The following is a 110,065-nucleotide window of genomic DNA, read 5'->3' as shown; positions in this document are numbered from 1 at the left end:
CCCTACAAAATGCTTCTCAGTTTCAAGAGGTCCCATTTACTAATTGTTGCTCTCAGTGTCTGTACTACTGGTGTTATATTTAGGAAGTGATCTCTGGTGCCAATGTGTTCAAGACTTTCTCTTCTTCTCTGCTGTGGGATGTTCTGTATGTTAAATGTGTTGCTCTGATTGGTTAATAAATAAAACACTGATTGGCCAGTAGCCAGGCAGGAAGTATAGGTGGGACAAGGAGAGAAGAGAATGCTGGGAACAGGAAGGCTGAGTAGAGAGATACTGCCAGCCACCGCCATGGAAAGTGTCATGTAAAGATACCAATAAGCTGCCAGCCACATGGCAACTTATAGACTAATAGATATGAGTTAATTTAAGATATAAGAACTAGATAACAAGAAGCCTGTCTCGGCCATACAGTTTGTAAGCAATATAAGTCTCTGTGTGTTTACTCAGTTGGGTCTGAACGGCTGCGGGGCTGGCAGATGAGAGAGATTTGTCCTGACCATGGGCCAGACAGGACTGGAAAAAAGTCCAGCTACAATTCTCTTACTTCCTACTTTCTCTTCTATCAGGTTTAGAGTAACTGGATTTATGTTGAGGTCTTTGATCCACTTGGACTTAAGTTTTGTGCACAGTGACAGATATGGATCTATTTGTAGTCTTCTACATGTTGACATCCAGTTATGCCAGCACCATTTCTTGAAGATCTTTTCTTTTTTCCATTGTACAGTTTGGGCTTCTTTGTTGAAAATCATCTATTTGTAGGTGTCCGGATTAATGTCAGGGTCTTCAGTTCGGTTCCATTGGTCCATGTGTTGGTTTTTATGCTAGTACCAAGCTGTTTTTCTTACTGTAGGTCTATAGTAGAGCTTGAAGTCAGGGATCATGATGCCTCCAGAGGTTGTTTTATTGTGTAGGATTCTTTTGGCTATCCTGTGTTTTTAGTTTTTCCATATGAAGTTGAGTACTGTTCTATACAGGTCTGTGAAGAATTGTGTTGGGATTTTGATGAGGATTGCATTGAATCTGTAGATTGCTTTTGGTAAGTTTGCCACTTTTATTATGTTAATCCTACCTGTCCATGAGCATGGGAGTCTTTCCATTTTCTGACATCTTCTTCAACTTCTTTCTTCAGGGACTTAAAGTTTTGTCATACAGGTCCTTTGCTTGCTTAGGTAGAGTTACCCCAAGGTATTTTATATTATTTGTGGCTTTTGTAAAGGGTGATGTTTCTGATTTCTTTCTTAGCCCATTTGTCATTTGTATATAGGAAGGCTACTAAATTTTTTGAGTTAATCTTGTATCCTGCCACATTACTGAAGGTGTTTATCAGCTGTAAGAGTTCCTTGGTCAAATTTTTGGGGTCACTTATGTATACTATCATGTCATCTGCAAATAGTGAAAGTTTGACTTCTTCCTTTCCAATTTGTATCCCCTTGATCTCCTTTTGTTGTTTTATTGCTCTAGCTAGAACTTCAAGTACTATATTGAATAAATATGGGGAGAGTGGACTATCTTGTTTTGTTCCTAATTTTGGTGGAATTGCTTTGCGTTTCTCTCCATTTACTTTGATGTTGGCTGTTGGCTTGCTATAAATTGCCTTTATTATGTTTAGATATGTTCCCTGCATTCCTGATCTCTCCAAGACCTTTATCATGAAGGGGTGTTGGATTTTGTCAAAGGCCTTTTCAGCATCTAATGAAATGATCATGTGTTTTTTTTCTTTCAGTTTGTTTATATGGTTTTAATATATTGACAGACTTTTGTGTGTTGAACCATCCTTGCATCTCTGGGATGAAGCCTACTTGATCAATGTAGACAATTGTTTTGATGTGTTCTTGGAGTTTGTTTGCCAGTATTTTATTTAGTTTTTTGTTTCAATGTTCATGATGGAGATTGGTCTATAATTCCCTTTCTTTATTGCATCTTTGTTTGGCTTGGGGAGCAGAGTAACTGTAGCCTCATAGAAGGAGTTTGGTAACATTCCTTCGGTTTCTATTGTGTGGAACAATTTAAAGAGTGTTGGTATTAACTCTTCTTTGAAGATCTGGTTTAATTCTGCATTGAAACCATCTGTTCCTGGGCTTTTTTTGGTTGGGAGACTATTAATGACGGTTTCTATTTTGTTAGGTGTTACTGGTTTATTTAATTGGTCCATCTGGTCTTGATTTAACTTAGATAGGTGGTAGCTGTCCAGAAAATTGTACATTTCTTTTAGATTTTCCAATTTTTTGTAGTACAGGTTTTTGAAGTATGACCTGATGATTCTCTGGATTTCCTCATTGTCAGTTGTTATGTCTCCCTTTTCCCTTGTAATTTTCTGATTGTATGCTCTCTCTCTCTCTGCCTTTTGGTAGTCTGGATAAGGGCTTGTCTATCTTGTTGATTATTTAAAGAACCAACTCTTTATTTCATTGATTCTTTGTATTGTTCTCTTTGTTTCTATTTTATTGATTTCAGCTCTCAATTTGATAATTTCCTGGCATCTATTCCTCCTGGGTGACTTTGCGTCTTCTTGTTCTAGAGCTTTCAGGTGTGCTGTTAAGACACTAGTATGAGATATCTTCAACATCTTTATGTGGGCATTACTGCTGTGAATTTTCTTCTCAGCACTGCTTTCATAGTGTCCCATAAATTTGGGTATGCAGTATATTCATTTTCATTGATCTCTGGGAAGTCTTTAATTTCTTTCTTTATTTCTTCCTTGACCCATTGGTGATTCAGGTGAGCATTATTCAGTTTCCATGAGATTGTAAGTTTTCTGTAATTTTTGTTGTTGTTGAAATCTAACTTTAATCCATGGTGGTCTGATAGAATACAGTAGGTTTTTCCAATTATTTTGTATCTGTTGAGGTTTGGTTTGTGACCGAGTATGTGGTCAGTTTTAGAGAAGGTTCCATGGGGTGCTGAGAAGAAAGTATATTCTTTTTTGTAAGGGTGGAATGTACTGTAGATATTGATTAAATCCATTTGATTCGTAACATCAGTTAAGCCCCTTATTTCTCTGTTAATTTTCGATTTGGCAGATCTGTCCAGTAGTGAGAGTGGGGTGTTGAAGTCTCCCACTATTAATGTCTGGGGTTTTATGTGTGATTTAAGCTTTAGTAATGTTTCTTTTACATATGTGGGTGCCCTTGTATTTGGGACATAAATGTTCAGAATTGAAACTTCCTCATGGTGTATCTTTCCTGTGATGTGTATATAATGTCCTTCTTGATCTTTTTTGATTGATTTTAATTTCAAGTCTGTTGTGTGGGATATTAGGATAGCTATCACACCAACTTGCTTCTTAAGACCATTTGATTGGTAAGACTTTTCCCAGCCTTTTATTCTGAGGTAGTGTCTATCTTTGAAATTGAGATGTGTTTCTTGTATGTAGCAGAGAGATGGGTCCTGTTTTTGTATTCATTCTGTTGGTCTGTGTCTTTTTATAGGTGAATTAAGTCCATTGATACAAAGGGATATTAATGATCTGTGATTGTTAGTTCCTGTTACCTTTTGGTGGTAGTGAGTGTGTATTTCTCTTCTTTGGGCTTTGCTGCTGGGGGTTATCTATTGCCTGTATTTTCGTGGGTGTATCTGACTTCCTTAGGTTGGAATTTCCTTCTAGTGCTTTTGTAGGGCTGGATTTGTGGATAGGTATTGTTTTAATCTGGTTTTGTTTCAGAATGTCTTGTTCACTCTGTCTATGGTGACTGAAAGTTTTGCTAGGTGTATTATTCTAGGATGGCATCCATTTTCCCTTAGTGTCTTCATTATGTCTGTCCAGGTCCTTCTGGCTTTCAAAGTCTCCATTGAGAAATTGGGTGTTATTCTGATGGGTTTGCCTTTATAAGTCACTTAGCCTTTTTCTTTTACTGCTCTTAATATTCTTTCTTTATTCTGTAGATTTAGTTGTTTAATTATTATGTGGCAAGGGGACATTTGGGGGGGGTCTAGTCTGTTTGGTCTTCTATAGGCTTCTTCTATCTTCATAGGTATTTCCTTCTTTAAGTTGGGAAAGTTTTCTTCTATTATCTTGTTGAATATATTTTCTGTGCCTTTGAGTTGGTATTCTTTTCCTTCTTCTATCCCTATTATTCTTAGATTTGGCCTTTTCATGGTATCCCAGATCTTGGACATATGACTTTTTTGGCCTTGGTATTTTCTTTGACTGATGAAACTCTTTCCTCTATTGTATCCTCTACACCAGAGATTCTCTCTTCCAATGCTTGTATTCTGTTGGTTATGCTTGCATCTGTGATTCCTGTTTGTTTACTCCATTTTTCTATTTCCCGCATTCCCTCTTTTTGTGTCTTCTTCGTTGTTTCTATTTCCCTTTTCAGGTCTTGAAGTGTTTCCCTCACATGTTTAATTGCTTTTTCTGGTTTTCTTTAAGGGATTTATTGCTTTCTTCCACTTTTTTTATTTGTCTTTTCCTCTAGCTCTTTATTGATTTCTTCCAAAATTTTTTTGTCTTTTCCTCAGTTTCATTTTTCATTTTTTCTTGAAAGGCCTCTAGCATCTTCATGATGCTGTTCTCAAGGTTGCTTTCTTCTGCTTCTTCTACATTGCGATGTTCAGGTCTTGCTCTTGGAGGAGGGCTAGGTTCTGGTGATACCATATTGCTCTTTATGTTGTTCTATATATTTTTCCCTTGACATCTGCCCATATCCTCCTCTAATAGGCATAAGAGGTTGCTGTGTCTGAGTGAGTTGCTATTGTTCTACTCTGTGCTTGTTGTGTCTGTGTCTCGGGGGGCCCCTCTAGGTGCAATCTTAGTTCTTGGTCTAATTGGAGCAGGCAGATTCTGTTTCTAAAGGAGCTGCTCTTGGGTCAACCCAAGCTTGTTGATTCTGTGACTCACAGAGCCACTCTTGGTCTTATCAGGGCTCTTGGTCTAGTCAGAGCTGACAGATTCTGTGTTCAGGAGCCTCTCTTGGTCCAATGAGAGTTGGCAGATTCTATGTCTCAGAAAGCCACTCTTGGTCTAATGAGGGCTGGCAGATTCCCTGTCTCAGGAGGTTACTCTTGTTCCAATGAGAGTTCTTTGTCCAATGAGGGCTGCCGGCTTGGTTTCCATGCCTCAGGAAGTGGCTGGGGTCTCAGGAGGATTGGTATGGGGGCAGGGTGTATAGATTGCAGGGTCCGGTAGGGGGTCTTGGTGAGGGTGGTGCCTTCCTGCAGCAGCCCTGCCTGCTGGCCAGCAACTGGAACAGGGTTGGGTGGGGTTCACAGGGACCAGCTGTGTCCCATGGATGGGGCCAAGGGGCAGCACTCTCTGGGTATGGAGCCTCAATATGCTTTCAGTTAACTCCTGGCCACAGGAATCAGAGAGCTGAATATTTACATCTACAACAATTAGGACAATGAGAAGAAGATGTGATCATTAAAAACAACTGTAATGTTAATGTAAAAATTGCTATGTGACTTTCTCCCATCTTCAGATCCTTCCAAGGACTGCCAGAGTAGATAAGATTTAGGCTGCAGCCTAAAGCACACTCTCCCCACCCACCACAGGCAATGACTTGAAGGAAGACACATGGCCAGCCTAGAAACACAGTACTTACGGGAGTACTAGGAGAGAATACCCTGCTTATTGCCTCACCTCTCCTAATCTACCTTCTCAAAGGAGGTGCACTCCCCAGAGGAACAAACAGATGTCACACACAATCAGAGAGTTCTTGTCCACTTGCTCAGTGAGGATGAATTTATCGTGATGGTTCTTCTCTTTTCTGTCCATGACAGGTGAACATCGACTTTCATTATGGAGTATTATTGGCATTATTGCCCAGTGTGTGATGGGGCTGATTGCAGTAATATTTGTACTGGTTTTCCTGTGGCACAGCCGTCGTGGCAGGTGAAGTGTCTTACACCCTTCCACCTACTCTTCCATTCCCTCCATGCTTGGGAAAGGGAAGAGGCTTCCTTCACTTTGTGTCTGGACTCCATCTTATTCTCTCTGCTATGTGTGTGCTGTGTTCCTCATATCACTGCCTTCCAATGTCCTGTACCCCACTGTCTGTTGGTCATGGTCACTCCTTTCCCTGTGAAGTTTGGAGATAAATTGACTTCATCTTTCACCAGGGAGCCACAAATTGAGAACGACATTAAACAAGTGGACAATGAGCCAACCAACCTCAATGAGCCAACCAACCTCAATGAAACCTCAAAAGCAGCCTCAAATGTGAGACCTCAAAAGGAAAAGAAGAAAAAAGTAAATTCTCAACCAAAGTATTACCCCCAGAACCAATTAGAAAACAGCAAATATGATGGGGTGAAAGGATCAAAGGGTTGGAGGGGGCCGGTTAGATTGGAAAAGGAGGCAGCACCAAGAAAGGCAGTGGCAGCCATGGTGTGAATGCACAGCAAGGACACCAAGCAGCTCCCAGGAAACATCAGCTCCCAGGGGCCTTCCCAACTGAGGAACCAAACAACAGTGACAGTGTCTCCCACTTCTTTAGGGCAAGAAGTAAGAGCATGCTCAGTGAGGACAACTGGACCTGTCCACCCACAGTAAGTAAAGGCACTGACCTTCAGAAATCAAAGGTCCCACCACCTGCCAGTCCTTCCACAACATCCTGGACAACAGCCACTGTCTCCTGTATGACTTACAGAGCAGATCTTCTTTCCCCAGCCTCTGGCTGGCATTTTCTTGAGGCTACCAAGTAGCTCCCAAATAAAGACACGGAGACTTATTATTAATTATGAATGCTCAGCCGTAGCTTAGCTTTGTCCAACTAGCTCCTTTACCTTAATTTAAACTGTTTCTATTCATCTATGTTTTGCCTCAGGCCTTTTTACCTTTCTTTCATTCTGTATGTCCTACTTTCCTGCTTCCTCCCCATCTGTCTCTCTGACCCCAGATGTCTCCCTGGCTTCTTTATTTCTTTCTTTTTTGAGCTGCACCTCTCCACCCTTTAGGCTGCTCATCTGCATTCTGCCCACTACAAAAGAGGTTGCAGGTGTGGGTGAGCTGGCCCCTGTGTAGTTCCCAGCACAGACAGAAAAGGAGGAAGGGCCACACCCCTCTCCCTTGTTTCTGCTCATCTGAACCTGCTCTGGCCTTCAAAGGAAAGACTCCATTCCAACCAGTCAGAAGTGCAGGATCTAGGATCTCACTCTGACCCCTTCTCTGCCCAGCATCCTAGTCCCTTGTAGTCTGGCAGATGGATTCAGACAAGAGACATCCTATTGTGTAGAAAACTAGCAGGTTTCTTAGAGAATGATGGGAGGCATGCTCAAAAGTGAGGGTGGACATTGGCCAAAGGGCCACTGCAGATGAAAGGCCCTTCAAGGAGCGACAGTGGACAATGACCAGGGACCACAGACTGCATGTTAAAGTAGGCCGGGTGCTGTCTTCTAAAGTCTCTGGCACAGGGGGCCCTCATGAGATGTTGTTCTGTGCAGGACAAAGAGATCATGTGGGTTGACTCTAAAGGAGGGGACTATTGTGTGTCTCTGCTCTTTGCCGGAAGGCTCCAGTCACATAGAAACTTATATTCTTCTTAGCAATTGAGATGGTCACTTAGAGAAGTTAAAGGCTAGAAATGTAGTCCTATTGCTAGAGTGCTTGCCTGGCTGTCCCTGGCTTAGGTTTGATCCACAGAATCACAGTGGAGCACACCTGCAGTCACAGCACTTGGTCCCTGGAGAACATAGGGACTCCCTGGGCTACATGAGAGCGGGTTCACACCAACACACACACACACACACACACACACACACACACACACACACACACACACACACACAACACACACACAAACTAGTTTTAGGGCAGATGCAATGGTTTAGTGTGTAAAGTGCAGTTTACAAATCTGACACCCGAGTTCAGTCCCCAAAACCTGAGGTGAAAGAGGAGACCCCTCCTGCAAGTTGTCCTCTGAGATGCACCCATGTTCTGTCTGTCTGTCTGTCTGTCTGTCTCTGTGTCTTGAGACTGACTGTACGATCATACTTTTCAGGTGGATGGCCTTCACATTATTTCCTGGAAATCAACGTCCAGCAACCCCGATCCCTAACTTCAGTCTTCCCATCTCCACCAACAACGGCAACTGTCTTCTGAAATAAAAACACAGCGATGGGACCTGTCCCATTAGCTGCTGCTCATGTATTTCCAGTCTGTTGCCCCTCACTATGGGGGAAAGGGGAGGAGAGTCCCCAAAGGACACAATCCTGCAGCCCTAGCCTTCAGAGTCAGCAGAGAGAAAGGCAGAGAATGGATTGGGTAGCCGGTGGCTAGCAGGAAAGGGATTGCTGGTGAGGGATTGCACCCTTTAGACTACAGAGCAAGAGCGCTTATGAAGTCCACTGTAGCCAGGGAGCCAGCTGAGTAGTGATCACAGCTCTGGCTGTGGCAGAGAAAAATGGGCTGTGGTAGGGGGAGATTCCCACTGGGGAAAGCCCTCTGACAGTTAGGTGACTATGTGTGCAGGTCCTGGCATGCGATCTCTGCCCTCAGAAGGATGACAATGTAGATTGGCTTCTGTACAGTTCTAGGAGTCCAGTGCCATCCACTCTGTACCTATTTCCCGACATGGGATTTTTGCTATACACATAGCCGGCCATGAAATCCAAGGTCCTGCAAACAGGAACTGTCTTGGTTGGTCACAGCTACAGTTCCATGGTGGAGAGATACAATCTCCCATGCATGTCTGTTTGGGATTCCATTTCACCTCTCAGCTGTGACTTGTTCTCTAGTCCCACAAAGATAAGTGGCCAAGCCTTCAGCAAGCGCATGAAGCACTCCTGGACATTTCTCCACTCTGTTCTCAGGGCTTCCTCGCACACACTACTGTCTCCTTAGCTCCCCGACACTAGCTCCTTCTCCTACTGGGGAATGTCCAGTGTCCTATCACATACTCCAGATTCCTCTCTTGCTCACACTTCCTGCTCTTGCCAACACTTAGCTCTGTGGGGCCCTCTGTTCTAATTGCATCTGTCTCCCTGTACACCTCTGCCCCACTACTGTGACAGGAGGGTAGTGACAGAAAAGGATGCATCAGGAGACAACCTAGTTGACCAGGAAGACTAGAAGCCTGTCCCCACCTGACTTCATACAGTCGAGCATACGCAAGAGATGCCAGGGATAGGAGCTGGAGAGGTGGTTCGGTGGATCTAAGCACTTGGCTTCTCTTCCAGAGGACTCAGATCCCCATCAACCACACAGCTAAAAACCTTTTGTAAGTGTAGTCTCAGGGCATCTGATCCCATCTTCTCTCCCCAGGGGGTACCAGACATATACACAATGTACAGACATACTTGCCAGCAAACCACCAACCACCACCAGCACCACCAGCACTACCATCACCACCACCACCATCACCACCCACACACACAGGCATAGAGGGACAGGCAGGGAGTGTACACAAACACAGAGCAGTGACCGCTAAGTAAAGTCAGTTGAGGTTTGTGACATACAGTAGGTGCCATGGATGCACAAAAGCCAGAGGGGCCAATCATAGGGTGCACTTGGCATGTCAGATTGGAAGAGTGAGGTTGTGTTAAGCCCCCTTGGCCACTGTGACCAAGGTCCATGGTCATGCCCAGTTTGATGTGGCATGGGGAGACATGCTCCACTTTTGGCAGGTGGAGGTATATGGACAAGGACAAGCAATTCAGGAGAAAGTAAACAAAAGTGTGTCAAATACCCATCCAAAGACCACTATTTACTCTTACATTTTATTTCCTGACTTTTTAAAAATTTTTGGTGAGTGTGTCTCACCTAGCCCAGGCTAGCTTCAAACTCAGTACATAACCAAGGATGACTTTGGGCTTCTCATCCGCCTGTGTGTATCTTTTCGAACAAAGTCCTGCGGATCAAATCCAGAGCTTTGTACACATTAAATAAGCTCTGCCTACAGAGTTACACCCTAGCCTTCAAATTTTTACAGTTAAATATTTGTTGAATGGTTCTTAATGTCTCATACCTGAGACTGTACATGTGTCCAGGTGCACACACACATGCACATGCACGCATGCACACCTTTGCTTCTCCTAGGAGGATATACACACTTTGACCAACTCCAGGAGCAAACACTTGTTAACAGGATGGTGCTGTGATGGCCAGTCAGAGTTCTGTGAGGGCCGAGAGGGGCCTGGGATTAGCAGAGGAGATGGACCTGCAGTGAGAAAGCAGGAGTGGAGTCCTGACTCCCTGGAGAAGGTAACTATTCTCAACACATTGCCACAACATGGACACAACTGAGGGTCCCTGGATAAAGTCAGGCTGGTGGTGGCCCAACTGTCTGCCTCAGGATGGTGTAGAATATGAGGTTTGTGTCACAGGTGGGTTAGAAAGAGATTGACAGTGACATGGAAAGAGAACCTGCAAATGAAAACCTTCCAAAACAAAATTTAAAAACTCTCCGAAGCTAAGAGCACTTGCTGCTCTTCTGGAAGACCTAAATTCAGTTCCCAGCACACACATCAGGAGGTTCACAGGTGCCTGCAGCTTCATATCCAGGGGCAATGATGCCCTCCTCTGGCTTCATTATGAACCCCACACACATGTGGCATCCTCACATACAGAGAGAGAGAGACAGAGAAAGAATCAGAGACAATGACACAGGCTGAGAGGCAGGGAAAGTAAAAGCAAATCTAAAATAAGAGAAAACAACCTCACATTTCTCATTATAATTCAGGTTCTCACAACACAAGCCACCACCTTCTCACTGAGCAAGTTCAGGCATTTCCTGGGCTGACCTGCAGCCACAGCATGTCTGACATTGGGTCCTGTCCCAGTGCTGCTACCTCTTAGGACTGTCTTAGGATTTCTATTGCTGCGAAGAGACACCATGACCACAGAAACTCTTACAAAGGGAAACATTTAATGAGAGGGCTTATGGCTTAGAGATTCAGTCCATTATCATCACGGTGGACATGGTAGCATGCAGCCAGACATGGTGCTGGAGAAGGAGCTGAGATTTCTACAATTTTGATCCAGAGGCAAAGGAAGTAAACTGAGACACTGGGTATGGCTTGAGCATAGGAGACCTCAAAGACTGCTCCTACAGTGACACACTTTCTCCAACAAGGCCATAACTACGCAAACAAAACCACACCCCTAATAGTGCCACTCCCTGTTTTCTTGTGGGGGCCAATTACATTCAAACCACCACATCCCACTTCCTGGCCTCCATAAGCTTGTAACAATATCATAATGGAAAATAAATTTAGTCCAAATTCAAAAATCTCCATAGTCTATCACAGATCAACAATGTTTAAAAGTGCAAAGTTCAAAGTTTCTTCTGAGATTCATGCACTCTCTTAACTATAATCTCCTATAAAATAAAAATTAAAAAATTCATGCTTCCAACATATAATGGCACAATATATACATTACTCTTCCAAAGTGTAGGGAAGGGAGCATAATGAGGAGATACTGGACCAAAGTGAGACTGAAAGTAATCTGGGCAAACTCCAAACTCTGCATCTCCAGGTCTTACTTCAAACTGCTCTTCAGATCTACACTTTCTTTCAGCTATGTTGACCACAACACATTACTCTCTTGAGCTGGTTCCACTTCCTGTTACAGCTCTTCTCAGCAGGTATCCCAAGGCTCTGGCACCTCCAACATCTTGGTGTCTCCAAGGAAATCCAAGCTTCTCCTTCACAGCTTCACACAATGGCCTCTCTGGTCCTCCATTTAGAGACACTCCTGACACATGCCTAGCCTCAGTGGTTTTCCTTAGTCAAGGAGGCGAATTCCACAGTCCATTTCTTCCATCCTTAATCCAGAACCTGGTGGCCAAAGCTGCCATGTTCTGCTCTTTGCTGGTGCTGTAATGTTACCCCCTTGTTTAATTACATCTCCACCAATTTTCTGTTATGTTGGTTTCCTTCACTGCCTAAGCATGGCTATACTGAAATTTGCTCTGTAGACCAGGCTAGCTTCAAACTCAGATATCCCCCTGCCTACGCCTTCTCAGCATTGGGATTAAAGACATGTACCACCACACCCTAATTTAAACTTTTCTTTAATTTCTTTTCACCTTTTGGAAACTTAGCTTGGTAGGATCTTGCCCTGAGGCCACCACTCCCTGTATTCCATTTCTTAATATGTTTATCTCTTTGAATACTAGAATTAGTTCCATTCCACTTCCTAGTGCTCTTTCTCCTCAAATTGTACATTTTGTATTTTTTCCTTGCTCAGTTTCCTCTTTTTCATTATAAATCTGTATAAGTGTGGCCAGTCATAAAAACACAACAGAGTCTATCCTAGGCTGTTTTGAGATTTCCTCTGCCAATGGAATTAATCCAAAACACTTCACTTTAGCCTCAGGCAGACTTTTGGGACAAGGACAAAAAGCAGCCATATTCTTCACCAAAATATCACAAGAACAATCTCTAGGCCACATATTAATATTCTTCTCCTCTGAAATCTCTTGACCAGGCCCCCACATGTCAAATAACTCAACAGCAATGTCTTCCATGTTCCTACTAGTCAGGCCCATTAAGCAGTACCTAAAGCATCCCACTGCTTTCCTAATCCAAACTTCCATACTCCACATTACTCCAAATAAAAAACACATTCCAGCCTATCACAATACTCCAGTCCCTGGTACCATCTTCTGTCTTAGTTAGGGTTTCTGTTGCTGTGAAGAGACACCATGACCACTGCAACTCTTTTTTTTGTTGTAGCAGAAATATTTGTTTAGAGAAAAGAATATCAATTTTGAAACAATAATCAATAATATGACCTTACTAAACAGATGCCAATTCAGTCAACTTTACTTTGTTATTTGTTTGGATGGAAATTTCAATAGAATTTAACATGTGATTGAAGCCTGCTAATTTAGTGGCTCAGTCCACCGTCTTTGTTTCTCTGGTAGCCTGCTCTGATAGACTGTCTGTAGGTGCATACATAGATCTTGGAAAGCATCCATTATTTTTCCTTCATTTTTTTGGTCTTCTCAAAAGCCAATTGTCATTTGAGAGGTCCAAGCTCACCTTCTAGAGAATGACACCTTGTAGAGCAATAATAATCTCTTCTAGGCAGCCCTCACTCAGTAGAAGGTAAATTGTTCTTCACATTTAGATTAACCACAGAGTTTGTGAGCCAACACAGAATGGAAAGGTAGAAAGGAATTTAGATGAGTGGAGTCAGGGAAAGCAGATGAATAGAATACACGAAGGTATATCAATTAATAAAAAATTTAGCAAGCTAGTCACAAATGTAGTGAATTTTATATGATATCCATAATAACTAACCTTCTAAAGAGTAATCATCAAATGCACGATAGGACCCAGAGTTTATTCTGCAAATTTAAAATGCAGGATTTTATCCATTATATTTTACTTCTAGATTTGAAGTTTAAGAGTGTGTCTGTCTGCCGGGCAGTGGTGGCGCACGCCTTTAATCCCAGCACACGGGAGGCAGAGGCAGGCGGATCTCTGTGAGTTCAAGACCAGCCTGGTCTACAGAGCGAGATCCAGGTAAAGGCGCAAAGCTACACAGAGAAACCCTGTCTCGAAAAAAAAAAAGAGTGTGTCTGTCTAATCCAACCAGTTCTCACTGTTTTATTATTTCTGGAAAAATCCATTTCCCTGTTTCAGAAGCAAAATTCTATACAAGTAACAGCGACAGTTAATTTTGTCAACTTACCGTAACCTAGAATTGTCGTGGACGAGAGAGAGTTTCAATGAAGAAGAGTATGCATTGGTGATTCTATGGGTGCATTAGCTGCTGTACGGTGACTTCCCCTGAATTAAAACATTCTCTTTTGGGGCGCGGGGGAGGAGATTCAGGAAGCAAATGAAATTCACAAGTTTCAGGAAGTTTCTGAAGCTTAAAAAATTCATAAGCCCATTCCCAAGGTTACACACAGGCTAACAATTGCTGGGGACAAGGAATCTGAAATCAGCTGAGATGCCTATGAGTCACATGAGGAGTGTAAATAGATGCAGTTTTTATGAGTCATCATCCATGTTGGGGTGGTCTTTTTGATATTGTCTTCTGAAGTTCAGTACCAATATCACTTTCATATTATAACCCTAAAGGAAAAGTTAGCTGTTTGTTACCCAATGTTAAAAAGATTAGCTGCACTAGCCAATAGTCCTAATAGTGCTTCTCCTTGTTTTTTAGTACCATCAAACAGGTAAGGAAATAGATTATAATAATATCAAAATGTTAACTGTAAACCTTATTAAAAGCAGTTTTAGTGTGAGACTTTTTCTGCATGCTTATTTCCTGGGGCCTAACAAACAACACACACTTGATTGATCTTCAGAGTTACAAATATTTGCTAATCCTCACTAGGAAATAATCTGTACTTTACAAAAAGTAAATAAGAAATTTTTACAAAGTAAAACAGTAATGAGAGTATTATGTGTTTTTACTACTTTATTTTATTTTTTATGTTTTTATTATTTTATTTTTAAGATTTCATGTGTGAAAACAAGTGTAATTTTAATAGGCCATCCAATGTGTTTGCATGACAGATTCTTATAATTTGTTGGATAGCAAGTAAGTGTGCTATTATGTATTTCTACCAGAAAAATTAACAATTGTAAGCCAAGATTGACAAGTACATTAAAATACATATGTCACTATGTTGAATGTGATTTTTTTGACTCCATGGAAAATAAATACACAACTTTTAAGAATGACATAAGTAACAGAAAATTATTTACACTGAAATTCTTTTTTTTTTTGGCCATTAAGTAGTACTTAAAGCATTGCACTGCTTTCCTAATCCAAACTCCCATACTCTGTACTACTCCAAATAAAAACATGGCCGAGCCTATCACAATATTCCAGTCCCTGGTACCATCTTCTGTCTAAGTTAGGGTCTCTGTTGCTGTTAAGAGACACCATGACCACAGCAACTCTTATAAAGGAAAACATTTCATTGAGGTGGTGGCTTACAGTTTCAGACCTTTAGTCTATTATCATCATGGTAGGGAGCATGGTGTTGTGCAGACAGACATGGTACTAGAGAAGGTGCTGTTACATCTTGATCCATAGGCAACAGGAAGTGGTCTGAGACACTGGGCATGGCTTGAGCATAGGATATCTCAAAGTACACCCCCACAGTGACATACATCCTTCAACAAGGCCACACGTACTACAACAATGCCCCACGTCCTAATAGTGCCACTCCCAATAAGCTTATAGGAACCAATTACATTCAAACTACCACAAGGACTCAGAACCTAACAGCTTGTCTCACATTGGCCTCCAGCCAGGCAGTCACCTTGCTAGGGACAGGGACAAGAAGAAAGCCGTTATGAAGACCTGAATGTTCTAGAAAAGGTAGTTGGCAACAAGAGCACACAGTGTGATGGGGACAAGTGACTTATAAAGAGGTCTCAGTTGTTGGGGGACATTGTGCCTGGAAGCTCAGAATAAAGCCAGGGAGCCCTAGCCAGAAGCATTTAGCAAGAAGGGCTCCATAAAGTTGCAGCACAAGGCTGTATTCTCAGAGGAGCCACTCTGCCAATAGACTCGCTCTACAGTACCCAGCAACTTGAGCATCACCTCCTGGTGACCATCAGCCAGCTGCTCCACCACCAGGACCTGCAGCTGCTCCTCAGCTCCACCTGCCAACACTCACCTGCATTCTCTACTGTCTGACTCTGCGAAGATCCCACTCCTCGGCCCTCAAGGGGGTGGTGGGAGACCCAGCTTCTCATAGACAACTGAGAATAGGGTGTGCTGAGGGGAAGTGTGCAGAACTACACCCCATTTCTAGGGTGACCCTGAAACCCAGAAGCCATCTGCTCCCTCAGGACCAGATAACATCTGTCCCATTGTGGCTGTCACACCCTCCTGATCTCCAGGTGAGAGTGCTACTTCAAGTCCTTGGGAAGACCTTGCTCCCACTGTTTAAGATACTGTCTAGAATGTTCCACAGCATCCCCTTCAAGGCCCATGTACATAGATCAGAAGTGACTGAGCCCTTGGGGGCACAGCTTCACAACTGCAGACAGAAGAACTGGGTTCTGAGTGTCTAACCATTGTGCCTAGACCATTGCCCTTCAAGTGAGTCTGGGTCCTGCCTTGGTTCCCCATCACCAGGTCATGCCATCACACCTTCCACTTGAGGCCCTGTACCAGGAATTTCAATTCCAGGCCTGTCTGTGAACTAAGATTGGGGCTGTAAAAGCAGCCACACTTGTCTTAGGGGTGACAGGGTCACATGATCTCAAAAAGGAGCATGTCTGCCCTCTAGAGCAGTGGTTCTCAACCTTCCTAATGCTGCAACCCTTTAATAGAGTTCCTCATACTGCAGTGACCCCCCAACCATAGAATTATTTTAATAACTGTAATTTTGCTACTGTTGTGAATCATAATGTAAGTATCTGATATGCAGGACATCTGATATGCAACCCCTGTCAATGGGAAGTTCATAACCCCTCTCAAAGGGGTTGAGACCCACAGGTTAAGAATTGCTGCTCCAGTGGATGCTTTCTGCCAGAAGGAGCAAAGCAGTCAGGTAATGGGAAGAACTGGGGAGAAGCAGCTTGATGTGAAGGGAGGACCCACAGGAGACTGGAAGGGTCACTGTGGGGTTCAAATGTTGTTGGTGGTCATGAGGAGCTGCAGTCAGCATTGGAGTTTATGGAGTTTGATTCACCAAATAGCAAAGCTAAAGGCTGGAGAGGCACCTGGGGAGTGGAATAGTCTCCAGAATGCCCCTTGCTGCTTCTGTGCTTCCTCCTGCTTGCTGCTGCTGTGTTCCTGCTTTATGTGACATGGTCTGAATACTCTGTGAACGGGTCCCACTGTATCTAGTATAGTGAGTTGTTGGATTTTCTTTTACTGTAGCCCACATAGGAACATCATAATTTTGTTGTTTTCGCTCTTCTGGGGACCAGCTGCCACCCAGCTCCCAAATAAATCACACAGAGAGGCTTATTCTTTTTTTTTTTATTAATTTATTTTGCAATACAATTCAGTTCTACATATCAGCCACGGATTCCCTTGTTCTCCCCCCTCCCGTCCCCCTCACCTTCCCCCCAAACCCCCCCCCCATTCCCATCTCCTCCAGGGCAAAGCCTTCCCCACAGACTGAGGTCAACCTGGTAGACTCAGTCCAGGTAGGTCTAGTCCCCTCCTCCCAGGCCGAGCCAAACAATCCTGCATAGGCCCCAGGTTTCAAACAGCCAACTCATGCAATGAGCACAAGATCTGGTCCCACTGCCTGGATGCCTCCCAAACAGATCAAGCCAATCAACTGTCTCATCCATTCAGAGGGCCTGATCCAGTGGGGACCCCTCAGCCATTGGTTCATAGTTCATGTGTTTCCATTCATTTGGCTATTTGTCCCTGTGCTTTATCCAACCTTGGTCTCAACAATTCTCGCTCATATAAACCCTCCTCATTCTCGCTAATTGGACTCCCAGAGATCCACCCGGGGCCTAGTCATGGATCTCTGCATCCAGATCCCTCAGTAGTTGGATGAGGTTTCTAGCACAACAATTAGGGTGTTTGGCCATCCCATCACCAGAGTAGGTCAGTTCGGGCTGTCTCTCGACCACTGCCAGCAGTCTGTTGTGTGGGTATCTTTGTGGATTTCTGTGGGCCTCTCTAGCACTTTGCTTCTTCCTATTCTCATGTGGTCTTCATTTACCATGGTCTCCTATTCCTTGTTCTCCCTCTCTGTTGTTGATCCAGCTGGGATCTCCCGCTCCCCCAAGCTCTCTTTCCCTCGACCCTCGCCTTTCATTACCCCCACTCATGTCCAGGCTGTTCATGTAGATCTCATTCCATTTCTCTGTCATTGGGTGATCCCTGTGTCTTTCTTGGGGTCCTGTTTTCCAGGTAGCCTCCCTGGTGATGTGAGTAGCAGTCCACTTATCCTTGTTCTACATCTAGTATCCTGCTATGAGTGAGTACATACCATGTTTGTCTTTCTGAGTCTGGGTTACCTCACTCAGGATGATTTTTTTCTAGATCCATCCATTTGTCTGCAAACCTCATGATGCCATTGTTTTTCTCTGCTGAGTAGTATTCCATTGTGTATATGTACCACATTTTGTTTATCCATTCTTCAGTTGAAGGGCATCTGGGTTGTTTCCATGTTCTGGCTATTACAAACAATGCTGATATGAACATAACTGAGCAAGTGCTCTTATGGTGTGGTTGAGCATTTCTTGGGTATATGCCCAAGAGTGGTATAGCTGGATCTTGGGGGAGATTGATTCCCAATTTTCTAAGAAAGCGCCATATTGATTTCCAAAGTGGTTGTACAAGCTTGCATTCCCACCAGCAGTGGAGGAGAGTTCCCCTAGCTCCACATCCTCTCCAGCATAAGGTGTCTTCAGTGTTTTTGATCTTAGCCATTCTGACAGGCGTAAGGTGGTATCTCAGAGTTGTTTTGATTTGCATTTCCCTGATGATTAGGGATGTTGAGCAGTTCCTTAAATGTCTTTCGGCCATTTGAGTTTCCTCTGTTGAGAATTCTCTGTTTAGTTCTATAGCCCATTTCTTAATTGGACTGTTGGGCATTTTGATGTCTAATTTCTTGAATTCCTTATATATTCTGGATATCAGTGCTCTGTCAGATGTGGGGTTGGTGAAGATCTTTTCCCATTCTGTAGGCTGTCGCTTTGCCTTGTTGACCGTATCCTTTGCTCTACAAAAGCTTCTCAGTTTCAAGAGGTCCCATTGGTTGATTGTTTGTCTCAGAGTCTGTGCTACTGGTGTTCTATTTAGGAAGTAGTCTCCTATGCCAATGCGTTCAAGACTAGTTCCTACTTTCTCTTCTAGCAGGTTCAGAGTAGCTGGATTTATGTTGAGGTCCTTGATCCACTTGGACTTAAGTTTTGTGCACGGTGATAGATATGGATCTATTTGCAGCCTTCTACATGTTGATATCCAGTTTTGCCAGCACCATTTGTTGAAGATGCTTTCTTTTTTCCATTGTGCACTTTTGGGTTCTTTGTCAAAAATTATATGTTCATAGGTGTGCGGATTAATGTCAGGGTCTTCAATTCGATTCCATTGGTCCACATGTCGGTTTTTATGGAGAGGCTTATTCTTAATTATAAATGCCCAGCTTTGGCTTGGCTTGAGGCTAGCAAACTTTTCTTAACTTTAAATTATCCTATCTGCCTTGTAAAAGCCTCTGGGCTTTTTCCTTTTCTTACTTCTGTAATCCTTCTATCACTCTCACCCATGGTTGGCTCTCTAGAGGGGTGGCTGTCCCCTAGCATCCTCTGACCCCCTTTCTCCTCTCCTGCTCTTTTTTCTCCTATTAATCTTCTCTCCTGCCTGCCCCACCTATCCTTTCTCCTGCCTTGCTATTGATTGTTCAGCTCTTTATTATATCATCAGGTGTTTTAGACAAGTCAATGCAACACCGTTTCACAGAGTTAAACAAATGCGACATAAACAAAAGTAACACACCTTAAAATCATTCTCCAACAATAGTGTGATTGTTTCTTGGGAAAATCCCACTCCTCACTGGGCATTTTCCTTTCAGATCATAATGAAGATGATTTTTATAAGAGCAATGATGCTTAGTTAGTTCAATGGTTTGACTGAACTTTCTGAGCCAGCCTAAAAGATACATATGACTAAGACAGGTAGTGAAGATGATTAGGGAAATAGTTTGGGTTATTCTGCCAATTGATCCAGTAAGAGACACCAAAAAGACAAAAATAGGCTAGAAGTCACCTTCCCCTTGTTTTTGGTGGGATTTGCAGAGGATGGAACCTGAAAACAAGGAAGTCTCATGCATTATAGACCCATGGATCCTGCCTGTTGGAAAACAGGCTGATGATTAAACAAGGCAATTATGTCCCTACACCCAAGGTTAGGCCTGAGTTCCTCAGTCATATAGCTTACAGAATTAATCACAGGCCCTGGGATGTGGCTTGAAAAAGCAAAGTTGTGAAAATGAATTAAATGCCCCTATTGTATGTAAACAAAGATAGACACTTAGCTGAACACAGGAATGAAGTTTGTAGGTATCTGCTACACTGAAATCGCAAGCAGCTTCCTGCCAGTACAAAAGGAACAGGCTGAAATATACATGGCTTCCTTAAAAATTGTTAACCAATTATAAAATAGTCATTGCTTTGGGGTAAAGATGTTATGGAGGGAAAAGTAACATAACAAAAGTGCTTAACTGCTTGTGGCCTTTAAGGAAAACATGCAACTTGTTATCATACTGTGATTTCTCTATGTGTAAAGATTTTAATTTGTCTTTGGAAACATATAACTTGTGATTATGAGGTAATCTTTTCTTGTGTAGAAAATTTTGTCTTAGGAGGTATAAAAGGGATAAGAGAAAAATAAGGAACATAGAAGGGAAACAGCAGGGAAGAAGAAGGAAACAGCAGGGAAGAAGGAGGAAACAGCAGGGAAGAAGAAGGAAACAGCAGGGAAGAAGAAGGAAACAGCAGGGAAGAAGAAGGAAACAGCAGGGAAGAAGAAGGAAACAGCAGGGAAGAAGAAGGAAACATCAGGGAAGAAGGAGGAAACAGCAGTGAGTTAAGGAAACAGCAGGGAAGAAGAAGGAAACAGCAGGGAAGAAGAAGGAAACAGCAGGGAAGAAGAAGGAAACAGCAGGGAAGAAGAAGGAAACAGCAGGGAAGAAGAAGGAAACAGCAGGGAAGAAGGAGGAAACAGCAGGGAAGAAGAAGGAAACAGCAGGGAAGAAGGAGGAAACAGCAGGGAAGAAGAAGGAAACAGCAGGGAAGAAGGAGGAAACAGCAGGGAAGAAGAAGGAAACAGCAGAGAAGAAGGAGGAAACAGCAGGGAAGAAGGAGGAAACAGCAGAGAAGAAGGAGGAAACAGCAGGGAAGAAGGAGGAAACAGCAGGGAAGAAGGAGGAAACAGCAGGGAAGAAGAAGGAAACAGCAGGGAAGAAGAAGGAAACAGCGGGAAGAAGAAGGAAACAGCAGGGAAGAAGAAGGAAACAGCAGGGAAGAAGAAGGAAACAGCAGGGAAGAAGGAGAAAACAGCAGGGAAGAAGAAGGAAACAGCAGAGAAGAAGGAGGAAACAGCAGGGAAGAAGGAGGAAACAGCAGAGAAGAAGGAGGAAACAGCAGGGAAGAAGAAGGAAACAGCAGGGAAGAAGGAGGAAACAGCAGGGAAGAAGAAGGAAACAGCAGGGAAGAAGAAGGAAACAGCAGGGAAGAAGAAGGAAACAGCAGGGAAGAAGGAGGAAACAGCAGGGAAGAAGAAGGAAACAGCAGAGAAGAAGGAGGAAACAGCAGGGAAGAAGGAGGAAACAGCAGAGAAGAAGGAGGAAACAGCAGGGAAGAAGAAGGAAACAGCAGGGAAGAAGGAGGAAACAGCAGGGAAGAAGAAGGAAACAGCAGGGAAGAAGGAGGAAACAGCAGAGAAGGAGGAGGAAACAGCAGGGAAGAAGGAGGAAACAGCAGGGAAGAAGGAGGAAACAGCAGGGAAGAAGAAGGAAACAGCAGGGAAGAAGAAGGAAACAGCGGGAAGAAGAAGGAAACAGCAGGGAAGAAGAAGGAAACAGCAGGGAAGAAGAAGGAAACAGCAGGGAAGAAGAAGGAAACAGCAGGGAAGAAGAAGGAAACAGTGGTAAGAAGAAGGAAACAGCAGAGAAGAAGAAGGAAACAGCAGGGAAGAAGAAGGAAACAGCGGGAAGAAGAAGGAAACAGCAGGGAAGAAGAAGGAAACAGCAGGGAAGAAGGAGGAAACAGCAGAGAAGAAGAAGGAAACAGCAGGGAAGAAGAAGGAAACAGCAGGGAAGAAGAAGGAAACAGCGGGAAGAAGAAGGAAACAGCAGGGAAGAAGAAGGGAACAGCAGGGAAGAAGAAGGAAACAGCAGGGAAGAAGAAGGGAACAGCAGGGAAGAAGAAGGAAACAGCAGGGAAGAAGAAGGAAACAGCAGGGAAGAAGGAGGAAACAGCAGAGAAAAAGAAGGAAACAGCAGGGAAGAAGGAGGAAACAGCAGGGAAGAAGAAGGAAACAGCAGGGAAGAAGAAGGAAACAGCAGGGAAGAAGGAGGAAACAGCAGAGAAGAAGGAGGAAACAGCAGGGAAGAAGAAGGAAACAGCAGAGAAGAAGGAGGAAACAGCAGGGAAGAAGAAGGGAACAGCAGGGAAGAAGAAGGAAACAGCAGGGAAGAAGAAGGAAACAGCAGGGAAGAAGAAGGAAACAGCAGGGAAGAAGAAGGAAACAGCAGGGAAGAAGAAGGAAACAGCAGGGAAGAAGAAGGAAACAGCGGGGAAGAAGAAGGAAACAGCAGGGAAGAAGAAGGGAACAGCGGGAAGAAGAAGGAAACAGCAGGGAAGAAGAAGGAAACAGCAGGGAAGAAGAAGGAAACAGCAGGGAAGAAGAATATAACACAGGAAGAAAAGAAGCAGCAGAAAAAAAATGAAATGAAGAATTAAGCTTTGACCCCTCAGATAATATCTCCTTGGTGTTAATGCACTATAGCCGAAGCCACACCTGCTCACTCTTTTTTCTGACTTGCTGAAAGCTGGTTCTCTCAGCAAAACTGTCCCTGTGGATACTTTGGCATGGTCACTCTTGTGGGACTGTCTGCACCTTAGAGTTGTTTGGCATTATGTCTCTGTGAGAACTGCCACATGGAGGGAGTGACACTGTTAGTGCCCAGAGCTCTGGGGAGGAGAAAACTGTCCAGCATCCAGCTGCAGTGGCTGATGCTCTGCTCCACACGCATGACTCCTGGCTTTTGTTACAGCTTTTCTGTAAGCTATACCACTGCCATGGGCAAGACAGAGACAGACTGACTCATTTCCTCCCCAGTTTTGTCCACATCTGTCTGGGGTAGGTGAGACCTGCCTATGGCCATCCTTGTCTACCTCAGCCTTCTGCAGGGACAGTGCCAACCCAGGGCCAAATTCTCAGCTGGAGAGCTGAGAGAGCATGTGGAACACCAGGACTGCCAGCTCCATCCAGTCCACAGCAGAAGACACCCACACAGGGTATCCTTCCTGAAGGATGTCTCCTGAGCCAGGGCTCCAGGCCCAGCATGTCCCAGTGTACTCAACCTGCCCAGTCCTGCTGCCCAACAGAGGTTGTAAATCTGCCAGAGCATCTCTTCACATAGTCCAAGGCCTGTAGAGATGCAGCTGCAGGGAGAAACATGTGGCAGGGATGCAGAAAGACCAATATGTGAAACTGCCAAAGCACATGCTGCCCTTAGCCTGGAACCCACATCTCCGTCCCAGGGAACAGGTGCTCAAGGACCTGGATTCCTTAATGGAAGGCAGTCTAGACACCCCAGGACTCCTGCCCAAAAGACCAAACATTGAATAGCCTCTAAAATGCTCCTGGCCTTGAAGTGATGCCCTCCATTAAGAACTATGGAAGTTCAGTTTTAAAAAGACAAAATATAGTATTCAAAATAATCTTGAAAGACAAAAACATAATTGGACACACTTTAAAAAAATCAGGGCAACAATCCCACATGTAATAGCTAAATAAAAAATAATATTTAAAAATAATTAAAAACTAATAAATAAAAATAAGAGTAGCCTGAGCAACAATGTCGGAGACTCTAAATCAAAACATAAAAGCACAGCTGGAGAGGTGGCATGGAGAGTCAAAGCCCTGCCACCCAAGCCTGGCAACCTGGGCTGACAGAGGAGAGCTGGCTTCCAAAATTATCCTCTGACCTCCACATGTGCACCATGGTGTGCAGAAACACATGTGTGGACTTATGCACACAAGCACACATCATACCCATATATATATATATATATATATGGTGTATATATATATATATATATATATATATATATATATATATATATACTAAAAATAAATTTCAAAACTTTATAACACTGAAGAAAGGACCTAAATAAAAAAGAAGTTCCAGGTACTCAGGTTGGCAGAGTTAATACTGTGAAATATCTATATTACCAAAGGTGCCAAATGGGGATCAAAATTCCAAAAATGTTTCTGTGAAGAGAAATAGAAAACACTACATTCTCACAGAAGCAAACTAGACCCCAATGGCCAAGGCAACCCTGAGCAGAAAGAGGGATGCTGGAGGAATCACCATGCTCCGTGTCAAATATCCCTAAGAGCAAACCTAACAACATGGTATCGTTACTTGTAAGACACAGACATTCAATCCAGTCCAACAAAACAAAGGACATAGAGATAAACTGAGCCCCTACAGCTGACCTGTGACCAAAAATACATTGCCCAAAAATACATCTGAGTAAAGACAGCCTCTTTGACCAGTGTTCATGGGGAAACTGAATAGAAGAACAAAACTAGGTCCCTATTTGTCATTCACACAAACATCCATGTGAACCTGAAACTTGGAAACTGCTGAAGGAAGAAACTTCAAGATTCCTGCAGCAGAAAGAACTTTCTGAAATGGATTCGTCTGTCTCAGAAATCACCACAAGAATTGACAGATAAGCAGGACAGTGGTGGCACATGCCTTTAATCCCAGCACTCAGGAGGCAGAGGCAGGAGGATCTCTGTGAGTTGGAGACCAGCATGGTCTACATAGTAAGTTCCAGGACAGCCAGGGCTACACAGTGAGACCCTGTTTCCAAACAAAATGAAATGAAATAAAACAAAATTCCTTGGAAAGCCTCACCAACATAATGGCCCAGGTAGAAAATAGAGAGCTGTGGATGGAAGACCAAGTAGAGATATTGATCATTAAGAAATGTCAGGAATTTAAACCAAAAATATGAACAGGACATGGGAGTTTGGGGATACGACAAAAACACCTAGTCTCAGGGTTAGAGGATAGAAGAAAGAGAAGAACACCAAAGCAAAATACAACTCATCAAGAAAAAGAAAACAAAATCTAGTTTTAAAATGGGCAAATGCAGAGACCCACAGCCAAACACTAGGCAGAGCCAGAGCGGGAGGAAGGATGTAGGAGCCAGAGGGGTCCAGGACGCCATGAGAACAGGGCCCACAACTAAGCAGGGCTCATAAGGGCTCCAGAGACCGAAGAGACAAACGTGAACCCTGTGTGGGTCTGAGCTGGGTCCTCTGCATATGTTAAGGTTGTGCAGCTTGGTGTTGTAGTGGGACTCCCAACAGTGGACATGGGGGGTGTCTGACTCTGTCCCTTGTGGTTGGGGCACTTTTCCTCCATGATATGAGGGTTCGAGCCCAGTCTTTTGTATCTTGTTAGGTCATGTTCCCTGAATGTTCCTGGGAGGCCTGCTCCTTTTTTCCTTCCTCCTCCTATTTTTTTTTAAGATTATTTATTACGTACACAGGCCAGAAGAGGGCGCCAGATCTCATTACAGAGTGTTGTGAATCATGGTGGTTCCTGGGAATTGAACTTAGATCTTCTGGAAGAATAGCCAGTGCTCTTAACTGCTGAGCCATCTCTCCAGCTCCCTCCTTTCTTTTTAAAAAGGAAAACAAAGGTGGAGTTGATCTGAGGGAGAAGGGACATATGGAGAAGGATGGGGAGGCATGTAGGGAGGAGAAACAGAGCTTGAGGTGTAATGTATGAGAAAAGAATAAAAGTTTGTAAAAAAGACAGCAAAAAAATAAAATAATGTGGGCAAAGGTTTCAAACAGACATAACTCCAAAGAAGATAAAAAAAAAATAGTGGATAAAAACACATAAATAGAAAGTTCAATATCATTAATCATTGTGGAAATACATATCAAAATCACAGTGACATCTCCACTGCCATACCAATTTCTAATGAAAGCTAGATAGATATTCAAAGGTTCCTTAGGCAACTCGTAGACAGCTATAAAGGCCAACACAGCATCTGGAGCCTCCTTGCAACACCTCACAGATGAGCTGCAGATCTCATAGTGAAGGCCAGATGGAGACATTGGGACACACAGAAGAATATTTCCCTCAGACACACAATCTCAAAGCCTGGTGTGCTTGTTATGTTTTTGTCTTCTTGACAAAAGCCAGGTCATTTGGGAAGAGGGAACCTCAATGGAGAAGATGCCTCATCAGATTAGCCTGTTGTAGGGAACACAAAGGTCCTTGCACTCACAGAGAAGCACTGGGAAAACCAGGAATGTTAAACATGCTGGGTAGTTACAACCTGATTTCTGCCCAGAAGGTGAATGTCCCATAGCCCAGGTGATCTCTGCACGATCTGAAGGGCCAGGCCATATCTGGCTCCCACAAGCTCCAACAAGCAGAACCAAAAGTGGTCAACAGTCTAGATGACCTCTGTGCTATCTACATGGCTAGGGGCTCCCCAAGGCACCCACATATAGGACCATATATGGTAAATAACCTAGGTGACCTCTATGCTCTCTGTACGACAGAGACCACACCAGATACTCTCCTAGGTCCTTAAGATAACACACATGGCCTATCTATAGAGCCAAATTTCACAGAAGAACTGACATGTGCTTTGAGAAGAGTTTCTATGTAATCATGTCTCCTTGTGCACACAGAAACTTATTTTTATCCCAATTGAATTGTATTTAAACAGTCTCAAATATTCTGACTGGAGTCAGACTCTTGAAGTCTGAACCATCACAGACTCCTGAGTCCTGTTGAACAGGATTTCCTTCTTGCCTCACATTGATCATTATTCTGTGGGCCACGGCATTTTTAGAAATCCCCACAGCCTGTAGATAGGTCCGTGGAATATTTTCTTGATTTAAAATTGATGTGGAAGCACTAAGTCCACCGTGAGGAATGCCACCCCTGAGCAGGTGGTCTTGAATTGGATAAAAGAAGAAGTTGAACAAGCCTTGGGAACAAGCCAGTAGGTAGCGTTCCTCCATGGCCACTGTTTCAGTTCCTGATGTGACTTCCCATCATAGGACTCTATACTGTAAGACAAAAGAAACCCTCTCCTCCTCAAGTTACTTTGGTCATGGTGTTTATCACAGCAACAGAAAGCTAACTGAGACACCTGATTCCAACCAGTCCCAACACCTAGAGGTTCCTCCCACAAGCCTACTCTAACATTCCACCTTCTTCCCATGTCTCTGAGGATGCTACTTTACCTCCTGACAGTCCCTTCCCTCCTGGTGTCACTCAGAGGGAAAGACAGGGTGGTCACAGGGGAGTTACCTAGACAGAAGACATCCCAGAAAGCTCAAGAGGACATGGGCAGACCACAGCCACAGCTCAACCCACACAGGAAGTTAGCGAGTCTCCCTGAGGCTATTCATAGGATGATGAAATCCACATCCTCTCTTTAGGACACACAGGTCAGCCCTTCCTGCACACCCAGGACATGAAACTTCTCATTCCTGGATCAGACACTTGATTGGTGAAACCAGTGACAGTGGTTCCATCCCCTCCCCAGTCATCATTCAGCTGGTTCCTTTCCAGCCCTCACAGCCATCTCTGTCACCTTCCTGCTGGGAGTACATCCCCCTTCCCAGAGCAGTGAGAACAAAGGGCAGATGGACTCAGTGTGTTTCTGTGTCACAAGAGGAAATCCACCATTGGGTTTAGGGAGCACAGGGTCTCCCTCTGATTCTGACAGGTACAAGGACAGAACATGGCAGAGGTCAGTCCTTGGGTGACCTTTGTTCTCTCAGGCCAAGGGTTCCTGAATAGCATTTCTACTCAAACCATGTTCTAGAGGACTGGACCATAAAGAGAGAAAGGGGGAGAGGAATGGAAGGGCCACGTTGAGAGGGAAGAGGTTGGGCAGAGTCAGGGGCACAGACCTTTTCCTCAGTTGAAGTGACCCTGGGAGGTGCTGCTTCCTGCCAGGAAGCTCAGCTTCAAGGAAGGACAACAAACCTGACACAAGAGCAACAGGGCATGGGAGCCATGCTGGAGTTGATGCTCTTCTCCGTAGACAGAATTGCAGTTCCTTACAACCCTATCATGCACGGGTGTGTCCCTTGGTGGTCCCTTGGCAGGGGCTCCTACTCGCAGAAGAGGGGACCATTTCCTGGGAATGGTGGGAAGAAGGAAGCACAGAGACTGGCTGGGTCTCCTAGGGAGGACAAGAGCCTGGGAGGGGACACAGGGCTTTTAGTTGGGGCATCAAAGGAGATGACACAGAGGGACAGAGGTCAGCAACAAGCTCTCCCTGAACAGGAATTGGTCTGGGCAGGGAGTGTCTTCATTTGCTCTCTTTTGCTGTGATAAATACCATAACCAAATCAGCTTGGGGAGTAAAGGGTTTATTTGGCTCATATATCTCAAGTCACAGTCTGTTGAGGGACACTGAGGCAGAAGCTGAAGCAGAGACCACAGGGGAGTGCTGCTTATTGGCTTGCTCCTCAGGCTTATTCAGCCTACTTATACAATCCAGGACCACGTGCCTTGGGGTGGCACCACCCACAGTGAGCTGGATCCTCCCTCCCACATCAACTGTAAGTCAAGAAGATGCCCCCACAGACTGGCCTACAGGACAATCTTATGGAGGCATTTTCTCAGTTGACATTTCCTCTTCCCAGATGAACCTAGTTTGTGACAAGTTGACAAAATCAAAACAAACTACAACAAAGAACTGATGAATACAAGGAGGAGAAGCATAAGTAATCCCATTCTAAGTAGATCACCATTGGCCTCTGTAGTCTGAAGACACAGTTCTCAGTTGGGTCTGGGTAACTCTCCACATAAAAACAACCTGGGGCATTAAACACTGTCCTTGGCTACTAGCAATGCTCTGGACCACCCATTCATTCACCCACAGGTGTCTGAACCTGGTCCAGGCAAAGCTTCAGTGAAGATCAGACTAGTCCTCTCCTCACATGCCAGAGTTCCAGGAAACAGGAAGACAGGACAGGAAGGACATCTAGAGGGGGAGGTCAGAGGTTGAGAAAAGCCATGGTGGGAACAGCAGGGAAAGGTCAAAAGTGAAGACCCAGGGTCTAGATGAAAATGTCAAGGAAGGTATCCCACAACTTACATACACCCAAAACCTTCTGAGTGTGAGCAGGGATCTGAAGATAGTGAGGGTATGAGCTATATGGACATCTAAGGAGAGAGTTCCATTCAGAACAAATTACAAGACCAAAGGCACTGAGGGAATAGAGACCATGCCATAGACTTCAACCCAGAAGCATGCAAATGCACACACACACACACACACACACACACACACACACACACACACACACCCCAAAGCTGAGTGATGAACATACCTGCTTAGAACCTGCAGTCCATCTTTATAACAAATATAAAGGCCCTGATGTTGATGGCTGTCTTAGGGTTTCTATTGCTGTGAAGAGACACCATGACATGGCAACTCTTATCAAGGAAAAGCACTTAGTGGGGTGGCTTTCACTTTCAGGGGTTTAGTCCATTATCATCATGGTGGTACAAGTTAAGTGCAAGCTACATGGTGCTGGAGAAGTAGCTGAGTGTGCCACATCTTGACTTGTAGGCAACAGGAAGTGTTCTGAGTTCCTGGACATGGTTTGAGCATATATGAGACGCCCCCCAAAGCTTGCCTCCACAGTGAATAACTTCTTCCAACAAAGCCACTCCTCCTAATAATGCCATTTCCTACGAGATTATGAGGACCAACTACATTTGAACTGCACAATAGGTTTCTCTTTTTTCACTGTTAGTTTTATTTTTAACAGATCCCTCCCACTGCTGCCCAGCTCCTTACTATTCAATGCCACATCATGTTGCCTAAGGGAAGAACATGCTTCTATTAGTCCACAGTCAGCCAGAGATGTGTGTGCTTTTTACTGGCACAGAGCGAAATTTCTAGGTATCAGACAAGAAATTGCACATTAGTAAAAACCACTCATTCAGTTAAGCCAGCACCTGCACACAATGGGAGAGCAACAATATTCTGTAATGCATGCTGCTCCAGAATGTCATTCAGATACCTGTGCAGTTCCATGTACACCACCAAGAATGACTATCTGTGACCTCTGGACGCTGGGTGGGATTAATTCCACCTCACACACAAGACTGACAGCTTGGACATTGCCCAGTTCCTCCTTGTATTGTGCTCCCATGTTGGAGTTTGAGTGTTTAGTGATGTGGTGGCTAAAGAAATTCCATTTTATGCTAGGCATCCATCTTGGTACCCAGTAGTCATTTGTCTCTGACTCCAGCCCCTGGAAAAAAAAGTTCCCAGGAACCCTGTCTCAGTGACCCTCCCACCCTGAAACGCACAGCTGTGACCATCTGCTTGCTATGACTAAATTATTTCCTGGCTTCTGTAACTTGTTTATGCAGACACCTGAAGATTATTTTGGATCACCTTCACCACTTAACAGAACACACCACTGTTTGCTTGTTTGATCAGATATTAAAGGTCTTCTTCTGGTTTTTGCCTTTAAAAATCCTTCCCTCACACTCCTTCTCATGGCAGCTCAAGTTTGGCTCAGAGATTGTTGTCCTTCTAGAAGCTAAGAAATAAATATTTTAATCATGATTAGACTTTTCCCAGGTGCCACAGACTCCAGCCACTTAGGAGACAAACTGCAAAGATCAGAACCCCCACGAGAATCTATCCAGTGAGAGCAGGACCTGTGGAATGGTAACTCAAATGGGAGACTATCTTCAGCCAGACCCTTGGGGTTCCCTCACCAGCATGGCCCTCAGAAAGAACCTGTGGGAGTCAAGAAGGGCCTCTCTGGGAGATCTATGTTTTCATCACAGTGAGGTAAGAATCTGGAAAGATCTGGTTCCCGACCTCTGTTCCAGATTCAACTCCAGGTGACCATAGAGAGCTTGTATCCAGGGCTAGAATTTGACTTCCTGATAGAGATGACAGGAAACAAGGCTTCACTGACTGTCCAAGACTCACAGTGTAGAAACAGCTGTACACTATGGCATCTGAAGTTAGGTAGGTCACCCGGGCAGCTCCTTCTCCTGAGTCTCAGTGGACAGGTGCCAGGATGTAAGCCATCTCTTCTGATGGGTTTAGGAGACTTCACAGGAAGTTCATGTTTATGGTCATGATATGGCCATAAACTCATGAAATCACAACAGCACAAGACCTGTGTCATGGACCTGGCCTGTCAACAGCACACTATGGACCAGATAGGGGCTCAAGAGGTCACACCCCTTCCTCAACTCATTGGCAATTAATGGCCACCAAGGGATGGGGAATTATTTTCTTTAGTGCTTAATTTCCTATACTATAGGAACTGCACAGGTGTCTCTTGATCAGTGTGTGTGGAAATTAACCACCTCACCATCCATGTTCCTGTAAGAAACCCTAAATAACACAGTGTTGAACACACAGACAAAGATGGAGGCCCAGTGAGATGGCTTGCCTACTAAAAGCACTTGCTGCACAAGCCTGATGACCTGAGATTAACCTCCAGAATTCATGTAAGGATGGAAAGAGAGGACCAAATCCTGAAAGTTACCATCTGACCTCTGCACACTGTGGTGCACACCCACACTCATTCACACCCACCCCCATATATATGTAAAATAAATTACATATGCATACATGAAACTTGTAGGAGGGGAGCATTTTAGGAAGAAGAGTTCAGCAGGACTGGGAAGTGATGAGAGAGTAATGGGGGTTATATGTATGTGTATGTGGACTTGTATCAAATAATGAATTTTAAACGTGTTTTAAAGCAAGTGTCTGCAATTCTCTTAACTCTTTGAAGAAAAAGAAAGATACTTAGGAATTCTCTCAACTCTTCCTTTGAAATCTTGAAAAAGAAAAAAAAAGAATAGAGAACTGGTTTACCTCCTTAGGCTTTCTGAGAAGCAAAAGGACATGCATTTTTTTAAGTTTTTAAAGGACATAAAATATTTTTAAAGATTTTCAAATGTGAAAAATTAATTTGCTTTTAAATTCTAGAAAAATTTCATATAAAATGCTATGGTTGATTTTGTGATGAGTATTGACCTTTAGTTTATTCAGATTTAGTATGTGTGTTGGATAATTCTATGTCAACTTGACACAGGCTAGAGTCATGTGAGAAGAGGCAACACCAGTTGAGAAAATACCTCCATGAGATCCGGCTGTACATCTCAACAAATGATGCTGGCATAACTGGATGTTCACATATAGAAGAATGCAAATAGATCTATATCTATCTCCCTGCACAAAACTCAAATCCAAGTGGATCAAAGACCTCAACATAAATCCAGTGACACTGAACTTAATAGAAGAGAAAGTGGGAAGTAGCCTTGAATGCATTGGCACAGGAGACAACATCCTGAATATAACACAAGTAGCACAGATACTGAGATCGACAATTAATAAATGGGTCATCCTGAAACTGAAAAGCTTCTGTAAGGCAAAGCACATGGTCAATAAGGCAAAACAACAGCCTACAGAATGTGAAAAGATCTTCACCAACCCCACATCTGACAGAGCGCTGATCTCCAAAATATATAAAGAACACACAAAAAAAACAGATATCAAAATACCAAATAATCCAATTTAAAAATAGGATACAGATCTAAACAGAGAATTCTCAACAGAAGAATCTTCAATGGTCAAGAAGCACTTAAGGAAATGTTCAACATCCTTAGCCATCAGGGAAATGCAAATCAAAACAACTCTGAGATACCATCTTACACCTCTCAGAATGGCAAAAATCAAAAACACTGATGACAGCCCATATTTGAGAGGATGTGGAGTAAGGGAAACACTCCTCCACTGCTGGTAGGAGTGTAAAATTGTACATCCACTTTGGAAGTCAGTATGAGGGTTTCTCAGAAACATGGGAATCAATCTACCTCAAGACCCAGATATACCAATTTTGGACATATACCCAAAGGAAGCTCAATCTTCACACCACACTCACTCAACTATGTTCATAGAAGCATTTTTTTGAGATAGCCATAACCTAGAAACAACCTTGATGCCCTTCAACCAAAGAATGGATAAAGAAAATGTGGTACATTTACACAACAAAGTACTCAACAGTAATAAAGAATGACATCAGGAAATTGGCAGACAAATGAATGGAACTAGAAAAAAAATCATCCTCAGTGAGATAACCCAGACCCTCAAAGATAAACATGGTATGTACTCACTCATAAGTGGATATTAGATGTAAAGCACAGGATAACCAGGTTACAATCCACAGCCCCAGAGAAGCTAGGTAACAAAAAGTATCATAAGAGGGACACATGGATTTCCCTGGGAAGGAGAAATATATGAGATCTCCTGGGTAAACTGGGAGTGGGGGCAGTGGGAAAGAAGGAAAATGATGGAGGGATGGGAGCATGAGTGATCAAATTGGTTGAGCTGGGATGGGATGGAGGGGGAGAGTAATGAAAGAGATATCTTGATAAAGGGGCCATATGTGGGTTATAGAGAAATCTGGTGCAAGGGAAACTCCCAGGAATCCACAAGGATGACCCCAGCTAAGACACTAGTAATAGTGGAGAGGGAGCCTGAACTGGCCTTCTCCTGTAATCAGAGTGTTGACTACCCTAGTTGTCATCAGAGAGCCTGCATCCAGTAAATGATGGAATGAGACACAGAGATCCACAGTCAATGGCTGGGCCAAGCTCCAGGAGTCCAGTTGAAGAGAGTGAGGAGGATTGTATGAGCAGGGGAGGTCAAGATCATGATGGAGAAACCCACAGAGACAATAGAAACAAGCTAGTAAGAGATCACAGACTCTGGACCAACAGCTAGGGAGCTTGCATGGGACCAACCTAGGCCCTCTGTGTGTGGGTAACAGTTGTGTAGCTCTGTCTGTTTGTGGGGCCTCTAGAAGTGGGATCAGCATTTTGGAACATATTCCCCATGCTAGGATGCCTTGAAAGCCTTGATGCAGGGGGAGGAACTAAGTCCTGCCTCAACTTGATATGTCATGCTTTGTTGACTCCCAAGGGAGGCCTGTCCATTTCTGGATGGAGGAGGTGGGGATGGATGTGAGGGAGGATGGGAGGGGAGGGGAGGGAATGGGAAGTGAGGAAGGAGGGGAAACTGTGGTTGGTATGTAAAATAAATGAAAAAAAAACTAAAAACAACAACAACAAAAAGTTTGGGCTGTAGGCAGCCTGAAGAGCATTTTCTGAATTAATGTTTGATGGGAGAGGACCCAGCCCATTGTGGGTGGAGCCATCTTGGGCTGGTGGGCCTGAGTTCTATAGGAAGGCAGCCTAAGTAAGCCATGAGGAGCAATCCAGTAAGCAGCACCCCTCCGGGGCCTCTGCATCAGCTCCTGCCCCCAGGTTCCTGCCCTATTTGAGTTCCTGTCCTGACTTCCTTCAATGATGATCAGTTGATGAAATGACAACCTACAGATCAGAAAAGCATACTTGTAAGTCTTATATACAGTACAGCTTTCGTTGTATCAGAATAAATAACTGATACAACTCAGGAAAAAAGTGATCCCTAGTCATCAGGGAAATGCAAATTAAATCTACTGTGAGATACTAGCTCACCCCAGGTAGACTGGCTATAATCAAAATAACTGACAACAAATGTAGCAGAGGATGTGGAGAAAGAGGCACATGTATTCACTGCTGGTGGGTGTGAAAATTAATACAGTCATTATATAGAGGTTGTGGAAGTCCCTCAAAACATTAGAAAATACAACTAGACTCAGCTATTTTACTGGGCATATACCCAGAGATCCTGTATCCTACCATAGAGATATTGGCACCCCGTGATTGTTACTGCTCTATTCAATATAGCAAGGGGATAAAACCAATCTAGATGTCCATCAACAGATGAATGCATAATGCAAGTCTAGTACATGTACCAAATGAAATATTATTCATCTCTAGAGAAAAATGAAATCACAAAATGTACAGGAAACTGGATAGACTTAGAATGTATACTGTTAAATGAGATCACCCAATCTCAGGGGAAAAAACCACATGTTCTTTCTTGTGTGTGGATCCCATCCTTTCTAATGTATGCATGTTCATATGTAATTAAATATGCAGTACAACCTATAGGAGAAGGAACATGAAAGGGAAATTTTACAGAGACAAAATGCTTCCTAATGAGTTCACATATATGCTGTACTTTATGTGGGTCCTCTGAATGCTTGCTCTCTCAACATGGAACACAGTTTTGATGTAAAGCAGGGTTTTAACAAGCAATATCCACTTGTAACTCTGTGCTGCCACCTTACTGGGAACCCAAATTTGAAGTTATTTTTTTTCATCTTTTAAATGTCCCTGTACAATGCAGTTCTTGTAAGTGCTACCAACTTAAGGTGCATTATTCTTTAAATAAGAATTCAAGTTATAACAGCTATAGAGAGTGAAGGCTTCCAAAGTATGCTTAAATCATCATAATTGGGGGATTTTTAAAAATCCAGGGAATGCTGACTTACTGCCCCAGAATCTCAAAGACTAACACACCAGAAATTACCAACAATGAAAAGTTTGCAGTGCTTGGTTTGGTTTTCATTTTATGTTGTAAGTCTAGAATGTGTTATTGTTAGTGAATGAATGTACTTTGCTTTAAAATTTAAAGTTGTAGTAAAACTATTTTAGAGTTAGCAAAGGGCTTGGATATTCCTGCCCTGAACAAGATATACAAAAAAATCTAATAAAAAAACATGGGAAAGGGGGCTCAACATCATCAGTCTTCCTGGAACTGCAGATCAAAATGGCAGTGAGTCTTATCTCAGCTATTATAGTCTCCAGCAAAAGTCTACCTAGATTTTCAAATACAGCTGCACACTGTGACCTTCCTGGGAAACTTGGTGCTCAGCTTCATTCCAGAATTTGGAGCTTGGCTACCATCCTTGTAGTTACTCAAACATGAGCTGCAGGTCTCCTCATGAACAAGAGGGGGTTACAAAAAAACACATATTCAACAGGGAAAACTCTCCTTGAGGTGTGAACCTTTATTGCAGCCCTGTTTTCATCCCAGGTCCAACAGACCTGGAGCTCCCTCACATAATCATTCCCTGTGTCTCTGTGACCCCCACTCTGCAAGGAGACCCTATGTAGTCCCCTCCCTCCTCTCATCATCCATAAGGAAAGACAGGGATATCACAGGGCAATCACCAAGGAGAGCAAAGACAACCCAGAAGGTCAGGGAGGGCATGGGCTGGCTTGAATCACATTCAGCCAGCAAGGGAAGCTGGGGATAGAGGAGTCTCCTTGGTGCCCTCCATAAGAAACTGGAGCACAGGGTCCTCTTCGTTGGAAACACAGGTCACCTTCTCCTGCACAGCAGAATATGAACCCCTGAGATAACATGTATTCCTTCATCAGATACCTGACTGGTGACACTAGTGATGACAGGTCTGGGCCCTCCACAGGCATCACTCAGCTGGATCTTTTCCTGCCGCTAGAGCAGACTGCCAATCTCTGCTGGGAATAAACCCCACCTTCCCTGAGCATTGAGATCACAGGACAGACTGGGCTCTGCTAGGTTTGGGGGTCTCAAGGATATACACTCTTGGCCACAGGAAGTTCAGGGACAAGGCCCTGGGGTGAGCTGCTGTTCTCTTGGGATACAGGACACTTCTCAGCCTTTTGGCTCAAAGTATGTTCTAGAACACTGAACAACAAAGGAATAGAAGGATGGGAGGCAGCACTCACAGAAGAACAGAGCAATGCACACACAGAGACTCCACCCACAGCCCATCTGACTCCAAGAAGTGCCCTCCTCTGGGAGGAGGCTGAGGTCTGGGAATAAAAGCAGAGCAGACACCAGAGGAGCCCAGCTTGGCAGCAGGCTGAGACACAAACTTCCTCTCCAGAGGAAGAGCCTAGCCTACAGTAGAAACTATGATGCTCACCTCAGCCCCTCTCCACAAAGGACAGGTCCCCTGGAGGGGACTCTTGCTTACAGGTAAGGAAACATTCCTCAGGAGTAGAGAGTTGGGGAGCTCATAGACTGGATGGGGTCTTCTGGGAGAGGGAAAGAGCCTGAGAAATGACATCTGGCTCTGCTTGAAGCCTGAGACCATCAGGAAGCTCAGAGTGGATGGAAATTGGGAAATGGGGAAGAAAACTCAGTTGCTCCCCATTGTAGATTTATCAGCACTGGCCACTGGATCCTAAAGACTCAAGTTGACAACTCCATCAGGGTGACTCTTCAAGTAAAACTTAAAGTGGGCAAGTAAACAACATCATTACGTAGGACCCTGAGAAATCTGCAAATAAACCCCAGGCTCTGGACACTCATTTGCTCACAGGTATCTGAGCCTGTTTGAGGTAGAGAGGTTTAAACCAAAATCAAACTAGTCCTCAAAGACCTGCTACTATTGGGCAGGAAGATAGAGCAGCAAGGACATCTAGAAGGTGGTTCAGGGGTTGAGGAGCACTTCAGAAGAAACAGAGCAGGGAAAGGTCAGAAAATGAAGGCACAGAGTCTTTAGAGGAGGAGGTCAGACAAGACATGCTACACTCACCATAGATTCTGAGTATGAGTAGGGATCTGAGGGCAGTGAGGGGTGAGCTGTGTAGACACTATGAAGCCAGTTTCATACAGTGGAAAGATTCAGGGGTACTGATGAATGGGGGTGATGCTGCTGACCTCACCCCAACAGGACACATACACCAAGGCTGAGAGTTAAACACTCATATTTCAAATTTCTACCAAAAGCAAAGGTCCTAATATTAATTGATTTTTTTTTCTCTCTTCCCTCTTAGTCTCTCTTTTAACCTACTGGAACTCTCCCACCGCTGTCCAAGGCATCACTCTTGAAGTAGTTCCACCCAATGTTGCTGTAGGGAATGACGTTTTTTTACGTATCCACAACATGCCAAATAATGTCTCTTCGTTTTCCTGGTACAAATCAGTCAATGGTGAGAAGATCTTCCTAACCCTCTTTTATAAGTACCTATATATGTCAAAGATTAGGCCTGGATACGAAGATACATTGACAATGTACCTCAATAAATCCCTGCGTATCAAAAATGTCAGTAAGGATGACACAGGAGACTACGGAGCAGCGCTTATATATGACAACAATGATACTACTTTTCTACCCATCAAGTTTCATGTGTACTGTAAGTCATTCTCTGCAACTTTTGGGTCATGGGTGGAACTAATCCTACTTCATCTATAGAGCTGTCATTCCTGGATGACTCTGTGTTATGGTCATGACATTGTGATACAAACATTTAGGAAAGGACACAAAATGAAGAAAAAGGCAATAAATCAGGATGCCTCACTTGAATCCACCCTCAGAGAAGAGGCGGTGAGGTAACTGAGCTCAGGCATGTTAGACTCTCCCAGGGTCTTAGATGCTCATCATGAACATGGCCTTGAGGAAGACCCTTCAGGATTCAGGCAGGGCCTGGCAGAGGAAACCATGAGAGTCTCACAGAGAGATGACCCCCCAATAGCTTTGCTGAAGAACTCCTACCAGACTAGAACAGGAATCCACAAAATCTTGTAGACTGGGTTGGAATTTGATCTCCTATTGGAGCTGACAGGGGATGATGATGGATTGTAGACTGGGAGCCTGCTGACAGTCAGCCTCTGAGAGCCATGTCTGAGGTAGGTCACCTGGGCATCTCCTCCTGAGACACAGTGTGCTCAGCATAGGTGAAGAGGTAGGAAAGGCAATCAGCCAGCTCTTCTGATGGTCTTCTGAGACCTCCCAGGAAGGTCAAGAGCCCTAAAGAGATAGAAGAAAAAGTGTACAAATGGCAGCTCCTTTCCTCTGGGGGTCCCGCCTAAGGATTATTTCCTGCAGGCAAACACTAATAGACACTGCTTGGTGGAAGGTCAGGTTGTTGTTGACATCTAAGGTTAACTTGCAGGCATGGCAATGATCATTTACCATGTGTCCTATTATTGGGAAACTGAGACAGGAAACACAGCCACTGAGTCAGGGTCACACAGGTTGTGGATAGCACAAGCTATCTGTTCACAGCCACGTTTCCAGCCTCCCCACCATGGAAATGGCACTAGGTACCTTCATTCTTCTAGACCATTTCTTGGAATCAGGACTCCCTGATTCAGGTCAACCAACATCAAACACCTGACAAGAATAGCCCACCTGTGTCCAAGCCGGACGTAAATGTCAGCCAGATCCTGAGCTATGTGAGATCTCAGACAGGCTGTCAGGTTTCTCAGGGAATCTCAATGGGAAGACTAATTATAATCTATCTGTAGGACAGCTCTGAACAGCAAAGGCTTGGAGGGCTCTGGTTTATACTCAGCATGGGAGGTCAGTGTAGCTGGAGGAACTCAAACCTTGTGTCCCATGGCATGCAATGGGTCAGTGAGGACCAGAAGATAAAATGAGGTCTCTGATTCCAAGTCTTGAGTCTGACCATCACCAAACACTGCAGTACAGTTCACTCATGAGAAAGTCTTTTCTGCTCCCACACACAGCACAGGAGGCCCAATTATCTGAGTACTCAGCCACTCCATCTGCCTGTAATTTGCTTCCTGCCTGATTCTTTAAGGATCTGGGTTGGCTGGAAGTTAAAAGACTGTCTCTGGTCATAAAAGGCCTTTGCAAGAATCAGAAGCACCACACACAACAATCATCTCTCTGTGGTCAGTACAGCACTGCTACCGAAGTCCAGCATCACAACCAACAATCCCAATCCCATGGATGGTGAGGACTCAGTAGCATTAATGTGTGAGCCTAAGCCTCAGAATACAGCCTACCTGTGGAGGATAAATGATCAAAGCCTCTCAGAAGAGGACAGGCTGAAGCTGTCTGAGGACAACAGGACTCTCACTTTACTCAGTGTTATGAGGACTGACACAGGACCCTATGAATGTGAACCTGGAACCCAGTGACGGACTCCACAAGTCCCTCTGAACATTACTTTAATATTTTCTGTTTCATCCTGGTCCCAACTGCCTAAATACAGAAGGCTAGATCTACCATACTCAGTCCCAGTCCCTTGGGTTCATGACACAGACCTACCATACAGATACCTAGGCTGCCAGGGCATCCTGGCCCAGCCCAAGCACATGTGGACAGGCCCAGCATTGAGCTTAAATGGGCTGCAGGGACTTCTGCCTAGAGAGGCTCAGGGTAATGGAGACAGGGTTCATGTCAGGTTCAGGCTCAGTGTACACAAGAGTGTGCATTGGGGATGTTTGTGTGTTGTGCTTGAGATAGATCAGGGCTTGTGCATGCTGAATGAGTACTCTTCTGCTAATCTGCACCCCAGCTCTGGGAAGGACCTGCTCAACTAAGGTTAAAGCACAGCTCAAAGAGATACTATGTCCTTCTGCAGATCAGGATTTCCCCTTCCCTCTGCTGACATCACGTGTGATTTTATTCTGTTTGCTCCAGATGGTCCAGATGTCCTGATCATATCCCCCTTAAGTATTCATTTCCATTCAAGGACAAACCTCACATTTTCTGCCACACAGATGCTAACCCACATGCACAGTACTCTTGGTTTGTCAATGGAGAGCTCCAGTCATTCTCCCAAGAGCTCTATATTCCCAACATCAATACTAATAAGAGTGGATATTATACCTCCCTCATCTATAACTGTCACTGTCCTCTGTAAGTCCACAGTCAAGAACATTACAGTTCTTAGTAAGTGGATCTCTGAAATATCAGCACCAAGTTTGGAGTAGAGTTTTTCAGTTTTCTGGGAAGGTGCAGAAGCATTTAATTTCCAGCCCATGTCTATGGAAACAAGCAAAACTCAGTCTTCCCCCAAGTCTCCTGCTCCATCCCTATGTCTAATGGCCTCCTGGTTCTCTGGTTTCTGGCTGATAGGGATGGAGCTTGCAATGTGAGGAGGAGGTTCTCCCAGTCTTGGAAAGCCTTTGGTAGTGGAGGGACTTTCCAGGATTAGGAGAGCTTCAAGGTCATGATTTCTTTCTGTGCCTAACACAAGCTTTCCTGTCCCTTCCTATTTTATTTTATGACCTCTATGACCTATAAGGAACACCCAGGGCTTTCAACTGTGCTCCCATTCTTATTCTCCAAATTGGAGGAGAATAATACCCACACATGGGGACTAGACCTCTGCTCCCAGGTCTGTTCTTGTCTCAAGGGTGGGGTGTCTGGCTCAGCTCTGACTCCATGGGATGGGAAGAGTGGGTTGAGAAGGTGCCTGGGAGACCTGTTCTGAGTCAGGGTGAACCATGTCACTGACAGTTGATGATGTTCTTTTGCTTACTCTTCTCAAGGTTCAAAAAACAAATGTTGGCGGAGTGTGGTGGCACACAACTTTGATGCCAGCACTGAGTAGGGCGAGGCAGGTGGACAGTGTGAGTTTGAGGCCAGCCTGGTCTACACAGCAAGTTCCAAGCAAGCTAGAACTGTGCAGTGAGACCCTGTCTCAAAAATATCAGTACTGAGCATTAGAGTGGCAGGCTGTGGTCAGCACTGTGATTATTCACTTCTACTCTGTAGTATTTAATCCATATACATGGGTCAGGAAATACATTTTTCTACAAACAGAAATTCTTCAGTAAGGGATTTCTCCCAGTCCTGATGTCTAACTTTTAACACCTTTAAGATTAGCTGGGCCATCTTAACCCCAAAACAAATTATTTAATAAAAAAGAAACAGAAGGCCATTTCATAAAAGAGGGACCTGACCGTTCACACTCGCAGAAAGTGTGAGCAAGAATACCCACAAATATCATTGGGAAATACATTCCCTCCACCATGAGATTTCTTGACATGTGGGTTGAAGAGGCTCCTAGTGTGGAATCTACACAAATACCCTGAGTAAGGGTCACTGTGAGTGATCTTGATGAAGTAAGATTCAGCTCTCTTCTTGTAGATCATATCTTAAACCCAAACATGTGATCTTGCAGAGGGCCATTTCATTCAAAGGACCCTGGGAGCTGTCTGAGATCTCTGAAGGTGACAGACTCTCAGCTGGCTGCATCCCTTGTTTATCCACAGCACCAGTGACTACACCCTCCATCCAACTCAAGCAAACCATAGATAAAGACATGGTCTCTGTGTTTCTGAAGTGCCTGTCAATCGACATTAATATCTACATTGGTTGGTTCTTCAATGGCAAGAGGGTGAGGATCATGAATAGGATGAATCTGACTCAGAACAACAGCACCCTCAAAATAGTCCCTGCCAGGAGGCAGGATTCTGGGGACTATCAGTGTGAAGTATCCAATAAAGTCAGTTCCAAGAGGAGTGACCCCATCCAGCTGGACATAATAGGTGAGTGACCTCTCCTCCCTTGTTATTCCATAACTTTTGGGGTGGGGGCAGTTTCTTTATCAACACAGTACAGAATGGGTCAAAGTCACAAGGAGAAAAATATTGTTCAGGAAACAAATACGGCCAGCTTGGTGATGGATGCATGTTATCTCATGATACAACACCAAGCAAGGTGAGCACAGTGCTGCATGTTTTTAACTCCAGCACACCAGAGGCAGAGACAGTTGGATCTCTATGAGTTCCCAACTACCCTGGTCTGTGTAGCCAGTTTCAGGTTAGCCAGAGCTACATAGTGAGACTCTGTCTCAAAAGGGAGAGAGCATGAAGCAGGAGGCATAGAAGTCCAAGGTCACTCAACTGAATGTACCAGGCTCTGCTGACTCCCCATGGGAGACCTTGCCTTGGAAGCAGTGGGAATGGGGGGTGGATTGGAGGGGATCGCTTGTGGGCAGAAGGGTGCAGGACAGGGGAATATGTGGTTGGTATGTTAAATGAATAGAAAATCTCTCTATAAAAACAGAAATACAAGGCCAGCCTAGATTACACTGTGAGATCCTGTCAGTAATAACAACAATAAATGTCAATATAGCAAATACAAATGCAAAGTGATTAAGAGTTTAGGGTCTGAGTCAGACACACAGTCAACCCTCAGAATGTCGTAAAATATTCATGTTTCTCTACACACACACCCCACACACATTCAAAACTTCTTTAGATTATTTCCAATACCTAATATGAATACTGCATAGACACTAGTCTTATTATGTTGAGTACAGGACCATGATAGGAGGAAACAATACATTTTTCAGTAAGCATACTTTTCCAAGTAGTTTGTTTCCAAGGTTTCGAACCATAAATATAAAATCCATAGATAGAAAGGACCTGTATGGAGTTTCTTACTACGTTTGCATATTTGTTCATTTTGGGTGCATGTCCCACACCAATGTGTGGAGTTTAGGGGACAGTTTGTGGCAGCCAGTTCTCCAGGGACTGGGGATTGAACTCAGGTGGGTGAACCAGCCCTTTATCTGCTAAGCCATTTCACTGGCCCACATTAGTTTGTGTATTTATTTCTATTTGGCAGTTGGGGTAGGCACTGGGAGCGAGTACAGTAGGGACTCTTCTCAACTGAGCCATCTTAGTGGCCCATATACTGAGTTTCTTATCCTCATGCTAACATTGACAGCATGACCTCCTTGCATAAGACTCTTTTTTTCTGATAACTTTTTTTTGTGATGTGTAATAGTGTGTGTGTGTGTGTGTGTGTGTGTGTGTGTGTGTGTGTGTGTGTGTGTGTTTGTGTGTGTGTGTGTGTTTGTGTGTGTGTGTGTGTGTGTGTGTGTGTGTGTGTGTGTGTGTGTGTGTGTGGTTTATGTCACTGGGAAGATAGCTCAATAGTTAAGAGCCCTGGCAGCTCTTCCAAAGGACAGGAATTCAATTCCCACCACCCACATGGCAACTTATTACTGTCTGTAACTGAAGTTCCATGGAATTCAACACCCTCTTCTGTCCTCCTCAGGTACCAAACATGCATGTGGCATAGAGACATATAAGCAGCCAAAAGGCCCATATGATGCATCTGTCATCATAACAAAGACAACATTTGAAATCCAGTTTCAAGGTGCTTTCCTTCTGACTCCTAAAAGTCTGATGACTTTCATCTCTGAACCATTTTAGGTCTTTGATCCATGTAGAGTTGATTTGTGTATGTTGTTAGGTGAAGGCTTAATTCATTCTTTTACCTGGATATTACATCTTCCCAACATCCCTTGTTTAACTGATTATTCATCCAACATTGAACAATCTCAGCAGCCTGATCAGAATTCATCTGGTCACAGAGGGTCAGATGGACAGCAAGAATGCTTTCCAAGTTCTGTAACTCAAAGGGCAACTCTGTTTCACACCAATTAATTCAAAAGAGCCAGCAGAAATGCATGTTTTTAACAAACATAAAAAGTGACAGATGAAATGCTGCTTATGCCAACTGCTCAGATAAGACACACACTATAATATATATGCAAAACTGTGCCCAATATATACACATATTGATCATTTCAACTAATCTTTAATTAATCATGGCCAGTGTGCATGAGCAGTTCTGGGCTTTTCAATTCTATATTCCTGGTCTGTATGTCTGCCTTTATGTCAGCAGTAGACTTTTGATTGTTGAGCGTTGTACTAAAATTGTGAAACCATGTAGGATGTCCTGCAATTTTATTCTTGTTTTTTTCAAGATACTTTTAAGGCCAGGTACGGTAGTGTTTGCCTCTAACGCCAGCTCTTGGGAGAAGAGACAGGTGGGTCTCTGGGAGTTTGAGGGAAGCCTGATCTATATTGTTAGTTCCAGAAGAGCTAGAATGGACTATTCTATTTCTGTGCAAAATGCCACTGGGGTTTTGATCTCATGCGCATAGAACTGATCGAGTACATTCAGTGATATTGTCATCTATTTAAAAAAAAGTCTTTTAGGCAAGCTGGCTTATGCCTGAAAGAAGCTGAGGCGGGAATACCAAAGTTCTAAGAGTGCCTACCACAACCCGTTCAAGGCCAGCCTGATAAATTTAGTGATATCCTGTTTCTAAATAAAAATTAGAAGGCAGAGCTTAGAGTATAGCTCAGTGGTAGTGCATTGCTTACCATGCACAAAGCCCTGGCTTCAATCCCAGTACTGCAGAACAACAGTAATAATGAGATTAAGTCTTCCAGGCCATCAACTCCAATGGCTGTCATTTCTTGTCTTCTTTCATCATCTCTTATTTGGTAGTTTTCTGAGTGCAAGTCTTTTATCTCCTTGGTGGAGTTAATTCTTAGTATTTTATTCTTTTTGGTGCTTTCACAAATAAATACTTTCTTCATTTCCTTTCCAATTGTTCACTGTTAAGGCTGGGACTATTGCTCAGGGGCTGAACACTTGCCGGGCATGCACGAGGCCCTAGGTTCAAGCTCCACTACTGTCAGGAAAAACGAAAATCAAATTGTTCATAGTCACTAGTAGTATACAGAAATACAGCACACTTGGGAATGTTCATTTCATTAGCCAACGAATTTACTAATTTTGCTCATGTAGTTCTGAGAACTTTCTGTAGAATGTCAGGATTTTCTATGAACAAGTTCCTCTCATCTACAGATATCTTTAGCACCTCATAATTGGGCACCTTCATTTCATTGTCTAGCCTAATGGCTCTGTGTAGCACTCCTAAAGGTCTCTTGAACAGAAGTGGTCACAGCAGCAATCCTGTGTTCTTCCTGATCTTAGAGAGAAAGCTGTCAGTCTCCCCACTGCATATGATGTTGGCTGTGGGTTTCCATGTGTGGCCTTTGTTACACTAAGCTGGACTTCCATCATGTTTCAGTGTTTTTATTATCAAAGTCTGTGAAATTTTGTCAATTTTTTGTTGATTCAATCTTTTTGGTTATACAGCTATTTAATTTTGTTTCTTTCAGGATTCCATTTCTAAGAATCCAGGTTTGTAGGAATTTGTCCATTGCATCTAGGCCACTCAACAGTTGGCATATAACTACTGAGTGCTCTTGAAATTCTTCATATTCTTGAGAATGGATGGTGAGGTCTCAAATTGTATGAATATCCATCTCCTTTTTTCAAAGTTAATCTGGGAAAAGGTTGCTAATGTTGTTAATCATTTTTGAAGAACCAACTTTTGGTGCATCAGCTTTCTTTGCAGTTGCTCTAGTCTCTGTTTTGTTCATCTTCATCCTCATCTGCAGTTTTCTCCTTTCTCTAGCATGGGGGAACTTTCTGGGGACAAGGGTCTCATTATATAACCCAGACTTGCCTCAAATTCACAATCCTCCTGCCTCAGCCTCTGATGCTAGGGTGCTAGGTTATATCACATCCTTCACCTGCCTCATAGTAGTTTTTAAAGACTTAATATAATAATCAAGTAACCTTTTTGGCAAAATACCACACACAGAGAAAGAAAAAATGTTGCTGCAATTATTCCTACAGCTAGTGTTAGCCTTGAAGCCAGGTAGCCTGGTCTATCTCTGATTAACCATACAGATTTAAGTAATTTTTGAAAACCACTTTAAGCTTCAGTTTTTCATCCTCTGAATGGAAATAATTCTTATGAGACAGACTCATCATATAGATGAAACCAGATACAAATACAGGGCCATCCACATCATAAATACCATACCACCTTGGTCAACATTAGCATTAATAATCACTCTTGAGCAGACTGGTGAGGTTTGAGCCCCAAATGTTTACAACAAGAAGTAAAAATGTGAGCACAACATTGATACATAAGGGGTGTTGGGAGACACAGTTATCCAAAGGGTGAAGAAGCCACTGCAACATGGCTACCAAATAAAAATGGGGGAGAAAAAAGGAGGGGGGGCAGGGTCTGATGCAAAATTTCTAATCCTGGTAATTTACTAGTTTTCATCCTCAAGGATGTGACCATGATGGGCTGAGACAAGAGAGGTATTAGTGGAGGGATATACTTGTGAAGGTGGGCCTGAGATAGCTCTCAGGGCACATGCAGATATGATCTCTGTGGAGGCAGAGAACGAGGCATGTCTTAGATTGCAGAACAGTTCCAACAGATTTTCTAGAAGTTTGGGACTGAGTTCTCCACAGTAACCAAGCAGAGAGAAATGGGGTCTTACAGGGTCTTTCTTGCTTTCCTACCCCACTGCAGAAACCATGGTCTCTGCAGAGGAGCTGGTCTATTGAGACTCAATAGCCTGGGCCTTCTGTCACTTAGATCACAGCTGCAAGAGATCTCTTATTCATGGCTACCACAACTGAGACCCTGAGAAAAGATGTAGCTATGGGAACACTGGATATTGAACACACAAAATCACAATCGCCCTGTCTCACATTCCCACAGCTTCACGTGATTGCCTGGATGAAACTGATGGAATTCGAGGATTGGAAGAAAGAGCGAGAACTAACCTAGAAACACGGTGTTTTATTGAGTATTTTTGCATCAATGTTCACGATGGAGATTTGGCTAGGATTCTCTTTCTTTGTTGCATCTTCATGTGGTTTGTTTATCAGGGTAACTGTAGCCTCATAAAAAGAGTTTGGCAATGTTCTTTCTGTTTCTACTGTGTGGAACAATTTGAAGAGTATTGGTATTAGCACTTCTTTGAAAAACTGGTAGAATTCTGTGCTGAAACCATCTGGGCCTGGGCTCTTTGGTTGGGAGATTTTAATGACTGTTTCTATTTCCTTAAGGGTATAGGTCTATTTAAATTGTTTATATGGTCTTGATTTAATTTTAGTATATGGTACCTATACAGAAAATTGTTCATTTCTTTTAGATTTTCCAATTTTGTGGAGTACAGGTTTTTGAAGTATGACCTAATGATTCTCTGGATTTCCTCATTGTTTGTTGTTATGTATCCCTTTTCATTTCTGATTTTGTTTATTAGGATGCTCTCTCTTTACCTTTTGGTTTGTTTGGACAAGGGCTTGTCTATCTTGTTGATTTTCTCAAAGAACCAACTCTTTGTTTTATTGATTCTTGGTATTGGTCTCTTTGTTTCTATTTTATTGATTTCAGCCCTCAATGTGATTATTTGCTGGCATCTATTCCTCCTGTGTGAGTTTGCTACTTTTTGTTCCAGAGCTTCCAGGTGTGGTGTTAAATCCCTAGTGTGAGATTTCTCCAACTTCTATATGTGCGCATTCAGTGCTATGAATTTTCCTCTTAGCACTGCTTTCATAGTGTCCCATAAGTTTAGGTATGTTGTACATTCATTTTCATTGAATTCTAGGAAGTCTTTAATTCTTTCTTTATTTCCTCCTTGACCCATTGGTGATTCGGTTGAGCATTATTCAGTTTCCATGAGACTGGAGTCTTTCTGTAATTTTGTTGCTGTTGAAATCTACCTATAAGCCACTGTGGTCCTATAAAATAGAAAAAGTTATTCTCAAATATTATGAAGGAACCACCTTAATAGTATTCTTCCCAGAGGCCCAGAAGAGAAGCTATGAACAGCGACAATTATTTTAGAAAATGAATCTGAAGGAAACCAAGCTCTTTCTTTGTCTGTCAACTTTATTCCTCTGGGATAAAATCCTGTCTACAGAGCTACAGTTCTGTTCTCTTGCCTAGCTTCTTTCTTACCTGATTTCTCTCTATATTTATCTACTGTCCCCTCTAAGTTCTATCTTAATTCTCTCATCTTAATTTGACCTCGTCAGAGCCTTCTCATCTTGTCCTTATCCATCTATTACTTCCTTATCTGGCTTTTCCTCATCTTTTATCTTTTCCTTAAGTTATCTCCTCAAAATCTTCCTCTAAGTCTCCTTATATCTCTCAGTTTCCCCAAGTCCCTGAGGTATTCAGTCACAAACCCAAGCTATAGCAATCCTCTGGCAGAGCAAGGTCATCAGGCTTGAATTCCTACAGGGTCATAAAGGTTGGTTAAAATTTTTCTCAAACAGTGCCTGTCAGGCTTTGTTTTCCAACCCAAAATGGACTGGTACAAGAGGAGGTCAACTGAGAGCTAATGATTGGTTAGTCTATCAAGAAAATGGGATTTATGTGCTCAGTCTACATTGCTAGAAGTGGTTAAGAAAGAAGTTGGGTGTCTATAATGTTTGTAAGGTTGTATAAGAAAGGAGGGAGTTGCATTGGCAGAGGAGACCAATTCCTAAATACAACACCAGTAGCACAGACACTGAGAGCAACAATTAATTAATGGGACCTCCTGAAACTGAGAAGCTTTTGTAGGCCAAAAGACATGGTCAATAAGACAAAAAGATAGCATACAGAATGGGAAAAGACCTTCATCAACCCCACATCGGACAGAGGACTGATCACCAAAGTATATAAGGAACTCAAGAAACTAGACATCAAAATACTGAACAATCCAGTTAAGAAATGGGCTTATTAAGAAATGGGCTAGCTGGCGGTGGTGGCGCACGCCTTTAATTCCAGCACCTGGGAGGCAGATCTCTGTGAGTTCGAGGCCAGCCTGGACTATACAGAGTGAGTTCCAGGAAAGGCGCAAAGCTACACTGAGAAACCCTGTCTTGAAAAACCTAAAAAAAAAAAAAATGAGCTAAAGAGCTAAACAGAGAATAAATACTCAAAAAAAAAAAAAAGAAGAATCTCAAATGACTGAAAGACATTTAAGGAAATGCTCAACATCCTTAGTCATCAGAGAAATGCAAATCAAAACGACTCTGAGATACCACCTTACACCTGTCAGAATGACTATGATCAAAAGCACTAATGACAGTCTATGTTGGAGAGGATGCGGAGCAAAGGGAACACTCCTCCACTGCTGGTGGGAATGCAAACTTGTCAAACCAGTGTGGAAATCAATATGGTGGTGTCTCAGAAAATTGGCTATTTATCTACCGCAAGACCCCCTATTCCACTCTTGGGCATATACCCAAGCAATGCTCAATCATAACAAAAAGATGCATGTTCAAGTATGTTCATAGCAGCACTACTCATAATAGCCAGAACCTGGAAACAACCTAGATGCCCTTCAACTGAAGAATGGATTAAGAATACTTGGTAAATATACACAATGGAGTACTACTCAGCAGAGAAAAACAATGACAGCATGAATTTGCAGCCAAATGGATGGAACTAGAAAATATCATCCTGAGTGAGGTAACCAAGACCCAGAAGGACAAACATGGTGTGTACTCACTTATATGTGGCTACTAGATATAAAGCAAAGAACAATCAGACTGCAACCCACAGATCCAGGGAGGCTACATAGCAGGGGGGACCCTAGGATGACTGTGGCTTATAATAAGTTTTGGTTTTACACATTCACTGGGCAAGCATCAGTGAAACATTTCACTATTAGGATAAGAATTTGTACTGTATCAAGCTGATGATAGAAAAAATAGTAATAAAAATAATTATAAAAGAAAGGAGGGTCTCAGCTTAAATTGCACAAGAAGTATCCCCTGACCTGGAGACAGGTATTGTTTCCATAAGGGTGTTACCTTAGTTCAGGAGATTGTTTGACTTTTGATGCTTGATAGGTATTTTAGATAAATACACTGTTAGGAGTTCTTGGATGCACACAGAGTATACAAGAAAGTCATTGTAGGAACCAGCTAATATATATATATATATATATATAAAAAGCTAAAATCTCACCAAGACTTCTTAAACCATGGCTTGACTTTCAGAAATGTCCTTGACCTTTCCAAGTTTCAGGTCTTGGGATAGTAGCTGAATTCCATTACGTTTTCCTATGGCTTGCAGCAGTTCCAGTTATTTCAATTATTAAAAAGAGAAGAAAGTTTAATTCTCTCTAGGGTAGAGAAAAACATAAAAAAATTAAACTTGGAGGTGACTTGAAAAATGAAAAGTAATGGTTAATTAATATTTATAATCAATAATCTATGTAGATGGCAAGCTAAGAACTAGTTTATCCATCTAATAGGTGTAGTTGTATATAATCAGAATATCTATGTTCCAAGAAGGGAGCAGAGGAGTAACATTAAAAAATGGATTATTAGCTAGTATAGCATAATATGGTCGAATATGTCTAAATACTATAACTGTGACTAATCAAAAAGAAATGAGTAGTTTAGAAAATACCTCTATCAATCTCTGATTAGTAGTATTAATTTGGTTAAACTGTATTTAAAAGAGGCATTGTTAGATAAAGAGTTACTTGAGTTAGTCATGAGCACCTGTGGGACCAAGGCTACAGTTAAAACTGACCTAATAATTAAAATTTGTAATCAAGGCAATATTAACCCATTTAGCTATGGGAGGACTGTAATAATCTGTGTCAGGGTATACATAGCAGACTTATATACAGAACAGTGTCAGAAGTACTTGAGGAGAAAATCTGATAGGATATATATTTCAGGATCATGGGCAGAATTTATAGTATTAATAAAGGAGCGTTTTTTAAGGGCAGTCCAGCCCCTGGGCTGGGGATTTCAGCACTGAAAGAGGGGTAAGTCACAACGGGGCTATAGAAATCATTCATGGTTTCTTCCTGCTGATATGGGTCTGAAGCTGAGGGTCTTGAAGGCTGGAATGCAGTGGAAACCCAGGAAGAGCAGGCTGTTTCAGGCTCTGCAGGGTAAGACATGGGTAGCAGGATTTTCTGTCTCCTGTGCTAGAGGGCATGATGCAGGGCTGAGCTGGACAGCACATCCATGTGGGATGGAGGATGGAGGATGTGGTGCAGACCTGCAGCTAGACAGCTTGTCTGTGGTCCAGGGGATGACAACATGTAACTCTTTAAATCATCAGAATTTCTGCTGGAAACAAATATGTGTATTAGAACATGCATTTGAGGAGTTTTAAGGAGGAAACTTTTTCTCTTAAGTGTACCTATGGAATAATAAATGCACGGCCTTAGCAGATGAGAGAAGGGGATGTCAGGCCAGGGAGAGAGGGAAAGATCCACCCTCCTAGAGAAGAAAAAGAAAATTTGTAAGTGGAAGACATGCACTGTAGTCAGGTTGCATTCCTCCTGGTCCTTCTTGCCTTGTGAGCATTGGTGAATTTAGATTTCCTGAAGCTTTTAAGAACCTTCTTAAAAGAGAAAATCTTTAGACATACTAGCAATATAACAGTGGTGAATTTTGTCAGTGCAAAATTATGAATCTTTGGAGTCTCAGCAAAACAGCCGGCTAGTCAGAAAATGAAATATGAACTGTTTCATTTATAATATATCTCAAGTCCTGATTATCTTTGGTCAAAATTAATAAAAATTCATTTAGGACAGGATTATTTCTAATCATATTTCTATAAGTTTTGATATCATTGATGAACAGAGTTCATCAAAAAGATCTGGAATTGTATCAATTTGTTTATAAAGTCACAGCTCAATATTAAATATCTAGAGGTAAATAGCAGCCTGTATTCAGACTGGCAGCTTTAGTGCACCTGTGTCCTGTAATGGCCTAGTATATGGTGTGACCAGGCAACCCAGGATTCATAAATATGGGTCAGTATCCTGTGAAAACATGTAAGCATATCCTCCTTTGACATTATGAAAACATCAGGACCTTTACAAATACAAGTGAGAAGGTTCTGGCTGCTTAGGTGTAACTTTGTGGCTTGGCCTGTGGATAATAAGGCATGCCTGTAGTGGGAGATATGAAACATTAAGCACCAATTGTTAAGATCTCTTGAAGTATATGTAAGATGTTCGTCCAATAAAGAGCTCTAGGCCTTCCTAAAATAGAAAAGCAGTGGAATAAATGGTGTATTATTTCTTTATTTCATACCCATAAATCATAAGGATGTAGGCCTCATGGGTGAGCTTCCGTAGAGAGAGAATTTATAATTGTTAGACATACATGAGAAAGTGCAGTATAGACCTATCTGCCACTCTATAGACTCATAAGTTTTTTTTCATTAAAAAATTTTCTACTCAGCCGAGCGGTGGTGGCACACGCCTTTAATCCCAGCACTTGGGAGGCAGAGGCAGGCGGATCTCTGTGAGTTCGAGGCCAGCCTGGGCTACAAAGTGAGTTCCAGGAAAGGCGCAAAGCTACACAGAGAAACCCTGTCTCGAAAAACCTAAAAAAAAAAAAAAATTTCTACTCACCCTACATACCACCAACAGATCCCACAGCCTCCCTCCTCTTACCCCTGCCCTCCCTCCCAAGCCACCACCCATCCCCACATGCTCAAATCAAGTTCTCACATAGGGAGTCAGCAGAGCCCGGCACGCTGAGGTCCAAGCCCTCCCTGCCTTACCAAGCCTGCGCAAGGTGCCACACTGCAGGCACTGGGCTCCAAAAAGCCTGCCAGGGATGGATCTCGATCCCCCGTCCCAGTGTCCCTCAAGCAGTTCCAGCTAAACAACTCTCTCCCGTATGCAGAAGACCTTGTCCAGTCCCCTGGAGTCTCCACAGCCACTAGTCCACAGTTCATGAGTCTTCACCAGTTTGGCCGGTCATCTCTGCACATCTTCCCATCATGATCTAGATGTTCCCGCCTGTGGAATCCCTCTTCTCTCCTATTGACTGGATATTCCCAGAGGTCAGCCTGGCACCTGGCCGCCTCAGGCAGACCCCTGAGTCTGCCTCCATCAGTCACTGGATAGAAGCTCTATGATGACAGTTAGGGTATTCACTAGACCAGTCACCAGAGTAGATCAGTCCAGGCACCCCTTTGTTCACTGCCTTCAGTTCAGGGTGGGGTCATTCCTGTGGATTCCTGAGAGCTTCCCCGGCACCCTGGCTCTTCCCACTCCCATGATGTCTTCATCTATCATGGTATCTCTTTCTCTGCTCTCCCACTCTGTCCCTGCTCTAGCTTGACCCTCCCATTTCCCTATGTTCTCACCACCCATTCCTTGCTCTCCACCACCCTACCCCTAACCCCAGCCCGCTCATATAGATCCCATCCACTTCCACTTCTCTGGGCTATCTATGTAAACTTCCCGGGTCCCTCCCTGTCTGCTAGCCTCTCAGAAGCTGTGGGCTGCAGTCTGGCCTTCCCTTGCTCTACATCTAGTATCCACTTATGAGTGAATACATATCATGTTTGTCCTTCTGAATCTGGGTTACCTCACCCAAGATGATATTTTCTAGTTCCATCCATTTGCCTGTAAATTTCATAATATCATTGTTTTTCACTGCTGAATAGTACTCCAATGTGTATATGTGCCACATTTTCTTTATCCATTCTTCAGTTGAGGGGCATCTAGGTTGTTTCCAGGTTCTGGCTATTAGAAATAACGCTGATATATGAACATGTTGAGAGAGTGTCCTTGTAGTAAGATTGAGCATTCCTTTGGTATATGCCCAAGAGTGGTATAAGGGGTCTTGAGGAAGATTGATTCCAAATTTTCTGAGAAAGCGCCGTACTGATTTCTGAAGTGACTCTACAAGTTTACCTTCCCACCAACAGTGGAGGAGTGTTCCCCTTGCTCCACAGCCTTTCCAACATAAACTGTCTTCAGTGTTTTTGATGTTAGCCATTCTGACAGGTGTAAGATGGTATCTCAAGTTGTTTTGATTTGTATTTCCCTGATGACTAAGGATGTTGTGCAATTCCTTAAAAGTCTTTCAGCTATTTGAGATTCTTCTGTTGAGAATTCTCTGTTAAGTTTGTAGCCCATTTTTTAATTGGATTGTTCAGTACTTTGATGTCTAGCCCTTTGAGTTCTTTATATTTTGGAGATCAGACCTCTGTCAGATATGGGGTTGGTGAAGATCTTTTCCCATTCGGTAGGCTGTCATTTTGTCTTATTGACCATTTCCTTTGCCCTACAAATGCTTCTCAGTTTCAGGAGGTCCCACTTATTAATTGTTGCTCTCAGTGTCTGTGTTACTGGTGTTATATTTAGGAAGTGGTCTCCTGTGCTAATGTGTTGAAGACTACTCCTTACTTTTTCTTCTATCAAGTTCAGTGTAACTGGAATTAGGTTGAGGTCTTTGATCCACTAGGACTTGAGTTTTGTGCATAGTGACAGATAGGGATCTATTTGAAATCTTCTGCATGTTAACTCCAGTTATGCCAGCACCATTTGTTGAAGATTCTTCCTTTTTTCCATTGGACAGTTTTGGCTTCTTTGTCAAAAATCATATGTTCACAGGTGTGTGGATTAATGTCAAGGTCTTCAATTCGATTCCATTTGTTCACGTGTCGGTTTTTATGCCAGTACCAAGCTGTTTTTATTACTATAGCTCTATAGTAGAGCTTGAGTTCAGGGATCATGATGTCTCCAGGGTTTGCTTTATTGTGCAGGATTCTTTTAGCTATTCTAGGTTTTTTGTTTTTCCATATAAAGCTAAGTATTGTTCTTTCCAAGTCTCTGAAGAATGTTTGGGATTTTGATAGGGATTGCATTGAATCTTGAGATTGCTTTTGGTAAGTCTGCCATTTTTACTATGGTAATTCTACCTATCCATGAACATGGGAGACCTTTCCATTTCCTGATATCTTCTTCGATTTCTTTCTTCAGAGACTTAGAGTTCTTATCATACAGGTCTTTCACTTGCTTAGTTAGAGTTACCCCAAGGTATTTTATATTATTTGTGGCTATTGTAAACTGTGATGTTTCTCTGATTTCTTTCTCAGCCCATTTATCATTTGTATATAGGAGAGTTACTGATTTTTTTGAGTTAATCTTGTATCCTGCCACCTTACTTAAGAGTCTATGAGTTGTAGGAGTTCCCTGATAGAATTTTTGGGGTCACTTATGTATACTATAATATCGTCTGCAAATAGTGAAAGTTTGACTTATCCTTTGCAATTTGTATCCCCTTCATCTCCTTTTCTTGTCTTATTGCTCTAGCTAGAATTTCAAGCACTGTGTTGAATAAGTATGGGGAGAGTGGGCAGTCTTGTCTTGTTCCTGATTTTAGTGGAGTTACTTTGAGTTTCTCTCCATTTAATTTGATGTTGGTTGTTGGCTTGCTGTAAATAGCCTTTATTATGTTTAAGTATGTTCCTTGTATTCCTGATCTCTCTAGAACCTTTATCATGAAGGGGTGTTGGATTTTGTCAAAGGTTTTTTTCAGCATCTAATGAAATGATCATGTCTTTTTTTTCTTTCAGTTTGTTTATGTGGTGGATTACATTGACAGATTTTAGTATGTTGAACCATCCTTGCAACCCTGGAATGAAGCCTACTTTGTCATGGTGGATAATTTTTTGATGTTTTCCTGGATTTGTTTAGCCCGTATTTTATTGAGTATTTTTGCATCAATGTTCATGAGGGAGATTGGTCTGTAATGTCTTTCTTTGTTGCATCTTTGTGTGGTTTGTATATCAGGGTAACTGTAGCCTCATAAAAAGAGTTTGGCAATGTTCTTTCTGTTTCTATTGTGTGGAACAATTTAAAGATTATTGGTATTAGCTCTTCTGCTAGAATTCTCTGCTGATACCATCTGGTACTGGGCTTTTTTTGGTTGGGAGTCTATTAATGACGGTTTCTATTTCCTTAGGATTATTGGGCTATTTAAATTGTTTATCTGGTCTTGATTTAACTTTGGTATGTGGTACCTATCCAGAAAATCATCCATTTCTTTCAGATTTTTCAATTTTATGGAGTACAAGTTTTTGAAGTATGACCTGATGATTCTCTGGATTTCCTCACTGTCTGTTGTTATGTCTCCCTTTTCATTTGTGATTTTATTAATTTGGATGCTCTCTTTCTTCTTTTTGGTTAATTTGGATAAGGGTTTGTCTATCTTGTTGATTTTCTCCAAGAACCAACTCTTTGTTTCATTGATTCTTTGTAATGTTTGCTTTGTTTCTGTTTTATTGATGTCTGGCCTCAATTTGATTATTTCCTGTCATCTATTTCTCCTTGGTGAATTTGCTTCTTTTTGTTCTAGAGCTTTCAGGAGTGCTGTTAAGTCACTAGTGTGAGAATTCTCCAACTTCTTTATGGGGGCATTTAGTGCCATGAATTTTCCTCTTAACACTGCTTTCATACTCTCTCATAAATTTAGCTAGGTTGTACATTTGTTTTCATTGAAATCTAGGAAATCTTTAATTTCTTACTTTATTTCTTCCTTGACCCATTGGTGATTCAATTGGGCATTATTCAGTTTTCATGAGATTTAGGCTTTCTGTAAATTTTGTTGTTGTTGAAATCTAACTTTAAGTCATGGTGGTCTGATAAGATACAGGAAGTTGTTTCATTTTTTGTATCTGTTGAGATTTGCTTTGTGACCAAGCATGTAGTTGATTTTAGAGAAGGTTTCATGGGGTTCTGAGAAGAAGGTTTATTCTCTTATGTTAGGGTGGGATATTCTGTAGATACCTATTAAGTCCATTTGAGTCATAATGTCTCTTAGTTCCCTTATTTCTCTGCTAAGTTTCTGTCTGGCAGAACTGTCCATTGGTGAGAGTGAGGTGCTGAAGTCTCCCACTACTAGTGTATGGGGTTTGATGTGTGATTTAAGCTTTAGTAATGTTTCTTTTATGAATGTAGGTGCCCTTGTATTTGGGGCATAAATATTCAGAATTGAGATGTCATCTTTTCACATTTTCCCTGTGTAAATATGTAATGTCTTTCCTGATCTCTTTCGATTGATTATAATTTGAAGTCTATTTTGTTGGAAATTAGGATAGCTACACCAGCTTACTTCTTAAATCCATTTGGTTGGATAGTTTTTTCCCTGCCTTTTACTCTGAGGTAGTGTCTATCTTTGAAATTGAGGTGTGTTTCTTATATGCAACATAAGGATGCATCTTGTTTTTGTATCTATTATGTTAGCATGTATCTTTTTATAGGTGAATTGAGACCATTGATATGAATGACCAGGGATTGTTAATTCCTCTTATTGTTTGGTGGTAGTGTTGTATGTTTTCCTTCTTTGGTATTTGTTGGTGTGGGACTATCTATTGCCTGTGTTTTCATGGGTGTATCTAACTTCCTTAGGTTGGATTTTTCCTTCTAGTGCTTTCTGTGGGGCTCGATTTGTGGAAAGGTATTGTTTAAATCTGTTTTTATCATGGAATATTTTGTTTACTCCATCTATTTTGATTGAGAGTTTTGCTGGGTATAATAGTTTGTGTTGGCATCCATGGTCTCTTATTGCCTGCATAACAGGGCCTTCTGGCTTTTAGAGTCTCCATTGAGAAGTCAGGTGTTATTCTTATGGGTCTGCCTTTATATGTTACTTGGCCTTTTTCTTTTGCAGCTCTTAATATTTTTTCTTTATTCTGTATGTTTAGTGGTTTGATTATTATGTGGTGAGGGGACTTTTTTTTTGATCCAGTCTATTTGGTGTTCGGGAAGCTTCTTGTTTCTTTATAGGCATTTCCTTCTTTAGGTTGTGCAAGTTTTCTTCTATGATTTTGTTGAATATAATTTTTCGGCCCTTGAGTTGGTATTCTTTTCCTTCTTCTATCCCTATTATTCCTATGTTTGGTCTTTTCATGGTGTCCCAAATTTTTTGGATATTTTGTGTCATGACTTTGTTGGCTTTAGTGTTTTCTTTGACTGATGAATCTGTTTCCTCTATTGTATCTTCAATACCAGAGATCTGCTCTTCCATCTCTTGCATTCTGTTGGTTATGCTTGCATCTGTAGTTCCTGTTCATTTACTCATATTTTCCACTTCCCACATTCCCTCAGTTTGTGTCTTCTTTATTGTCTAGATTTCAGTTTTCAAATCTTGAACTGTTTCCCTCACTTGTTTAATTGATTTCTCTTGGCTTTCTTTAAGGGATTTACTGATTTCTTCCCATTTTTTGTTTGACTTTTCCTTTAATTCTTTAAGGAATTTTTTCATTTCCTCTTTAAAGATCTCTATCATGTTCTTAAGGTCATTTTTAAGGTCGATTTCTTCTGTTTCTTCTGTGTTGGTATGTCCAGGTCTTGCTGATGTAGGTTCTGACTGAGCTATATGGTTTTTATGTTGTTGACTGTATTTTTGCACTGGCACATCCCTATCTCTTTCTCCACTTGGTGCAAGTGGTGTCTGTGTCTGAGAGAACCTCTCTTGGTGTGATCGATACTCTTGGTCAAGTGGGAGCTGTTGGTCTAAACAGTGCTGATGGACTCTTTGTCTCAAGGGGTGTGTCTGTGTCTGAGAGAGCCTCTCTTGGTCTGATGGATACTCTTGGTCCAGTGGGAGCTCTTGGTCTAATTGGTACTGATGGACTCTTTGTCTCAGGGAGTAGCTCTTAGTCCAACTTGCGCTCATGGGCTCTGTCTCAGGAAGTAGCTGCAATCTCAGCACATGGGTGTGTTGGGAGGGGTGGTGTAGCTGGAGATTTCTCCAGTCTTGCCCAACACCACAGACTCCACAACAACTTATAAAATAATGACTGAGAAGCTCATATTAATTAAACTGCTCAGCCATTAGCTCAGGCCCACCATTGTCTAACTCTTACACTTAAAGTCAGCCTATTTCTGTTCATCTATATGTCATCACATGTTCCGTGGCTTTACCTGCTGCCTTTACATGCTGCTCCTTGGATGACAGGCTGGCATCTCCTCCCTCCAGCCTTCCACTTCCCAGACTTCTCTTCTTTCTTTGCCCCACCTATACTTCCTGCCTGGCTACTGGCCAAGCAGTTTTATTTATCAATCAATCATCCACAGAACTTCCCCCCCCCCTTTATTTTCAAAAGGAAGGTTTTAACTTTAACATATAACAAGCAAAACAATTATCAAGCAAGAATTACAGTTATAATATCTAGTTTATTTATAATATCTAGTCTATTTATATTTGGAAAAATTAAAGAAGATATCCTATCTATCTTATATTTGTGAGTCTAAGGTTTCATATCTAACTTATCCCTTACCGTAACTAAGGAAATTATACCACTACAGAGTGGAGCTTGTGGGTTACAGGGTCTGATGGGGAATGGTGGTAGTCTGACCTGTCTGTAATAGGTCTGCTTGCTGACTGGCCTGAAACTGGGATTGCAATGGGTGGTGGTGTGAGGGTGCAGGCATATGCCCCAGGGCCTAAAGCCTAGGAATTGATGTGTTTGGGTATGAGGATAAAGACTCACCTCTTATCCAATCGGGTGCTAGCAGGCTCTGTCTCAGGGAACAGTTGCAGTCTGGGAGGTTGGGTGAGAATTAAGGAGGTGGGGGTTTTGAGTTACAGGGTCTGGTGGGGCATGGTGGTAGTCTGACCTGTCTGCAGGAGGCCTGCCTATTGGCTTGAGACTGGGACTGCAATGGGTGGTGGTGTGGGCACACATGTTTGTGTCCCTGGGCCCCATGTAGACAAGGATTTACCTCTTAATCCAATCAAGTGCTGGCAGGCTCTTTTGGAGGGAACAGTTGCAGTCTTGGAGGGTGGGTTGGATTTAGGGGAGGTTGGACTTTTGGGTTACAAGGTCTGATGGGGGTTGGTGGTAATCTGACCTGTCTGCAGGAAGTCTGCCTGCCAACTGGCCTGTAACTGTGTCTGCAATGGGCAGTGGTGTGGGGGTACAGGGTTGTGACCCTGGGCCCAAATCCTAGGAGCTGGGGTGTTCGAGTATGAGGATAAAGACTTCTTAGGATACTCACTTCTTAGTCTGATCAGGTGCTGGTGGGCTCTGTTTCAGGGAACAGCTGCAGTCTCACAGACTCATAAGTTTTATAGTTTGATATGAATATAACATCACCTGTGCAATAAATGTATTAAAATATACACATATATACATACATATTATGATTGGTTTGGGGGACTGTGAGGAAACTATAATCTACAGTTAGTTCTGATAGTTAATCTGTATATATGATGAGGAACTCAGCTCAATCAATGAGTTCTGGATAAACAGAACACATATTTCCTGCTCTGCATGTCAGCTTTTGACTTCCATTGTGTCAGGTTAGAAGGCAAGCTAAAAGTGAAAGGCTGATGATCCATAGGGTGAGGAGGAATGGTGAAGAAGCAATCTTGTAAGTCTATGACAATTATATTTTGAATTCTAGGGGTGGCAGTGGGAGATGGCAAACTAGATTGTGAAGCTCCCCTTGGTTCCAATAAAGTTCATTTAATTTTTTAAGGTCTTGTAAAAGCCTGTAAGCCTGATTTTTTTCTAACCAACAAATATTGGGGTGACTCAAGGGCTGGTGGGAGGCTTTATATGCCCTATTTTTAAGCTTCTCTTCCACCAGACAAGTAGCAGCTACAATTCTCTGAGCATTCAAAGTCCAATACTTAACCCACATAGGAGCATCAGATTTCCAAGTAGTGGGGTCAGCAGTCAACAGTGTCCCCTTGGGTAAATTTTGATACCCTAGGCCATGTCTATCATTTATAATTTCTAGAATAATGGGCTCAATTATGCCTTTTGTTTGTTTACCCAAGTTCTTTAAAGTTAAACACTCATCTCTAGCATTTGAGCTGATATTAGTCCATAGCAGAGATTAATGATACACAAATTAATTGCAGCATGTCTCTTCCCCACAGAGTGTTAGGTATGAAGGGGATGACCTTTGGGCAGAATATGCCATAATATTATCTATCTGACCATTTTAATATTTCTGAGCTTTTGGTTAGCTTGACCTAGACCAATAAGAGATGAAGGAGTAATAGTTGTCTTAAGTACTTGGCCAACCATTTCCTGAAATGCAAGAAGTGTCTATGCTTATATCTAGCAAATCAATTATTTTCTTTCCCTGTATTTTAAGGGTTTAGTTGGTCTGGAATATTTAATTTCCTGAACCCAGAAGACCATAAAACTTGAATCCAAACTGGCAGCTCCCTTAGGCACTGCCCTGTAGATTCTGAATTGTTTTTGTAGGAGGTTTACAATAATCTTAATTTTCCCAGTAAAGTCAGGATCAATCATTCCTTGGACAATTATTATACATTGTACAATGGAGAAGCTATGGCCTTTATTAGCCGCAGGTCTTTTCTGGAGGACATCTGTAGAGTACTGTATTAATGCATATATAAGTATACTTCTAAAGCCTATATATCTCAGATCTCAAGAAAAACTTTATCCATAGATCTAAATTAAGTATACATCTTCAGTATCTCTAGGTTATTTACTGAGATGTGGGTATCATTTATACCATATTTAGATGTTTATATGTTATATTTGTCTATCCCAATAACTGACAATTCATATATCATAAGTTATTTTTAACTTTCCTAAACAGTCTCTATATCTAAACTTTCATACCCTTATAAAAACATTACATCCAAAAGCATTTATGTATTTAATTAGTCAGGAGACATAGGTGATTGATTATTGAGAACAGTCAATGTAAAGTGAATTTCTTTTAATGAGGAAACAGTAAAAGTCTTTTGAAATCTGTTTGGTGAGCTATCTTTTATTGAAAATTGGATAGCAAGGCAAATTATATTTAGACCTGGTAAATGGAAATATATTCTAAATGATCTCAGAGTATAATTTCACTAAACCCTGGCAGTAAGAGGCATGGCATAGTTCAAAGTGGGAAGCTTAAACATTTTTAAAATGTCATGGGTAAAGTAAGAAATTTATTCTATTAATATTCAGCATACTTAGCCTGTTTCCAAACATAGTTTTGTATAGAGAATTTGATCATTTATAAGATGATCAAGCTTTAACTTGTATCCTAATAGCTCTCTTTTATAGTTTATAAGTTACATATGACTTATCCTTAGAGAACGTACAGTTTAGGTCAGCCAATCATGTGCATTTTTACAATGACTACTGGTGTTAAGCATGTTTTTGTTTTTTGGTTGTGAGACAGAGTCTCACTATATACTCCTGACTGGACAGCCTGGAATTCCCAGAGTACTGGGATTTAATGTGTGCACCACCATACCTGGCCAATATGCATTTCTTTTTTCTTTTTTTCACTTTTGGTTTTTCAAGACAGGGTTTCTCTGTGTAGCCCTGGTTGTCTTGGAACTCACTTTGTAGACGAGTCTGTGTGGAACTCACAGAGAGTTCATGTGCCACTACACGTGACCCCATAGAATTTCTTTTCTTTTCTTTCCTTTTTCTTTTTTTTTTTTTTTTTTTTTTTTTGGTTTTTTTCCAGATAGGGTTTCTCGTGTAGTTTTGGTGCCTGTCCTGGATCTCACTCCGTAGACCAGACTGGCCTTGAACTCTCAGAAATCTGCCTGCCTCTGCCTCCCAAGTGCTGGGGTCAAAGGCATGTGCCTGGCTACCATAGCATTACTTTATGTGTTGTTCTAGTTAGCTTTCCAGTAACTGTGATGAAATGCCACAACCCAAACCAACTTGGTAGTTAGGGGTTTATTCAGCTTAAACTTCTTGATCAGGGTGTGTCATTGAGGGAAGTGCAGGCAGGAACCATAGGAAAAGTTCCTGGCTTGCTCCCACAACTTGCTCAGCTGCTTTTCTTTTTTTTGTTGTTCTTTTTTTGTATTTAATAATTTAATTTAATTCTACGTATCAGCCATGGATTCCCCTGTCATTTCCCCCTCTTTCCCCCATCCCACCCCCCATTCCCATCTCCTCCAGGGCAAAGAATCCCCTGGGGATTCACCTCAACCTGGCAGATTCAATCCAGGCAGGTCCAGTCCCCTCCTCCCAGGCTGAGCAAAGTGTCCCTGCATAAACCCCAGGTTCCAAACAGCCAGCTCATGCACTAAGGACAAGTCCCGGTCCCACTGCCTGGGTGCCTGCTAAACAGTTCAAGCTAATCAACTGTCTCACTTATCCAGAGGGCCTGATCTAGTTGGGGACTCCTCAGCTATTTGTTCATAGTTCATGTGTTTCCATTAGTTTGGCTATTTGTCCCTGTGCTTTCTCCAATCTTGGTCTCAACAATTCTTGCTCATATAATCCCTCCTCTTTCTTGCCAATTGGACTCCTGGAGCTTCACCTGGAGCCTGGCTGTAGATCTTTGCATCCACTTCCTTCAGTCATTGGATGAGATTTCTAGCATGCCAGTTAGGGTGTTTGGCCATCCTATCACCAGAGTAGGTCAGTTCAGGCTTTCTCTCCACCATTGCCAGTAGTCTATTGTGGAGGTATCTTTGTGGATTTCTGGGGACCTCTCTAGTACTTTGCTTCTTCCTATTCTCATGTGGTCTTCATTTGTCATGGTCTCTTATTCCTTGTTTTGCCTCTCTGTTCTTGATCTAGCTGGGATCTCCCGCTCCCCTAAGCTCTCTTTCCCTTGAAACTTGCCCTTCATTACCCCCACTCATGTCCAGGTTGTTCTTGTAAATCTCATCCATTTCTCTGTCATTGGGTGGTCCCTGTGTCTTTCTTAGGGTCTTGTTTTCTAGGTAGCCTCTCTGAAGTTGTGAGTAGCAGTCTAGTCGTCTTTGTTTTACATCTAGTATCCTCCTATGAGTGAGTACATGTTTGTCTTTCTGAGTCTGGGTTACCTCACTCAGGATGATTTTTTCTAGATCCATCCATTTGTCTGCAAACCTCATGATGTCATTGTTTTTCTCTGCTGAGTAGTACTCCATTGTGTATATGTACCACATTTTCTTTATCCATTCTTCAGTTGAAGGTCATCTAGGTTGTTTCTAGGTTCTGGCTATTACAAACAATGCTGATATGAACATAGCTGAGCAAGTGCCCTTGTAGTATGATTGAGCATGACTTGGGTATATGCCCAAGAGTGGTATAGCTGGATCTTGGGGGAGATGGATTCCCAATTTTCTAAGAAAGCGCCATATTGATTTCCAAAGTGGCTGTACAAGTTTGCATTCCCACCAGCAGTGGAGGAGAGTTCCCCTTGCTCCACATCTTCTCCAGCATAAGCTGTCTTCAGTGTTTTTGATTTTAGCCATTCTGACAGGTGTAAGGTGGTATCTCAGATTCATTTTCATTTGCATTTCCCTGATGATTAGGAATGTTGAGCAATTCCTTAAATGTCTTTCAGCCATTTGAACTTCCTCTGTTGAGAATTCTCTGTTTAGTTCTATAGCCCATTTCTTAATTGGACTGTTGGGCATTTTGATATCTAATTTCTTCAGTTCTTTATATATACTGGATATCAGCCCTCTGTCAGATATTGGGTTGGTGAAGACCTTTTCCCATTCTGTAGGCTGTCATTTTGTCTTGTTGACCATGTCCTTTGCTCTACAAAAGCTGCTCAGTTTCAAGAGGTCCCATTGGTTGATTGTTTCTCTCAGTTTCTGTGCTACTGGTGTTATATTTAGGAAGTGATCTCCTATGTCAATGCATTCAAGACTACTTTCTACTTTCTCTTCTATCGGGTTCAGACTCGGACTTATGTTTTGTGCACGGTGATAGATATGGATCTATTTGCAGCCTTCTACAGGTTGACATCCAGTTATATCAGCACCATTTGTTGAAGATGCTTTCTTTTTACTATTGTACAGTTTTGGCTTCTTTGTCAAAAATTATATGTTCATAGGTGTGTGGATTAATGTCAGGGTCTTCAATTTGATTCCATTAGTCCACATGTCAGTTTTTATGCCAGTACCAAGCTGTTTTTATTACTGTAGCTCTATAGTAGACCTTGAGGTCAGGGATCGTGATGCCTCCATAGTTTGTTTTATTGTGCAGGATTCTTTTGGTTATCCTGGGTTTTTTGTTTTTCCATATGAAGTGGAGTATTATTCTTTCCAGGTCTGTGAAGAATTGTGTTGGTATTTTGATGGGGATTGCATTGAATCTGGAGATTGCTTTTGGTAAGATTGCCATTTTTACTATGTTAATCCTGCCCATCCATGAGCATGGGAGATCTTTTCATTTTCTGACATCTTCTTCAATTTCTTTTTTCAGGGACTTAAAGTTCTTGTCATACAGGTCTTTCACTTGCTTAGTTAAGGTTACCCCAAGGTATTTTATATCATTTGTGGCTATTGTAAAGGGTGATGTATCTCTGATTTCCTTCTTAGCCTGTTTTTCAACTGTATAAAGGAGGACTACTGATTTTTTTGAGTTGATCTTGTATCTTGCTATGTTGCTGATGGTGTTTATAAGCTGTATGAGATCCTTGGTTGAATTTTTGGGGTCACTCATGTATACTATCATATCATCTGCAAATAGGGAAAGCTTGACTTCTTACTTTCCAATTTGTATTCCCTTAATCTCCTTATATTGTCTTATTGCTCTGACTAGAACTTCAAGTACTATATTGAATAAGTATGGAGAGAGTGGACAGCCTTGCCTTGTTCCTGATTTTAGTGGAATCGCTTTGAGTTTCTCTCCATTTAATTTGATGGTTGTTGGCTTGCTGTAAATTGCCTTTATTATGTTTAGGTATGTTCCCTGTATTCCTGATCGCTCCAAGACCTTTATCATGAAGGGGTGTTGGATTTTGTCAAATGCCTTTTCTGCATCTGGTGAGATGATCATGTGTTTTTTTTTCTTTGAGTTTGTTTATATGGTGTATTAGATTGATGGACTTTCGTATGTTGAACCACTCTCGCATCCCTGGGATGAAGCCTACTTGGTCATGGTGGATAATTGTTTTGATGTGTTCTTGGAGTCTGTTTGCCAGTATTTTATTGAGTATTTTTGCATCAATGTCCATGAGGGAGATTGGTCTGTAGTTCTCTTTCTTTGTTGCATCTTTGTTTGGTTTAGGAATCAGGGTAATTGTAGCCTTGTAGGAGTTTGGTAAAGTTCCTTCTGCTTCTATTATGTGGAACAATTTAAAGAGTGTTGGTATTAACTCTTCTTTGAAGATCTGGTACAATTCTGCATTGAAGACATCTGGTCCTGGGCTTTTTTTGGTTGGGAGATTTTAATGACTGATTCTATTTCCATAGGGGTTATTGGACTATTTAAATAGTTTACCTGGTCTTGATTTAACTTAGGTATGTGGTACCTATCCAGAAAATTATCCATTTCTTTTAGATTTTCCAATTTTTTGGAGTACAAGTTTTTGAAGTATGACCTGATGATTCTCTGGATTTCCTCACTGTCTGTTGTTATGTCTCCCTTTTCATTTGTGATTTTGTTAATTTGGATGCTCTCTCTCTCTGTCTTTTGGTTAGTTTGCATAAGGGCTTATCTATCTTGTTGATTTTCTCAAAGAACCAACTCTTTGTTTCATTAATTTTTTGTATTGTTCTCTTTGTTTCTATTTTATTGATTTCAGCTACCAATTTGGTAATTTCCTGGCATCTATTCTTCCTGGGAAACTTTGCTTCTTCTTGTTCTAGAGCTTTCAGATGTGCTGTTAATTCACTAGTGTGAGATATCTCCAACTTCTTTATGTGGGCATTTAGTGCTATGAATTTCCCTCTTAGCAGTGCTTTCATAGTGTCCCATGAGTTTGCGTATGTTGTGTATTCATTTTCATTGATCTCTAGGAAGTCTTTAATTTCTTTCTTTATTTCTTCCTTAACCCATTGGTGATTCAGTTGAGCATTATTCAGTTTCCATGAGATTGTAGGCTTTCTGTAGTTTTTGTTGTTGTTGAAAGCTAACTTTAAACCATGGTGGTCTGATAGAACACAGTAGGTTATTCCAATTGTTTTGTATCTGTTGAGATTTGCTTTGTGGCCAAGTTTGTGGTCAGTTTTAGAGAAGGTCCCATGGGGTGCTGAGAAGAAGATATATTCTTTTTTGTTAGGATGGAATGTTCTATTGATATTGATTAAGTCCATTTGAGTCATAACATCTGTTAAGTCCTTTTTTTCTCTGTTAAGTTTCGATTTGGAATATTTGTCCAGTGGTGAAAGTGGGGTGTTGAAGTCTCCCACTATTAATGTGTTGGGTTTTATATGTGATTTAAGCTTTACTAATTTTCTTTTACATATGTGGGTGCCCTTGTATTTGCGGCACAAATGTTCAGAATTGAAGCTTCAACTTGGTGGATTTTTCTTGTGATGAGTATGTAAAGCCCTTCTTGATCTCTTTTGATTGATTTTAGTTTGAAGTCTATTTTGCTGGATATTAGGATGGCTACACCCACCTGCTTCTTAAAAACATTTGATTGAAAAGTCTTTTCCCAGCCTTTCATTCTTAGGTAGTGTCTATCTTTGAATTTGAGGTGTGTTTCTTGTATGCAGCAGAAAGATGGGTCCTGCTTCCATATCCATTCTTGTTAGCCTGTGTCTTTTTATAGATGAATTAAGTCCATTGATATTAAGGAATATTAATGACCAGTGATTGTTTATTCCTGTTATTTTTTTGGTGGTAGTGTGTGAGTACTTCTCTTCTTTGGGGTTTACTGCTGTGGTGTTATCTATTGCCTGTGTTTTCGAGGGTGTATCTGACTTCCTTAGGTTGGAATTTTCCTTCTAGTACTTTCTGTATGGCTGGGTTTGTGGATAAGTATTGTTTAAATCTGGCTTTGTCTTGAAATGTGTTGTTCACTCCGTCTATGATGACTGAAAGTTTTGCTGGGTATACTAGTCTAGGCTGGCATCCATGGTCTCTTAGTGTCTGCATTACATCTGTCCAGGTCTTTCTGGCTTTCAATGTCTCCATTGAGAAATCGGGTGTTATTCTGATGGATTTGCCTTTTTAAGTCACTTGGCCTTTTTCCTTTGCTGTTGTTAATATTCTTTCTTTATTCTGTAGATTTAGTTGTTTAATTATTATGTGGTGAGGCGACTATTTTGGGGGGTCTACTCTGTTTGGTGTTCTATAGGCTTCCTGTACCTTCATAGGCATTTCCTTCTTTAAGTTGGGAAAGTTTTCTTCTATGATCTTGTTGAATATATATTTTCTGTGCCTTTGAGTTGGTATTTTTCTCCTTCCTCTATCCCTATTATTTGTAGGTTTGGTCTGTTCATGGTGTCCCAAATTTCTTGGACATTTTGGGTCATGACTTTGTTGGCTTTAGTGTTTTCTTTGACTGTTGGATCTATTTCTTCTACTGTATCTTCAACACCAGAGATCCTCTCTTCCATCTCTTGCATTCTGTTGGTTATACTTGCATCTGAAGTTCCTGTTCGTTTACTCAGATTTTCTATTTCCAGCATTCCCTGTTTGTGTCTTCTTCATTGTTTCTATTTCCCTTTTCAGATCTTGGACTGTTTCCCTCATGTGTTCTTTTGCTTTTTCATGATTTTTTTTCAGGGATTTATTGTTTTCTTTGCTTTATTTGTCCTTTCCTCTAGTTTTTTTTGTAGCGTTCTTCCCATTTTTTGTTTGTTCCTCCAATTCATTTTGGATTTTTTTCTTTATAAGCCTCTAGCATCTTCATGATGTTATTCATAAGGTTGCTTTCTTCTGCTTCTTCCATTTTGTGATGTTCAGGTCTAGCTGTTGGAGGAGGCCTAGGTTCTGGTGATGCTGTATTGCTCTTTATTTTGTTGTATGTACTTCTGCCTTGATGTCTGCCCATCTCCTTATGGATTTGTTCTTGGCCTTATCAGCACTCTTGGTCCAGACAGAGCTGACAGATTCAGGAAGTCTCTCTCTGGTCCTGACAGAAGCTCTGGGCCAGATGGGAGCTGGGGGCTGGTCTCTGAGTCTCAGGCAGTGGCTGGGGTCTTGGGTCTATGGGTGTGGGGGCAGGGCACGTAGATTACAGGGTATGCCTGGGGTCTTGGAAAAGGGAAACCTTCCCAGTGGATGTGGGGGTGGGGTCCTGCCTGATGGCCAGAACCTGGGGCCAAGTTGGGCAGCTCCTCCCCGGAGTGCAGCCAGTGTTCTTAATCACTGAGCCATCTCTCCCACCACAGTCCAGGGATTATTTCCTGCAGGCAAATACTAGTAGACACTGCTTGGTGGAAGGTCAGGTCATTGTTCACATTTAAGGTTATTTTACAGACCTAGCAATGATCATTTACCATGTGTCCTATTATAGGGAAACTTAGACAGGAAACACAGTGGTTGAGTCAGGGTCACATAGGCCATCAGTGGCACAAGCTATTAGTCCACATAACATCTCCAGCCTCCCCACCATGAAGACCTACTAGGTGACCTTCACTCCTCTAGATCATTTCATAGATTTGGGACTCTTATAGGGCTACCAGATTCATGTCAATCAACATCAAACACCTGACAAGAATAGCCCAACTGTGGCCCAGCCTGAACTAAATGTCAGGCAGATCCTGAGCCTTGTGAGATCTCGGACAGGCTGTTAGGTTTCTCAGGGAAGCTTAATCATAACCTATCTGTAGGACAGTCCTGAACAGCAAAGGCTGGGAGGGCTTTGGTCTACACACAGTAGGGGAAGTCAGTGTAGCTGGAGAGACCTGAACCTTGTATCTCAAGGCAGGCAATGGGTCAGTGAGGACCAGGAGATAAAATGAGGTCTCTGATTCCAAGTCTTGAGTCTGACCATCACCAAACACTGCAGCCCAGTTCACTCATGAGAAAGTCTTTTCTGCTCCCATACACAGCACAGGAGGCCCCATTATCTCTGAGCACCCAGCCACTCCACCTGCCTCTAATTTGCTTCCTACCTGATTCTTTAAGGATCTGGGCAGGCTGGAAGTTAAGAGACTGTCTCTGGTCATAAGAGGACTTTGCAAAAATCAGAAGTACCACACATGACAATCATCTCTCTGTGGTCAGCATAGCACTGCTACCCAAGCTCAACCTCACAACCAACAATTCCAATCCCATGAAGGGTGAGGACTCAGTAGCATTAATGTGTGAGCCTGAGACTCAGAATACAGCCTACCTGTGGAGGATAAATGACCACAGACTCTCAAAAGAGGACAGGCTGAAGCTGTCTGAGGACAACAGGACTCTCACATTACTCAGTGTTGTGAGGACTGACACAGGACCCTATGAATGTGAACCTGGAACCCAGTGAATGCCTCCCCAAGTGACCCATTCTCTCTGAACATCACCTGTAAGTATTTTCTGTTTCATCCTGGCCCTAACTGCCTAAATACAGAGGGCTAGAGCTATACCATGCTCGGTCCCAGTCCCCTTGGGTTCATGACACAGACCTACCACACAGATTCCTAGGCTGCCAGGGCATCCTGTACAGCCAAAACATATGTGGACAGGCCCAGCATTGAGCTTGAATGGGCTGCAGGGACTTCTGCCTAGAGAGACTCAGGGTGATGGAGACAGGGGACAAGTCAGACTCAGTCTCAGTGCACACATGAGTGTGCAGTGGGATGTTTGTGTGTTGTGCTTAAGATAGATCGGGGCTTGTGCATGCTGAATAAGTACTCTTCTGCTAATCTGCACCCCAGCTCTGGGTAGGACCTGCTCAACTAAGGTAAAAGCACAGCTCAAAGAGATACTATGTCCTTCTACCGACTAGGATTTCCCCTTCCCTCTGCTGACATCATGTGTGATTTTATTCTATTTTCTCCAGTTGGTCCTGATGTCCAGATCATATCCCCCTCAAATATTCATTCCCATTCAAGGAGAAACCTCACATCTCCTGCCACACAGATGCTAACCCACCTGCACAGTACTCTTGGTTTGTAAATGAAGAGCTCCAGTCATCCTCCCAAGAGCACTATATTCCCAACATCAATACTAGTAAGAGTGGATCTTATACCTTCCTGGTCTATAACTGTCACTGTCCTCAGTAAGAACACAATCAAAAACAATATAGTCCTTACTAAGTGGATCTCTGAAATATCAGTACCAGGTTAGGAGTGGAGCCTTTTGGCTTTCTGCGAAGGTGCAGAAGCATTTAATTTCCAGCCCAGGACTATGGGAACAAGCAAAACTCAGTCTTCCCCCAAGCCTCCTGCTCCATCCCCATGTCTAATGGCCTCCCAGTTCTTTGGTTCCTGGCCGATAGGGATGGAGCTTGCAAAGAGAGGAGGAGGTTTTCCCAGTCTTGGAAAGTCTTCAGTTATGTGAGGGACTTTGCATGGTTAGGAGAGCCTCAAGGTCAAGAATTCTGTCTGTGCCTAACACAAGCTTTACTGTCCCCTCCATTTTCATTTTATGATCTCCATGACCTACAAGGTACACCCAGGGCTTTCAACTTTGCTCACATTCTTATTCTCCAAATTGGAGGAGAATATTCCCCACAGATGGGGACTACACCTCTGCTCCCAGGTCTGCTCCTGTCTCATGGGTGGGGTGGCAGGCTCAGTTCTGACTCCATGGGATGGAAAGAGTGGGTTGAGAAGGTACCTGAGAGCCCTGTTCTGAGTCAGGGTGAACTATGTCTCTGACAGTTGATGACGTTCTTTTGCTTACTCTTCTCAAGGTTCAAAAAACAAATATCAGCTGATCATGGTTGTGCACACCTTTGATGCCAACACTGAGGAGGAAGAGGCAGGTAGATAGTGTGACCTTGAGGCAGCCTGGTCTACATAGCAAGTCCCAAGCTAGCCAGACCTGATCAGTGAGACCCTGTCCCAAAAAATATCAGTACTGAGCATTAGAGTGGCAGGCTGTGGTCAGCACTGTGACTATTCACTTCTACTCTTTTGTTTTTAATCCATATCCATTGGGGCAGGAAATACAATTTTTCTACAAAAAGAAATTCTTCATTAAGGGAATTCTCCCAGTCCTGAGTTCTAGCCTTTAACACTGCTAAGTTTAGCTAGGCCATCTTAAACCTATGACTAATTTTTTAATAAAAATTAAAAGGTTATTTCATAAAGGCAGAATCTGACTGTTCACACTCACAGAAAATGTGAGCAAGAATTTACACAAATATCATTGGGAAATATTCCTCCCCCACTGAGATTTCTGGACATGTGTGCTGGAGAGGCTGCCAGTGTGGAATCAACACAAATACCCTGAATCAGGGTCACTGTGGGTCATCTTCATAGGAGTAAGACTCAGCTCTTTCTTCACAGACTATATCTTAAACATGTGATCTTGCAGAGGGCCCCTTCATTGTATGTACCCTGGGAGCTGGCTGAGATCTCTGAGGGTGAAGGACTCTCAGCTGGTCCCCTCCACTGTTTATTCACAGAACCAGTGATTAAACCCTCCATCCAATTCACCAACACCACAGTCAAAGGCCTGACCTCTGTGATCCTGAAGTGCTTGTCAAACGACACTGGGATCTCAATCCATTGGCTCTTCAAAGGCCAGAGTCTGAGGATCACGAATGAGATGAGGCTGTCCCCGAACAACAGCACCCTCGAAATAGTCCCTGCCAGGAGTTCGCATTCCGGGGACTATCAGTGTGAAGTATCCAATCAAGTCAGTTCCAAGAGGAGTGACACCATCCAGGTGGACATAACAGGTGAGTGACCTCTCCTCCCTTTTTACTCCATAGCTTTGGGGGTGGGAGCAGTTTCTTTATTAACAGAGTGCAGAATGGGTCAAAGTCACAAGGAGAAAAACATGGCTCAAGATACAAATACAGCCAGCTTGGTGATGGATGCATGTTAATCTCATGATAACACACCAAGCAAGGTGAGCACAGTGCTTCATGCCTTTAACCCCCAGAGGCAGAGACAGTTGGATCTCTATGAGTTCCCAACCACCCTGGTCTTATACCAGTTTTAGGTTAGTCAGAGCTACATAGTGAGACCCTGTGTCAAAAGAGAGAACATGAAGCAGGAGGCATAGAAGTACAAGGCCACTCAACTGAATGGACTAGGCTCTGCTGACTCCCCATGGGAGACATTGCCTTGGAGGAGTTGGGAATAGGGGTGTATGGGGTGGGAACACTGGTGGGCTGGGGGAATGAGGAAAGGGGAATATGTGTTTGGTTTGTGAAATGAATAGAAAATCTCTTAATAAAAAAAGAAGCACAAGGACAGTCCAGATTACATTGTGAGACCCGGACAATAATAACAACAATAGATGTTAATATAGCAAATAGAAATGCAAAGTGATTAAGAGTTTAGGGTCTGAGTCAGACACACAGACCACACTCAGAATCTAGTAATATATTCATGTTCCGCTATATCCCATACCACACAATCAAATTTTCTTTAGATTATTTCCAATACCTAATATGAATACTGCATAGACCCTAGTCTTATTCTGTTGAATACAGCACAAAGATAGGAGGAAACAATACACTTTTCATCCCAGACATACTTTTCCAAGTAGTTTGTTTCCAAGGTTTTGATCCATAAATATAAAATTCATAGATAGAAAGGACCTGTATTGAGTTTCTTACTACATTTGCCTATGTATTCATTTTGCATGGTTGTTCCCCTCTAGTGTGTGGAGGTCATAAGACAATTTGTGGGGGCCAGTTTCTGGGGATAGAGAATTGAACTAAGGTAGGTGAGCAAGCCCTTTATCTGGTAAGCCATCGCACTGGCCCACATTGTTTGTGCATTTATAGCTATCTGTGTGGCAGTTGGGGGTAGGTACTGTGAGGGAGCACAGCAGGCACTCTTCGCAACTGAGCCATTTTGGTGGCCCATATACTGAGTTACTTATCCTCATGCTCCTTGCACAAGACTCCATTTTTCTGATATCTGTTTTTTGTGGTATGTAGCAGTAGTAGTAGTAGTAGTAGTAGTAGTAGTAGTAGTAGTAGTATCTCTGTGTGTGTGTGTATGTGATGTGTGTGTGTGTATTTGATTCTTAACTATTGAGCTATCTCTCCAGTCCCATAAACCAAATGCATGGAGAGATAGCTCAATAGTTAAGAGCCCTAGCAGCTCTTCCAAAGGACAGGGGATCAATTCCCAGGACCCACATGGTAACTTGTTACTGTCTGTAACTGAAGTTCCAAGGAATTCAACACCCTCTTCTGTCCTCCTCAGGTAGAAAACATGCATGTGGTGTAGAGACATATAAGCAGCCAAAAGGCCCATATGATGCATCTGTCATCATAACAAAGACAACATTTGAAATCAATTTCAAGATGCTTTCATCTGGTCTCCTAAAAGTCTGATGACTTTCAGCTCTGATCCATGTTAGGTCTTTGATCCATGTAGAGTTGATTTGTGTATGTTGTTAGGTGAAGGTTTAACTTCATTCTTTTACCTGGATATTACATCTTCCTAACATCCCTTGCTTAACTGATTTTACTTCCAACATTGTGCAGTCTTAGCAGCCTGATCAAAACACATCTGGACACAGAGGGTCAGATGGACAGCAAGAATGCCTTCCATGTTCTGTAACTCAATAGGACAACTCTGTTTCACACCAATTAATTCAAAAGAGCCAGCAGAAATGTATGCTTTAACAAACATAAAAAGTGACAGATGAAATGCTGGATATGCCAACTGTGCATATCTGACATACATGGTAATATATATGCAAAACTGTGCCCCATGAATACACATATTGATCATTTCAACTAATCTTTAATTTAATCATGGCCAGTGTGCATGAGCAGTTCTGGGCTTTCCAATTCTATATTACTGATCTGTATGTCTGCCTTTCTGTCAGCAGTAGACTATTTTGATTGTTGCAGCTTTGTACTAAAATTATGAAATCATGGGGGATGACCTGCAATTTTATTCTTGTTTTTTTCAAGATACTTTTAAGGCCATTTATGGTGATGCTTGCCTCTAACCCCAGCTCTTTGGAACAGAGACAAGCAGTTTGAGGCCAGCTTGATCTATATAGTGAGTTTCAGAACAGCTAGAATGGACTTTGCTATTTCTGTGCAAATGCCACTGGGGTTTTGATCTGATATGCATAGAACTGATAGAGTACATTCAGGGATATTGTCATCTATTAAAAAAAGTTCCTGCCGGGCGGTGGTGGCGCACGTTCCAGCCACTCAAGAAGTTGAGGCAGGAGTACCAAGTTCTAAAAGTGCCTACTACAACCAATTCAAGGCCAGCCTGATTAATTTAGTGATATCCTGTTTCTAAATAAAAATTACAAGACAGAACTTAGAGTATAGCTCAGTGGTAGTGCATTGCTTACCATGCACAAAGCCCTGGCTTCAATCCCAGTACTGCAGAACAACAGTAATAATGAGATTAAGTCTCCAACCCATCAACCCCAATGGCTGTCATTTCTTGTCTTCTTTCATCATCTCTTATTTGGTAGTTTTCTGAGTGCAAGTCTTTTATCTCCTTGGTAGATTTAATTCTAAGTATTTTATTCTTTTTGGTGCTTTCACAAATAAATACTTTCTTCATTTCTTTTCCAGTTGTTCACTGTTATGGCTGGGACTATTTATTGCTCAGGGGCTGAACACTTGCTGGGCATGAATGAGGCTGTAGGTTCAAGCTCCACTACTGCCAGGAAAAACAAAAAACAAATTGTTCATGGTCAATAGTAGTATACAGAAATACAGCTCACTTGGGCTTTTTCATTGCAATAGCCAACAAATTTTGCTCATTTAGTTCTGAGATCTTTCTGTAGAATGTTCAGGATTTTCTATGAACAAGTTCCTCTCATCTACAGATATATTTAGCACCTCATAATTGGGCACCTTCATTTCATTGTCTAGCCTAAGGCTCTGTGTAGCACTTCTAAAGGTCTCTTGAACAGAAGTGGTCACAGCAGCATCCTGTGTTCTTCCTGATCTTAAAGAGAAAGCTGTCAGACTCCCTACTGCATATGATGTTGGCTGTGGGTTTCCATGTGTGGCCTTTGTTACACTAAACTGAACTTCCATCCAGTTTCAGTGTTTTTTTTTTTTTTTTTCGTATCAAAGTCTGTGAAATTTTGTCAATGTTTTTGTTGATTCAATCTTATTGGTTATACAGCTATTCCATTTGGTTTCTTTCACCCTTCCATCTCTAAAGAATCTATGTTTGTAGGAATTTGTCCATTGCATCTAGGCCACACAACAGTTAGCATATAACTACTGAGTGCTCTTGAAAATCTACATATTCTTGAGAATGGATGGTGAGATCTCAAATTGTATTAATATCCACCTCATTTTTTAAAAATTCATTTGGGAGCCGGGCGGTGGTGGCGCACGCCTATAATCCCAGCACTCGGGAGGCAGAGCCAGGTGGATCTCTGTGAGTTCGAGGCCAGCCTGGACTCCAAAGCGAGTTCCAGGAAAGGCGCAAAGCTACACAGAGAAACCCTGTCTCGAAAAAAAAAAAATTCATTTGGGAAAAGTTTGCTAATGTTGTTAATCATTTTTGAAGAACCAACATTTGGTGCATCAGCTTTCTTTGCAGTTACTCTAGACTCTGTTTTGTTTATCTTCATTCTCATCTTTAGTTTTCTCCATCTACTAGCTTGAGGGAACATTTTAGGGGACAGGGGTCTCTTTATATAACCCAAACTTGTCTCAAAATCACAATCATCCTGCCTCAGCCTCTGATGCTAGGGTGCTAGGTTATAGCACATCCTTCACCTGCCTCATAGTAGTTTTTAAAGACTTAATATAATAATCAAGTAACCTTTTTGGCAAAATACCACACACAGAGAAAGAAAAAATGTTGCTGCAATTATTCCTACCACTAGTGTTAGCCTTGAAGTCAGGTAGCCAGGTCTATCTCTGATTAACCATACAGATTTAAGTACTTTTTGAAAACCACTTTAAGCTCCAGTTTTTCATCCTCTGAATGGAAGTAATTTCTATGTGACAGACTCATCCTATAGATGAAACCAGATACAAATACAGGGCCAGCCACATCATAAATACCATACCACCTTGGTCAACATTAGCATTAATAATCACTCTTGAGCAGACTGGTGAGGTTTGAACCCCAAATGGTCACAACAACGAGTGAAGAGGTGAGGACAGCATTGATACATAAGGAGTGTGGGGAGACACATGTTATACACAAGGTGAAACCACTTTAACATAGCTACTAAATAAAAATGGGAGAGAAAAAATGAGGGGGGTGTCTGATGCAAACTTTCTAAACCTGGTAATTTACTAGATTTCATCCTCCAGGATGTGACCATGAAGGGCTGAGACAAGCAAGTTATTAGTGGAGGAATATACTTGTGACGGTGAGCCTGGGATAGCCCTCAGGACACATGCAGATATGATCTCTGTGGAGGCAGAGAAGGAGGCATGTCTTAGATGGCAGTGCAGTTCCAACAGTGTTTCTACAAGTTTGAGGCTGAGTTCCCTACAGTCACCAAGCAGAGGGATTTGGGGTCTTACAGAGTCTGCCTTGCTGTCCTACCCCACTGCAGAAACCATGGTCTCTGCAGAGGACATGGTACAATGAGAGTCAATAGCCTGGGCCTTCTGTCACTTAGGTCACAGCCACAAGAGACCACTTATTCATGGCTGCCACAACTGAGACCCTGAGAATAAGATGGAAACGCTGGATATTCTACACACAAAATTGCAATCGCCCTGTCTAACATTCCCACAGATTTACATGATTGCCTCAATGAAGTTAATGGAATTCGAAGATTGGAAAGAAGAGGGAGAACTAACCTAGAAACACAGGGAGGTGAAAAGGACACTTGCTAAGATCCTCACACTTCAACTCACCCAATCAGTCTTCCGCCAGCAAAGTGGGAAGGTGTTTATCAGCTGTAGGAGTTTTCTGGTAGAAATTCCGGTTCACTTATGCATACTATCGTATCTTCTGCAAATAGGGAAAGTTTGACTTCTTCCTTTCCAATTTGTATCCCCCTGATTTTAGTTTTTGTCTTATTGCTCTACTTAGAACTTCGAGTACTATATTGAATAAATATGGGGAGAGGGGACAGCCTTGTCTTCTTCCTGATTTTAGTGGAATCGCTTTGTGTTTCTCTCCATTTAATTTGATGTTGGCTGTCAGACTGCTGTAAATTGCCTGTATTACATTAAGGAATGTTCCATGTATTCCTGATTACCCCAAGACCTTTGTCATGAAGAGGGTGTTGGATTTTGTCAAAGGCTTTTTCACCTTTTAATGAGATGATCATGTGGGTTTTTTCTTTCAGTTTGTTTATATGGTGGATTGCATTGACAGATTTATGTATTTTGAACCATCCTTGCATATCTGTGTTAAGCCTACTTGATTGTGGTGGATATATATATATATATATATATATACTCCCTTCTTCAATTCAATTTGCCAGATTTTATTGAGAATTTTTGCATCAATGTTCATGAGGGAGATTGGTGTGCAATTCTCTTTCTTTGTTGCATCTTTGTGTGGTTTGCGTATCAGGGTGACTGTAGCCTTGTAAAAGGAGTTTGGAAATGTTCCTTCTGTTTCTGTTATGTGGAACAATTTAAAGAATATGGGTATTAGCTCTGCTTTGAAAATCTAGTTGAATTTTGGTCCTGGGCTTTTTCTGATTGGGAAATTTAATGACTGTTTCTAGTTTCTTGAGTGTAATAGCTATATTTAAATTGTTTATCTGGTTTTGAGGTAATTTTGGTATATGGTACCAATCCAGAAAAAATGAACATTTATTTTAGATTTTTCAATTTTGTAAAGAACGGATTTTGAGGAATGATTTGATGATTCTCTGGATTTTCTCATTTTTTGTTTTCATGTATCCCTTTTCAATTCTAATTTTATTTATTTGGACGGTCTCTTTTTGCAGTTTGGTTAGTTTGGGGAAGGGCTTGTCTATCTTGTTGATATTTTGAAAGAACCAACTCTTTGTTTTATTGATTCTTTGTATTTTTCTATATGTTTCTATTTTATTGACTTCAGTTCTCAATTTGATTATTTGCTAGCATCTATTCCTCCTGGGTGAGTTTGCTACTTTTTGTTCCAGAGCTTTCAGGTGTGCTGTTAAGTCTCTAGTGTGAGATTTCTCCAACTTCTATATGTGGGCATTCAGTGCTTTGAATTTTCCTCTTAACAGTGCTTTCATAGTGTCCCATAAGTTTAGGTATGTTGTACATTCATTTTCATTGAATTCTAGGAAGTCTTTAATTCTTTCTTTATTTCCTCCTTGACGGATTGGTGAATATGTTGAGCACTATTCACTTTCCATGAGATTGTAGATTCTAATTTTTGTTGTTGTTGAAATATAACTTTAAGCCATGGTGGTACAAAACATAGAGGAATTATTCTCAAATATTATTAAGGACCCACCTTAATAATATTTTTCCCAGGAGCCAAGAAGAGAAGCCTGTAAACACTGACAATTATTTTTTGGAAATATATCTGAGGAAACCAAGCTCTTTTCTTTGTCTGTCAACTTTATTCATCTGGGATAAAATCCTGTCTACAGAGCTACAGTTCTGTTCTCTTGCCTAGCTCCTGTCTTGCCTGTCATGAGCACCTGTGGGACCAAGGCTGCAGTTAAAACTGACCTAATAATTAAAATTTGTAATCAAGACAATATTGACCCATTTAGCTATGGGAGGACTGTAATAATCTGTGTCAGGATATACTTAGCAGACTTATATACAGAACAGTGTCAGAAATACTTGAGGAGAAAATCTGATAGTATATATATTTCAGGATCAGAGTTTATAGTATTAATAAAGGAGCGTTTTTTAAGGGCAGTCCAGCCCCTGGGCTGGGGAATTCAGCATTGAAAGAGGGGTAAGTCACAACGGGGCTATAGAAATCATTCATGGTTACTTCCTGCTGATATGGGTCTGAAGCTGAGGGTCTTGAAGGCTGGAATGCAGTGGAAACCCAGGAAGAGCAGGCTGTTTCAGGCTCTGCAGGGTAAGACTTGGGTAGCAGGATTTTCTGTCTCCTGTGCTAGAGGGCATGATGCAGGACTAAGCTGGACAACACATCCATGTGGGCTGGAGGATGGAGGATGGGGTGCAGACCTGCAGCTAGACAGCATGTCTGTGGTCCAGAGGATGACTCTTTAAATAATCAGAATTTCTGCTGGAAACAAATATATGTATTAAAACATATATTTGAGGAGTTTTAAGGAGGAAACTTTTTCTCTTAAGTGTACCTATGGAATATTAAGTGCATGTCTTACCAGATGAGGGAAGGATATCAGGCCAGGGAGAGAGGGAAAGATCCACCGTCCTAGAGAAGAAAAAGAGAATTTGTAAGTGGAAGACATAAACTGCAGTCAGGATGCATTCCTTAAAAAGACAAAATCTTTAGACATATTAGTAATATGATAACACTGGTGATTTGTCAGAGCAAGATTATGAATCTTTGGAGTCTCAGCAAAACAGCAGGCTAGTCAGAAAACGAAATCTGAAATGTTTCATTTATAATATATCTCAAGTCCTGATTATCTTTGGTCAAAATTAATAAAAATTCATTTAGGACAGGATTATTTCTAATCATATTTCTACAAGTTTTGATATCATTGATGAACAGAGTTCATCAAAAAGATCTGGAATTGTATCAATTTATTCATAAAGTCACAGCTCAATATTTAAGAATCTAGAGGTAAATATAAGCCTCTTTCAGACTGGCAGCTTTAGAGCATCTTTGTCCTGCAGCGGCCTAGTATATGGCATGACGAGGCAATCCAGGATTCAAAAAGATGTGTCAGTATCCTGTGAAAACATGTAAGCATATCCAGTTTTTACATTATGAAAACATCAGGACCTTTACAAATACAAGTGAGAAGGTTCTGGCTGCTTAGGTGTAACTTTGTGGCTTGGCCTGTGGATAATAAGGGATGTCTGTAGTGGGAGATATGAAAAATTAAGCACCAATTGTTAAGAGCTCTTGAAGTATAATAAGGCTTTTGTCCAATTATGAGCTCTAGGCCTTCTTAAAATTTTAAAGCAGTGGAATAAATGGTGCATTATTTCTTTATTTCATACACAAAAATCATAAGGACATAGGCCTCATGGGTGAATTTCCATAGGGTGAGAATTTGTAATTGTTGGACAGACATTAGAAAGTACCTAGCATAGACTTATCTCCCAGTCTATAGACTCATATGTTTTATAGTTTGTTATAAATATAATGTCACCTGTGTTATAAATGTATTTATATATATATATATATATATATATATATATATACAAACACAGTCACACACACTCACAGATATAGATAGATAGATAGATAGATAGATAGATAGATAGATAGATAGATAGATAGAGATATAGATATAATTGGGTTAGGGGACAGTGAGGAAACTATAATTTACAGATAGATTTGATAGTTAATCTATATATATGATGAGGAACTCAGCTCAATCAATGTGTTCTGGATAAACAGAACACATATTTTCTGCTCTGCATGTAAGCTTTTGACTTCCATTGTGTCAGGTTAGAAGGCAAGCTTAAAGTGAAATGCTGACAATCTTTAGGGTGAGAATGTAGGGTGAAGAAGCAATCTTGTAAGTCTATGACAATTATGTTTTGAATTCTAGGGGTGGCAGTGGGAGAGGGCAAACTAGATTGTGAAGCTCCCCTTGGTTCCAAAAATGTTCATTTAATTTTTTAAGGTCTTGTAACAGCTGTAAGCCAGACTTTTTCTAACCAACAAATATTGGGGTGACTCAAGGGCTGGTGGGAGGCTTTATATGCCCTATTTTTAAGCTTCTCTTCCACCAGACAAGTAGCAGCTACAATTCTCTGAGCATTCAAAGTCCATTGTTTAACTGAGTTAGGAGCATCAGATTTCCATGTAGTGGGGTCAGCAGTCAACAGTGGTGCCTCAGATTAATTTTGATACCCTAGGCCATGTCTATCATTTATAATTTCTAGAATAATGGACTCAATTATGCCTTTTGTTTGTTTACCCAAGTTCTTTAAAGTTAAACAGTCATTTATAGCATTTGAACTGATATTAGTCCATAGCAGAGATTAATGATACACAAATTAATTGCAGCATGTCTCTTCCCCACAGAGTGTTAGGTATAAAGGGGATGCCTGTGGGCAGAATCGTCCATAATTTTATCTGTCTGGCCATTTTAATATTTCTGAGCTTTTGGTTACAATGTTAGCTTGACCTCCTAGACCTATATGAGATGAAGGATTAATAATTGTCTTAAGTATTTGGTCAGTCATTTCCTAAAATGTAAGAAATGTCTATGCTTATGTCTAGCAAATCAATTACTTTCTTTCCCTGTATTTTAAGGGTTTAGTTGGTCTGGAATATTTAATTTCCTGAACCCAGAAGACCATAAAACTTGAATCCAAACTGGCAGCTCCCTTAGGTGCTGCCCTGTAGATTCTGAATTGTTTTGTAGGAGGTTTACAATAATCTTAATTTTCCAAGTAAAGTCAGATCAATCATTCCTTGGACAATTATTATACCTTGTACAGTGGAGGAGCTATGGCCTTTTATTAGCCCCAGGTCTCTTCTGGGGGACGTCTGTAGACTAATGTATTAATGCATACATAAGTCTATTTCTAAAGCCTATATATCTCAGATCTCAGATCTCAAGAAAAACTTTATCCATACATCTAACATAGGTATACATCCTCAGTATCTCTAGGTTATTTATGGAGACGTGGATATCATTTATACCATATCTAGATGTTTATATATTATATTTATCTATCCCAATAACTGGCAATTCATATATCATAAGTTATTTTTTAACTTTCCTAAACGGTCTCTATATCTAAACTTTTATACCCTTATAAAAACTTTACATCCAAAACCATTTATGTATTTAATTAGTCAGGAGACATAGGTGATTGATTATTGAGAACAGTCAATGTAAAGTAAATTTCTTTTAATGAAGGAATAGTAAAAGCTTATTCTGAAATCTGTTTGGTGAGCTATCTTTTACTGAAAATTGGATAGCAAGGCAAATTATCTTTAGACCTAGTAAGTGGAAATATAATCTAAATGATCTCAAAGTATAATTTGGACTAATTCCTGGCTGTAAGAGGCATGGCATAGTTTAAAGTGGGAGGCTTAAACATTTTTTAAATGTCATAGGTGAAGTAAGGAATTGATTATGCTAATATTCAGCATATTTAGCCTGTTTCTAAACATACATTTGTATAGAGAATTTGATCATTTATAAGATGATCAAGCTTTAATTTGTATCCTAATAACTAACTTTTTAGCTTATAATTATATACAACTTATCCTTAAGAATGTACAGTTTAGGTCCGTCAATCATGTGCATTTTTACAATGACTACTGGTGTTAAGCATGTTTTTGGTTTTTGTTTGTGAGACAGGGTCTCACTATATACTCCCAGCTGGCCAGGCTGGAATTCCTAGAGTAGTGGGATCAAAGGTGTGCACCACCTTGCCTGGCCCATAAGCATTTCTTTTATTTTTTTTTCATTTTTGGTTTTTTGAGACAGAGTTTTTCTGTATATCCCTGGTTGTCTTGGAACTCACTCTGCAGGCCAGTCTGGCATGGAACTCACAGATACACCTGCCTCTGCCTCCTGAGTGCTGGGATTAAATTCATGTGCCACTACGCATAACTCCATAACATTTCTTTTTTTTTTAATTTTTGTTTTTTTTGAGACAGGGTTTCTCTGTGAAGTTTTAGTGCCTGTCCTGGATCTCCCTCTGTAGATCAGGCTGGCCTCAAATCCCAGATATCTCCCTTCTCTACCTCCCAAGTGCTAGGATTAAAGGAATGTGCCACCCCACCCCCACCCCCGGCTTCCATAGCAATTCTTTATGTGCTGTCCTAGATAGATTTTCCAGTTACTGTGATGAAATGCCACAACCCAAACCAACTTGGCAGTTAGGGGTTTATTTGGCTTAAATGTCTTAATCAGGGTGTGTCATTGAGGGGAGTGCAGGCAAGAACCATGGGGAAAACCTCCTGGCTTGCTCCCACAACTTGCTCAGCTGCTTTTCTTATAGAGCCCATAAGAAAGGGGCTATCTGCAAGGGGATAGCCCCGGGTCCTCCTCCACCAAACAGTAATTAAGAAAATGACTTGCTGGCCATTGTGATGGAGGTGATACCTCAAATGAGGTTTTCTCTTCCAATGTGAATTTAGTCTGTCAAATAGACAAAAACTAAGCAGCATGTCTTTATTGGTCATCTGTTCCTCTTTCTTTAAAAGGAATGTCAGGTCTTTTCCTTCTCTTTGGATTGAGCTACTTGTGGTTTTATTGTTACTATTGTTGAACTGTGAGAGTTCTTTATATATTTTGGCCCATGTTCAGATGTACAATATGTAACATTTTTTGGCACTTGAAAATGATATTCCCACTGTTTTGATCCATGATCTATTGCTTGTTAATAGTGCTTTAAATGGCCTCCCAACTGTACTTAGTCTGAAGAAATAGAGTGTAATCTTTGATGTCTGTATACAAGACAGAATGATTAAGTCAACTCTGTAACACCCACTACACTTTTATCTCCCATTTGTTATGGTGAGAAATTGTAAATTTGTCTTGATTACTCTGAAATGTACACTGCCATTGACTACAATTGTCTATGGATTGCTTATAATCTGCACCTCTTTCCAATGTGAAATTTACATGTTTCTACCAACAGCTCCTTGGTGTTTTCTTCCCACAGTCGGATTAGCCTTTATTTATTTATTTATTTATTTATTTATTTATTTATTTATTTATTTATTTATTTATTAAAAGTGTTCTGCCTGCACACGAGAAAGGGTCACCACATTTTAATTATAGATGGGTGTAAGGGATTTGAACTCAGGAGCTCTAGAAGAGCTGCCAGTGCTCTTAACCACTGAGCCATCTCTCCCACCGCAGTCCAGGGATTATTTCCTGCAGGAAATACTAGTAGACACTGCTTGGTGGAAGGTCAGATCACTGTTCACATTTAAGGTTACTTTGCAGGCATAGCAATGATCCTTTACCATGTGTCCTATTATAGAAAAAGTGAGATAGCCAACACAGTCATTGAGTCAGGGTCACATAGACCATCAGTGGCACAAGCTATCTGTCCAAAACCACATCTCCAGGTCCCCATCATAGGGACCTACTAGGTGGACTTCACTCTTCTAGATCATTTCATAGACACAGGATTCTTATAGGGCTCCCAGATTCCTGTCAATCAACATCAAACACCTAACAAGAATGGCCCATATGTGGCCCAGCCTGAACTAAATGTCAGGCAGATCCTGAGCTGTGTGAGATCTCTGACAGGCTGTCAGGTTTCTCAGGGAATCTCAATGGGAAGACTAATCATGACCTATCTGTAGGACAGCAAAGGCTGGGAGGGCTCTGGTCTACACAAAGCAGGCAAGGTCAGTGTAGCTAGAGGGACCCAAACCTTGTGTCTCAAGGCAGCAATGGGTCAGTGAGGACCAGGAAATAAAATGAGATCTGTGATTCCAAGTCTTGAGTCTGACCATCACCAAACACTGCAGCTCAGTTCTCTCATGAGAAAGTCCTTGCTTCTTCCATACACAGCACAGGAGGCCCCATTATCTCTGAGCACTCAGCCACTCCTTCTGCCTTTAATTTGCTTCCTGCCTGATTCTTTCGGTATCTGGGTCAGCTGGGAGTTAAGAGACAATGTCTGGCTGTAAGAGGCCTTTGTAAGATACAAAATAACCACACAAGGCAATCATCTCTCTGTGGTCAGCATAGCACTGCTACCCAAGCCCAACATCACAACCAACAATTCCAATCCCATGGAGGGTGAGGACTCAGCAGCATTAATGTGTGAGCATGAGACTCAGAATACAGCCTACCTGTGGAGGATAAATGACCAAAGCCTCTCAGAAGAGGACAGGCTGAAGCTGTCTGAGGACAACAGGACTCTCACTTTACTCAGTGTTGTGAGACTGACACAGGACCCTATGAATGTGAAACTGGAACTCAGTAAGTGCCTCCCCAAGTGACCCATTCTCTCTGAACACTACCTGTAAGTATTTTCTGTTTCATCCTGGTCCCAACTGCCTAAATACAGAGGGCTAGAGCTATACCATGCTCGGTCCCAGTCCCCTTGGGTTCACGACACAGACCTACCATACAGATACCTAGGCTGCCAGGGCATCCTGTACCAGCCAAAACATATGTGGACAGGCCCAGCATTGAGCTTGAATGGGTTGCAGGGAATTCTGCCTAGAGAGTCTCAGGGTGATGGAGACAGGGGACAAGTCAGACTCAGTCTCAGTGCACACATGAGTGTCCATGGGGATGTGTGTGTGTGTTGTGTGTGTGTGTGTGTGTGTGTGTGTGTGTGTGTGTGCATGAGAAAGATCAGGGCTTGTGCATGCTGAATGAGTACTCTTGTACTTATCTCCTCCCCAACTCTGGGTAGGACCTGCTCAACTAAGGTTAAAGCACAGCTCAAAGAGATACTATGTCCTCTACAGACCAGGATTTCCCCTTCCCTCTGCTGACATCATGTGTGACTTTATTCTGTTTGTTCCAGATGATCCAAATGTCCTGATCATATCCCCCTCAAATATTCATTTCCATTCAAGGACAAACCTCACATCTCCTGCCACACAGATGCTAACCCACCTCAACAGTACTCTTGGTTTGTCAAGGGAGAGCTCCAGTCCTCCTCCCAAGAGCTCTTTATCCCCAATATTAATACTAATAATAGCAGATCCTATTCCTGTCTCATCTATAATATTTTTCCTGGAGTCTATAGGACCACAGTCAAGAACATTACAGTTCTTAGTAAGTGGATCTCTGAAATATCAGTTACAGGTTTGGAGTGGAGTCTTTTGTCTTTCTGGGAAGTGGCAGAAGCATTTAATTTCCAGCCCAGGACTATGGGAACAAGCAAAACTCAGTCTTCCCACAAGCCTCCTGCTTCATCCCTATGTTTAATGGCCTCCTGGTTCTCTGATTTCTGGCTGAGAGGGATGGAGCTTGCAATGTGAGGAGGAGGTTCTCCCAGTCTTGAAAAGCCTTAGCTTGTGTGAGGGACTTTCCATGGTTAGGAGAGCCTCAAGGTCAAGATTTCTTTCTGTGCCTAACACAAGCTTTCCTGTCTCCTCCATTTTCTTTTTATGACCTCCATGACCTACAACAAACACCCATGGATCAACTGTGCTCCCATTCTTATTCTCCAAACTGGAGAATAATCCCCACAGATGGGGACTAGATCTCTGCTCCCAAGTCTGCTCCTGTCTCAGTTCTGACTCCATGGGATGGGAAGAGTGGGAGAAGATGCCTGGGAGCCCTGTTCTGAGGCAGGGTGAACCATGAAACTGACAGTTGATGATGCTCTTTTGCTTATTCTTCTCAAGCTTCAAAAAACAAATAAAAGCCAGGGAGTGGTGGCACACGACTTTAATCCCAGCACCCAGGAGGCAGAGGCAGGCAGATCTCTGTGAGTTCAAGGCCAGCCTGGTCTACAGAGCAAGATCCAGGAAAGGCACAAAGCTACACAGAGAAACCCTGTCTCAAAAACCAAAACAACAACAACAAACCAAAAAACAAATAGCTGAGTGTGGTGTCACACATCTTCAATGCTAGCACTGAGGAGGGAGAGGCATGTAGATAGTATGAGTTTGAGGAGAGCCTGGTCTACACAGCAAGTTCCAAGCAAGCTAGAACTGTACAGTGAGACTCTGTCTCAAACAATATCAATACTGAGGATTAGACTTGTAGGCTGTGCTCAGAAATGTGATTATTCAGTTCTTCTCTGTAGTATTTAATCCATATACATGGGACAGGAAATACATTTTCTTCTACAAACAGAAATCCTTCAGTTAGGGATTTCTCCCAGTCCTGAGATCTAGCCTTTAACACCTTTAAGATTAGCTGGGCCATCTTAACACCATGACAAATTGTCTAATTAAATATAAACAGTAGGCTATTTCATAAAAGAGGGACCTAATTGTTCACACTCACAAAAAGTGTGAACAAGAATCCCCACAAGAATCATTGAGAAATACATTCCCCCCATCATGATATTTCTGGACATGTGGGCTGAAGAGGCTCCCAGTGTGGAATCTACACAAATACCCTGGTCAGGGTCACTCTGAGTGATCTTGATAGGAGTAAATTTTAGCTCTCTCCCTACAGACCTTATCTTGAACCCAAACACGCAATCTTACAGAAGACCCCTTCATTCTATGGCCCTGTGAACTGGCTGATTTCTCTGAGGGTGAAGGACTCTCAGCTAGTCCCCTCCACTATTTATCCACAGATCTAGTGACTACACCCTCCATCCAAGTCACCAAAAACACAGTGAAAGTCCTGACCTCTGTGTTCCTGAAGTGCTTGTCAAATGACACTGGGATCTCAATCCATTGGCTCTTCAAAGGCCAGAGTGTGGTGCTCACAGAGAGGATGAAGCTGTCTCAGAACAACAGCACCCTCCAAATAGACTCTGTGAGGATTGAGGATTCCGGGGATTATCAGTGTGAAGTATCCAATCAAGTCAGTTCCAAGAGGAGCGACCCCATCCAGCTGGACATTTTACGTGAGTGACCTCTGCTCCCTCCTTACTTCATAAGGTGGGTATGGGGGCAGTTTCTTTATCAAAAGAGTGCAGAATGGGTCAAAGTCACAAGGAGAAAAACATTGTTCAGGAAACAAATACAACAGGCTTGGTGGTAGATGCATGTTTGTCTCATGATACAACACCAAGCAAGCTGAGCACAGTGCTGCATGCACTTGACCCCAGCACACCAGGGCAGAGACAGTTGCATCTCTATGAGTTCCCAACCACCCTGGTCTTTGTAGCCAGTTTCAGGTTAGCCAGAGCTACATAGTGAGACCCCATCTCAAAAGAGAGATAGCATGAAGCAGGAGGCATAGAATTACAAGGCTGAGCTCTGACTACATTGTGAGACCAGGTCAATATTAACAGCAATAGATGTCAATATAGCAAATGGAAATGCAAAGTGATTAAGAGTTTAGGGTCTGAATCAGTCACACAATCAACCCTCAGAATCTAGTAAAATATTCATGTTACTCTACACTTCTTTCACCACATTCCGATCTTCTTTAGATTATTTCCAATGCCTAATATGAATACTGCATAGACACTGGTCTTACTGTGTTGAGTACAGTACAAAGATAGGAGGAAACAATACATTTTTCACTGCAGAGATACTATTTCAAGTAGTTTGTTTCCAAGGATTCATTCCATAAATATAAAATGCATAGATAGAAAGGACCTGTAATGAGTTTCTTACTACATTTGCATATCTATTCATTTTGTGTGCATGTCCCACACCCATGAGTGGAGGTCAGGGGACAATTTGTGGTAGCCAGTTCTCCAAGGACATGGGATTGAACTCAGGTGCGTGAACTAGCCCTTTATCTGCTAGGCAATTTCACTGGCCCACATTTGTTTGTTCATTTATTTCTGTGTGGCAATCAGGGGTGGGTACTGTGTGGGAGTACGGCAGACACTCTTCCCAACTGATCCATCTTGGTGGCCCGTATTCTGAGTTTATCATCATGCTGACATTTGAAGCATGACATCCCTGCACAAAATGCTTTTTTCTAATAACTGGGTTTTTTTGGTGTTTAGTAGTATGTGTGTGTATATATATGGTTTATGGGACTGGAGAGATAGCTCAATAGTTAAGAGCCCTGGCAGCTCTTATAAAGAAAAGGGTTTCAATTCTCAGCACCTACATGGAAACTTATTACTATCTATAATTGATGTTCCAAGGAATTCAACACTCTCTTCTGTCCTCCTCAGGTACCAAACATGCATCTTCTGTAGAGACATATAAGCAGCCAAAAGGCCCATATGATGCATCTGGCATCATAACAAAAATACCATTTGAAATCCAGTTTCAAGATGCTTTCATCCTGTCTCTTAAAAGTCTGATAACTTTCAGCTCTGATCTTTGATCCATGTAGAGCTGATTTGCATATGTTGTTAGTGAAGGCTTAACTTCATTCTTTTACCTGGATATCCCATTTTCCCCGACATCCCTTGTTTAACTGATTATTCATTCATCATTGAACAATCTTAGCAGCCTGATCAAAACACATCTGGTCACAGAGGGTCAGATGGACAGCAAGAATGCCTTCCAAGTTCTGTAACTCAATAGGACAACTCTGGTTCACACCAATAAATACAAAAGAGCCAGCAGAAATGAATTTTTTATATTTCTTTTCTTTTCTTTTTTATTAAGATATGTTCTATTCGTTTACATATCAACCACAGATTTCCCACTCCTCCCTCATCCTACCCCCCAGTCTTCCCACTCACAACCCACCCCTCATTTCCACCTCCTCCTAGGAAAGGTCTTCTTTGGGGAGTAAACAGAGCCTGGTGCCTACATTTGGGGCAGATCCAATCCCCTCCTCCCTGTACCATGGCTGAGCTAAGTGTCTCAGCATAGGCACTAGGTTCCAAAAAGCCAGCTCAAGCACTAAGGACAGGTCCCAGTTACACTGCCTGGGATCCTCCTAAACAGTTCAAGCTAAACAACTGTCTCACTTATCCAGAGGGTCTAATCCAGTTCCTTGGTGGCTCCTCAGCTATTGGACACAGTTCATGTGTTTCTTCTAGTCTGACTAGTTGTCTCTGTACTTTTTCCAATCATGGTCTCAATATCTCTTGCTCATATGATCCCTCATCTCTCTCATTGATTGGACTCTCAGAGCTCCACCTGGGGCTTAGCTGTGGATCTCTGCATCTTACTCCATTGTCCCTGGATGAGGGTTCTATCATGACAGTTAGGGTGTTCGACCATCCCATCACCAGTATAGGTCTGCTCAGGCTCTCTCTCAACCATTGCCAGTAATCTATAGTGGAGTCATCTATGTGGGTTTCTGGGGACCTCTCTAGCACTCTGCATCTTCCTATTCCCATGGTGGCTTCATTTATCATGGTATCTCTTTCCTTGTTCTCCCACTCTGTTCCTGATCTAGCTAGGACCTCCTGCTCCCCTAAGCTCTCTTTGCCCCGACTCTTGCCCTCCATCACCCCCTCTCAACCCCAGCATGATCATGTAGATCTCATCTATTTCTCCATTGCTGGGCAATCCTGTGTCTTTCATAGGGTCTTCTTTATTAGGTAGCCTCCCTGGAGCTGTGAGGTGCAGTCTGCTTATCCTTTGCTTTTCATCTAGTATCCACTTATGAGTGAGTACCTACCATGTTTGTCTTTCTGAGTCAGGGTTCCTCACTCAGGATGATTTTTTTCTAGTTCCATCCATTTGCCTGCAAATTTCATGCTGTCATTGTTTTTCTCTGCTGAGTAGTACTCTATTGTGTATATGTACCACATTTTATTTATCCATTCTTCAGTTGAGGGGCATCTAGGTTGTTTATAGGTTCTGGCTATTCCAAATAATGCTGCTATGAACATAGCTGAGCATGTGTCCTTGTGGTATGATTGAGTATTCCTTGGGTATATTCTCAAGAGTGGTATAGCTGGGTCTTAAGGGAGATCAATTCCCAATTATCTGAGAAATCGCCATACTGATTTCCAAAGTTACTGTACAAATTTGCACTCTCACCAACAGTGGAGGAGTGTTCCCCTTGCTCCACATCCTCTCCAGCATAAGCTGTCTTCAGTGTTTTTCACCTTAGCCCTTCTGACAGGTGTAAAATGGTATCTCAGAGTCATTTTGATTTGCATTTCTCTGATGACTAAGGATGTTGAGCATTTCCTTAAATGTCTTTCAGCCATTTGAGATTATTCTGTTGAGAATTCTCTGTTTAGTTCTATAGCCCATTTTTAATTGAACTGTTGAGTATTTTGATGTCTAATTTCTTGAATTCTTAAATATTCTGGATATCAGCCCTCTGTCAGATGTGGGGTTGGTGAAGAACTTTTCCCATTCTGTAGGCTGTCATTTTGTCTTATTGACCATTTTCTTTGTCCTACAACTGCTTCTCAGTTTCAAGAGGCCCCATTTATTAATTGTTGCTCTTAGTGTCTCTGTTACTGCTGTTATATTTAGGAAGTGATCTCTGATGCCAATGTATTCAAGCCTTTCTCTTCTTTTACTTCCTACTTTCTCTTCTATGAGGTTTAGAGTAACTCCCATAGTTGAATATTCTCCATAGATAGGGACTAGACCTCTGCTCCCAGGTCTGCTCTTGTCTCATGGGTGAGGGGGCTGGCTCAGCTCTGACTCCATGGGATGGAAAGAGTGGGTGGAGAAGGTGCCTGGGAGCCCTGTTCTGAGTCAGGGTGAACCATGTCACTGATAGTTGATGATGCCCTTTTGCTTGCTCTTTTCAAGTTTCCAAAAACATATGTCAGCTGAGTGTGGTGGCACACACCTTTGATGCCAGTACTGAGTAGGGAGAGACAGGTAGATAGTGTGAGTTTGAGACCAGCCTGGTCTACATAGTAAGTTCCACATGAGCTAGGACTGTACAGTGAGAGCCTGTCTCAAAAATATCAGTACTCAGCATTAGAGTGGTAAGCTGTGGTCAGCACTGTGATTAATCACTTCTTCTCTGTAGTATTTAATCCATATCCATGCGGCAAGAATTACAATTTTTCTACAAACAGAATTTCTTCAGTTAAGGATTTCTCCCAGTCCTGAGGTCTAGCCTTTAACACCTTTAAGTTTAGCTAGGCCATCTTAACCCTATGGCTAATATTTTAAATAAAGGCTATTTCATAAAGGCAGGATCTGACTGTTCACACTCACAGAAAATATGAGCAAGAATTCCCACAAATATTATTGGGAAATACATTTCTCCCAACCATGAGATTTCTGTACATGTGGGCTGAAGAGGCTCCCAGTGTGGAATCTACAAAAATACCCTGAGTCAGGGTCACTGTGGGCGGTCTTGGTAGGAGTAAGATTCAGCTCTTTCTTTACAGACTATATCTTGAACATGTGATCTTGCAGAGGGCCCATTCATTGTATGTGCTCTGGGAGCTGGCTGAGATCTCTGAGGGTGAAGGACTCACAGCTGGTCCCCTCCACTGTTTATTCACAGAACCAGTGATTAAACCCTCCATCCAATTCACCAACACCACAGTCAAAGACCTGACCTCTGTGATCCTGAAGTGCTTGTCAAACGACACTGGGATCTCAATTCATTGGCTCTTCAAAGGACAGAGTCTGAGGATCACGAATGAGATGAGGCTGTCCCCGAACAACAGCACCCTCGAAATAGTCTCTGCCCGGAGTTCGCATTCCGGGGACTATCAGTGTGAAGTATCCAATCAAGTCAGTTCCAAGAGGAGTGACACCATCCAGGTGGACATAACAGGTGAGTGACCTCTCCTCCCTTGTTACTCCATAGCTTTTGGGGTGGGGGCTGGCAGTTTCCTTATCAACAGAGTGCAGAATGGGCCAAAGTCACAAGGAGAAAAACATGGCTCAAGATACAAATACAGCCAGCTAGGTGATGGATGCATGTTAATCTCATGATACAACACCTAGCAAGCTGAGCACAGTGCTGCATGCCTTTAACTCCAGCACAACAGAGGCAGAGACAGTTGGATCTTTATGAGTTCCCAATCACCCTGGTCTTTGTAGCCAGTTTCAGGTTAGCCAGAGCTATATAGACTCAAAAGAGAGAACATGAAGCAGGAGGCATAGAAGTACAAGGCCACTCAACTGAATGGACTAGGCTCTGCTGACTCCCCATGGGAGACATTGCCTTGGAGGAGTTGGGAATAGGGGTGTATTGGGTGGGAACACTGGTGGACTGGGGGAATGAGGGAAGGGGAATCTGTGTTTGGTATGTGAAATGAATAGAAAATCTCTTAATAAAAAAGAAGCACAAGGCCAGCCCAGATTACATTGTGAGACCGGACAATAATAACAACAATAGATGTTAATATAGCAAATAGAAATGCAAAGTGATTAAGAGTTTAGGGTCTGAGTCAGACACACAGACCACACTCAGAATCTAGTAAAATATTCATGTTCCACTGTACCCCATACCACACAATCAAATTTTCTTTAGATTATTTCCAATACCTAATATGAATACTGCATAGACCCTAGTCTTATTCTGTTGAATACAACACAAAGATAGGAGGAAACAATACACTTTTCATTCCAGAAATACTTTTCCAAGTAGTTTGTTTCCAATGTTTTGATCCATAAATATAAAATTCATAGATAGAAAGGACCTGTATTGAGTTTCTTACTACATTCGCCTATGTATTCATTTTGCATGGTTGTTCCCCTCTAGTGTGTGGAGGTCATAGGACAATTTGTGGGGGCCAGTTCTCTGGGGATAGAGAATTGAACTAAGGTAGGTGAGCAAGCCCTTTATCTGGTAAGCCATCGCACTGGCCCACATTGTTTGTGCATTTATATCTATCTGTGTGGCAGTTGGGGGTAGGTACTGGGAGGGAGTACAGCAGGCAATCTTCGAAACTGAGCCATTTTGGTGGCCCATATACTGAGTTACTTATCCTCATGCTCCTTGCACAAGACTCCATTTTTCTGATATCTGTTTTTTGTGGTGTGTAGTAGTAGTAGTAGAAGTAGTAGTAGTAGTAGTAGTAGTAGTAGTACTATGTGTGTGTGTGTGTGTGTGAGTGTGTGTGTGTGTGTGTGTGTGTGTGTGTGTGTGTGTGTGTATTTGATTCTTAACTATTGAGCTATCTCTCCAGTCCCATAAACCAAATGCATGGAGAGATAGCTCAATAGTTAAGAGCCCTAGCAGCTCTTCCAAAGAACAGGGGATCAATTCCCAGGACCCACATGGTAACTTATTACTGTCTGTAACTGAAGTTCCAAGGAACTCAACACCCTCTTCTGTCCTCCTCATGTAGAAAACATGCATGTGGTGTAGAGACATATAAGCAGCCAAAAGGCCCATATGATGCATCTGTCATCAAAACAAAGACAACATTTGAAATCCAATTTCAAGGTGCTTTCATCCTGTCTCCTAAAAGTCTGATGACTTTCAGCTCTGATCCATGTTAGGTCTTTGATCCATGTAGAGTTGATTTGTATATGTTGTTAGGTGAAGGCTTAACTTCATTCTTTTACATGGATATTACATCTTCCTAACATCCCTTGTTTAACTGATTTTACTTCCAACATTGTGCAGTCTTAGCAGCCTGATCAAAACACATCTGGTCACAGAGGGTCAGATGGGCAGCAAGAATGCCTTCCATGTTCTGTAACTCAATAGGACAACTCTGTTTCACACCTATTAATTCAAAAGAGCCAGCAGAAATGTATGCTTTAACAAACATAAAAAGTGACAGATGAAATGGTGGATATGCCAGCTGTGCATATCTGACACACATGATAATATATATGCAAAACTGTGCCCCATAAATACACATATTGAACATTTCAACTAATCTTTAATTAATCATAGCAAGTGTGCATGAGCAGTTCTGGGCTTTCCAATTCTATATTACTGATCTGTATGTCTGGCTTTATGTCAGCAGTAGACTATTTTGATTGTTGCAGATTTGTACTAAAATTATGAAATCATGAGGGATGACCTGCAATTTTATTCTTGTTTTTTTCAAGATACTTTTGAGGCCATTTATGGTGGTACTTGCTTCTCATCCCAGCTCTTTAGAACAGAGACAAGCAGTTTGAGGCCAGCTTGATCTATATAGTGAGTTTCAGAACAGCTAGAATGGACTTTGCTATTTCTGTACAATTTGCCACTGGGGTTTCGATCTGATATGCATAGAACTGATAGAGTACATTCAGGGATATTGTCATCTATTAAAAAAAGTTCCAGGGGCTGGAGAGATGGCTCAGAGGTTAAGAGCACTGACTACTCTTCCAAAGGTCCTGAGTTCAATTCTCAGCAACCACATGGTGGCTCACAACCATCTGTAATGAGATCTGGTGCCCTCTTCTGGCCTGCAGTCATACATGCTGTATACGTAATAAATACATAAATCTAAAAAAAAAAAAAAAAAAAAAAAAAAAAAAAAAAGTTCCAGCTACTCAAGAAGTTGAGGCAGGAGTACCAAGTTCTAAAAGTGCCTACTACAACCAATTCAAGGCCAGCCTGATTAATTTAGTAATATCCTGTATAGCTCAGTGGTAGTGCATTGCTTACCATGCACAAAGCCCTGGGTTCAATCCCAGTACTGCAGAACAACAGTAATTATGAGATTAAGTCTTCCAACCCATCAACCCCAATGGCTGTCATTTCTTGTCTTCTTTCATCATCTCTTATTTGGTAGTTTGCTGAGTGCAAGTCTTTTATCTCCTTGGTGGAGTTAATTCTAAGTATTTTATTTTTCTTGGTGCTTTCACAAATAAATACTTTCTTCATTTCCTTTCCAATTGTTCACTGTTAGGCTGGGACTATTTATTGCTCAGGGACTGAACAATATGGCTGGGCATGCGCGAGGCCCTAGGTTCAAGCTCCATTACTGCCAGGAAAAACGAAAATCAAATAGTTCATGGTCAATAGTAGTATACAGAAATACAGCTCACTTGGGCATGTTCATTTCATTAGCCAACAAATTTACTAGTTTTGCTCATGTAGTTCTGAGATCTTTCTGTAGAATGTTCAGGATTTTCTATGAACAAGTTCCTGTCATCTACAGATATCTTTAGCACTTCATAATTCGGTACCTTCATTTCATTGTCTAGCCTAATAGCTCTGTGTAGCACTCATAATAGTCTCTTGAACAGAAGTGGTCACAGCAGAATCCTGTGTTCTTCCTGATCTTAAAGAGAAAGCTGTCAATCTCCCCACTGCATATGATGTTGGCTGTGGGTTTCCATGTGTGGCCTTTGTTACACTAAGCTGGACTTCATTCCAGTTTCAGTGTTTTTTTCTTATTTAAGTCTGTGAAATTTTGTCAATGTTTTTGTTGATTCGATCTTATTGGTTATACAGCTATTCCATTTAGTTTCTTTCACCCTTCCATCTCTAAAGAATCTATGTTTGTAGGAATTTGTCCATTGCATCTAGGCCACACAACAGTTAGCATATAACTACTGAGTGCTCTTGAAATTCTTCATATTCTTGAGAATGGATGGTGAGGTCTCAAATTGTATTAATATCCATCTCATTTTTTAAAATTCCTTTGGGAAAAGTTTGCTAATGTTGTTATTTGTTGTTAGAGTTTTCCTGCCTGGCCCACAGTCAGGACAAATCTCTCTCACCCGCCAGTCCCAAGCCGTTTAAACCCGATCAAATAAACACAGAGACTTATATTGGTTACAAACTGTATGGCCGTGGCAGGCTTCTTGCTAACTGTTCTTACAGCTTAAATTAATCCATTTCTATTAATCTATACCTTGCCACGTGGCTCGTGGCTTACCGGTACTTTACATCTTCCTTATCCTGATGGCGGCTGGCAGTGTCTCTCTCTCTCAGCCTTCCACTTCCCAGCTCTATTCTCCTCCTTGTCCCGCCTACACTTCCTGCCTAGCCAATGGCCAATCAGTGATTTATTTATTGACCAATCAGCAACACATTTGACATACAGACCATCTCACAGCAGTTATTCATTTTTGAAGAACCAACATTTGGTGCATCAGCTTTCTTTGCAGTTACTCTAGACTCTGTTTCGTTTATCTTCATCCTCATCTTTAGTTTTCTCCTACTAGCTTGAGGGAACCTTTTAGGAGACAGGGGTCTCTTTATATAACCCAAACTTGTCTCAAATTCACAATCATCCTGCCTCAGCCTCTGATGCTAAGGTGCTAGGTTATATCACATCCTTCACCTGCCTCATAGTAGTTTAGAAAGACTTAATATAATAATCAAGTAACCTTTTTTGGCAAAATACCACACACAGAGAAAGAAAAAATGTTGCTGCAATTATTCCTATAACTAGTGTTAGCCTTGAAGCCAGGTAGCCTGGTCTATCTCTGATTAACCATACAGATTTAAGTACTTTTTAAAAACCACTTTAAGCTCCAGTTTTTCATCCTCTGAATGGAAATAATTTCTATGTGACAGACTCATCATATAGATGAAACCAGATACAAATACAGGGCCAGCCACATCATAAATACCATACCACCTTGGTCAACATTAGCATTAATAATCACTCTTGAGCAGACTGGTGAGGTTTGAAGCCCAAATGGTCACAACAAGGAGTAAAGAGGTGAGGACAGCATTGATACATAAGGAGTGTGGGAAGACACATGTTATACACAAGGTGAAACCACTTTAACATAGCTACTAAATAAAAATGGGAGAGAAAAATGAGGGGGGTGTCTGATGCAAACTTTCTAAACCTGGTAATTTACTAGATTTCATCCTCCAGGATGTGACCATGAAGGGCTGAGACAAGCAAGTTATTAGTGGAGGAATATACTTGTGAAGGTGAGCCTGAGATAGCCCTCAGGACACATGCACATGTGATCTCTGTGGAGGCAGAGAAGGAGGCATGTCTTAGATGGCAGTGCAGTTCCAACAGTGTTTCTACAAGTTTGAGGCTGAGTTCCCTACAGTCACCAAGCAGAGGGATTCGGGGTCTTACAGAGTCTGCCTTGCTGTCCTACCCCACTGCAGAAACCATGGTCTCTGCAGAGGACATGGTACAATGAGAGTCAATGCCTGGGCATTCTGTCACTTAGGTCATAGCCACAAGAGACCACTTATTCATGGCTGCCACAACTGGAGACCCTGAGAATAAGATGGAAACGCTGGATATTCAACACACAAAATTGCAATCGCCCTGTCTAACATTCCCACAGCTTTACATGATTGCCTCAATAAAGTTAATGGAATTCGAAGATGGGAAAGAAGAGGGAGAACTAACCTAGAAACACAGGGAGGTGAAAAGGACACTTGCTAAGATCCTCACACTTCAACTCACCCAATCAGTCTTCCGCCAGCAAGGTGGGAAGGTGTTTATCAGCTGTAGGAGTTTTCTGGTAGAAATTCCCGGTCACTTATGCATACTATCGTATCTTCTGCAAATACGGAAAGTTTGACTTCTTCCTTTCCAATTTGTATCCCCCTGATTTTAGTTTTTGTCTTATTGCTCTACTTAGAACTTTGAGGACTATATTGAATAAATATGGGGGGAATGGACAGCCTTGTCTTCTTCCTGATTTTAGTGGAATTGCTTTGTGTTTCTCTCCATTTAATTTGATGTTGGCTGTCAGATTGCTGTAAATTGCCTGTATTACATTAAGGAATGTTCCATGTATTCCTGATTACCCCAAAACCTTTGTCATGAAGAGGGTGTTGGATTTTGTCAAAGGCTTTTTCAGCATTTAATGAGATGATCATGTGGGTTTTTTCTTTCAGTTTGTTTATATGGTGGATTGCATTGACAGATTTATGTATTTTGAACCATCCTTGCATATCTGTGTGAAGCCTACTTGATTGTGGTGGATATATATATAAATATATATATATTTTTTTTTCATATATATATGTTACTCAGTGGAGATATATATATATATATATATATATATATACATATATATATTTTTTTTACTCCCTTCTTGAATTCAATTTTCCAGTTTTTTATTGAGTAGTTTTGCATCAATGTTCATTAGGGAGATTGGTATGCAATTCTCTTTCTTTGTTGCATCTTTGTGTGGTTTGCGTATCAGGGTGACTGTAGTCTGGTAAAAAGAGTTTGGAAATGTTCCTTCTGTTTCTGTTATGTGGAACAATTTGAAGAATATGGGTATTAGCTCTGCTTTGAAAATCTAGTAGAATTCTGGTCCTGGGTTTTTCTGCTTGGGAGATTTAATGACTGTTTCTAGTTTCTTAAGCGTTATAGATCTATTTAAATTGTTTATCTGGTCTGAGGTAATTTTGGTATATGGTACCTATCCAGAAAATTGTACATTTCTTTTAGATTTTCCAATTATTTGGATTAGGGTTTTTGAGGAATGACCTAATCATTCTCTGGATTTTCTCATTTTTTGTTTTCATGTATCCCTTTTCATTTTTTTTTATTAGTATGCTCTCTCTGTGCCTTTTGGTTAGTTTGGGGAAGGACTTGTCTATCTTGTTGTTTTTCTCAAAGAACCAAGTCTTTGTTTTATTGCTTCTTTGTATTGTTCTATATGTTTCCATTTTATTGATTTAAGCCCTCATTTTGATTATTTGCTGGCATCTATTCCTCCTGGGTGACTTTACTGCTTTTTGTTCTAGAGCTTCTAGGTGTGCTGTTAAATCGCTAGTGTGAGATTTCTCCAACTTCTTTATGAGGGTATTTAGTGCTTTGAATTTTCCTCTTAGCACTGCTTTCATAGTGTCCCATAAGTTTAGGTATATTGTACATTCATTTTCACTGAATTCTAGGAAGTCTTTAATTCTTTCTTTATTTCCTCCTTGACCGATTTGTGATTCAGTTCAGCATTATTCAGTTTCCACAAGATTGTAGATTCTAATTTTTGTTGTTGTTGAAATATAACTTTAAGCCATGGTGGTACAAAAAATAGAGGAGTTATTCTCAAATATTATTAAGGACCTACCTTAATAATATTATTCCCAGTAGCCGAGAAGCGAAGCCTGTAAACACTGACAATTATTTTTTAGAAATGAATCTGAGGAAACCAAGCTCTTTCTTTGTCTGTCAACTTTATTCATCTGGTATAAAATCCTGTCTACAGAGCTACAGTTCTGTTCTCCTGCCTAGCTCCTGTCTTGCCTGATTTCTCTCTATATTTACCTACTGTCCCCTCTAAGCTCTAACTTAATTCTGCCTTGACAGGGCCTTCTCATCTTGGCCTTACTCATCTTGTATTTCCCTATCTGGCTCTTCCTCATCTTCCATCTTGTCTTCAAGATCTCTCCTCAAAATCTTCCTCTAAGTCCCCTTATACCTCTCAGTTTTGCCACATGTCTGAGGTATTCAGTCATAAACCCAATCAATAGCAATCCCCTGACGGAGCAAGTCGTCAGGCTTGAATTCCTGCAGGGTCATAAAGGCAGGTAAGAATTTTCCTCAAGGAGTGAGTATCAGGCTTTCTTTTACAACCCAAAAGAGATCGGTAAAAGAGGAGGTCAACTGAGAGCTAATGATTGGTTAGTAGATCAAAAAAGGTTGTATAAGAAAAGAGGGTCTCTGCTTAAATTGCACAAGAAATGAAGCTATCCTCCTGACCTAGGAGACAGGCGTTGTTTCTATAAGGTTGTTACCTTAGTTCATGAGATTGTTTGATTTGATGCTTGATGGGTATTTTAGATAAATACACTGTTAGGAGTTCTTGGAAGCACACTTAGCATACAAAGAAATCATTGTAGGAACCAGCTAATTTATATACAAAAGCTAAAATATCACCAAGACTTCTTAAACCATGACTTGACCTTTAGAAAATTCCTTGACCTTTCCAAGTAGTAGCTTTTGGGATAGTAGCTGAATTCCATTATGTTTTCCTATGGCTTGCAGCAGTTCCAGTGTTTTCATTTATTAAAAAAAGAGAATGTTTAATTCTCTCTAGGGTAGAGAAAAACATGAAAAAAATTAAATTTGGAGATGACTTGAAGAATGAAAAGTAATGGTTAATTAATATTTATACTCAATAGTCTTAGATGGCAAGCTAAGAATTAGATTAGTCATCTAATAGGTGTAGTTGTACATAATCAGAATATCTATGTCCCAAGAAGGGAGCAGAGGAGTACCATAAAAATCTATCATTAGCTAGTATAGCATAATGTGGTCAAATGTGTCTAATTACTATAATTGTAACTTATCAAATAAATGATTAGTTTGGAAGATACCTCTATCAATCTCTGATTAGTGGTATTAATTTGGTTAAACTGTATTTAAAAGAGGCATTGTTAGATAAGGAGTTACTTGAGTTAGTCATGAGCACCTGTGGGACCAAGGTTGCAGTTAAAACTGACCTAATAATTAAAATTTGTAATCAAGGCAATATTAACCCATTTAGCTATGGGAGGACTGTAATAATCTGTGTCAGGGTATACATAGCAAGACTTATATACACAACAATGTCAGAAGTACTTGAGGAGAAAATCTGATAGTATATATATTTCAGGATCATGGGCAGAATTTATAAATTAATAATAGAGCGTTTTTTAAGGGCAGTCCAGCCCCTGGGTTGGGGAATTCAGCACTGAAAGAGGGGTAAGTCACAATGGGGCTGTAGAAATCATTCATGGTTACTTCCTGCTGATATGAGTCTGAAGCTGAGGGTCTTGAAGGCTGGAATGCAGCGGAAACCCAGGAAGAGCAGACTGTTTCAGGCTCTGCAGGGTAAGACATGGGTAGCAGGATTTTCTGTCTCATGTGCTAGAGGGCATGATGCAGGGCTGAGCTGGACAACACATCCATGTGGGCTGGAGGATGGAGGATGAGGTGCAGACCTGCAGCTAGACAGCATGTCTGTGGTCCAGAGGATGACAACGTGTAACTCTCTAAATCATCAGAATTTCTGCTGGAAACAAATGTATTTATTAATACATGCATTTGATGAGTTTTAAGGAGGAAACTTTTTCTCTTAAGTATACCTATGGAATATTAAATGTATGGTTTTAGAAGATGAGAGAAGGGGATATCAAGCCAGGGAAAGAAGGAAAACCCACCATCCTAGAGAAGAAAAAGAGAATTTGTAAGTGGAAGACATAAAGTGTAGTCAGGTTGCATTCCTCCTGATCCTTCTTGGCTTGTGAGCGTTGGTGAATCCTGATCTCCTGAAGCTTATAAGAACCTTCTAAAAAGACAAAATCTTTAGACATATTAGCAATATGATAACAGTGGTTATGTGTCAGAGCAAGATTATGAATCTTTGGAGTCTCAAGAAAACAGCAGGGTAGTCAGAGTATGAAATCTGAAATGTTTTCATTTATAATATATCTCAAGTCCTGATTATCTTTTGAACAAAATTAATAAAAATTCATTTAGGACAGGATTACAAAATGTAAGAAATGTCAATGCTTATGTCTAGCAAGTCAGTTATTTTCTTTCCCTGTATTTTAAGGGTTTAGTTGGTCTAGAATATTTAATTTCCTGAACCCAGAAGACCATAAAACTTGAATCCAAACTGGCAGCTCCCTTAGGCGCTGCCCTGTAGAATCTGAATTGTTTTTGTAGGAGGTTTACAATAATCTTAATTTTCCCAGTAAAGTCAGATCAATCATTCCTTGGACAATTATTATACCTTGTACAGTGGAGGAGCTATGGCCTTTTATTAGCCCCAGGTCTCTTCTGGGGGACGACTATAGACTAATGTATTAATGCATACATAAGTCTATTTCTAAAGCCTATATATCTCAGATCTCAGATCTCAAGAAAAACTTTATCCATAGATCTAACATAGGTACACATCCTCAGTATCTCTAGGTTATTTACGGAGATGGGGGTATCATTTATACCCTATCTAGATGTTTATATATTATATTTATCTATCCCAATAACTGGCAATTCATATATCATAAGTTATTTTTTTTCCTAAACGGTCTCTATATCTAAACTTTTATACCCTTATAAAAACTTTACATCCAAAACCATTTATGTATTTAATTAGTCAGGAGACATAGGTGATTGATTATTGAGAACAGTCAATGTAAAGTAAATTTCTTTTAATGAAGGAATAGTAAAAGCTTATTCTGAAATCTGTTTGGTGAGCTATCTTTTATTGAAAACTGGATAGCAAGGCAAATTATCTTTAGACCTGGTAAATGGAAATATAATCTAAATGATCTCAAAGTATAATTTAGACTAATTCCTGGCTGTAAGAGGCATGGCATAACTTAAAGTGGGAAGCTTAAACATTTTTTAAATGTCATGGGTGAAGTAAGGAATTGATTATGCTAATATTCCGCATATTTAGCCTGTTTCTAAACATACATTTGTATAGAGAATTTGATCATTTATAAGATGATCAAGTTTTAACTTGTATCCTAATAACTATCTTTAATAGTTTATAATTTATATACGACTTATCCTTAAGAATGTACAGTTTAGGTCCGTCAATCATGTACATTTTTACAATGACTGCTGGTGTTAAGCATGTTTTTGGTTTTTGTTTGTAAGACAGGGTCTCACTATATAGTCCCAGCTGACCAGGCTGGAATTCCCAGAGTAGTGGGATCAAAGGTGTGCACCACCTTGCCTGGCCCATAGGCATTTATTTTTTTTTCTTTTCATTTTTGGTTTTTTGAGACAGAGTTTTTCTGTATATCCCTGGTTGTCTTGGAACTCACTCTGCAGCCCAGGCTGGCATGGAACTCACAGATACACCTCCTTCTGCCTCCTGAGTGCTGGGATTAAAGTCATGTGCCACTACGCATAACTCCATAGCATTTCTATTTTTTTTTAATTTTTGTTTTTTTTTGAGACAGGGTTTCTCTGTGAAGTTTTGGTGCCTGTCCTGGATCTCCCTCTGTAGATCAGGCTGGCCTCAAATCCCAGATATCTACCTGCCTCTGCCTCCCAAGTGCTGGCATTAAAGGCATGTGCCACCACCACCACCACCACTCCCCCGGCTCCCATAGCAATTCTTTATGTGTTGTTCTAGATAGATTTTCCAGTTACTGTGATGAAATGCCACAACCCAAACCAACTTGGCAGTTAAGGGTTTATTTGGCTTAAATGTCTTGATCAGGGTGTGTCATTGAGGGGAGTGCAGGCAAGAACCATGGGGAAAACCTCCTGGCTTGCTCCCACAACTTGCTCAGCTGCTTTTTTTTATAGAGCCCATAAGAAAGGGGCCATCTGCAAGGGGATAGCACCGGGTCCTCCTCCACCAAACAGTAATTAAGAAAATGACTTGCCGGCCATTGTGATGGAGGTGATACCTCAACTGAGGTTTTCTCTTCCCTTGTGAATTTAGTCTGTCAAATAGACAAAAACTAAGCAGCCTGTCTTTATTGGTCATCTGTTCCTCTTTCCTTAAAAGGAATGTCAGGTCTTTTCCTTCTCTTGGGATTGAGCTGCTTGTGGTTTTATTGTTACTATTGTTGAACTGTGAGAGTTCTTTATATATTTTGGCCCATGTTCAGATGTACAATATGTAACATTTTTTGGCACTTGAAAATGATATTCCCACTGTTTTGATCCATGATCTATTACTTGTTAATAGTGCTTTAAATGGCCTCCCAACTGTACTTAGTCTGAAGAAATAGAGTGTAATCTTTCATGTCTGCGTACAAGACAGAATGATTAAGTCAACTCTGTAACACCCACTACACTTTTATCTCCCATTTGTTATGGTGAGAAATTGGAAATTCGTCTTGACTACTCTGAAATGTACACTGCCATTGACTACAATTGTCTATGGGTTGCTTATAACCTGCACCTCTTTCCAATGTGAAATTTACATATTTCTACCAACAGCTCCTTGGTGTTTCCTTCCCACAGTCCGTTTATCCTTAATTAATTAATTAATTAATCTGTTTGTTTGTTTATTTATTTATTTAGTATATATAAAGTGTTCTGCATGCACACGAGAAAGGGTCACCACATTTTAATTATAGATGGTAGTAAGGGATTTGAACTCAGGAGCTCTAGAAGAGCTGCCAGTGCTCTTAACCACTGAGCCATCTCTCCCACCGCAGTCCAGGGATTATTTCCTGCAGGAAATACTAGTAGACACTGCTTGGTGGAAGGTCAGATCACTGTTCACATTTAAGGTTAATTTGCAGACATAGCAATGATCATTTACCATGTGTCCTATTATAGAAAAAGTGAGATAGCAAACACAGTCATTGAGTCAGGGTCACATAAGCCATCAGTGACACAAGCTATCTGTCCAAAACCACATCTCCAGGTCACCATCATGGAGACCTACTAGGTGGACTTCACTCTTCTAGATCACTTCATAGACTCAGGATTCTTATAGGGCTCCCAGATTCCTGTCAATCAACATCAAACACCTGACAAGAATAGCCCACCTGTGACCCAGCATGACCTAAATGTCAGGCAGATCCTGAGCTGTGTGAGATCTCTGACAGGCTGTCAGGTTTCTCAGGGAAGCTCAATGGGAAGACTAATCATGACCTATCTGTAGGACAGCAAAGGCTGGGAGGGCTCTGGTCTACACAAAGCAGGCAAGGTCAGTGTAGCTAGAGGGACCCAAACCTTGTGTCTCAAGGCAGCAATGGGTCAGTGAGGACCAGGAAATAAAATGAGATCTGTGATTCCAAGTCTTGAGTCTGACCATCACCAAACACTGCAGCTCAGTTCTCTCACGAGAAAGTCCTTGCTTCTTCCATACACAGCACAGGAGGCACCATTATCTCTGAAAACTCAGCCACTCCTTCTGCCTTTAATTTGCTTCCTGCCTGATTCTTTAGGGATCTGTGTCAGATGGGAGTTAAGAGACTATGTCTGGGTGTAAGAGACCTTTGTAAGATACAAAAGTACCACACACAACAATCATCTCTCTGTGGTCAGCACAGCACTGCTACCCAAGCCCAGCATAACAACCAATAATTCCAATCCCATGGAGGGTGAGGATCAGTAGCATTAATGTGTGAGCATGAGACTCAGAATATAACCTACCTGTGGAGGATAAATGATCAAAGCCTCTCAGAAGAGGACAGGCTGAAGCTGTCTTATGACTACAGGAATCTCACATTACTCAGTGTTGTGAGACTGACACAGGACCCTATGAATGTGAAACTGGAACTCAGTAAGTGCCTCCCCAAGTGACCCATTCTCTCTGAACATCACCTGTAAGTATTTTCTGTTTCGTCCTGGTCCCAACTGCCTAAATACAGAGGGCTAGAGCTATACCATGCTCGGTTCCAGTCCCCTTGGGTTCATGACACAGACCTACCATACAGATACCTAGGCTGCCAGGGCATCCTGTACCAGCCAAAACATATGTGGACAGGCCCAGCATTGAGCTTGAATGGGTTGCAGGGACTTCTCCTGCCTAGAGAGACTCAGGGTGATGGAGACAGGGGACAAGTCAGACTCAGTCTCAGTGCACACATGAGTGTGCAGTGGGATGTTTGTGTGTTGTGCTTAAGATAGATCGGGGCTTGTGCATGCTGAATGAGTACTCTTGTACTAATCTCCTCCCCAACTCTGGGTAGGACCTGCTCAACTAAGGTTAAAGCACAGCTCAAAGAGATACTATGTCCTTCTACAGACCAGGAATCCCTTCCCTGTGCTGATATCATGTGTGATTTAATTCTATTTTCTCCAGATGGTCCAGATGTCCAGATCATATCCCCCTCAAATATTCATTTCCATTCAAGGACAAACCTCACATCTCCTGCCACACAGATGCTAACCCACCTCAACAGTACTCTTGGTTTGTCAATGGAGAGCTCCAGTCATCCTCCCAAGAGCTCTTTATCCTCAATATCAATACTAATAATATCGGATCCTATTCCTGCCTCATCTATAACGTTTTTCCTGGAGTCTATAGGACCACAGTCAAGAACATTACAGTCCTTAGTAAGTGGATCTCTGAAATATCAGTTACAGGTTTGGAGTGGAGTCTTTTAGCTTTCTGGGAAGTGGCAGAAGCATTTAATTTCCAGCCCAAGACTATGGGGACTAGCAAAACTCAGTCTTCCCCCAAGCCTCCTCCTCCATCCCTATGTCTAATGGACTCCTGGTTCTCTGGTTTCTGGCTGAGAGGGATGAAGCTTGCTGTAGCAGAAATCTTAAAAGGTCTTATTAATTAAATCAAACCTGAGGCCAGTTATTGAGGTGAACACTGGAAGATCAGAGAGACAGAACAAGCCACAGCTAACCTCACCTGACCAACTTCTCAGCTGATCTTGTTTCCTCAGCCTGGAAGCCTCTGTGTCCTCATATCCAAATGGCTCTCAGCTGAACTGTGCAGCTAGAAGCCTGAAAGCTTAACCGGCCAAATGCTTCTAGTTTCTGGTCCTCACACCTTATATACCTTTCTGCTTTCAACCACCACTCCCTGGGAGTAAAGGCTTGCTTTCTTGGATTAAAGGTGTGTGTCACCATGCCTGGCTGGTTCCAATGTGGCCTCGAACTCACAGAGATCCAGAGGGATTTCTACCTCTGGAGTGCTAGGATTAAAGGTGTGAGTGCCACCATTTTCTAGCCTTTGTATCTAGTGACTGTTCTGTCTCTGACCCCAGATAAGTTTATTAGGGTGTACAATATTTTGGGGAACACAATACCACCAGAACTTGCAATGTGAGGAGGAGGTTCTCCCAGTCTTGAAAAGCCTTAGCTTGTGTGAGGGACTTTCCATGGTTAGGAGAGCCTCAAGGTCAAGATTTCTTTCTGTACCTAACACAAGCTTTCCTGTCCCCTCCATTTTCATTTTATGACATCCATGACCTACAAGGAACACCCAGGACTTTCAACTGTGCTCACATTCTTATTCTCCAAATTGGAGGAGAATATTCCCCACAGATGGGGACTACACCTCTGCTCCCAGGTCTGCCCCTGTCTCAGTTCTGACTCCATGGGATGGGAAGAGTGGGTGGAGAAGGTGCCTGGGAGCCCTGTTCTGAGTCAGGGTGAACCATGAAACTGACAGTTGATGATGCCTTTTTGCTTACTCTTCTCAAGCTTAAAAAACAAATAGGAGCCAGGCAGTGGTGGCACATGTCTTTAATCCCAGCACTCAGAAGGCAGAGGCAGGTGGATCTCTGTGAGTTCAAGGCCAGCCTGGTCTACAGAGCAAGATCCAGGAAAGGCACAAAGCTACACAGAGAAACCCTGTCTAGAAAAACCAAAACAACAACAACAAACCAAAAAACAAATAGCTGAGTGTGGTGTCACACATCTTCAATGCTAGCACTGAGGAGGGAGAGACATGTAGATAGTATGAGTTTGAGGAGAGCCTGGTCTACATAGCAAGTTCCAAGCAAGCTAGAACTATAAACTGAGACCCTGTCTCAAATAATATCAATACTGAGGATTAGACTTGTAGGCTGTGCTCAGAAATGTGATTATTCACATCTTCTCTGTAGTATTTAATCCATATCCATGGGGCAGGAAATATATTTTTTTTCTACAAACAGAAATCCTTCAGTTAGGGATTTCTCCCAGTCCTGAGGTCTAGCGTTTAACACCTTTAAGATTAGCTGGGCCATCTTAACCCCATGACAAATTATTTAATTAAATATAAACAGGAGGTTATTTCATAAAAGAGGGACCTGACTGTTCACAGAAAGTGTGAACAAGAATCCCCACAAAAATCATTGGGAAATACATTCCTCCCAACCATGAGATTTCTGGGTTTTTGGGCTGAAGAGGCTCCCAGTGTGGAATCTACACAAATACCCTGAGTCAGGGTCACTGTGAGTGATCTTGGTAGGAGTAAGATTCAGCTCTCTCCCTACAGAACATATCTTGAACACAAACATGCTATCTTGCAGAGGGCCCCTTCATTGTACGGGCCCTGTGAACTGGCTGATTTCTCTGAGGATGAAGGACTCTCAGCTGGTCCCTCCACTATTTATCCACAGATCCAGTGACTCCACCCTCCATCCAAGTCACCAACAACACATTCAAAGATATGACCTCTGTCTTCCTGAACTGCTTGTCAAACAACACTGGGATCTCTGTCCATTGGCTCTTCAAAGGCCAGAGTGTGGAGCTCACAGACAGGATGAAGCTGTCCCACAACAACAGCACCCTCCAAATAGACTCTGTGAGGATTGAGGATTCTGGGGACTATCAGTGTGAAGTATCCAATCAAGTCAGTTCCAAGAGGAGTGACCCCATCCAGCTGGACATAATCCGTGAGTGACCACTGTTCCCCTCCTAATCCATAGTGTTTGGGGTCAGGGCCAGTTTCTTTATCAACAGAGTGCAGAATGGGTCAAAGTCCCAAGGAGAAAAACATTGTTCAGGAAACAAATACAGCCAGCTTGGTGATGGATGCATGTTAATCTCATGATAACACACCAAGCAAGGTGAGCACAGTGCTGCATGCCTTTTACTCCAGCACACCAGAGGCAGAGACAGTTGGATCTCTATGAGTTCCCAACCACCCTGGTCTTTGTAGCCAGTTTCAGGTTAGCCAGAGCTACATAGTGAGACCCTGTCTCAAAAGAGAGAGAGCAAGCCAGGCGGTGGTGGCGCACGCCTTTAATCCCAGCACTCGGGAGGCAGAGCCAGGCGGATCTCTGTGAGTTCGAGGCCAGCCTGGGCTACCAAGTGAGTCCCAGGAAAGGCGCAAAGCTACACAGAGAAACCCTGTCTCGGAAAAACCAAAAAAAAAAAAAAAAGAGAGAGAGAGCATGAAGCAGGAGACATAGAAGTACAAGGCCAGCTCAGATTACATTGTGAGACCCGGTCAATACTAACAACAATAGATGTCAATATAGCAAATGGAAATGCAAAGTGATTAAGAGTTTAGGGTCTGAGTCTGTCACACAGTCAACCCTCAGAAACTAGTAAAATATTCATGTTACTCTACACTTCTTTCAACACATTCCGATCTTCTTTAGATTATTTCCAATGCCTAATATGAATACTGCATAGACCCTAGTCTTACTGTGTTGAGTACAGTACAAAGATAGGATGAAACAATACATTTTTCACTGCAGAGATACTATTTCAAGTAGTTTGTTTCCAAGGTTTCATTCCATAAATATAAAATGCATAGATAGAAAGGACCTGTAACGAGTTTCTTACTATATTTGCATACTTATTCATTTTGTGTGCATGTCCCAACCCAAGAGTGGAGGTCAGGGGACAATTTGTGGGAGCCAGTTATCCAGGGACAGGGGAATGAACTCAGGTGGATGAACCAGCCCTTTATCTGCTAAGCCAATTCACT

General features: G+C 41.8%; 2 pseudogenes; both read left to right on the top strand.

The window, feature by feature from the left end:
- The first annotated feature begins 37,570 nt into the window (after positions 1-37,570).
- On the top strand, positions 37,571-70,625 carry LOC128124072 (carcinoembryonic antigen-related cell adhesion molecule 1-like; annotated as a pseudogene).
- A 1,428-nt stretch (positions 70,626-72,053) lies between these two features.
- On the top strand, positions 72,054-109,030 carry LOC128124071 (carcinoembryonic antigen-related cell adhesion molecule 5-like; annotated as a pseudogene).
- Positions 109,031-110,065: the final 1,035 nt, after the last annotated feature.

This window comes from Peromyscus californicus, unplaced genomic scaffold, assembly GCF_007827085.1.
Source record: "Peromyscus californicus insignis strain IS unplaced genomic scaffold, ASM782708v3 Scaffold_4__1_contigs__length_199733344, whole genome shotgun sequence".
In the NCBI taxonomy this organism is placed as follows: Eukaryota; Metazoa; Chordata; class Mammalia; order Rodentia; family Cricetidae; genus Peromyscus; species Peromyscus californicus.
Note: the sequence above shows the minus strand (reverse complement) of the source record. Positions and strands in the feature narration are given on the sequence as shown.